Raw genomic sequence first — 127,574 nt, 5'->3', positions numbered from 1 at the left:
ACTAGTTAGCCTATAATAGTCCTAGAAATAATAAAATAGTAGTAAGCTATAGGGGGAGCCTTAATAGCTATAAGACCTATAAAGCCTTATAACTTATAGCTATAAAAGGCTTACTATAATACCTTTAGAGGGTAATACCCTAAAGGCTTAATACTAGTTAGCTTATAATAGTCCTAGAAGTAAGGAGATAGTAGTAGATAAAGAGCTTACTAGCCTTTAGAAGGTAATATCCTAAAGGCTAGTACTAATAGAGGTATTAATAAAAAGCTAGCTAGCCTTTAGTAGGTAATACCCTAGAGGCTAATACTAATAGTATTAATAAAGAGTTTATTATAATACCTATAAAGGGTAATACCTTAGAGATATAGAATTAATTAATTATAATACTTATAGAATAGCTTTAATAGGTAATACCTTAAAAACTAGAGGCCTTAGGAGTATAATACTTCTAGAATAGACCTTTAGAAAATTATAGCTTAAAAGGTACTTAGTATAGTCTTAAGTAGTATTTATACTTATAAAAGGCTAGCTTTAATAATAGCTTAGTTATAATATTAGTAGTATTTTTAGTACTTAGAATTTAACTAAAGCTTAATTAGTATAGTATATTCTTATTATATAACTAGTAATATTAAATATCTATATATTTTATATAGGGGTATTCTTAGATACTAGAAGCTTAGGTAATAGTATTAAAGTTATTAGCTTAAATAGTAGTCTTAATATAAATAGGCTTTTCCTTAAGGGTTTTTATAATAATATAGTAAAGCTATTAAATCTAGATAGCTTTCTAGGCTATATTATACTAGGAGATATACTCTACTTTAGTAGTTAAGTATATAATAATATTCTATAGCTTTAAGTACTAGAATATAATATTACTTCTTAAGGTAATAATAAAGCTATTAATAGATTTATATATTTATTAGTAATTAGTATAATTAGTATTATAATAAATTTAAGGTCTTTTATTAAGTCTTATAAAAATAAGTTTATAGTTAGTAGTACCTTTAATATATTATAGAAGCTATTTTAGGCTAGTAATATATTCTACTAGTAGGGTAGCTATAAATCTATAGTAATAGTTAATAGTAAAGTAAATATTAGGCTTAGAGTAGTTAGAAAGATAAATTAGGCCTTTATAGGTCTTAGTATACTAGCTATTCTTAATAGTTAGCTATTACTTAATACTTTTAGTAATAAGACTTATTAGTAGGTTATAAGGTTTATAGTTAAGGAGGCTAGCTTCTTTTAGAAAGGCTTTAGTATATTTACTTTAAAAGAATATAAAGGTTCTTATATATTAGTCTTAATAGATATTAATATTAAGATAGTAGCTAATAAGGCTTATATCTATTATCTTATAAGTATTTAATAGGGCTTTCTTAATCTTTATAATAGTAACCTTATTCTTACTAATAATAAAAAGATTATTAATATAAACTATAATAATTAGGCTATCTTTATAGATAAATAGGGAATAATTAAGCTATATAGGCTTAAAGCTAAGACTTTAAAGTATTTTATAAAAGGTTATATACTAGATTTATAGGGCTTACTTTAGCCTATATAGGGACTTTAGTAGCTTCTATACTTTCTTAAGGTGTTTTTCTTAATATCTTTTAAGTATTTTAATATAGACTTTAATATCTATAAGACTATAAAGGAAGGTAGTCTTAATATCTATTTACTTAACCTTAAGGTCTAGGGTAGCTATAATTACTAGTAATAAGTATAGTATTAAAATTTTTAGTATACTTATAAATATTTTATAGTAATTAAGTCCTTTATATTAATTAAAACCTTTTATTATATACTAGGATTTCTAGTAGATAATCTTATTATTAGTACCTCTTTTAAGTTTATATACCTATTTACCTAAGAGGATAGTCTTATTTTTAAGCCTATTAATTATAATTATAATATAGTTCTTTACTAAAGAGTTATACTTATTTACTATTAAGCCTTTCTATTTTTATAAATTAAGGTAAAGAATAGCCTACTTATATATTATAGGTTCTTTATTATAAATAAGGTTATTAAATATAGTAAGGTTTATTATATTATTAAGATTAGAGTAAAGTATATATTAGTAGTTTTAGGATATTAGGACTAATCTAATTAGAATTTTAATCTATATTATAGGTCTTTCTTCTTACTTAATAATACTACTTAGAGCTAGGGATAAGGGTGTTTTAAAGAGGTTAAATAGTATCTTATTAATACTAATAGTAGAGATAGGATATAAGGTTAATTAAATATCTAGTAATATTAAAAAAGCTCGCTATAGTGTCCTACTGCCTAGCAGCCTAATTTCTCGCGGGATTACCTAAGTTATACTAGTAGTAATAGTTAACGTATATAAGATAGCTAGGATACTAATGTTAGAGTGTCCTATTATATTCCTTATCCTTTCTCTTTTCACAATAAATACTATAGATCCTATATAAATATTTAATAACATCTTATCTACCTAGCTAGACTAGCTATCCTAGGTAATAACTCCTTATATAATACTATTATATAACTAGTTATAAGACTATTAGCTATTACTAGCTAGGTAACTTAAGGATATCTTTAAAGAAGTACTAAGCCTAGTAATCTTAGGGACCTCTAATAATAATAATAATATACTATTAATGCCTATAGAGTTTATAGAATATTAGTTTTAGCTAGTAGTAAAGTTAGTATTCTTTATATACTCTAAGTACTTCCTACCTATATAGAACTTTCTTAATAGTATTAAATCCTTTAGCTTTAAGTACTTTTATATAGTATAAGAGGAGTATAAGGATAGGATACTATACTTCTATATAATTAATAAGTAGTTATAAAAGTATAATATTAAGAATATTAAGTTCTTTAATATTAGTTAATATTACCTTAATATTTAAAAAATAAAAAGCTATCTAGCTATCTAGTAATACCTTAATAAGTATAGTATAAAGTATATTAGTAGTAATATATAGAAGCCTAAGGCTCTTTAGTAAAAAGCTAAGTTTATAATATAAAAGAATATAGTAGCCCTTAAGGATAGGTCTAGCTTCTTCTTATACCTTAGTAATAAAGTACTATATAACCTAATTCTTTACTATAAGAATATCTAGGCCTATATAGATAATATATTCTAGCTACCTATACTAATCTATATACTACCTATTTTAATAGGTAAAGCCTAGGTCCTACCTAATAAGATTAAGAGCTAGCTATTAGAAAACCTCTATATATCCTTATACCTAGTATATCCTAAGTCTCTCTATATTTATAGTAAGATATAGCTTTATAAGACTATATAAGCCTATTAGCTTAGTACCTACTATTATATAAGTAGTTACTAGAATATATTACTACTTAATAGTAATAAGGATTATATTATTATTAATAATATCCCTCTCTTAAATAAAGATATATAGAAGTACTATAAGTAGATACTTAGGTACTAGAATAACTTCTTTATAATAGATAAGTATATAAAGAAGACTAACTTTACTATTTAAGGTAAGCCTTATATATATTTATCTAATAAGGACCCTTATAGCTATATAGGTATTAACTATAAGTAGATAGATAATAACTATATATTTATAGACTTATAGGTACTACTATATATAGAGAAGGTATAGGAGGATAATATAGATTAGCTAGAGTTAGATAAGATAGATAATAATATTAGCTTTTAACTACTCCCTTTAGAATATAGTTATATTAATATCTTAAACCTTAAGTATAGGTAAAATATAGTGCTATATTTCTTTTTTCTTAATATTCTCCTTATTCTTACCCTCTTCTAGGATATTCTTAGGCGTAATAGTTATAGATACCTTTAAGGTAGCTATAGATAGGCATTTAAGCTTAAAGCTAATACTCTATATATAATATTAAAAATAGGATATCCTCCTATTAGGTACTAACTCTTATATAATAAATATAGGGGTATATAGCTCTTACCCTATAGCTATCTTAATACCTTATATAGTATTCTTTAGTATATTTACTAATATAGGATAAGGGAAAAGGTACTACTTAATAGAGAATAATAGTATATAAAAGATTATAAGGAAGATATAATTAAAGTTAACTTTCTTACTTATATAATAAAGGCCTTTTAATAAAGGACTATAAAATATAGCCTTTTTCCTAAGAGAAATAAAAGCTAAGACCTTCTTAAAGTAAAGTTATATTATACTATAGAATATATAGGTTTAGTTAAGTATAATATAGCCCTTTATAGCCTTCTAGTAAAAAATAGGATAACTATCCTTATTATTAAAAATATAAAACCCCTTTACTAAAGCTCTAGCTATAGTTAATAGGTTATTAACTACCTTAAAAAAAGGAGCCTTTATTATACTAGTATAAATACTACTAGAAATAGAAAATAGATTCTTCTTTAGCCCTTTTAGCTTTATATAAAGAATATATACTATATAGCTTTAAGATATATAGACCTTAAATTCTAACTTTATTATATATAAGTATATAAAGGAGTTATTATAAGCTACTATACCCTTAATATCTAAGTATTAATAAAGCTTTATTATAGGTAAAATTATACCTATATCTATATACCTAGTATATATATTAAAGGATAGCCTAACCTAATATACTAAGTGTTTCTTTATCTATTAAAGCTATATAATAGAGTAGGTAAAGCAGTTAAAGGTACTACTATAAGAAAATAGATAGTAAGGGCCACTATAGTATTTATAACCTATAATAGCTAGTAGTAATAGTAGTAATAGCTACTAGTAAAGTGGATAGTAAGTATATATAAGGTATATCTAGATTAAGGGTATTAAGAGTAGTAAGAGTAAGGGTAGTAGTAGGTAAAAGAATAGCTAGAATAATATTAATATAGTTAATAGTAATATATTATATAGAATATATCCTAATAACTATAGGATAAAAGGGGTATTACTACCCCCTTTTAAAAGAGAAATTAGGCTACTAGGTAGTAAGACACTATAGTAAGCTTTTTTAATATTATAGATAGGGTCCTAAAAAAGCCTATTATAATAAAAAGCTAGAGTACTACCTCCACTATATCTATAATAACGCCCGTTACCTACAGGCACCCCACTATACCAACTCAGGTTAGTCCGCACAGGGGCCCCACACACACAGTTCGCATACCTTACCATCGTAATACCCCTATTCCTAGACACCAGGACACTAGAAAACCATAGCTATAATATTAATTTAAATTTATTATTATTTAGTATATATAGATAGCTAATAAAGTTATTATTATTAGCTAGGTTATAGATATTATTATCTTTATTAGTAATTCTTAGTACTACTAATATAGAGAATATAGAGGGTATTATTTACTTAGGCCTTATAGTTAAGGTAGTAAGTATACTATAGTATTCTACTATAGAACTCCTATTAGTAAGTAAGTTATAGGTAATTAGAGTAATTTCTATATACTTTTATTTCCTATTAATTACCTATTAACCTAAAGAGTAGTATATAGTTTTACTTTTATAGCCTAAGGTAGGGTTATTCTACTAAAGAAGGTTATATTTAAAATCTTTAAATAGCTAATTAGGCTATTCTTAAAAAATAATATTATTAATAATTATTAGTCTATTAAGTCTATTAGTATTTAAGATAATATAGTTAGTTTAGCCTTTATATCTAATTAAGATATATAGAATAGTTTTAGGAACTATTCTTAAAATATAATAAAAGGTTTTTTACTATTTATAATTACTTATAATTTATAAATAACTAAGGTTAGGTTTATTTTTAAACTATAGTTTATAAGGAGTTATTAGTTTATTATTCCTTATTATAAGGGTATATTATTAAAGAGTAGTATAGGCCTATACTATAACTAGCTAGAATTTAATTAGTATTTTTAACTAATATATAATAAGAAAAAGCTTATCTTATAGTATTCTATTCTTAACCTTAGTAATACTATTCTATTAATACTAATTAGTAGTAAAATATTATAGGTATATACCTAAGGAAATATAAGAGTTCTTAAACTAGGTTATAATATTCTCCCTTCCTTAATCTAGCTAAATAAAATAGTATTTATATTCTAAATATTCTTATATCTTTAAGAAATTTAGTATTATATTAGGTAGCTAAGATTTCTTTTTAATAGGAAATAACTAATATATTCTAGTATAATTATTAATAATAATAACTTAGTACTAATCTTTCTTTTAAAAGGTAGGTAAGGTATTAATAATATTAATATAAAAGCTTTTAAAAGGATATATTCCCTTTTAGAATAAATAAATATAAAGGCTTTTTTTTTATCTCTTTATAAAATAGCTAATATAATATTTATATTAACTAATAGGCTTTATATTAGTAAAGATAAAGATAAGTTTAATAATATTCTATTCCTTTAAATATTTAAGTTAATTATATTATAGCTTATACCTTAGGTTATTTATTATATAGGCTAATATACTAATACTTAAAATAATATAGTTAATTATATAGACTTTAGTAGTTTATTAGGTAGTAAAAATAACCCCTTAATTCTTTATTATAACTACTCTTTCTTTATTAAAGATTATTATAATATTCTTTACTATTAAATAACTAATAAAGAGTAGGCTTATTAGGGTACCTTCCTATAGAATACTATTATATAATTTTAAGGTAGTCTTAAGGCTCTTTATAATAATAATAGCTATTTTATAAGTAATAGGTTTTAAGATAATACTAATAAGACCTTAAATATTAAGACTTAAATAAAAGAATAAGTCTTTTATAAATTCCTTATAGCTTAAGATATAGCTAGATATATTAGAGTTAAATAGTATTAGTTTTTAATATAATAATATAAAAAGACTAAAATCTTATCTAGGTTTAATACCTATAAAAGTATTATCTATTTTAAATTAATTAAAATATTATAAGCTTTAAAAAATAATAAAAGTAAATTAGGCTAGCTTAAAGTTTATAAAAGGACTTATATACTATTTAAAGCTAACTTTCTTATATTTATATTTACTATTATATTTTTTAGTTAAGTATTAGTACTTTCTATTTTATTAAAATAAAGAGGGTAGGTTTACTAAATAGAGTTTAAGGTATAGCTTCTAGTATTACTTATTAGAGTAACCTAGAAGCTTATAAGAGAAATAGAAGTACCTAGTAATATTAGGTTTTATTATATTATAAAGGGGATACTTTCTAATAGCTATTATAGTAATTAAAGTAGCTTATTATTTAGACTTTTTATTATTTTATTATTTAAGCTTAATAAGGTTAGCTATAACTATAACTACCTATATAAGTATAGTTATAAAAGCTATAATAGTATTATTAGTCTACTTTAGAATAAGATAAAAGGCTATCTTAATAGTATAGAAGTTAAACTCTTTATTAAGATTATTAATAAAAAAATATATTATTAAAGCCTTAAGGACTTTAAAGTCTTTATTAAGAGATTACTACTTAGCCTAAGTATTAATAAGTATTATAGTAAGTTTCTTAATAAATCTATATTAAATAAGGGTTAATATTAAGAGATAATTAGCTATAGTTTAGAAAATAATAATACCTTTTAGTTTAAAGTACTTTTTAAAGGCTATAATTATATTTAATACTATAACCTTATCTTTAATAAGGCTATAAGTATATTCTTTAAGGCTTATATTAATAAGAGTAATAGTATAGACTTAGTCTTATATTTATTCCTAGATAAGATTCTTTATAGTTTTACTATTATAAGCCTTAGTTAGGATAGAGTTATTTCTTTAGCCTTTTAATAGTAATTTATTAAGATTATTAAGTCTTAGTATATTAATTATTTTTAACTTCTATTTAACTTAGTTACTTTTAGATTTAAGCTTTAAGATATTTAATATCTCTTTTAATATTAAGAATATAGTATTAAATAATAAAGTAGGTAATAAGGCTATAAAAGGATCTTAACTTATATATAAGAGTTAAGTTACTAATAGTATTACCTACTAAGGGAGTAGAATTTTAAGATAATAAGGAGGATAATAGGCTAAGTATATAGTCTTTCTTTTTAAACTAAGTATTTTATATTTATTTAAAGGTAAAAAGTATTTAAATAAGTAATAAAGAATTCTTCTTACTAAATAAGTAGTTATTATATATTTTTTATAGTAATTAAAACTATAAATTATAATAAGTAATCTAATAAGTATATTTAAGACTATAGATTATAGTAAGTAATCTAATAGGTATATCTATTTAAGGGTTATAACTATATTAAGTAAATTTATATTATAATATATATAAAATAAGTATATAAAGTCTATATATAAATTACTAGGTAGAGTATAGTAATAGAATTTCTTTTTTTTTATATAGAATTTTTATAGTAAATAGACTTATTAAATATACTTTAAATTAGCTAGAGTTTAGGGTCTTTCCTTTTCCTATATATAAGGAGTTATAAATTTCTTAAGTTTTATAGTAAATATTAGCTTATATAGATAGTAGGTAAATTTAGTAAGAAATTAATACTTTCCTTTATTTTATTAATAGCTTTTATAATATAAGCACTATTAGGCTTATAACCTATTAAGACTAATAGGGTATATATAGGGTAAGAGGTAAGGTTATTATATTATATAACTTCTATCTAGTTATATAGTATAGGTAAGTACTAGATATACTAGGTAATAGGAGATTGTTCTTCTGGCTTTAGAGCTGCCTATTATTAATATCTAATATAATTAGAGTATCTACCTATAAAGTACTTTCTTATCCTCTTTCTTTTCTTTTTCTTTTCTTATATATTTACTCTAGGAATTAGGCAATATACCTTAATACTATAATAAATATACTAGGCTATTAATATATTAGGAATATTATAGTATATTTATTTTTTATTTTTACCTTTAGCTTATATTTAGGACTAATATCTTTAGCTTATATTTAGAAATACTAGTTTTAAGCTAGCAATTTATTAGGAGAAATAAGAGTAATAGGAGATAAGGGAGCTATATAATAACTAGGTTTAAAGCTTAGCTTTACTTACTATATAAGAAGCTTACTTAGATAAGGTATTACTACTATAGTCTACCTATCTTCTAAGTAGTCTTAAAATTAAGATTTAAGAGCTTTATTTTATTATACTTAATAAGCTACCTAATAAGAATAATAAAAGTTTAGAAATACTCTATAATATATAAGTATAGCTTAATAACTATATAGTTAGTAGTTATAGTATAATATATTAAGTTTAATATAGTCCTTTTATACTTAACTACTATACTTCTATATATTACTAGGAGGTAAAAGTTAAGTCCCTACTATTTCCTATTATCCTATACCTAGTAAAGAGCTATTATATTCTACCTTAAGGTAATAATAAGCTACTTTTATTACTATTTATTCTAGTCTTTATATCTTATTATAATAATATATATCTTTATATATTAGAAAAGAAATATATAATAGGAAAGAAATATATCTTACTTTAATATATTTTAGAATTAATCTATATACTCTTATCTTAAAATATATAATCTCTTAATAAGGTTTATATTACTCTATATTAGTATATAATCTAGATATTTAGCTATATATAAGTTATATATAAAATATAATAAGTTCTCTTTATAATATAAGAGTCTAGAAATAATTCTATAAAATATATTATATTATTTTATTATATTAATTAAAATCTAGATATATTAGGTTAATAGTATAGCTATTATAAATTTCTAGACGTATTAGAATACTAAACTATATTAAAACACATTTAGTTACTTAGCTTAGCTATAAGTAGCCTATATAGTATGTCTAACCTCTCTATATATACGCGTATACCCTACGATATACTAGCCTAGTAAAATGTCTTATTACCTATGTTAGAAAACAGGCCTCCAGCCGCTAGGTAGGTACCTACCTATGCGGCGAGTACACTATAAAAACGTCAGGGAGTAGGGCGGTGCACGCTAAACGGTTGCCGGACGCACTCGCCCGCAAACTCCGGATGCAGCGTTGACTTTGTGATCAGGGTACGAATACAGGAAGCCCAAGACAGTCATTAGGTCACAACGCACAATTGGCGATGAAGGAAGAGAGTAATAAATGCACTCGGAAATTCCTAATTTTATAACTTTTTTCTGAAGTAGCCTGGTGGCTGTCACTCGGCCTCATTCCGGATGGACACTAACCACGGCCATTCGCGGGGCTTCCAGTTATCACCGCAAGGCTACACTGTATACCTACGCACGCTGGATGGACTCCTCTGATGTAACTCCACTACGTTGATGTGACTCACAGATGTAGACAAATCGATGCAAATCCCATCCTTGTTCGTACCAGCCACTACAGCCTCAGCGGCTCCAATAACCGAGCAACCAGCACCAAACAGAAGGCTCACGAGTTTTATTTGTCAGCCAGCCTCCTGCGGATCCTACAGTTGTGAATGTATAGCTGCTAGTTAACGCAGGTCGGATAAGTGTTATCTTTATTAACCGTGACAAGGTCAACCAACGTCAACGCCTTATCAATCTGCCCTCCAATTTGCCCTTGTCACCACCTATGTGCATATCACGACTCGCACAACAACAATTCGTTTTGCACATTTCGAGTTTTTTTGCTTCCCTTTTTCCCTGTCAGTTGGCATCTAAAATCGGAACGCAAAGCGACCTATTCTGGGTATTCTAATCATAAATCAATAAATTAAAAAGGGCCCTCAAACCTGTTTTTGACTGTCCATCCACCTTGATGCTGTTCCACTGGCGCACCGCCCGTATAATTTATTCATAGTACGCCATTCTTGTGCGCATGCGATCATGATAGAGCCAACTGTCTCGATGACGTCCTCTGTGACTGGCGCCGCAGATAGATTGCGGTAAGTATAGTTGCTCTTGAACTTAGGCTTCATGCTGCCGCAACATCCGCCGCCGCCGTGTACGCCTTGAAGAACGCGCCGTTGTTTTCCATCTCTTCTTTGACCTACTCGCATCATTGGTTAGCCACCAGGACATGTAATGCGGTGATGATTCCACGTACGATATCCAACCCACCAACAAGCTCGCCGTCCATCCACAACTGGGGGTACGTGGGCCACTCGGCATATTCCTTGAGACCCTGGCGAACCTCGTCATCGGCCAGGATGTTAAAGAAGCCGTACTTGACCGAATTCTCGCGGAGGACGCCAACCAGCTGTCGCGAGAAACCACACTGGGGAGAGCTGGGGGTACCCTTCATGAAGAGCATGACAGGGGCCGCCTTGACAAGATCCTCCAGCCGCTTGAACAGATCCGCCTTCTTCGTTTCGGGGTCGAGCTCCGGTTGGCTGGTGACAACCGTAGCACTGGCGGCAGCTCTGACTCCGTTGGCCGCCGCCACCTCCGCCTTGTTTCCAGCGTGCGACTCGATGGCATTGCGCACCTTGACGGCGTTGCTGCCGCTGACCGTCTCGAGGACCTGGCCACCGCGCAGCAGCACCAGGAAGGGCACAGCAGTAACATCGTAGGTCTCGCTAATGTCGCTCAGCTCCTCGGCGTTGATGGAAAACCATTGTGTGCTCGGCGGCGAGGTGATGGGGTATTCGGAGGCGAGTGTGGACAGGACCGTGGCCATTTGCGTGCAGGGAGCTGCCCAAGGCGCATGGAACGAGACGACGAGGAGCGTCGAGGGCGCGGCGGCGGCGAGGACCTGCTCCCACTGAGCCAAGCTCGAGACTTCAGTAATGGTCGACATGGTGTGCGAGAGGCGTGGGAGATTGAACTGAAAAGAAATCGACGCAGATTCGATGGTGTGCCAAATCGGGACCCAAGAGAAGTTGTTGGATGCTTTTGGGATGGCGGGTGGTGCAAAAAAATGGAGGGGCAGCAGCCGGCGCTCGGAGGGGTTTTGCGTCACTTGGGAGAGCGCTTGCGCTATGTGGCCAAGAGGCACATGTCCGCGCCCGTTGTTGGGCGCTCATAGCTCTGTACCTACCTCTCTGTACCTACTACCTGATACCTAATACCTCTAAGACACCTTGGTGGCCAGCCAGCCAGCCCTTCCAGTTGCCATCTATTCCAGGCGGCCATAATACTGCCCGAACGCCTGAACGAGCCACTGTACCATGACATAATGGCTCTTGGCCGCAGGGAATGCCACTTACAGCTGCCCAGCCACAGTGCCCCACCAGCTCTGCGGCGCCAGCCACTGAGACCACTGTCTCTTCAGCAGTCGAGCAGCCCCTGCATCGCTAAACTGTAGCCTGGAAACTCACCCGCCGCCCGCACTCGTCAGCACCAGCCGGCCACCCCGCTTCCACTGCTGCGGCTCAACTCGTCATGGCCAGCGTACGTCAATTCCCGTCCAGCAACTGCGCCAAGCTGAGGAGCTCTTCCATCCTCACTCCCTCGACACCAACCAGCTTGCTTCTTGTTCCATTCACCCTCCCGAGACTCACGACGATACGATCCCAACGCGGACGACGCGCTTCATTTCTCTTGCAGGCCTCGTGCTCCTTTCTCTGGCCACGATCCCGCTTTCTTTGGCCCTTGTCAATTCCGCCATTTCCAGCGCCAAAGCTGCTAGAGCTTCTGTGGAAACTTGTTCGCAGGCTGCCTCATCACCAGCCCTGTAGGTACGCTCGACACCTTACGCACCCTCATGGAGACTGAACAGTCCAACAGGAGCTCCCATTGCTTCGACGACGTGCTCTTATTGGTTGCTGACCTACCTCCCAGTACGCGATGGCTTCCCTCAACCTTTCAATAAACGGCCCATCCATCAAGAAGGAGTACAGCTCGGTAGTCGACGCTGCCCTGCCTGCTTCTGGCTCACCCACATCTGCTAAATGGGCTCTCTTCTCTGTCCAGACGCCTCTTGTCAGCGTGTTTGAGTCTTCCGGAAGCAACGAAAGCGTGCTGAAGGTAGAGAGCACTGGCGGTAAGGAACTCCCGACAGTCCGACAAACCCGGACCACGTCTACGTCCATGCTAACAGACGCCTCTGCAGAGGGCGAACTCAGCGAACTCTTCGAAGACTTTAGTGAGGGCCGCGTCCAATTTGGCTTCGTCAAGGTCAAGGACCCCAATTCCGGCCTGCCCAAGCACGTCCTCATTGCCTGGTGTGGCGGCGGCGTCCCCGAGCGAACGAAAGGCTACTTCACCAGCCACCTCAACGCCGTCTCCAAGGTCCTCCACGGATATCATGTCCAGATAACTGCTCGATCCGACGACGATCTCGAACCCGATGCTCTCATCCGCAAGGTCGCCGATGCCTCCGGGTCCAAGTATGCTGGGAGTCCCGCCACTGGCGCTTCCCGAGCCCCTCCTCCCATCAAGTCCAAACCAGTCTTTTCACCCTCCAATGTGAGCGCAGGCCGCCCCGTGAATCCTCTCGTCGCTGCTCGCTCGCGCAGAAACGAGGATGTTGACGGCGACGGCTGGGGTGCCGATGCACCGCCCGTGACAAGAAACCAAGTCGAAAGGGTTGAGTCCGCCTACAAGCCTACTAAGGTTGACATGCCCAGTCTCTCTCGCCAGAGCGAACCCTCCCGATACACTCCTGCTACCCCTCAGCAGAATAGAGACGTTGTTGGCGGCGGTTACCAGCCCGTTGGCAAAGTGGACATTGCCGCCATTCGCGCAAAGGCCAAGGAGCAGCGTGATGACCGTCCCACTGCCGTCAAGGGCGCATATGAGCCTATCGGCAAGGTAGACATTGCTGCAATCCGCGCAAGGGCCCAAAAGCCTGCATCTGAGCAGCCTGCTGAGGAGGAGGCTCCGAAGCCTCTTGCTGACCGCGCCGCTGCCTTTTCGCAGCCATCCCAGTCTGAAAGACTAACATCACTCCCCAAGCCCAAGGTTTCCAACAAGTTTGGTGGTGGTGGCTTCTCAGCCACCAAGGCACCCGTACCCGGTGCCCTTGGTCTACAAGGCCCCGTTGCCAATGCATCTTCTGCGCCTGTCACCACCACTAGCCGCACCTTTGCCAACGAAGGCGGCAAGACTCCCGCCCAGCTCTGGGCTGAAAAGAAGGCACGCGAAGGCGGTATTGGCGCTGGAGTAGCTCCTTCATCCCCCCCACCCATTAACCAGCAACAGAGCGGAGGCAATGAGTGGAAGAGCGGATACGCTGGCAAGTCTTGGGCGGCGGTACAGACGCCCGCCTTTGGACGCGGCGGTGCTGAAACTGTGCGTGAAAATGACCAGGCCATTGAAGAAGATGAGCAAACTCGCAGCGCTCAAGACGAGCCATCTGGAGGTGTCTCGGCCATACGCGATCGTTTCAAAGGCGCCACACCTATGGGCGGAGCGCCGCCCGTTCCTGGCGCCACCCGTGAACACAGAGACGAGGAAGAAGAGGAGGAGCCTGCGGCACCCCCTCCGCCTCCTACAGGCTCTCGGCCATCCGGTGGATTTGCTCTGCCCGGCCTACCCACTCGCCCGGCACCTGTCAATGACGAAGAGGAGGAAGAAGATGAGCGTGAACAGTCTCCCATCCGGGTCGCGCAGCCTGTCGCCCGTGAAGCTGAACCAGTCCGCGCTCCCGCACCTCCGCCTGCTGCCGTCCCCATGCCTCGCGAGCCTACGCCTGAACCGGAGTCCGAGCCGGAGCCCACACCAGCGCCTCGTCCTGTTCCCGCCTCTCACCAGGGTCCTCCTCCTTCTGCTCCTGCGCCTGCGGCCGGCGGAGCTTCGCAACGCGCCGTTATTCTGTACGACTACGACAAGGACGAAGACAATGAAATTAACCTGGTCGAGGGCGAAATCGTCGCAGATGTTGACCAGGTCGACCCCGACTGGTGGATAGGCACCAACAAGCATGGCGAGAACGGCCTTTTCCCGAGCAGCTACGTTGAGCTCATCGAAGACGCTGAAGCTGAAACTAGTGCTGCGGTCCCGCCCCCGAGCGCCCCCGCTCGCGCTGCTGCTCCCGTGCCAACGCCAGCTCCTGCTGCCCCTGCGCCGGCTGCCGCTTCATCCGGACCTACCGCCACCGCTCTGTATGACTATGAAGCCGCCGAAGACAATGGTATGTCCCTTTTTGCCTCGTATTCTGCGGGGCTCGAAGAGAAAGTGTAGTTGACTAACAAGTATTGGCAGAACTTTCCTTCCCCGAGGACGCACAGGTCACAAACCTCGAGTTCCCAGACGATGACTGGTGGTTTGGTCACTACAAGGGCGACTCGGGCCTCTTCCCTGCCAACTATGTGCAGTTGAACCAGTAGAGCCGCCGTGCGACTGGCCGTGGTCGATGATGTGGGAACAGTTGTGCCCGTCAGTTGTTTGGTCCATTCTTGTATCAAGCTGTTGATACGATACAAAAAAGGTGATGATGCGAACTATGGTGGGGCGAGTTACGTGCTTTCTACTCTTTCGTTGTTTTATAACAGTTGATCTAGTTGATCTGCTTTCGTATCATGCTACATTTCATCCTTGAACCATTCTGTTTCTATATCTACTTGCCTGTGAATGCTCCTGATATCGTTTATCAGATGTATTGCTATCTATGGCATCCTTTCAACCTTACTCAAGACACCGATCATATTCAACACATGTCAAGCCAAGATTCAAGCGCTTAAAGCATTCGCATTTCGCGTTCAAGGCGCCATATGCGTACATATGTCGCAAGCAGCATTGACGTTAAGTGTAAATACATGTATGTACATTCACATGCATCGTGGACGAGTTGCAAGTTGTGACCATCAAGTTGAAACCAAGAGCTGTATCAAAAACCGCGCACGGAAACCATTTTTACCCTCCGATCTAACCCTTGTGAAAAACACAATTGACATGGACATAACTGTTTGAAAAAAAAAAAAACAAGGCCGAAAAGGGTGGTGCAGCGACGCAAGAAAACGTGGAAGGATCGAATAGACGTGAGATATAAAGTGGCGCAAAAATACGACTCGGAAGCGCCAAACAACAACGTCTGATTGGATGAGTTCGGCTGAAATATGCAATAGCGCAAACAAGGTCGCTTTCCGAGTTGTTGTCGTGGGTATGTATACCAGGATATCCAGCCCCTCGCAGACATGAGGCATAATAGGTCGCCTACCTAGTATATCCAAGTAGTCCGCCGACTAATCAGGTAAACGGGCCATTGAAGGGAGGCAGTCGTGATTAATTCCCCGGCGTGTCCTCATTTTTTCAAGAAAGGTGATGTCGTCGTTTAGCAGAGGCACTCGCAACACTCGAGACTAGAGGCACCGTGTTAGGAGCTAGCGCAGCTTGATCGGCTTGATCGGCACGGGGAGGAGGTTCAGTGTCACTTACCAGCACTCGCATGACTCCTCAACAACACAGCAACAGCAGAGAGCAGCAAGACAGGCCATCAGGCAGTTGGAGCCACCACCACGGTTACCGCGGGTTTCCTGCGCGGGAGGGGGGGCCTGCTGGTACTGCATGCCGCCCTGGGGGGGACCGTACTGGCCCTGGGGATACTGGCCCTGAGGGGGGCCATACTGACCCTGACCCTGGGGAGGACCGTAGCTCTAGAGAATGTTAGCAGGCTTGATTCGGGGATGAAAGTACCATGTCGAGTATGAATATGGGAGAATCGCCGGCGCCGTCGCAGCTAGCAGCTCTCGTTTGCGTCTGAATAGCTCTGATTGTGCAATCCAGCGCTGGTGAATTTGACAAGCTCATGAGAGCTAGCAATACCAACGCTCTGGAGTAGGCGCGAACCATCTCGAGTCTATAACGAGTCGTACGTTTGTTGCGACGAGCTGCTCCGACAGGCGGGCGTGTTTTCTGTTGAGTTTGGCGCGGAGCATTAACTTACGGCCTGGGGGTGCTGGGGGTACTGGCCGCCCGCATTGTTGTTGTAGTAATCCTGGTTGGACATTTTGGTAGAGATGTGAATTGGAGTTGGATATGAGGAGAAGCGCAAATGTCACGGTTAGGAGGTGGTCAAGAGATGGAAGAAAAAGGGAGGGTGGGGAAAAGGGAAAGGGAAGAAGGTTGAGGTGTGGGAGCAGATGGACAGGGGACAGGTGGATGCAGAGTACAAGTAATTCTGGCTAGACTGGGCGCGGTCCGGAAAAGCGGCAGGTCGGTAGATGTTCTGGAAAGGGCAAGGCGCGTTGAACAACTGATTAGCGGGTTCGGGGGCTGTGGGTTTCACTGTTCAGTGAGCTACGGGCAGTGTTTGGCGCTGAAATCGGGGGGAGTATTTACGCTGGTGAGCGGCGAAGCGGCCGAGGTGTTCCCCGGCCAGTGGGACCCCTTTTTTGTGCTAGCGGTAAATCAAGGGTTCTGGGACAAGGCAGCTGACAGTGCAGATGGCGCAGCCATTCAGCACTGTCTCTTGCGCTGTTACAGTGGGCCGCCCACCAACTTTTGCACGTTGCTGCACGTTGCTGCTCGGAATGAGCAGGATGGACAAGCACATTATCATCCAGCCAGGCACAGGCACCTCAGTGGCTCTGCCGCCGACTTTTTAGTGGACAGGCGAGGCTGTGCTTCAGTGGCGTAGCAAGCAACAGCTGTCCCCCCGATGCAGGCTCGCTGGGTCCTGAAGCAGGGTTGTTTTTCTTTCTTTTCTCGAACTGGTAGGTAATTCACTAATTCGTCAAGTATTTTGACGCAGGTGTCATGAGTTGTACACTCGGTGTACCACCATGTACTGCGGCGCACAAGGACCACAACAGAGTTTGTGATGTGGCTGGAGAGGGTGGATTCTGTCATCGTGCTGTGCTGATGTACGAGTACCTATTTGTTCCTAGTAATCCCGCCAGCCCTGCGAGAACGACGACGCGTACATCGTTGCGTTGTCATTGCCACTAGCAAAGTAACATGTCGCCACGGCGAACAAAGACGGCAACTCCCCCTTGCCGCCTCCGAGAACCTTTATCTACGATTGCTGAGCACTGAGCACTGCCCGCCATGCGGTGTCACTTGCGTACGTTTGTACTCGCGGCGCTCTCCCTTGACAGCCAGCCCTGTCCTCACCTCGGCTGCGGGCTCCTCAATCCAGCCTAGTGGCGATGATGCTGGCGGGAAGCCCATGTTTCCAGCGGCGGCCGCCCGGCCTGAGGCTGGCCGCCATCGGCCTACCAGCCTGAGCATACCCACCCCTTTGCAAATTTGTCTCAGCGGTCGCCGTCAGCGGCGGCGTTTCTCGGCCTCTTTTATCAAAACTCCTCGATTAGGTCTCGTTTAGGGTTCCAAAGGGGGCCTGGTAACTAGGATGGGGACGATATGCGCCAGCCACAGGATAACGTAACTACCTAGGTAGGCAGGGACCACAAGATGGATGGATACAGAGTTTCTGTCGGATCGTCGTCGTTATGGGGTCTCTGGCAAGTCAACTAATAAAGACCTGCTTGCCAGTGAGCGTCTTATTACGAATTACGGAGTACAGAGCACATACTTGTTCTCGTGGCGCCGGCTGGAGCACGAATACGTCGTGGCTGGTGGAAATTATTGCAGGAGGCTACCGATTAATATCAGACAGCCAGTTGGCCGATGAACTGCGGCACCTTTGACACCTCGACACAAAGTCCTTGGCGCGGCAAGTGGGTATCTCTCTCTCAAGAAACGCGCATCTCGGCCAAGAATACTACCTAGGTAGTGAACAGTACATAGCGAGCTCGTTCTGTCCGACATTCGTCTGGTCTGGTTTCGAATTCCCGCCGTCATTCAGCATCGACCCCCAAAACAACGGACATGATGGGCGGGTAGAGGACGGCGCTTTTGTAACAAGCCACTGCATGACAATTTTGAAACCCAGCAACAAGGCTCACAGCGTGCCGTAATTCCGAGAAAAAGAGGGCAGTGCACAGCACAGAAACCCAAGCAGCACAGCAGCCCGCACCCCCAACATTTCAGCGACAGGGTCTTTAATTGCGAGTCTATGGCTAAAAAGAAGGCTCTAAATGCGGCACGATCCCTTGCAATGTCCGTCAGTCGTAACTAATAGGAACAAGCGACAGCGCAACAGTGGCCGGGAACGCTGTACCATTATTCCCGTGACAAGTGACAAGCATCTACGGAGTAGTTAATTTATTAGCACTGCCCCAGCAAACAAAAGGCCACGGCATCATATGAATCAAGTAGGTGCTCCTTGGCATAATAATAATAAAGTCCGTCCGGGCCGTCCCCCAGCGTCTTATGCGCTGACACTGACAGTCTCAAACAAACTCACCGCCAAATATTATTTATCCTCCCGTGCTTCCGCTGCTTGTAAAAAATCACGGGGGTACGGGGACCATCTCCAGTTTATATTCTGCGTCATTCTTGGCATGCGGGAGAAACAGACAAGCATCCTCATGGCATTCTCGTTGGGCAACAATGCACCAGCGCCAGGTGAAACCCGGCCCTGTGGCTGTGCTCGGCGCTTAACAATATGTGCTCCCTGTTGACTTGCAGGTCTGCAGCGGGCTGTAGCACCGTTTGGTGTCGTTCTGATAATTATGCGCAGGTGAGGAGCTGCCGGTTCTACACTGTTGGAAACAGGTTCGTCGTGCCGGTGACAGTGAACAGCCTAACTACCAATCGCAGCCTAGTAGACACAACTGCTCGGATCCGATTCCACGGATTTGCGAAATGGAAACTCCGATCTCTATCGTTATAGCTAGCTTCAGGACACGTAGTTTCTTGGCCTTTGCTACCCTGTGGAGGCTGTGTACAGCGGAACGCTTCCCACGCACCGCACTGGTAGCCTTATTACATACCAAAGACAATATCGACAAAAGGCTTGACATGGAAAGACTCCCATATTGCACGATTCAAAACTAAGCAGTTGATGATTTGTTATATTGCTGACCCCCACGTCCTGCCATTAACATGTCAAAGTCCGTCTTTAGAGCACGGCCTATTTGTCTACAGCAATAGTTAGAATGACATTATTTAGCTTCTAAGTGGCTGGAAAATAAGACCAGGTTTTGGTTTGCTGCAGTTCAGCACGATGAGAAAAGTAAGCTTGAAGGGCTGCAAATGCAGCCGTGGCCGTGGTGAGAGGTAGTGGCGACGGGTCCTTCGCCCTGCCAAGATGCTGGCACACTGACGTCAATGCCAGACACTGGCTGGACTGGACAAGTTTGTGACCACGCATCTTCAACTCTCCACCTCTCAACAATCTGCTGCATCTTTGCCTCAAAAGACAAGCGGCAGCTCTGAATCCACCGAAGTCCTCTAAACATACAATACTCGAGTACCAAATTCCGTCCAGCATTAAATCAACCTACACCGGCTGCACTCTGCGACCTACCCCGCCATGTCCTTCAGAATCATCCCAGCCAACATTATCAATCTGGTACAGGCCATAGATGCCGGCCTTCCCCTCGATGTACAGAAGCAAGACCGATCCGCTGACGCACCGCCCACGCCATTCACTGGACAGCACAATGATGATGGCCACTACGACCCCTCTCCCATAGACGTTGCCGTCGTGCGCATCATGCTTGCCAAGGCCACCAAGCTACCCATTGACGTTGTCGACGGCATTTTCGAGCTTGCAGAGTACTGGGTGCGCACCACGACGGCCGCCGATATTACGGGGAACGAGATGTCGATTAGCTCCCACTTCATCCAGGACAAGTTTCTTGTAGGGCTGGCCAAAATGCCCCAACAGGCAGCAAACATGTGCTAATCGCTGCAGCTTCGATCACTGCCCGTCGGGTTCACGAGCGAGCATGGCGGCGACCTAGGTCTCAAGGGCGAGGCTGCCCCCGCGAAGCCTTTACGTAACGAACCCTCCGCCAAGACGCTGGCGCGAATGGCAGACTACCCGCTGCCCAAACTGCAAAGCCCTGTGCGCAAGGTTGTCTTCAAGTTGACCTCGCATGATCAGGGCTGGTCGGGTGAGAGTGGAGGATTATATGAAAACTCTTGGACTTGGTTTGAAGCTGGTCTAGAGCGGTTGGAAGACTCTGCTATTGGTAAGACAATATGTTTTCTCACATTTTCAAGCGATATACGTTGTACGTTGCTGACCCGTATAGGTGCACCTCTCGACCCTCCCCCAACTCCTATGTATCGAGAAGCTCTTCGACCAGTATATCCGACCTTGGAAGAAGTCGTCCCAGAGAAGGAGGAGGAAGATGGCACAGAGCTCGAGCAAAATGAGGGGCAAAAAGAACAAGGACACAATGAAGAAAGTAATCCCCAAGAGCCCCAATTTGACTACAAGTTCCCGCTGGCCCACAGCCCGGTATGGACCATTTGCAGAAACAAGCGCGCCCACAGAGACTGGCAAGACCACGTCATTACGTGGACGTGCTACGATGACGTCAAGTCGGACTCTGACGCTGGCCAGGCGCTGGAGGAGAATGGGCGCGGACGGGAAACCGGTGATGGCGAGTTTGTGCGCAGTCTGAAAGTTGGTGATGTGGTGACGATTTGGGCAAAGGCAAGGTTCCCAGGTTGGACGAACAACCTGCGAGCTGCCAGCATTGACGTATACTGGGCGGCTACTTGAGTGGCAGATTGATTATTCTACATAGCATACATTAAAAATAGCTTTAATGAACAAATTGTATTTCCTAGCTGTTCCCTGCGAACTGGCTGTTTAGGTTGTTAGGTATGCTGGCGTCGCTTTTCGCCAACTGACCCGCTGTTTGCACGTCAACGATCGCCAGAGGATGCTTAATAACGCAACTAATGGTTGACTTTACACTCCCACAAGGTCCCCGGTATGAAGCGACCGTTGCATACTTTAATTTTCAGCAGAAAATTTGCAAGAAACTCGTATTCCTCATCTCGTTGTCCTACTTTCTCTCCAGTTGCCTGCTACACCCGGCGCCAAAGCATCATGTCTCGCCATATCCTTTCCAAAGACGGCGTTCCCATCACCCTCCCCGACGGCCTTACGGAAGACCAACTATGGTCATTCAAACCATTTACTGTAAGCGACACACCAACTAGTCTTTTCCCCTCCGCGGGATTTACCACACCCTTCCCGCTCCCGCCCCGGGCCGCTAACAGCCGCAGACATGGATGTCCACCCTCTCGCGCTCCCTGGCGCTGCAGGCCTCCTCGTCCTCGTCCTCTCCCGCGCACCCCTTCCGCGTGGACCCGTACGTGCTGCGCTCCGTCACCGTGCAGGCCTTTGACCGCTTCGGCGGCTCGCGCGTCGGCTTCGTCAAGCTCGCGGCCGTCGTGTCCAACGGGGCGGGCGAGACGCTGCCCGCGGCCGCGCTGCTCCGCGGCCCGAGCGTGGCCATGCTCGTCATGCTCGTCCCCGACGACGTCCCGGACGGCGGCGACGAGCGCTACGTGGTGCTCACCGTGCAGCCGCGCGTGCCGGCCGGCAGCCTCGGCTTCGTGGAGCTGCCGGCCGGCATGGTGGACGACGCGGGCAATTTTAAGGGGGTCGCGGCGCAGGAGATGGAGGAGGAGCTGGGCATGACCATTGCCGAGGAGGACCTGACGTGTCTGAGCGAGTTGGCGGCGGCGGGTGAGGTGGAGAAGGAGGAGGAGGAGGGTTTGCCGGCGGCCATGTATCCGAGCGCGGGCGGGTGTGATGAGCACGTCACAATATATAGTTGTGAGCGCAGGATACCGCGCAGCGAGCTGCACAGCTGGAGCGGGCGCCTGACGGGCCTGCGGGACCGTGGGGAAAAGATTACGTTGAAGATTGTGCCGATGAAGGAGGCGTGGAAGGCCGGCGCGCGCGATGCAAAGACACTTGGCGCGCTGGCTCTGTGGGAAGGGCTGCGGCGAGAAGGCAAGGTCTAAATTTCCAAGCCGTCTTCTACCCAGCTTGTAGTCTACGCAGTCCTGAAGACGTGTTTGGCGGCGGCGCAAAGGCAAGGTCTAAATTCTAAGTCATCTTCTATCCAGCCTGTATTATATCCCGTCTTTGGTATCGTGCCAACATGTCTTGCCTATACTCCCCCACGGCGACCTCATCGCTCCTTGTTTGTTTCCTCACAGCTTGAGCTGTTGGGCCAGGAGAATGCCCTCGGCGAGGGTGCCCACGCGGGCGTCGATGGCGACGCCCTCGGCCTCGAGCTTCTTGCAGAGGTTCCAGAGGTCTGCGAGCGGATGGGTGAAGACCTCGATGAACTCGTCGTCCTCGAGCTGCGGCTGGGGGTTCCGGTTCTCTGGGCGGGCGGGGTCGACGGTGACGTGGACCATGCGCAGGTTGGTGTTGCAGAAGCCCGGGTCGTTGAACATGACGGGCGACGTCTCGGCGACCTCGCCGACGTACCCCGTCTCCTCGCGCAGCTCGCGCAGGGCGGCCTGGGCGGGGTCCTCACCGGCGTCGACGAGGCCGGCGGGGATCTCGAGCGAGAGCTGGTCGATGGGCGGGCGGTACTGCTTCTGCAGGACAATGTGCGTGGCGCCGCTGGCGGCGTCGGTGAGGAGCGCGACGATGCCGACGCCGTCAATGGCGCTCCCGGCCGGGCGGCTGCGGCGCTCGGCGGATTCCCAGGTGCGCGCCTTGCCGGTCTGGTCCTGGTAGTCGATCCTAGAGAGAGAGAGTGGTGGCAGGGTAAGTGGTGAGTTTGAGAGAGAGAGAGAGAGAGGTCGAGGTTGGTGAGTGTTGGGTCGGTGAAGCTCACTTGACTAGCTTGATCCAACGGGCTTCGTCGTCGGGCTTGGGGACTTGTCAGTGATGGGGTTCTGGAGTGGGAGTGTGGGAGTCATACCAATGGCCCGGTGGCGAGGTGCTTGGGACCTTCAGAAGAGCCCATGATTGTTGTGATGGTGCGTGATGCTAAGAATCTTGGACATGTAATCTGTAGGTGAGTACTAAATTATGAGAGTGAGCCACGGGTGGTGCCCGATATCCACCAGAGGCTGCCCAGTGGGGGTCTCGGCTCGGCTGTCCAGATGTACTTTGCATCACCCGCCAGATGTACGGATACAGAATGAAGACTTTAAAGTCCAAAAAAGAGGAAAAAATCCAGACGACTAGAATGATGTCGAAGGCGTCTTTGGCAGCGATCTGGGGAGCATTTACCGATTGGTGTTCCAGTCCGCACCTGTCCGAGTCTCTGCTCCTCCACCGGGCCGACCGTCCTTGTTCAGCCAGCTGAGTTGATCGAGGCGGTGGTCGATTGAAAATGGGGTTTGATTTAAGGTGGGCCTATTCAAATTTGTCCTTCTATGCCCTTTTCCCTTCGGACGCCCGCGCAGGGAACAGGTCCGTTCCAAGGAAACAAATTACAGTGGTGGCTAGCCTTTATTCTACGTTATGTACGTTCTTGCGCGAAATGGTGGCTTGCTTTGCCAAGCAGATTCCCGCTCGGATTACACATATCTGCGTAATGTTTCCGCAGTTATTGCCGGAAAAGGGACTTTGGACCGTCTTCAAACTTCAAGCCTCAAAACCCGCATTTTTCTTTTCGCATGTCAACAGCGGGCTTCATCTTATTACCTGGCCGGTGAAGCAATATGTGGCTTGTCTTATTATACAATTTTGCCATTGGCGGATCGGAGAACGCAATTTTGCGCCCCGTTGGCGAGGACCCTAACTAGAGGCTGTTGCTGTTAACTACCTATTGCTCCGGACGGATAGATACTGGTATTCCTTTTCGAATTACTGCAGCAAGTTGCTGATTATCGACTGCAGCTAAAACCTGCATTACCCCACGATGAAGATGAAACAGCAGCAGCAGCAGCAGCAGCAGCAGCAGCATCGACAGCATCTACAGCATGTGCAGAGCAGCATGCCGCATCAAATGGAGACGAACCCAAGGTTCCCTCCGCAGTGGAGGAACCCAGAATTATTAGCCCGCAGCTAGATTGCATCTACCCAATATACCAATATGCACCTCAGGCCATTGCACTCTAGTGTCGCAGTTTGCCGCTTTTCCCAGGGTGACAAACGGCGGTCCTGTTTGCCCCCCCACAGCCAGCAAAAAGTCAGCACTTGGTTTAAATACCCCAACCATTCCCAGACTGCTCAAACGAGCACAAGAGAGAATGTGGCTTCAGCCTTGTTACTAGAGACGGACGTAAATATCTCACATTGGGCTGCATTTGGGTTCAGCCGCAACCCGACTGGGACTATGCCGTCGCACACCATCTCGGCTGTTGCCGACGACCACTCGTCGTCGACCGACACAGCCCGCGACGACCTGCACCGCTTCGAGCAGAACCACCAAAACGACCCGAACCTGCCGGCCGAGAAGCTCGCCGCCGTGCACGATGCGCTCGCTCGCGACGACGCCAAGGAGTTGGCCGCCACGGATGCGCTCCTTGCGCAGGACTCGCCGTACGAGGAGGTGCGCGTGGCGGTGCGCAACACGGACGGCGGCGAGGTGGCCAACACGGTGCGCGCCTGGATCCTCGGCATGCTCTTTGTGACGCTCGGCGCGGGCTTGAATATGTTTCTAAGCATGAGGTACGCATACGAATCAGGCACTGACCACACACACACACACTGGTGGTGCGCCTTGCTGACAAGTTGCCAAAAACTCTAGGAGCCCAGCGATTGCGTTCCCAGCCATCATCATACAGCTCCTGGTATACCCCATCGGCTGCTTCTGGGCGCGCGTCGTACCCATGCGGACATTCCGCCTCTTCGGTCTCGCGTGGACCTTTAACACCGGGCCCTTTACCATCAAGGAGCACACCGTCATCACGCTCATGGCCAACGTCACCTTTGGCTACGCCTACAGCACCGACGCCCTGCTCGCGCTCCAGGGCAGGCCCTTTTACGACCGCAACCTCGGCTGGGGCTTCTCTCTGCTCTTCACCCTCAGCTCCCAGCTCATCGGCATCTCCTTTGCCGGCGTCTTTCGCCGCTTCCTCGTCTGGCCCGCCGCCATGCTGTGGCCCGCCCAATTCTCCAGCACCACGCTTTTTTACGCGCTCCACGACCGAGGGCGCCACGGCGCGGCAGCAGCCGACGGCTGGCGCATCAGCCGCTACAGCTGGTTCTGCCTGGCCGGGCTGAGCATGTTTGCGTACTACTGGCTTCCGGCTGTTCTGTTCCAGGGGCTGGCCGTCTTTTCCTTCCCCACCTGGATCAGGCCGGATAGTGTCGTCGTCAACCAGCTGTTTGGCGGCTACTCGGGGCTCTCCCTCCTGCCCATTACCTTTGACTGGACCTATGTCACTGCGTATCTCGGTAACCCGCTTCTCGCGCCCACGCACTCTCACATCAACACGCTCATCGGCCTCTTCTGCTTTATGCTGCTTCCCATTATCGGCATTACCTACAGCGGGGCGCTGTGGTCCAAGTACCTACCTCTGGTCACGTCGCAGGTCTACGACAATACTCAAAATGCCTATCAGGTAAACAAGATTCTGGGCCCTGGCTTCACGTTCAGCGAGAAAAACTACAAGGACTACTCGCCCTTGTTTCTCACCCCTGCCCTGGCCCTCAACTACGGCCTCTCCTTTGCGGCGCTCATGTCCACGCTTGTACACACGAGCCTGTACCATGGCAAGGAAATCTGGCACCGATTCCGCTCCTCGCGCAACCAGGAGCCCGATGTTCATCTAAAGCTCATGAAGAAATACGACGAAGCCCCCGAGTGGTGGTACGGCGCGCTCTTTTTGTTCTCGCTCGCTCTGGGCCTGGCCACCGTGCTGGCATATGACTCCCAGCTTCCGTGGTGGGCATTCTTCATCTCCCTCCTCCTGGCGCTCATCTTCATGATACCCAGCTCCATGATTCTGGCCGTGTCCAACATTGTCATAAGCCTCAACGTCCTCTCGGCCTTTTTGGCAGGCTTCATGATTCCCGGACGGCCCATTGGCGTCATGATCTTCAAAGTGTTTAGCGTCATCACTCTCGGGCAGGCACAGACTTATTCTAGTGACCTGAAGCTTGGACACTACATGAAGATTCCACCCAAGGTGACCTTTTGGTGCCAGGTCATTCCTACGATTTGGGCCGTCTTTGTGCAAATTGCCGTCATGAACTGGACGCTGGGCAACATTGAGAACGCTTGCGACAATCGCCAAAAAGACCACTTCACCTGCCCGAATGGCCGCGCTTTCTTCTCCTCCAGCATCGTCTGGGGTGTCATTGGCCCGCGGCGCATGTTTGGCGTCGGTGGCATGTACAGCTACTTCAACTTGTTCTGGATCGGCGGCGCCGTCCTCCCTGTCATTTTATACCTCCTTTCTTATAAAGTAGGCATCAAATTCTTTCGTCATTTCAATGCGCCCATCATGTTTGGGTCCATGGCCTGGCTTCCGCCGGCCACACCGCTGAGCTTCTCCTCCTGGGCCATTGTCGGCCTGATCTTCAACAAATGGATTCACAACCGATGGAACGGTTGGTGGTCAACGTACAACTACATCACAGCGTCAGCTCTCGACGCGGGCTTGATTTTGAGCACTGTACTCATCTTCTTTGCGATAACATTCCCAGGAGTCCCTATACCGCAGTGGTGGGGTAATGTGGCCGTACAAAACACTCTTGATGCGTCGTACACTGCGATTCTCAAGACGGTGCCAGTGAATGGCACGTTTGGACCAGAGTCGTGGTGATGGCTTCAAGATTTGAACGTTCCATATTGAATATACTAATTTTGAACTATATACAATTGCTATTTGTGCAACAGGTGGTGATGTTCTTCCAATGCGGCATCCAGTCGACCAGCTGGCATGTCGCATCTCCTAGACGCGTATAGGCTTACCGATCTCAGGCGACTTGTCAATGCTGCACTTTCGCTCACACTTCCTCCCTGCTGGCAAAATGTCATAAAGCATCTCCATCCACTGCACATTCTGAAACGCCTCGCCGCCGGCCGCCATCTTGCCTGTCCACACGCCACCGTCGCTCCACACGTTGAGCAGCACCAAGCTCGGATCGCGCGGCGCCTGGAACGTCTGCGTGTGGCTCTCGCCGCCGTCGACGCCAAACGTGGTGCGTCCCGGGGTCCAGTCCAGGCGGTGGGTGAGCCAGTCTGACCAGCGGCGGCCGCCGGGCAGCGTCGCCGTGTAGGACGCGCCGGCAACCGTGCTGCCATCCTCGCGGTACGATGGCTGGTTGGTGTAGTGGATCGTGTTGGCGGCCGGCTCGCGCGTCAGCATCTCGACGTCGCTCTCCTGCACGTCGGCGAGGCGGGCGCCGCCGAGATAGGTAAAGACGGAGGTGCACGCGCCGGGCGCGCCGTGGCTGCGGGCGCGCATCCGGATCGAGGCGTGGTCCACCTTGCTCATCGACTGCAGCTCGGCGGCTGTCTGGAAGCCGGGCAGGCGCGCGGTGCGCATGGTCAGAAAGGTGGCGCTCTCGCCGCCCGGGTTGTGCTCGATATACAGGTTGTTGTACGTCGTGACCATGGGGAACGTCTGGTTTCCGTTGGACCAGTGCTGCGGCCCCCAGAACTGGGTAAAGGGGTCGCTCCAGTCGAACAAGGAGCAGGTCGCTTTGGCCTGGAGGTTGCCGGCGACGTCCGGGAGGACCGCGGGCACGCCGGCGCAGCGCGACAGCGAGCGAAAGTCCCAGAAGCCGTGATGGAGGTAGTAGGTCGGAAACGGACCGTCCGTCACGTAGCAGTCGCACTGCGAGTCGTCTACGACTTGGGCCGAAGCCAATGCGGCAAGGGCTGCGAGAACAGCGAGGGACATGGCGGATGTTAGCATAGCTGAGGTGTAGAAATCAGTTCCGAATACCAATCTTCATCATCCGCAGGCTGGTCTCCTTTTCTCTCCCCGCAATTGAGGCCAAGTTCCGACCTTTTCGACCTGCATGGCCGACAATCAGGCTGACCAAGTTGCCACGACTCTTGGCGATGTAAACAACCGTTGCAGTCAGATCAGCAATGCGGTCTCAAACCTAGTGCAGCACTAGAATCCAGAACTGGGTCGCGAGGCTCCGTGAATGGAGACATTATTGAGCACAACACTGTAGAGTCGTGGGCTGCGCGATGCTGTGGGCCGAGTCTAAGGTCTAAGTCATGGTTGACAACTTGTGATGTGATAGATTTATTTGGGGGCCGTTTGTGGGTCACGATTTGATAGATTTGTTTCTTTTTCGGAGAAATGAGAAAATCTTTTCCTGAAAAGTATACGCAAACCCCGCGATCTGCGGCGGCAAAACCCGATATGGCTGGAATGCATTGGCGCCCAATGCTGTTGAGAGTATAGTTGGGGACCAGCAGCGGCGACACCCCAACTCCACCAGCAAATAGTGATCGAACGGTTTAAGCAAATCTTCGTAGCAAAACAAGTATTGTATAAGATCAAATCAAGAAAGCCCAAGCACAGCTGATTTACCTCCTCCAATAAAGCATCCGCCTTTTGCTGGCCGTATGTCAGCCTGAATCCTTGCAAGTTACCCCCTTGCACCTTCTCCACCGACCTCAAAACCCAGAACTCAGGTCATTGACCCCTTCCGGCCAAATGTTTGTACCTTGAAAGGCGCTATGAAACACTTGGTCTATGGACAATGCCGAGTCTAGTTGGTCGAGGCCACCAAAGTCAGCATGATCTGCGGCGATGACACGGGGCGCCTCGTTCTCGCGACCGACTGACGAGGCTCTGTCAAATGGTATCTTGTCAATGGACGTGGGATCAATTCTAGGGAGTCTTGCGCCTGCTTCGGGTGACTGGTTCTGCTGTGCGCGGAGCTCGCCAGCAAGACCGGGCCCAAGAAGAAAAGACCGCCGTCCTCGTTCTCGGTCGGGCGAGGCAGGCCTACTCCACAAGGACTCCAGGATTTCAAACGGGCCAGAGAGACTGAATCCGGCTTCAGATGAATGATGAGAGGACCAAGGGTCGAGTTCACCAGCTAGTTTCGTCAGGCTGCGTTCCTAAATGAAAAGAGGTCAGTATGCAAACACCGCACAGAGGAGAGGAAAATCTAACGGCCCGGCTCATAGAGGGCAAAGTCTTGCTCATTTTTGTCACCAACGCTAAACACTTTTCAAAATTTTGTTTAGTCTGCGTCGCAACGGCCCCTTCGGTGGAAACACCCCTTTGCACTTCTATGCTGGCCAAAACGGCGACGCAGTAGCCCATCAGCGGATCCGAAGCGTGGAAGCCTCTGCTTTCGATAAAGTCCAGGTAGTGGATAATCCATGCCGTATGGTTGGACAAGGCGAATGCGGCATGGTGTAGAAATGCCTCCGACACGTTCTGGACACCGCGTATCTGCAGCGTGATGAGCAGCGGATGGTTGAGGATGCACATGATGGTGTGGTACATGATGCGCGTGCAGAGCCAAGGAGACCAAAAGTGCCTGCTCTGCTCGAGATCTTCAAGCTTGACTTCGGACAGCTTGATGTGACGCTGCCTGTGGTTCATTGGCAGTCGCCGCCCCATGTTCATCAGACTCTCCGTCGCCCGCGAATAGTCAGACCCCTCCTCCCACGGGAACTTTCTCAACTCGGGTGCGTTCTTGACAGATCGGATGTAGCCCATGGCCATGGACCACGGCTCGCTCAAGGTGAGGAGGACTTGCATGATGTTGCTTGGCGCAAGCGGCGCCTCTGGGACCTCGCGCATCCGCGCCGGCGGCGAGTAGCAGCCATCTGGGAACGGAGGTAGCATATTCTGGGACAAGCTGGCCAGCTGCGGCGCTTGTTCCCCGACCAGATGATGCAGCAAGACGACGCTCCAGAAGCACCTATGCCGCTCCTTTGTGACAGGCAGACTCTCTGCGCCCGGTACGGTCTGGTGAAGGCGTGCTTCATGACACAGAGAGGAAGCGAGAGCACATAACATCCGACTCCTGTCCATGCGTGCGCCTACAACGAAACCCATGAGCGGTTAGTTGGCTGCGTGACTGAGATACGAGCGGAGGCGCTGTACTTGCCCTCAATATCAGCAACGACCAGCAAACAGATTGCCTGTATAGTGGAAAGTTCCACCTGCCCCTGGGCAATGTGCCTCATTACAAGTTGGTAGGTCGCATGAGCGTATTCGGCAGATTTCGACACTTGGTCCCTGTCAGGAGCGATGTGGTTGATGGCCAATGCTGCTACGGCATAGACGAGTTCCGGCGGCTGGTCTGTAAAAGAGGCGACGAAGTTCTGCGACTCAAACAGAGGAAGAAACTGGCACCAACAAAAGGCGAGGTAGGCTCCCGCCACTTGTTCCCGGCCCTGCCTGGATAGCACAGGCAACCGAGGGAGCTGGCTTTGGACGCCTACATTATAAGCAGAGTTTACAGACGGCGGCGCGTCTAGTCGATCGAAGGCGCCGAGACCTCGATGGTGACTGTATACGCGGTCCCTCAGCACGGGATGGCTGCCGGTACGACGATACTCGGGGTGCTGGATGATGTGCGCCAAAGCAGACTCCAAGCTCGCTACCCGAGAGTGCTACATCTCGCCGGCGTTCATACTGTAAGCTTTGGCAGAGGGAGGAGCTGTAAATGGTCAATTTACACTTACCAGAGGAAGGTCTGAGGCCGGCTCCATATGCGTCTGTCTGCGGCTGGACGGATGACCCGACGGCACAGTCCTGGCACTGGACTCTTGGGTCAACTGACCAGCCTGCCGAACGGGATTGTCGTCCTCGCTCGCGTAATAGCATATCCGGAGTAAGCGGGCGCACGAAGCGCAAATAGGCTGCTCACCCGAGCATTTGGACTTTTTGCGCCTGTTGTCCACGTTTATCGATCAGCACACCTATCCCGACGGCCCGGCTACCACACACGTACCGGCACGCATCGCAAGCTTTCCGGACCCGTTTGGCGGGCCTGTTAAACAGGTCCATTGCTAGTGCGATGGTTTGGAGAGAAAAAGAAGAGTACCTGTATAATACACGCACTCTTGGTATAAAGAGACCAAATGATTCTCCCAGTATTCACACTGGACGACCCCTTGGACGCCGAGGATCCAACGGTTGATTCCCTTTTCGACGCCAACAGCCAAGGGGGCACAAAGCAACGGATACTCTTGTTAATTTCTCACTGGCTTGATTGGCCGGCTCGTTGGGTTGTAGTTCGTGCATGGAAGGGACATGGCGATGCCGGCGGGATGGTGCAAGCCGCCACGGCAATGGCGCCATAGCTATCCGTACTCAACCAGTGATGCTGAAAGTGGTGGATTCCTCTAATTATGAGGCCTTTTGACGCGCGGTGATATATCGTACATGGATAGTATTTCTGGGCCCTGACCATACACAACTGATCAATTCACGTTGCAAGCTTGGTATCATCCGCATCCAGATCCCGGTCCGGGTGGGGTCCGGGTCCGAGTCCGGGCCTGAGAGAAGTGGCAGACTGCCTCAAAATTGCTGTTAAATTCTACGCAGGTTGGTGTGTTGATACATTCTATTTACTTAATTAAATTTGAGTTCTACACCACCTTGTGTGCATCATTCGGTGAATAGAATCATCGCCTGACTTCCGATTTTATCAGACTGTCGTGTTTTCATCTCAAGACCAATGGTGCCCGAAATAGGCGAGGAGACGCCGCTTCTAGGGAAGAAGCATGAAACCACACGCCAGTTATCCAGAACAACCGCCGTGTTCGTAGTACTGCTCCTTGGTAAAGCATAACCCCCCGACACCGTCATCTGGCGCGCACTTACCACCAGACTCCTAGGCGAACTGCTATCCCACGCCGAAACAACCCTCATGTTCACCACGTCAGCCCTTATCGCCTCCGAATTCGCGCATCTCGAGGCCGCCGGCTGGCTCGTCACCGCCTACACGCTGGGCGTGTGCGCCGCGCAGCCGCTGTACGGCCAGTGCAGCGACCTCTTTGGCCGCAAGGCCGTGCTCCTGTGCGCGTACGGCCTGGCCGCCGCGGGGTGCGTGGTGTGCGGCGCGGGCCCCGGCCTGTGGACGGTGGTGGCCGGGCGCGCGGTCAGCGGCCTCGGCGGCGCGGGGCTCATGATCATCTCGTCCATCATCATCACCGACGCGGCGCCCAAGAACCGCATCGCCCAGTACCGCGCCTACGTCAACATGGCGTCCACCCTGGGCCGCGGCCTCGGCGGGCCGCTCGGCGGGTACGTCCTGGACAGGGCGCACTGGCGCTGGCTCTTCTTCGGCCGCGTGCCGCTCCTCGGCCTCTTGGCCGTGCTGATGGCGGCGCTCTTTGACGAGCGGACCTTTATGGGCGGCGCGGCTCTGCGCCGGCCGCCGGCGCTTGGCCGGGACGGAACCTGGGGCCAGAGGCTCGGAGAAATCGACTATGTCGGCGCCGGTCTGCTGTGCGCCTCCATCACCGCTGCCAATCTGCTGATCAACGGCCAGACGGGCGGTCCGCTCCCACAAGCGCTGCTGCTCGCGTTGCTGGGCCTGGCTCTGCCCGCGTTTGTGTATTTCGAAATGTACGGCGCGCGAAAGCCGCTGATTGACCTGCGCATCCTGGCGCGCCGAAACGTGGCCGTCTCATACGCCATTGTCCTGCTGCAGGTCATGGCGCAGGTCACCATGATGTTCTCCGTGCCCGTCTACTTCCAGGTCACGCGGAACGCGTCGGCGTCGCGGAGCGGGCTGTGCCTGGTGCCGGCCATTGCGGGCAATGCGGCGGGTGCCTTGCTGACGGGGCGGTACATACGCAAGAGGCGGCGGTTCCGGCCGGTGCTCTTCGCGGCCGGCCCGATGGCGTGTCTGAGCTACGTGCTCGTCCTGCTCTGGTGGAACGGCGGGTCCGGCGAGGCGGCGTGGGAGGCGCTGTGCACGGTGCCGGGCGGAGCGGCGACCGGCATGGCGACGTCGGCGGCGTTTGTCTCCATGACGGCCTTTTTGCGCCCCAAACACATGGCCACGGCCACGGGCATCTTCTTTCTCGTCAACAGCATGGGTTCCAGCCTCGGTGTGTCCGTGGGCAATCTGGTGACGCAATCGCTCTTCGGCAAGTATCTACGAGCGAGATTGCGGGGAGAGGACAGCCTGGAGGTGAGCCAAGTAACGGTTTTGTCTGTGGGCGTAGTTAACGCAGCTAATTTTTGAAGGTGATACGCCGAGTTTCCTCTGATATCAGAACAATCGCTGATATTCCGGATGGTATCCGTGCGACGATTGTCGAGGCATTTGTGGACGCTCTCAAAGGAACATTTGGTATGTTTTAGCGAACAGGAAAATTTATGCTCCTTCTCTTGGCTAACAAGGTGATTAGTTCTTGGGTTCATCGTGTCGCTTCTCCCGTTTCTGCTCGCTACCATGGTGGAGGATGCCGACCTCTAGCTGGCTGGGGTAGGCAGAGGATACGCTGTCTACCACCGCAAGGCCTGGATAATCATTTCATGTCTATCAGCGGCATCCGTTGTCTGTCATCTAGTCGCCATTTTTTTTAGATTATTCTTCTAGCAGTTGCTAGAGCCGTCCCTGGCTTTTGAATATTGGCCTCATCATCACGTAGTCATTGTCTGAAGCGGGTACGGCACTTTTAGTACTATGCAGCATTAAATCCAGTTCGCTGGACTGGGACGCAGTCCAAATAACATCTATATTTTTTCGAATAAACTTTTACTCGCAGAATGTTGCAATATACCTCAGTTGGCGTGATAGAGCTCCGGAATGACGACTCCACCCCCGGTCCGGACGCCACGTTCCGGGCCGCGTTCGAAACGAATGGTCACAGCCTATTCACCATATCTGGAGGTGACATGTCAAGACCTCATTACGAGATCCGGATCCGCCTCGGGAACGGAAGGGATGGCGAAATATTGCGACTTGCCGCTATCATGCAGTAGAGTTGTTCGTCTCGATTGATGGGTCATGCTTAAATACGCTGTCGCTTTCCTAGGAAGGCTACACTCTCTTTCGACAGAAAATCATAATTTCTCTCACGCAATTTTGACAGAAATGAAGCCCTTTTATACGAGACTTGGCCCTCTTTTGGTCGGGCTCAGCGCGCTGGTCGCGGCCGACCACCGCTACGTCACCCGGCCCGAGCTCGCAGCACCGCGACTCAACATCACGGTCCCAGCACACGCCGGTCAAGTGGCCGAGGGATTCCTCTTTGTGGCCCCGTACCCGGGCTTCGAATCCGGGTTCTCGGGGCCGACGCAGCCGGGGGCCTACATTTTCCGCGACGACGGCGAGCTCGTCTGGTCCGGCGTCGGCTACCACGCCGGATGAGTGGCCAACTTTCGACCCGATACGTGGAATGGCGAGCTGTATCTCCGAGCCTTCCAAGGTCGGATTGATGGCTCTCACGGTCGCATGTACGGGTTTCATACACTGCTTGGGCGCGACTATGAGCTGGCCAAGAAAGTCAAGGTCGGAAATCACCGTCTCGTGTCGGCGCATGAGTTCAAGTTGATTGATGGAAAGACGGCCCTGGTGGAAGCCCCGACACCAATCGTCGTGTCCCTCAAGCCCTGGGGTGGTAGAGATCAAGAGTGGATAGTCTCTGGTGGCTTCCAAGGCAAGTGCGCGTCTTTACAAGCAGCTCAGATCTAACACTGACTCCAATGTAGAGCTTGATATTGAGACTGGAGAGGTTTTATTCGAGTGGCAGAGTCTCGACCATGTTGACCCCAAGAGTGAGATTCTAGGCCCAACCTGTGGAAGAATGCCGAAACTAATCAAGAGCTCGCAGAAAGCGCGTTCCCGCTCGATTTTGGCCCTGGGCTTCCCGGCTCCGGTCGGAACGAGACTGACGCGTGGAACTATTTCCACATCAACAGCGTCGACAAGGACGACGAGGGCAACTATCTCATCTCGGCGCGAAACGTCGCCGCCGTCTTCAAAATCAACGGCACAACCGGCGATATCATCTGGCAGCTCGGCGGGTACCAGGGCGGCTCCGACTTTGCGCTGGCCGGCGAGGACATCTTTGCCTTTCAGCACCACGCGCGGTTCCGCGGCCGCTCTGCGGACGGCGCGACGGAGCGCATTTCTCTCTTCGACAATGGCGCGCACTCGGCGCCCGTCAACAAGACGCATCCCGCGTCGCGCGCCCGCGTCTACGAGCTGAACCACCGCACAGCGACGGCGCGGGCCGTGGGGACGTACGAGGCGCCCGACGGCCTCTCGGCGCCCACGCAAGGCAGCGTGCAGCTTCTGGAGAATGGCAACGTGTTCGTCAACTGGGGCCAGGCGGGGGCCGTCACCGAGTACAGCAGGGACGGCAAGGTCTTGTTTCACAGCTACCTGGACTCGGCGCCGAACCGGCTTGCGCAGAGCTATCGAGGTTGGAGGCTGCCTTGGACTGGGACCCCGGCGGAGGAGCCAGCAGTCACGGCCAGGCGTTCTGGTGGAAAGCTAGACGTCCATGTGTCCTGGAATGGAGACACGGAGACGTCTACATGGCGTTTTTACATACAGACTGCAGAGGAGGGTTCCCGTCGAGCTCTGGGAGAGGTGAAGCGGGTAGGATTTGAGACGCACGGGTCGTTCCATGTCGGTTCAGTGGACGGCAGACAGTTTATATCGGCGGACGCAATTGGGGCGGACGGTGCTGTTCTCAGACAGTCCAAGGCAATTTTGGTGAAGAAGGGCGCTGATTCGCAGCACTTCGATCCCACTCGGCTTCAGTGGCCTCTAGTAGAAGAGCTATAGTGAACAGCGGTTGCAGCCCTGTGGCTATAGTTCGTACAAAATCGTCGATCAAATTCGCGCCATTATAGCTGGCATCGATTGATACGTCTCCATTCATAAGTGAATGAATAGTGAGCATTGTGTATGGAGAAATCGTGGGGGGCACCAAGAGAACAGTGTATCCGTTTCCTTTTACACTGTGCGGAGAAGCTTGTTCTGGAGATAGGCTACCGGATCAGTTTTACATATCTATAAGCGCAACCGATCCAGGACAAAGTTCTGGCGGACTTGACATGACCACCGTCAGAGGCGTAGTGCGATTACCGCAGCGGATCAAAAATCAAGTCCGCCGATGAATGTTGTGTGAAGCAGCGGCTTTTGACGTTTCGGGAACTGTGCAAGTACTAGCTTGCCGCGAAGTAGCACGGTCGGAACCACACGGCGGGCTGCCGGGTTCTTGAGGCAACCCGAGCGGATAGGGGGTGGCGGCAGCGAACTGGGTCGCCACGTTGGGACTATTCTATTCAGTGGGTGACTTGGCCTGTGAGCATGACTTGGCGCTGGAGCCGTGTCAGCTCTGACCGTACTCTGCGGCGTGTTTCCGCGTGTTTCCCTTGCTGTACTGACATGTTGTTATGTTGTTATACTAACATGCTGTTACTGTCAGGCTGTCGCGAGTCGAGTAATACAGGGGTTGCGTGTCGGCAAGCAAGGGAGTCGATGTTTTGCTGGTTTCACGTCTCATATCGAGGTCTTTGTCTCGGGCTGGCTTCGGCAGCGGCTGGTGGCTTTTCATCGTACGGATGAAAGCTAGGTAATTACATACTACATGCCAGTAACTAGTCATGCAGACAGATCAACACGCAGAAGCGAGGGAATGGGGTATGAGCCGGGTTCATCATAGCGTTGCTTTGAGCAAGTTCAGCCTCGAGACTCCTGCCCAGACAGGGCTGGCCCATGTGGAGGCTGTGGCGTAGGGTGGGCCTGACTATACGCGTACTGCGTAATTCACGGAAACTGGTGCGTAAATAGGGAAATAACTAATTTGTACTGTAACTAATAACTACCACCTACCTAGTTAATAATAAGAGTAGCCACTCAACCAAGCGTTGTCACTGGTGGATAGGGCTCGGGTTACTGAGTCTTTGCGGTTGACTTGTTCGGGGCCGTGTGCTATCAATCGCCCCGAACGCTCCACACTCCATCCACGTCGGCAAAAACGAATCATTCAGGTGCGGAACGACATCTGTGCTCAGTATAGTTTGTGAATGCCTGTCATGGGCTACGGAGGTGAGCTGGCTGTGCAGCGAAATGTAGCTGCCGCAGATCCTCGTGTTTCCGTAGTGGATGCAAGTTGTCTAGTGACCGACACAGTACGTACGGACTGTAGGACAGCCGAGACAGTGAGCTTGACACCCTCACCAAGTCCGCAACTCGTACGTCCATAACCTGGCAGTATTCACTAATATAATATAACTATGTACCTAGGTACTAGGTAGTTAGCGAATGAAGCCTGGACTTGTCGTGGACCCGCCATCAGATGCCAAGTTCTTGCCTAGTTTCGAGCTAAACAACTGGCCAAGAAAGGTTCAACCCTTGACTCTGGAGGGTCAGGGCCAGGCTCGCGTCTTCTATCCGTGATCCTACGTATTCGCCCACCATCATGCTCCGAAACCCCGCCTATCCCGCATCTCGGAGTCTTTTTTTATTTTGACCTTAATTTGGTCGGAGTTGATCCACTCGTGCTGACCAGCGTCTCGCCTGCTTCTCGACTTAAGCTTCGGCTCCCCGACTGCCGTTTGCTGCCTACTTTGTCTCTTTCTCAATACCCTTCATTTATTTGTCCTGGGTATCTTGTCGTGGCTGACGCGCCGTCTATTCGGAGAAACACCGATTATCGCGGCCACGGTGCTCTGCTTGGAGCTATTTCAACCTCCTCCCACTCGGACGCTCACTCCTGCCACCCGCACCCGCACAGTTCATAACCCCCCCTTCAGTCGCCGCGCCTTTGCGCGCCTCAAGTCTCCATCATGTCTCTCGCCTATGGAATGACGGGTAGCAACGACGCCACTGCGGCAATGTATGGTGTTCCCAACGCTACCCCCCATTACAACCCCGACGATGTCGACAAACACGACATTTCCACCGAGGACGAGGCGCACGACGGCAGCTCCCCCGCCGAGACGGTCGCCAAGGGTCACAACGATGTCACTGAAATGATCCGTCGCACGTCCGTCGTCGAGGCCCTCGCGCGCAGCTACTCGCGTGCCTCAGGCGCCGCCGGCGACAACCCGTTCCTGGCTGGCCCCGACTCGCCGTTGAACCCCAGCTCGCCCAACTTTTCCGGCCGCGAATGGGCCAAGGCCATTGTCGAGCTCGTCTCGCACGAGGGCTCAGCCTTTCGCACCGCCGGCGTGTGCTTCCAGAACCTCAACGTCCACGGCTTCGGCACCGCAGCCGACTACCAGAAAGATGTCGCCAACGTCTGGCTCTCGGCCGCCGGCAGCATCCGCAATCTCATCACCAACAACAAGCAGCGCATCGATATTCTCCGCAGCTTTGACGGCATTGTTCGTCGCGGCGAGATGCTGGTCGTTCTGGGCCCGCCCGGTTCCGGCTGTTCAACCTTGTTGAAATCGATTTCTGGCGAGATGAATGGAATCTACACCAATGACGAGTCCTACATCAACTATCAAGGTGAGTGATGCGTTCTTTCAATGCGCCACAGAAGAAGCGTCGTAGTCCAGATGAAGTGAGACCTGGCGTATGTCCACAACTGACTGACCCGCTGGGCACTGCGACATGTCGCAGATGACATACCTGATCGGGAAAGGTTCAAGACTAATACATGTGCATTCTAGGTATCGAAGCAAAGGAAATGTACAAGCACCATCGCGGCGAAGCCATTTACACTGCCGAAGTCGACGTCCATTTCCCCCAACTGTCGGTTGGCGACACCCTCACCTTTGCCGCCCGCGCTCGTCAGCCGCGCCAGCTGCCACAGGGACTAAACAGAAACGAGTTTGCAAACCATCTTCGCGAGGTTGTCATGGCCATGTTTGGCATCTCGCACACTGTCAACACCAAAGTCGGTAATGAATATGTCCGTGGTGTCTCTGGTGGTGAGCGAAAGCGTGTGTCCATCGCCGAGGCCGCCTTGTCTGGCGCACCTCTCCAGTGCTGGGATAACTCGACTCGCGGCTTGGATTCGGCCAATGCCATTGAATTCTGCAAAACCCTCCGCCTTCAGACGGAGCTCTTTGGCAGCACAGCCTGTGTCTCGATTTATCAGTCGCCTCAGACCGCGTACGACCTCTTTGATAAGGCCATTGTTCTTTACGAAGGCCGTCAGATCTTCTACGGGCACGTCAACGATGCCAAGCAGTACTTTGTTGATCTTGGCTTCGAATGTCCAGCTCGTCAGACCACGCCTGATTTTCTGACCTCGATGACCTCGTCGCTGGAGCGAGTCATTCGCCCTGGTTTCGAGGGACGCACGCCCCGCACACCCGACGAATTCTCCGCTGCCTGGAAGAATAGCGCCAATTACAAGGCTCTTCAGGCCGAAATTGAACAATACAAAAAGGACCATCCCTTTGACGGTGCCGATGCAGAGGCCTTCCGTGCTCACAAGAAGGCTCAGCAAGCCAAGGGCCAGCGCAATGCATCTCCCTTTACCCTCTCCTATTCTCAACAAATCAAGCTCTGTCTCTGGCGCGGCTGGAAGCGTCTCACAGGCGATCCCAGTCTTACCGTCGGCATGTTGGTCGGAAATGTCATCATGGCTCTCATCATTGGCTCCGTTTTCTACAACCTCCAGAAGAATTCGTCTAGTTTCTTCCAACGTGGCTCCCTTCTCTTCTTCGCTTGCCTTATGAATGCCTTTGCCAGTGCGCTGGAGATTCTTACGCTCTATGCCCAACGTCCCATTGTTGAAAAACATGCTCGATACGCCTTTTATCACCCATCCGCCGAAGCCGTCTCATCTATGATTTGCGACTTGCCGTATAAGCTGGTCAATGGTGTCATCTTCAACCTGACCATCTACTTCATGACCAATCTGCGGCGCGAGCCAGGACACTTCTTCTTCTTCTTGCTCATCTCATACGCCACCGTGCTGGTCATGTCCATGATCTTTCGAACAATTGGTTCCGCAACTCGAACACTATTCCAGGCTCTTGTCCCTGCTGCCATCATCATCCTCGCCTTGGTCATCTTTACCGGTTTTGTTCTGCCGACAAGATATATGCTTGGGTGGTGTCGGTGGATCGGCTACATCAACCCGCTTTCCTATGCTTTCGAGGCACTCCTCGTCAATGAGTTCCACGGCCAAGAGTTCCCATGTACCGATTTCGTGCCCAACCCCATGGTCGAGGGCTATGCGGACATTACCGGGGATCATCGTGTGTGCAGCACCATTGGCGCTGTTCAAGGACGCACCAGTGTCAATGGTGATAGGTATGCCGAAATGGCTTTTGGTTATCAATGGGGGCACCGATGGCGCAACTTCGGCATCGTCATTGCGTTCATCGTCTTCTTCCTCACCTGCTACATGATTGCTGCTGAATTCGTCTCGGAAAAGAAAAACAAGGGCGAAGTTCTCGTATACCGTCGGGGCCACAAGTCGGCGGCTATCGGAAGTGCCGAGAAGAAGCGCGACCCTGAAGCTGCCATGGCGAACATTGGCCCGGTCGTTACAGCCGAACGGAGCCGAGGCCAGGATGGTGGCCTGCTTCAGGAGCAGACTTCTGTGTTTCAATGGCACGATGTTTGCTATGATGTCAAAATCAAGAGTGAAACTCGCCGAATTTTGGATCATGTTGATGGCTGGGTTAAGCCGGGCACGTTGACTGCGTTGATGGGCGTTTCCGGCGCCGGAAAGACAACACTTCTCGATTGTTTGGCCGATCGTGTTAATGTCGGTGTTTTGACGGGCGAAATGTTTGTCGATGGCCGACCCCGCGATACGTCTTTCCAGCGCAAAACCGGTTACGTGCAGCAGCAGGATCTTCATCTCCAGACAACCACTGTTCGTGAAGCTCTCGTCTTCTCCGCCGTGCTTCGGCAGCCTGCTCATGTTCCCAGAGCTGAAAAGGTGGCATATGTCAATGAGGTGATCAAGCTACTGGACATGGAAGAGTATGCCGACGCGGTAGTTGGTGTTCCTGGTGAAGGCCTTAACGTTGAACAGCGAAAGCGTCTTACGATTGGTGTCGAACTCGCTGCCAAGCCTCCCCTGCTTCTCTTTGTCGATGAGCCAACTTCTGGTCTTGATTCACAAACTTCTTGGGCTATCCTGGATCTACTTGAGAAGCTTACCAAAGCCGGCCAAGCTATCCTGTGCACTATCCACCAGCCATCCGCTATGCTCTTCCAGCGCTTTGACCGTCTCTTGTTCCTCGCTAAGGGTGGCAAGACTGTTTATTTCGGCGAGATTGGCGAAAACTCAAAGACCATGACCGACTACTTTACCCGATACAGCAACAAGGAATGCCCTGAAGCATCGAACCCGGCTGAATGGATGCTCGAGGTGATTGGTGCCGCGCCTGGCTCGCACACGGACCTTGATTGGTTCAATACCTGGCGAGAGAGCCCTGAATACAGAGCCGTACAGAAGGAATTGGAAAACATCAAAGTCGAAAGGTTACAGGAACCCGAATCTGTCATTGACGCATCGCCGATCAACCAAGACCCGAACAGCTACCGCGAATTCGCCGCGCCGTACTCGGTCCAGCTGAGAGAGTGCCTCCACCGCGTTTTCCAGCAGTACTGGCGTATGCCCGTCTATATTTATTCCAAGGCGGCCCTTTGCACGCTTGTTGCGCTCTTTGTTGGCTTCGTCTTCTTCCGAGCCCCCAACAGTGTGCAAGGGTTGCAAAACCAAATGTTTGCCATCTTCCAGCTGCTGACCGTCTTTGGCCAAATCGTGCAACAGTCTATGCCACAATTTGTGATTCAGCGATCGCTCTATGAAGTACGTGAGCGACCGTCCAAGGTCTATTCATGGAAGGTCTTTATGCTGGCCCAGATTATCGTGGAACTCCCGTGGAACTCCCTCATGGCAGTCATCATGTACTTTGCCTGGTACTACCCAGTCGGCCTATACCGCAACGCCGAAGCCACTGGCCAGGTCACGGAACGTGGCGCGCTCATGTTTCTCTATCTCCTCATGTTCCTTCTCTTTACCGGCACTTTTTCTACCTTTATCATTGCTGGGTTTGAAACGGCGGAAGCCGGTGGTAACATGGCCAACCTCATGTTTACTCTCTGCCTCATTTTCTGTGGTGTCCTTGCCAACGAGAACAGCCTTCCCGGCTTCTGGCACTGGATGCTTACAGTTTCGCCGTTCCGATACATGATATCTGGAATGTTGGCGGTCGCGGTCGCGAACACGGATGTCGTCTGCGCGGACAATGAAATCGTCACTTTACAGCCCCTTGGCGGCACTTGCTTGGACTATCTGGGGCCCTATATCAACAAGGTGGGCGGGAGCCTTCTCAACGAGAATGCCACCAAGGACTGCCAATTTTGCACCATTTCGGACACGAATACATATCTCGCCGGCGTCAACAGCTACTACAGTGACAGATGGCGCAACTTTGGCATCCTCTGGATCTATGTCGTGTTCAACATTTTCGCTGCTCTATTCATTTACTGGCTGGCGCGCGTGCCGAAGAAGAATAGCCTGAAGAAAAAGAAGGAGGACAAGAAGAATGATGCCGAGGTGACTAAGGAGGCTGAAAAGGTGACGGAAAAGGAGAAGACTGAAATTTAGTGCCGCTAATACCGATCCAGTTCATTTTTGTCATTTTTGTCATTTTTCTATTAGTTATATATATATACTTTAGAGTTTTTATGACGAGGCTCGAGTCTCGCGGATTTGTTCCTTTATTTACACCTCTATAGAATCGCTCCTTATTCCTTGAATGTACTTGTCCTGCGAATTTTGTTGCCATTGCAGAATAAAAGAACAGGCGCCGCTGTCAGCGCAAGCCCGACGAATCCAAGCAAGCTGCTTGCCCAGTCGTAGCCCAGCCTTTCATACATTGGCTTGGCGGCCAGCGGCAAAAAGGCAGCAAAAAAGTTCTCACCAAATGCGACAGCCGCAATGGCACTAGCTGCAAAGGTCGAGTAGGAGTCTGTAATGTAGATGCTCGCCGAGTTGACAATAACCATGCTGGCGAAACCCACAAGCACCAGTCCAACCGCCGCCACAATCCAGTGCGGCTGGTATATGCTCCATCCGTACATGAACAATCCGCCGGCCAGCGCTACCGGGGTCGTCGGAATCGACAGGTGAAGGATAGCTTCCGGCACGGGCACGCCTGGGTCCTCGTCATTCCGTTGCGCGCTGCGTATGTAGATGGTGCGCTGGAGCAGGCAGGCCCCGAAGCCGAGAACCTGGCCGAGCCCGATGGCGCTCTGCACGAGGCCGCTCCGGTACGCCGGCCAGCCAAACGCGGAGCCGAAGACGAGCGGGATCGACTGCGTGGACAGAAACACGAGGCCAAAGGCAAAGGACGACCACAGGGTGAAGAGGGCGACGGCGGGCTCGGTGGTGAGCAGCACGGCGGAGCGCGTCGTCGCGGCGCGCAGCTCCTGCAGCGCGCCGTTGCCGCGCGGTTCCTCGTCGTCTTCGGGACAGCATCTGCGGCGCACCACCGACCCTCTGGTCTCTTTGAGAAAGATGTACACGATGGGGAATGAGGCGCCGCACAGGATGAGTTGAAGCCAAAATATCCTAACCCCCCCCCTCCGTGTTAGCAAAGAAAATTCGCGGCAAGCCAAAGTAGGGGGGGAAAAAAACTCACCAGCGCCAGTTTAGAGGCTCGCACACGGCGCCCAGCACCGGCCCCATGGTGACGCCAAACACGAGGCAGAAGACGTAGCCCGTCAGCGGCAGCACACGCGCGCGCGGGTCCGGCCACAGGTTGGCGGCGATGCCGTCAGCCGCGTTCTGCAGGGTGCCGGCAGCGGCGCCGGCGACGGCGCGGCAGCCGACGAGCGTGGCAAAGTTGGGCGCCAGCGCCTGCGGGATGAGAAGCACAGTAAAGAGGACGTAGCAAGCCTAAATATTCCCACATCTTTAGCTGACAGAGGGCATAGAACAAAAGGGGGGGGGCCTTACCAGGTACCCCCGGCGCACGCCGTAGGTGTCCATCAAAGGCAGCGTCACGAGCGGGACGAGCGCGGCCGCGGCGCTCCAGGCGGTGACGGCGAAGAAGTTGGTCTCGAGGAGGCTGCTGCTGCCGCCGAGGCGGAAGTCGGCGGTGAGGCGGTCGCCGGCTGTGGTGATGGATGTCGCGTTGAGACCGACGAGCAGCGTCACGAGCAGGGCGGTTGCCATGACGGCCCATTTCGCCCGGTCCGGCCACGAGTACGGGTTGCCGGGATGGGCGTCCCATTCAGAAGGGCGCTCTGTCATTTTGACTGCATTATGTGTCCAGGATTCAGAGTTGGTGGTTTGGAAAGCTGTTGCTCGCGTCTGGGCGTGCTCCACAGAAATGGGACTCTGGAGGACGCTAATTCCGTTCTAATATTAATTCATCATTAGAGCTTGGTCTGTATATTCCGTCCTTTTGGCCTTGACGTCATTTATTTGCGGCGCGGCAATCGCTGCTGGCATGGACTCGAGAGGAGGGCTGCGGCCAACCAGGAGGAGGACGGCCGGCAGCAACGCCGACAGTCGCAGGAAGTGCGGACATTGGGTCTTATTATATGGTAAGAAGATGAAGGATAAGTAGTAGGGTGGCCATCGCTAGGCCAATTGCCAAGCCGAGCCCAAATCGAGTACAACACATCTCTCAAAATACGACGACGGCAACTCTGTATCCACAACTTGGGCGACGCCTATACATCATTCCGCAACCTTGTCGATTCGATGTCACTTGGGTCACTTTTTCAATGTCTCATCTTTAGTTACATCTCGTCTTTACAACTGCGTCGTGACAGTTGATCTCCACAACTGACATCTATATGCTCGTCCAATTATGCAGGAGAGATCGGCACGTGGCGCCGCTAGACGTGGGCATTTACAGGGAATAATGAGGGCAATATAAGATGCCGTTGCAGGGGAGACATTTTCTATCCATCACGTGCATATATCCTTGCCGTCCCCCTTCAGCCTTGGGCATTCTCTTTCGTGTACCAACATGACACTTAAAGCCTTGGACGACGTGTATGCCCGTCCCCGCGGCATGCCTGCACAACTTGCCAACGGAGTGGTCATTTGATTGCTGAACATGGGCGGAAAAGGAGCGTCAAACCCCGTCGTCATGGTCTTCCAAGGACTCCTGTCACTCTTCCGCGGCGCTGGCCGTCGAGCTCTCCTCACCCGCTTCCTCCTGGCCCTCGTCCTCGCCGTGCTCACATACCAGCTCCTCCCCCACGACGCCAGAGTTTTTCTCCTCAGCCAGCCGACTTCTGCGCACTGCAGCGCCTCGCAGATCGCCGCCGACTACTCGTGCCGGGCCGACGACACCTCGCGCGCCGCCATCCCCAACATCCTGCACCTCGTCTACGTGCTGCCCGACCCCCTCGACGGCACCTTTCCGCTGCAGTTCAGCCACCTGCTGTCCGTCTACGCCGCGTGGCACCACTGGCAGCCCGACGCCATCTATCTGCACACCAACGCGGCGGCCAACAGCTCCGCGGTGCGCCGGGCGCGGAGCGGCGAGGCCGGCAAGTGGGCCCGGCGCTTCTTCGCCCTCCCGGGGCTCGTCGTCCACACGGTGGCGGTGCCGACGCACGCGGCCAACGGCGTGCGCATCGCGGGCATGGAGCACCGCTCCGACTTTGTGCGCGTCCAGGCCGTCCACGACTTTGGCGGCGTCTACATCGACATGGACGTGCACGCGCTCCGCAACCTCGCCCCGCTGCGCGACGCCGGCTACGGCGCCGTCGCCGGCCGCCAGACCGACGGCTGGCTCAACAGCGGCACCTTCATGTCGGCGAAGCAGGGGCGCCTGGTGGCGCGCTGGCGCGAGCGCATGCACGCCGCCTACGACGGCCGGTGGACGACGCACAGCAACGTTGCGCTGACGCGCGTCACCGCGGAGCTCGCCGCCGCGGAGCCCTGCGCGGTGCTGGCGCTGCGTCCGGCCGCGTTTGCGCCCGTGGGCTGGCGCTCTTTCAACACCGAGCGCCTGTTTGCGAGCCATTTCGAGCCGGCGCCCGTGTACCTGGAGCCCGACGGCAGCCTGCCCGCGTACCCGCAAGACCACGAGGAGCCGCGGGGTTCGCGCATGTCGTGGGCGCACGACTGGCGATGCACATTTCTGCTGCATGCATTCTCGCCCAAGAAGGAGAGGAACGGCGTCAGGGATAACGGCATCTCGCCGCGGTCCGTCGTCGAGAGGCGGAGCAATTTTGCGCGTGCCGTGTACCCGATGGTGAGGAACATGTATGCCAAAGGACTTGTAGATGAGGAGGATCTAGAGTTGACTAAACATGAATGACTATTAATACCCCAATGACACGCTTAAATAAGAATGAATAAGGACTATACTCATGGCACCGATACAAGTCGGAAAATACAGAGCTCCATGTAAGCATCAGGCAACTTCAAACATCTTGCCTGTACTGACATTGGCCTTTTCCCATTTCTTCCCGCTCACCAAGCAATAAACCAACCGAGCTGGCCATTGCACATGATAGAGCCACCAGAATGGCCAGGGATCCCACGCCTCAAATGTCCCGTCTTTCCAGTACAGTACATGATCGGTAAACAAGGCTACTTGAGAAAGCAGGCCCTTTATGCTGCCTTCACCGCGGCATATGATGTTATACGCCGGACAAAACAGCGTCTCCACCAGATCTTGTCCAAACCAGTAGTACCGCTGCACATGCTGCGGGTACAGGACTTTGCTGCCGCTGACGTCTGGGTCCAGAGCCGAGAGATAGAGGTTGGCCAGTTGCGGCGTATCCCTGAACAACACAACGGCCGTGTGCGCCCTCGGATTACACTCGATGGGGTATATCTGCCCTGCCTCGTCGGAGCCGTCACTCGAGGGGCGGACCATGAAATCGAAGCTCAAGTGCCCAGTGAAAGCATCTCCGGCGTGCTCCGCCACGGCCGAGGTGAATCGACGCATGGACTGACAGAGTGGTGAGTTTTGCGGGAGCGCTTCGTATCGCATCAAAAGATCGCTCGATCGACAGCCAACAAAAGCCCTGACTCGACCGCGGATGACCAATGAGTGTGTGCAGTACTCGTTGCCTTGGACGAATTCTTGCGCAATGTAGGACGACATGCGGAAACGGAGAGTGTCGATGCGCGACAGCGTCTGCTTCTCGGTTGGAAGCGGCAGAAGCGGCATGTCAAGTCTGGCTGCGTCGTCTACGCCCACGGGTTTGATCAGGTACCGGGTTGAACCCGGCTTCTGGACGAGCCCGCCGCGACTGACGAGAAACGAGATCAGGTCGTTTCTGTCCCGGATCTTATGGCTGTCGGGGACTTTGAGACCTTGGTTCCGCACGTAGTCAATAAAAGTATCTTTAGCGTCCAAAGTAGTTACCAGCTGCGCGTCGAATTGAATGACTCTCGTGGCAGTGAGCCGCTCAATTACATCCTTGGCGACGGAATCCTGGAAGGCGGACCCAACTCCGGATACAGACACCCACAGATCAATCTCCTCTCTCTTGGCAATGCGCACAAGAGCTTCCACGTAGTGCGACGTTTTGCCCAGCCGAGAACTCGGATTGGAAGCCGGGGCTGGTAAATGGTAAAACCTGCGGACAGCGCGCGACACGCGACCGCACGCCAAGGCGTCCACATCAGCTCCAATCACGGTATGCCCTTGTTGATGAAATAGACGCGCAAGAGCCAGACCCTTTGACATGGATACACCCGTGACTAGGATCGTTTTCTTTGACGCTGTAGGTTCAGGCTCGGCATGCTTGACAACGAAATGGTACAGACAGGTGGACAGTACAATCGCAGTCGTCCAAGGAGCAAGACAGAGACTGAGACAAAAAAGAAAAGAATTCTGAAAAATATGTCTGGCATAGCTTTGCTTCATAATTGCAATGAATTGAATGGGATGAGCGGATAAATACTGTATTCGTACACGTGGTAGATTTACTCCCATATATACGTGACAGACCGTAGATGTAGCTGTCATCGCGGCCTGACCGTTTCCTCACAAACGGCCTGTTATTTTTAGTCTACTCGCGAATTCAGAGGAACAGAAGCCAGACGAATTTATCGACCGATCGTTATAGCTGTGGATCTGGGTGCATAGCCGCACGATGAAAGCTGATGTCATTGACTCGCAGGCCGGTGAGAGAAGGAAAGCCACGCAAGAAAATCTTGGTGCTTATATATAAAGGGTAAATGAAGAAAAGCAAGTAAATAAGTAACTTTAAAAAGGAGTATGTGCCGATAGTCTAGGGATAATAAAGAAAATAATAAAAAATAACAGGAAGACAATAATATCAGCAGCCGTTGGTTTTTTTTAACACCTTGGTGACTAGTTGTACTAAACTTAGAAAATGTCAAACTCAATTATTATTAGACCATTTTCAGCAAACGCTACTTAATACAGTAAACCATGAGCTATAATACTATCTCTGCGAATTAGAACGGTTTACAAGGGGGGATTGTCCGGTCCGATGCATATAGTGACCTCGACGCCATCCTACCGAGGAGTTAGTATCTACAGAAACCACAGGCCCTGGTCCTGAAACTCACCGGAATCCCAGTCGGCTCGAAACTCGGAATCAGTTCGCTCTCGTACACCAGATTCGGGTCCCCGCGCACCGCGCCGTCGGCCGCCGAAGCGTACGCCCGGTTCTTGCTCTCCACGTCGCTGCGCACGTACGCCAGGTACGGCGGGTTGCCCGGCTTGACGACATTGTCCGCGACGAGCAGCGTGCCGTTGCGGACGAGGCCGAGCTGCTCGCACAGCTGCAGGTCCGGCAGGTACGACGGCTTGTGGTGGTCCAGGAACAGCAGGTCAATGTGCGCCAGCTGCGACGCGGCGTGCAGCGCGCGCAGCGAATCGTCGCTCGGCCCGACCGTCATCTGCACAAAGCCGCCGAGCCCCGCGAGGTCAATCAGCGAACGGGCGATGCCGGCGAACTCGACGTTGCGCTCCAGGCAGTGGTACGCGAGGCCGCCGGCGGCGCGCGCCGCGCTGCCGAACAAGATGGCCGAGTACCCGACGTAGCTTCCGAGCTCGACCTATGATTTGGGTCACTATATGAAAGGGCTGTCGGCAGTGCTGGGCGGCTTGTACCATGACTTTCGGACGGGTCTCGCGAATCAGCTTGGTCACGATGCTTCCCTTGTCCTCCCCCACATTCATTAGATACTTTTCTTGGCGTCCAAACTCGTCAATGGCAGCGAGGACCCTCTCCGGGGAGCCTATCAACGAGTCAATGTCTTTGCGCGATTGGATGTGGCGCAGTAGCTGCGCTTCTCGCCCGTCGTTGAAGTACACCTGCTCCTGCTGGGCATACGCCTTGGATGGGTCGAAGGTGTTGAGCGTGGACATGGTAGGAGAGATATTCAAGTTGGTAGAAAGAAGAAAAAAAAGAAAAGGAATGACAGAAATAGACGCGTCGGGCATATTAGGCGTTGCTTGTTGGCGCGTTTGTTCCCACGCCCGTTTGTCACCACGATTTTCAGTGCCGTCACTCACCACTTTGCATCGACAAGGCCGTCCCTACATATGAATGACGCGTACATTCCGCACCCTTCTCGATCCCTGGTGATTCAAGTCCATTGCGATATCTCTCAAAAGAGAAATCCGTCAGCATTCGGGAAGCCAGTTCGAATTTCGAGATCGGCATCCGGTCCACACCACCCGTTTTCACGCCACATCGATTGACCTGAGACACGGCTTGATGACGGGTTGATTTTCGGGGTCATTCCTATTCACCACTGTTGCGCAGATCTTGGAAGCTCATTTATTCACGCTGATGTGTGGAAACATGGCACAAGCTTGTGATCGGGTCTTCAATGGCGCACCCATCAGCGGTCCTGGGTAGGTTGCAGAGAGCCGTGCAGCTGTGCCGCACGGTGAGGGGTAGAGCAGCAGTTCAATATCAGACCAAATATTGGACGAGTCCGGTGGTGGCGATCTGTATCGTGGTCCTGTTCCAGATGCCAGCCTTGCGATTCTCGCACTTCGAATGGCTTCCATCCATCGTTTGGCGCCAACCTGATAGGTGCTCGCACGTTTGAGCAGCAGGTACGGGTTACATGCTTGGCTTTTAAAAGCCAACCCTTGCACTCAGTAACCAGAGTACTCATCTCAAAGTTTGTCAACGACCCAGCCCAGACAAAAATAGATCACAGCATGTCCGACTTCAGGGCAACCGTTGAGCCGACGCCCAACGGCTTTGCCGTGTGCGGGTACGAGAAGATTGAATACGACTTTGAGTTTCTCGACGGCGTCTTCCACGTCGCCAACCGACAGCTGGCAGACTGCTACGTCCCGTGGAGACGCTGCCTGGCCATCATGGACCTCAACATCTCCAACCTGTACGGGGAGCAGATCCGGCAGTACTTTGACCACTACGGGATCGAGCTCCAGGTGCACAAGACCATGATTGGCGAAAAGGCAAAGAGCATGGAAACGATGCTCAGCATCGTCGACTCCATGACCGCGTTTGGCGTGTACCGCAAAGAGCCTGTTCTGGTGGTCGGCGGCGGGCTCGTCACCGATGTTGCCGGGTGAGTTTTGCGATGTTGACAAAGCCTCCGAAAACAAGGGCCCTCAAAAACTGAACAAATCCCCCGACCAGCTTTGCCTGCGCCGCCTATCGTCGAAGCACAAACTACATTCGCGTCCCGACCACCCTCATCGGGCTCATCGACGCCTCCGTCTCCATCAAGGTCGCCGTCAACTACGGCAACTACAAGAACCGCCTCGGTGCCTACCACGCCCCGGCCAAGACGTTCCTGGACTTTAGTTTCCTGAGGACCCTCCCGGAAGCGCAGATCCGCAATGGGTTCGCCGAGCTAATCAAGATATCCTCGTGCGCGCACAAGGAAACGTTTGACCTCCTCGACCAGTTTTGCGAGGAAATCATCAGCACCGCGTTTGGCAGGCTCGGATCGTCTGGTGCCACCGTCAGGGACACCGCGGACAAGATCTGCCGAGCGGGCATCTACGAGATGCTCAAGCTGGAGACGCCCAACTTGCACGAACTCATGCTCGACAGAGTGATTGCCTATGGCCACACGTACGTAACTAATGTCACCTTTTACACCTTCATGTCTAATCATGTTGCAGATGGTCACCCATCCACGAGCTCGTGCCAGACCCTCCTCTCCGCCACGGCCATGCCATCTCCGTCGACATGGCCTTTTCCGCCACGCTGAGCTTTCTCCGCGGCCATCTCTCCCAAGCCGACCACCTGCGTCTCCTCCGTCTGTTCTCGCGCGCCGGTCTGACCATGGACCACGCCGCCTTTGACGAGCAGCTCCTCGCGACCGCCACGGCCGCGATCCTCAGGACGCGCAACGGACAGCTCCGCGCCGCCGTGCCCGTGAGCCCGATGGGCGTGTGCGTGTTCCTCAACGACGTCACCCACGAGGAGATGTGCGCCGCGCTCAGGGCCCACAGGGACCTCATGAAGGAGTTTCCGCGTCACGGCGCCGGTCTGGACGCCTATGTGGACGCGAGCGACACGGGGTACACGCTGGACGGAACGCCCATTGAAGCCATGATGCAGGAGCTAGAGTCCAAGGACGACCAGGAAAATGCCCTGGCAGCGCAGGAAATGCTGCCGCGGGCTGCGGACCTTCCCGTCCAAGCGTAGTGCAAAGTGGCAGTCTACTTGTTATTCTATGGCAAAATGATGTTAAGAGCTTTACTTGATCATTCTTGGATGTTGTTTATTCATGTTGGTGCCAAATGATTTGATGAGCACCAAATTTGTTCATAGCCCTTCTAGCCCTCGTACCTTTTTTCTAGAGACTGATTGCTTGTGAAAGCTCTCTCGCTTTCTTTACCACACCTACTTATATGGTAGAGGGTACGTTCAGAGGAGGCCATGTCCAACTGTCTTCGATCGCAATGGAGCGGCGACACTTTTCGAGAACTGCATAATCATGAAAATGATTCAGCAAGAGGACGCCGAAATGGTTTTGGTGGGAAAGATGGCCCGTTCTTCTCCGAATGGCCTTGTACATGTCCTGCTGGAGTTCTTGGGGGAAGGGCACCTCCCAGTACGGCGGCCTATTTGCCATGTAGTTCAGCAAGTGATTGCACATCATGAATCAATGTACAGACTACAGGGATGGGCAAACGGATAAGATTGATTGGTAGCGACATATATTTGACATACATCTACATATATAAGAGGGATATAACAAAGCCAATATTCTTTTCCTAACAAACTCCACGCTAAAATGCAATCATATAATGCCAGATGTCGTCTTCATCGGCTATTTCCCACAAAACAAGATCTTTCCGGTAAATCCTTCTTGAATCTAGCCAGTTTGTATCATCTGCAAAGATAGCTCTCTTTAAGTCTTTTTTTCGTTTCAAAAATCGTCGCCGTCGCTGTCTGTGGCCGTGGCGTCCTCGAGCACATCATCCTCATCGTCCATGTCATCGCTGTCGTCGCTGTCCTCATCCGCATTCAGCCCCGGGACCGACTTCCAATGGATATAGTCATTGTCGAGCCAGCGTTTACTGACCGGCAGCTGGTACGGGTCAAAGGGAAAGTACGAGTCGAGCTGGTGGAAACTCTCGCCCTGGCCTTCATGGCCGGCGTCGCGAAGCGCGCCCCCCGTGGCGTACGTCGCCGACAGAAACTGCGTGAGGCGCACACGCTTGTTGCTCTCGACAAGCGGGTAGACGTACATGAAGTTGAGGCGGTGGGCAAGCCTGGCGAACTCTTCGACAATGACGGGCGCGCACACTTTAAGTGGGTTCAGCTTGCCAAAGATGTGTACCGAGAGGTCCTTGCGTGTGCTGCCGATCCACTCGAGGTCCTGGCCAATGTACGAGGCCGCGTCGTCAGCGTCGACGGCGTCGGGCGCCGCCACGACAAGGTCCTGCCAGCGAAAGCAGAAAATGTACAGCGTGGCCTGTACCAGGCTGTAGTAGGGGTGGAAGCGCTTCAGGTCGGGGCCTCGGCAGAGGGGCTCGTACTTGCGGCGGTACTGTCCGAGGTGATGCAGGAGCAGTTCAAAAATGCTGCGCACCAGGTCACGCGGCACTTGGGCGCCGCGTGCGACGAAGCTGGCGAGGTATGCGGCAGCAGCCTGCTTCAGCACGTTGGGCGTGTTGCTCTGGAAGGCCGTGGCGATGAGCTGGCCGCAAAGCGCATCCGTAAGGCGCGAGTGTTGCTGCGCAAAGTGGAAGATGAGGAATTGTGTATGGCGCGATTTATAAGTAGGGAGAACCAGTTGGTCAAACTCGCGAAGGATAATAGTAAAGGCGTCAAAGGCCATGTCTGAGCCTGGGTTCAGGAAGAAGGGGGTGTAAAACTTGAACAGAGTGTCGAGAACGGCGTCCATCTTCTCGACATTTGCCTTAACTGTTTTGATCCTTGTGGCCTCCTGGTCAAAGTCCTGGTCGTCGCTATCGACAGACTCATTGTCACTCTCATCCAGCTCGTCCTGCTCCCAGCTGGAGGTGTGTAAGTTCTCGTCCAGTGCAAACAGCACAGCGTTGGTGACTTCATCGTCAATGTCCTCGAGATCCAGTTGCATTTGTGAGTCAATTTTGACGACGCGGTTGAGTATAATATCGAGAATTTCATCTTGCAGCTTGGGGATATACTCCCTGACCTTGAGCAGGTTGTTGATGTACGCCATGTGCGTTTGCACCGAGTCATCCGGGTAAGGGAACTTGCCGCTGAGCTGGTTCTCGAGGACGCCGACCGCCGAGGGGAACATTTGCAAAAGATACTGCACCGTCGCGTGCAGCCTCTGGCGCATGGCATCGCGGGTAACCTCTGGAAAGTCGGGGACGCACCAGTGAGACTGGCGCGTCAGACGAAACTTGTCCACGAGCATGGACAGGACGGCGCCCAGGTAGGAGCCCTGAGCGCTGACGAGGGCGGCGAGGAAGTGCGTAAATGCCTTGACAAAGGCGTCGTCTCTGCCGAGCCACGAGCACTGCAGGATAACGCGCACGAGGCCATTGCACTCCCTGCTCTTGAGGATGGGCATGCAGCTTGTCAGGGCCATTACGTAGACCTGCAGCTCGTGCGGCTTGAGGGTGTCGTCCGCCTCGCCGACGACGGGGGGCAGGTAGCGCTGCTTGTCGGTGGCGAAGATGTCCTTGAGAGTGTCGTACTGGCCGTCATGGCCGCGGAGGTGGCCCTCGAGGGCGGTCCGCACTTCCAGCTTGACCTCATCCATTGTGCGGCGGCCCCCCACCTCGTATGTAATGTTACGGATGTCGTCGAACAGAACTTTGCGTCGCTTCGTCGGGGTTTCGGGTGGTTCGAGTCCGTCGGAGCTCGCCTCAGGCAGGTGCTTGCGGCGGCCCAGGACGGAGGTCGTCTTGAGAATCGACTTGACCGGCGTCGGGGTCTGCGACACAGCGCCAGGCAACACTCTGGCGGCTGGCGAAAATGGTCGCATGAGGCAGGTAATTGTATCAGATGTATGGTTCGCTTTTGCCTTTCTATTTCTTTCGGCCGCGAATACGTCGTGCGACGCTGGGCTCCCTTGGCTTGCGTAGCTGCGGCGAGCTGTGAGTTTTCCCCAGCAACCGTTCAGGCGGCTAAGGTCTAGGCATGTAGAGAGTCACTGCGTTTAAGAGAGGCCAAGTATATGATATCATAGTAATAGTAGCAGTCAGCGAGTCTATAGCAGATGCTTGCGCTGTGCATTTATCCCAGAGCGCTGTTAGGCGATGGAAAGAGAGAGACTGGATGCAGGGCAAAAAGTGAGATGGCGGAGACGCTCTAACGGCGAGTCTGAAATTTTGCTGTCATAATTTTTTTTGATGGAAAGTGGGGCCATGCACGTGCCCTTCCGGGACAAGATGGTCCGTGCACAGGGGAGCATTGACGACATTGACGACGCCTCTCGAGATGGAAATTTATAGATTGTGTTAAAGGCAACGTCCTATGATGAAAATATGATCGTATGCCATTATTTCCTTTCTGCTCTTAGGGCTCGGACTCATTAGTACACGTCAATAACAATCACAGGCTGCACTTCCAGAGCCTCCAGCTGCTGCCTCCTGTACTCTCAACACACATGCACTGGTTATAAATCTGTAATAGACGCTTGAAACCCTTCAACATGCCAGAGCAATCGCTCACTCTTTGGCAAGTTCTATCCTGTATTTTGAGTTTTGGGTGGCTTCGACACCTGGCAGTGGTAGCTATCCCCCTCACTCAGCCAAGCCACCGGAGTGTCAACGAGATCTATTGTATAGGAAGCCGGTGTGGAAGCCAAGCTAACGGCGCAAAGTAGACAAATCATAACAAGAAAACCCACGGCAGTAGCAAACAAAGAAACAACATCGAGCGCCGCGTTCTTGATCTGTTCTCCCAACCAAGACAACAAAGGTATCCCAATTCTGGTGGCAGCAAATGTTGCCGCCATACAAGCCATATTACAGGTCGGCCACGTCTCACTAGAGCGAGCCAGCGTTCTAGTAAGCGTCCCCAGATCCGCCGGCCGCAGCGGATCCATTATGCGCGGTGCCACTGGAGCTGTACATGTAGTTGGGATCGCCCGATGCCTCGGCGCTGCCTGCACCCTCGGCAAACTCCCCAGCGCCGGAACCAGCGGGGCCAGCGCTCTCGGGTCGGTCGCCGCCTGCTACTGAGCCACCCCACGGGATGTTCTCCGCGGCACGCTCACGATTGGTGGCATTTTGTTGCTGTCAACAAGTCAGCGGTTGCTTGGCTCCGGCGATGCCTTGTCTCTTACCTCTCTGTACTTGGAAAGATACACCTTGAGCGCCTCGGCGTAATTCTCAAAGCCTAGCGATGTCATGGCGAAGAGAATATCTTCTCCATTGACAGTCTTGCGCTTCTCCTGCTGGCATTTCTCCGAGGCTATACAACGTCAGCTCGCTGCTAAAAGTGAAGCGCAGAGATGCGGCGACCTACCTTCACTGGTGATGAAAGAGATGAACTCGCTAACACACTCCTGCATGCACTCCTTTGCCTCTTTGGCGATTTTGGCATTATCAGGGAGCGCATTCTTCATGATACGGGCGACTGGGGTAAAGGGTTAGCACAGGGCAGCTCCACATGGTTGAGCCAAAGCTGGGGCCGTACCATTGGCAATGGGCAGCCATCTGTCTTGTTCCTTGACGCCGTCAAAGTCGTAGGCGGTGGGATCCTGGGAGTCGTCCATTTGTCCCTCTTCTCCAGGGGATTGAACATGTTGCTCGGCATCCTTGGGAGGCGACTGGGCGGGCTCCGACATATTTGGCTGTTTTGGGGGCTTGGCAACGGCGACCCTCAATCACAGACTTTTCGTCTCGCGCAACGATTGGGCTGAGACACGACTGGCTCCGGCTGGGAATTCCCTATTACCACGGGGTCGTAGGCTGGAGCTTCCAGGTTCAGTCAGAGGGAGGGGGGGTGCGGGTCGGAATCGGGTTGGCTGACGAAGCGAAGAGGGCTGCGTCACTGTGAGAGACCGGGTCAGTACAAGGTGCGCTGATTTGCATTAGTCTCTGGAAGCAGGGACCGGCGGCTCCGGGTCCTCGGAGCACGGTTGACAACGGGTCACGCCAGAGAACGTAATGGGGGGACGAGGAGTGGTATGGAAAACCACGTTGGGTTTCCAAGCCGCAGAGGATGGAGGGGGAGGGAGGGGTGGGAGGGGTGTTGGGAGCGAGCCATGTGCTGGCGCGCGCGCGCCCACAACAAATGGTTTCGGCACACCGGCGATTGCATCGCGCCAAGCCGGCAGGTGGTGACAATGACGTTGTGTAGGGGTCACGGCTGTTTCGTACCTCGAAGCTGTCGTTTGGCGAAGGCGAACGCGGGCGAGGCGTTGAGGAGAGAAGCGCGCGTCGAGGAGCGGCTGGTTCGCAAACGGTGTTGTTTTGAAAGCTTGCTGCGGCGGGCGGGGAGTCTCTGCTGGGTCGAGAGGATATGCGCAGGGCTGCAGTGCACAGTGGTATGGACGGGGAGGGCGTGCGCCTGGGGATCAAGAAGCAATCAATTGATGCGCAACGCAGGGTTAGAAGGGAAAAGGGTCGCGGAGGATTGAGCGGCGACGACTGCAGGATGCATACGGCAAGGTGGAGTTGCTGGGGAGGCGTGGAGTGGCTTGTTTTGGAGGAGCCTAAATAAACCCGAGGGCAATGATGTCGCTGTTCCAGCGTCTTTGGCTTGCATATATTTTGTGCTTTTCGATAGTAGACGTTTTTTATTATTTTGAATTAGCAGGGATGCATTGGAACCTTTTTTTCACTGGAAATAGCCACAGGTCGGTTGCAGCTCTGTAAACAGCCCTTACCAAGCCCCGTTGTACCATCGCCTCGGTACTCATTCCGCACTGTGGCTGTTGCCGTGGCTGGTTGGGCTGCTGGTTGCTCTCTCGGCCCCCCACCGTTCCTCTTCCCTTTCAACGCAGCATCAGCATCAAATACCTGCATACTCTAATCTACGTGTTTCTGAATGCCTCTTGTCAACTATTATCCTCAAGTAAATCACGCCTGCAAACAGCTACCCAGACAGTGATGTGACTGGCTGGCAGGCCCAGCACACCAGCTTGATAGTCCCTTGCGCCCGCACAGCAGCCACTGCCAGCACAACAGGACCGATATCACCTAACCGCACGGCATACCAGAGCATCACACTCTCGCTCCCACAAGCAACGCATTTTCCGCCCCAAACCGATGCACCTCTTCATCACTCGCGCATTAACTGACTACTACCGCTGCCGTCTTGGCGTGTCCCGTAGACGACGGAGCAAAGTACCCACATTCTGGCCGCCAACTCCCAAGCAATGCCGTCCGTTTCGCACCTCGCCGAAGAGCGGTGTGCCTCTCCACGAACTCCCGGCAGACTGTTCATGCCAGCTCTTTAAAATTCCTCATCCATTCTGCTCTTTTCTCACGAGTACCTGTGCATTAGCGTCCACGCACCGTGGTCAATCTGCCCGCTTCCCCGGCGCCAACGCTTCAGTACGTCGCACCGCATCTGCTTACATCGGGCACCGTGATGTTTGGCAGCCGTCCATTGACTTGTATGCAGCATGCAAGCCACTTGAAAATTTTCCAACCCATCGCTGCACTTTTTCGTGATTTCCTTTGAAAATTTTGTTTCTATTCCGCTTACCTTCGTCATCACAATCCATCTGCATCTCGTCGCTCCTCATCTCAGCACGGCTTGGCTGACAACGCACGATTTGACCCGTCAGGCTGACCTTGGGCCGCATTGCATCTCGCACACGTTGAGGGCTGTGTATGTGGCTGGCTTATCATTAGCCCTGTAAATTATAAACGCTGCAGCTTGTGTGCCGTGGACACCGATGAGCCTCTGTGATTATGTCACGTACTCCGTAACTGACAGCCACGGCGTGCGTCTGCCCTGGCTCTATCGTACAGGTGATGTAATAATGCAGGCAAGTTATTTCATCACACCGCGGCCAGTGAATTCAAATCAAGACCCAACAAAATCGAGACAAGCCATGCTTGTGTAATTCGTAGGCAGCAGCAACTCCTCTGTCAAGGATGCTCGCTTATGAGTCGAACGATGCTGTTCTGTCAACATTCTAACCATTTCCATCATAAGACGTCGACAATAATGAGGCAGGTTTCCAGTGCTGTTTACTGAGAGTTTCGTTGTAAAATGCAAATTCATTATCGTATAATCCCCTCACGTATTCTATTGCTGTACAACCTGCACATTGTTCTTCTTCTACAACAAAATTAGCTTCTGTTCTTGACGACCCATCTGGTCACATCCAACATCACATACCTTCCACATATCGAGCTCATCCTGTTTCGTCTTGTAGTTCTTTACCAGATCATCCAGCACCTTCTTCAGGCCGTCTTGATTTGTCTTCAGCGCAGGGACAATATCCTTGACGGTTCGCTCCACAAGGACGCCGTTGATGAGTCGGAAGCATTTGCGATCTTCTTGCAAAGGCTCGATGGTCTCGAGTACGAGTCTAAATCGGTGACGCTGCCGTTAGTCTCATCGGTTTCCATCACGCAGACGTTGGACGCGATGGCGGGGTCATCACTCGCGAGATGCCTTGATGCAATCCCCATGCACGCGGCACTGCAAGCATAATAAATGTACGTACTTGTGCTCTTCGGCTTCCTGCTCAATGTCTCCGATTTTTTGGGCAATTTGCTGCAGCATATTCTTGAAGTTGGAATATTGAACTTGCAGGTCTACACCAGGTTAGCGTAGCTCCTCAGAGCGCGAACGAGGTGCTGGACACCCCGCCGAACAACGTACCTTGCTGCTTCTTGCCGGATACCTGGGGCTGGGCCGACATGATGAATAGCGACTTGTTGTCCTTAAACAGTCCTGGGCGATGCGATAAACCGGCAAAGGGCGCGGCTGTATGTGTGCTTTAGCGTGATAAGTTGTGGTTGTCAGTGGTTCGTGGATTTTAGGCTTAGCCCCAGCTTTTCTGCCAACTGGGAGCTTTGGTGGTGACAAAACATTAACATCGTCGAAATTACACAGAACACAAGATCATGATATATATTATATAGAAAATAAGCTCAAGTGCAATTCATTTTCTTTCCTCCCTCGGACTATCCCCATTTCACTTTTTATGCTTGATTTTTTTAATCGGAAGTACTCACCAGCCAAGCGCCTATGAGCAGGTGTTTTGTCAGCCGCAGGTGGCGTGGTCGTGGTGCGCCATCGGCCCAGCAGTCTGGGGCCTAGAAACTTTGGACCAAAAATACCACACGAAACCCGACTCCAACAACTCTTCCAGCCAGAACAATAACGAAACATGCATCCTCATCTCCATACCAAGAACGCTCTAGGTACGGCGACCGATTTTGCGACGTTTATCTGCGTGATTGACTAACGACGGATGCTACAGCGTGCGAGGAAATCATCGCCCAGCTCGAGGAGTGCCATGCAAAGGGCTTCATGCACAAGGCAGCCGGCGGGTGCAACGATGCTAAAGAACTGGTAAACCGGTGCCTGCGAGCCGAGCGAACCAAGATGCAAGCCGACAACCGAGCCGCGGCGCGGGCGAAGCGCGACAAGATCAAAAAGGCCCAAGAAGAACTCGGTCTGTAATGGCGGAACCGGCTGCGCTCGCCGCGGACAGTGTACGATACGGAGAAGAATAGAGACGGTGGAGGAATTTGATTCACTACCGAAATACGGGACAAACTGTACAATAATGGATGGCGTTCATCTGGGCCAATTCGGTATGGGAGCGTTTGAGAGGAGACTTTATCATTGGTATATTTATACATGTTGACCAACTGTCCATACACCACGATGCAATCTGATACAACTGCATAGACTCCGAAACACACGCTTAGGCAGATTTCTTGAGGGCGCTGCCAAAGGTGACGGCACCAAACGTGGACAAGACACTCAGCAGGATGGGGACGGGCTTCTTGAGACGGATGGCGCGGGGAATGGACGCACCGCCGAGGACAACCGAAGCGAGAAGGCTCAGCTCAACGCCATAGGGCTGGCGGTTCTGGATGCGATAGCCACCGAGGGCGTCTGTTTCGGAAAATTAGTTCGTTTACGCAGAAGCCGCGTGTGGACGGCTCCGCGCACGCAGAGCGCAAAACCGGGACTACAACACGTACAAAGGAGACCGACGGAGCAGCCGGCAATGATGGACGGCATGGAGCGTGTCTTGGCGTAGCCCATGATGCCGCCGCCGGCCGTCAAGGCGGCCAGGATAAAGGAGGTGTACTCGAGCTGGGAGGACTGGACCGGCAGCTTTGTGTCAGCGACGACGAGCGGCATGTTTTCCGACGAGCGGGGGGGGGAGCCGGATGTCAAATGTGAGCTGTGCTTGCACATACCATAGTGGCGATACCAATCAAAATGGTCGTTTGTGTGGGAGTTGAGACTAGCAGTTTCTGCTGATAGAATTATGCAACAGCGCTCTTGCGATCGTGAAGCCGAGCTCCCGACCTGCTAGACTGACGACATTCGGCTGGCTGTGGGTCTGTCCAGCGCCGCCGCCCGCCGACAAGATCCCCCAAGGTGGGATGGCGCTGCAGCCAATCACCAGCCGCGCTCCTTGGAGCTGTCGTGTCCGGTACCTGTCCTCTGCTTCACCCTCCAGCATCTCGACAACTCACAATCGTTTGTACAATCGCCGACCTCGCCATTGCCTTTTTTTCCCCTACCGAATCCCCACCCATCGTACTTCTCGCGCCAAATCTCCACCCCCTTCTTTTTTCCTCTCCCGGCTTTTGGACAATCTCCTCGTCATGGCTCCCAAGAAAAACGCCGCCGCTGCTGCGGCCACGACAGCAACGGAGAAGCGACCCGTCACCCCGATCGCCCCCTCGGCTGCCGCCGCCGCCGCCGCGAAGCGCTCATCGACGGCAAAGGCTGGTGCTACCAGCTGGGACGTCGTCTTCCAAAACATCTACAGCCACTACGTCAAGGAGACGGCGCAGCGCACCAAGCTGATTGACGTCTTCCTGGCCTTCCTCGTCTTCGTCGGCGCCCTGCAGTTTGCCTACTGTGTCCTTGCTGGCAACTATGTATGTCTCCGCGCAACCCAAGCTTCTAGCTCCTAGTTTGTACGCAACAGCCTGCTGACGGTTTGCTCAACAGCCCTTCAACGCGTTCCTCTCTGGTTTCTCCGCCGCGGTTGGCCAGTTTGTCCTTGCCAGTATGCCAAACCCTCCATAGCAATGGTCGCCCCAAGTCTAAAACGATAGCTAACGACGCCAGTCTCTCTCCGCATTCAAACAGCAACGACCGACAAGACCGAATTCCCCTCCGTTTCGCCAGAAAGGTACGACTTCCATACTGCCCTTGATACTGCCCTTGCACACGACTCTGTGATGCTAACCAATCGACAGAGCCTTTGCCGATTTCGTCGTTTGCAGCCTGATTCTGCATTTCTTCTGCATCAACTTCATCAACTAAAGGGGAGATTCTGGCCTTGAAAGGCGGTCAACGAAAATAGCGAGCTAGATATCGCCGGGCTGGCGCATAAATGTATTATAGGCGATGATGGTATTCTACACCTGGCAACAAAATAACAGCACATGCATAAGCAAGTGGGGGAGAACTCCTATCATGAGCGTCTTGACTGCCCGTCAATCATGTGAATCTATTCATGCATCAATTTCCGCAGCCGGTGCTGACGTTTGCGCTGGGCCTTTCGGCGGCCCTTCTCCAGCCTTTGGCGGCGGAGGGACGGCAGCCGGTGCTTCTCCAGCCTTGGGAGGCGGCGGGACAGCTGCCGATTTCGTAGCCGGCGCATTGTCTAGTTTCCGGCTCTTTTCCTCCTCTTCCTTGAAGTAGTCGTCCATCAGGTGATTGTTTGCATGTGCCGGCTTCTCCTTCTTCTTGCCAGCCCTTGGCGGGCCAGCCGCAGGCGACGCTGTGCGGTCCACCAGCTGCGCCGGCACCAAAAACGACCCGTCCCCTCCCTCCTGCGCCGCCGCCGCCATGGCCTGCTTCTCATGACCGCCATCGAACATGGTCTCGCCGGGGGCGTCGACGGGCTCGTTGAGCGGCGCGGGCAACCGGTGCAGCGCGCCGTAGCCGAGCGTGCAGCCAACGGCGCCGTGGCCGCCCCATTCGCGGCTCGGCTGTATCGTCACCTCGCGCGTGACATCATACTCGTTATTATAGACGTACAAGCGCAGCGGGCGCGCGAGAAAGTCCTCGACGAGCTCGCCGAGCGCCGACTCGCCGTGCAGCGCGCCCTCGGGGCTGCCCAGGATGTAGTCGCTATAGGGGAGGAGCCCCGCGAGGTCGGCGGGGGAGTTGGCCGGCACGTCGAGGACGTGCCAGATATTGGCGGCGAGGGCGAGCGGCGCGTACTGCAGGGAGAGGCCGAGCGAGGCCGTGTCGGTGGGGACGGGGATGTGCATCTCTCTCGTTCGTTGGCCCTGGAGGACGGGCGGGGGTCAGCGGAGGCAATGGGACACGGAGGAGGGAGTTTGTGAGGGAGCACATGCCTTGGCGCTCCAGATACCGAGGGATACACTGCCACCGGCGCAGTTTCGTACTTCTTGGGCAAACAAGCTTGGGTCCGCATTGTCCTGGCCGGAGCTGTTAGCAACCCTCGTCGTGCCGCACGAGGCGCGGCGTGTGGTGGCTCACAATCGGACGCCCGTTGATGCCGACAACAAAATCGAACCACGGCTCGACGGCCAGCTGCAGGTTGGTATTGCGCAGCACCTGGAAGCCAAACGACCCTTGGTCTGACTGGCCGTGCTGCGCGTCACCACCGTCCAGGCGGGACATGAATCGGTTGAGCGCGTTGAACATGGTGGTGCGGCCGCTTGCGGCAGTCGATCCTATGTGTCTGTAGATGGTTTATGCGTTATGCTCGGTTCGGAGGTTTCTCTGTGTGGATGGGAGTGCGCAGGTGTGAATTGGGGTTGGATGAAGCTCCCTGGTCGCCAGTTGAAGCAAGCTGGCCCGTTGCTACACTGGGTGGCGCGCTGGTGGTGGAGCTCGTGGCGCTGGTGAAGGGCAACTTTTACACATGTCAACTCTGATTGCGATAACAGAAACAGAGCACTAGCCAGCAGTTATTCATATCATACTATTACATCACATTTCCTCATACGCCCGCTTTGTGTCATGGCCAACTCGGCCGAGCCCGGTGGCGACCAGCCAGTTTACGATTTTGAGCCTGCGGGCTGGATAGAGCTGACAGATGCCTGCCATCACTACGAGGGTAAACACGAAGTGCCGTGGGATATCCAAAAGTAAGACGACGTGGTCGTTTTCCATGACTTTTGATTAACAGCATTTTCAGGTACTTTTCACAACGCTACTCCATTTTTTCCTACTACGATGAGGGCATCTGCATGACTGACGATGCTTGGTTTGGTGTGACACCAGAGCCCATTGCAAAGTGAGTGACGATTTCAGACTATTTTGCTGTTCTCCACGAATTTACGTTCTGACAGTTGGGAAGCAAAATCGCCGAAGAGATGAAGTCGTATCCCAAACAGAAAAGGATCCTGATTGATCTCTTTTGCGGCGCCGGCGGCAACTCCATTGCATTTGCGTTGACAGGCAGATGGGATCGCGTAATATCCATTGAGCGCGACGCGGCCACCCTCTCATGCGCGCAAAATAACGCCAGCGTCTACGGCGTGGACGACAGCTACATAACCTGGGTGCATGGCGACAGCTTCGCGTTTCTCAGGACGCTCTTCAACAACCCCTCGGCGCTGCATCCCGATCTCCGAGTCGACACTGCTGCCACCATTCTGTTTGCCAGCCCTCCCTGGGGCGGGCCGGGCTATTCGACAGACGAGGTGTTTAACTTGGACAACATGCAGCCGTATAGTGTACAGGATTTGCATCAGGCGTACAAGCCCCTCGACCACGTCTTGTTTCTGCCGCGCACCAGTGACCTGAGGCAGCTGGCAGCGCTTGCTCCAGAAGATAAAAGGATTGACATTGTGCAAATGTGTATGGAGGGCGCGAGCAAGGCTTTGGTCGCATATGTGCCTGGGCGAGGGCTGTAGAGGCATGAAATGCGGGAGTTTGCGCGTTCGATATCCCTTATTTGATAGTCCCATGGTTTACTATAATTGCTGTCTCTCGAAACTTAGCGTTACTTTACATTTTCAATTCCATGCAGAGCGACGGGCAGTGGTGATATGGCGAGCGAGCCAGGCAATGGCGGCGCTGATGCCTACAATATCTGACGTCTTGATAAGATGTAATACGAACCAATTGTATTAAATGACGAAATACTCTTCAATACAGAGTTCATTATGTACCAATTGTAAAATCGCACCTCTGCTTTGACCGTTGTGGTGCAGTTTGGTACTTGTCCCCACAGGCCCTCATTCTCACAAGATGAAAATCACTGAAATCTTCACTCACCCACAAGTGCAGTCTTATAAATATTCGGCCCCTTACACAGGGCAATACCACCAAAATGGTCAAAGACAAGAAAAAGGGCAGCGACTCCAAGAAAGCCAAAAAGGTGAGTGCTCAGCCGCTTTCTAAAAGAACGTGATATCAATATTCAAATGACGTCTAATGCAGGGGCTTTCAACAGGCTGAGAAGCAGGCCAAGCAGGCCACCAAAGGCGAGAAAAAGGCCAAGAGCAAGCAGGCCAAGATCGAAGGCAGCGATGCCGAGGACGTGGACCTAGACGAGGTGCTCGAGGAGTACCGCCGCGCGCAGGAGCAGTTCCTCAAGGTGACGGAGACGGTCTGCGAGGGGCCGCCACGACCCCGCGCCGCGTCGACGATTCTCGCCTCGCCGAGCGACACCAACAACCTGCTGCTCTTTGGCGGCGAGTACTTCAACGGCTCGCTCGCGCACTTCTTCAACGACCTGCACATCTACAACATTGCCCGCGATGAGTGGCGCTGCGTCACCTCGCCCAACGCGCCGCTGCCGCGGTCCGGCCACGCCTGGACGCGCGCCGCCAGCCCGCACCACGTCTACCTCTTTGGCGGCGAGTTCTCCTCGCCCAAGCAGGGCACCTTTCACCACTACGCCGACTTTTGGCGCCTCGAGCCCGCCACCCGCGAGTGGACCAAGATCGAGGTCAAGGGCAAGGACAGGAGCCCGCCCGCGCGCAGCGGCCACCGCATGACGTACTGGAAGCACTACGTCATTCTGTTTGGCGGCTTCCAGGACACGTCCAACCAGACCCGGTACCTCGCCGACCTGTGGATCTTTGACACGGTCCAGTACGTCTGGCACAACCCCGCGCTGCCGCCCGCGCAGCTCAAGCCCGACGCCCGCTCCTCGTTTACGCTGCTGCCGTCGGAGCACGGCGCCGTGCTGTTTGGCGGCTACTCGCGCGTCAAGGCCACGGTTGCGCTCAAGAAGAAGGCCGGAAAGGGCGGCCACGGCGCGACCGGCACCGGGCAGAAGAACGTGCTGGTCCCCAAGGTCCACGAGGACTGCTTCTACCTGCGCATGGCGCTGCCGGCCGCCGACGCGGGCCCGCTCGCGCCGCCGACGGTGCGGTGGGAGAAGCGCAAGAAGCCGGCCAACACGCCGAGCCCGTCGCGCGCGGGCGCCACCATGACGCACCACAAGGGCCGCGGCATCCTGTTTGGCGGCGTGCACGACGTCGAGGCGAGCGAGGAGGGCATGGAGTCCGAGTTCTTCAACCAGCTGTTCGCGTGGAACACGGAGCGCAATCGCTTCATGCCGCTGGCGCTGCGCAAGCCCCGGCAGCACCAAAAGGCCCGTCCGGCGGAGCAGCGCGTGAACCGCCGCGGGCGGGGGCAGGCTAATGAGGAGGAGCTCCTGCGGCAGCTGGCCGCGCTGGAGTCGGGCGCCTCGCTGGACGACGCGGACGACATCGAGCTGGACAAGAAGGAGGAGGATGTGGCGGCGGAGGACCAGGTCCCGGTCAAAGAGATGCCGGTGACGATGGAGCCGCCGCACATGCGGTTCAACGCGCAGCTGACGGTGCAAAACGACGTGTTGTACATTTACGGCGGCACGTTTGAAAAGGCGGACCGCGAGTTTACATTTGACGACATGTACGCGATTGACCTGGTGAAGCTGGACGGGTGCAAGGAAATCTTTACCAGACCTGTGGAGGACTGGGTTGTAAGTAGAATCCGTGGTGGGAGAGTGTGGGTTGTTTGGGGGCTAATCAGACTGTGTAGGAATCGGACGACGAGGACGATGAAGACGACGAGTACGACGATGAGGAAGACGACGAGGATGAGGATGAAGAAGACGAAGATGAGGAGCCCAGCCAGCAAATTCACACCCCTAGCAAGCGCGGGAAGAAGAGGGAAGACGATACTGTATCCGAAACCACTCCATCTGAGGCGACCGAGGAAGAGGAGGCCGAAACATCGACTACTTCTGTGGACGATGGTTTGCCTCACCCAAGAGTACGTTGATTCCTCGAACAAGCCCCCCCCCCCCCCCTTGCATTCACTGACAAACTAATCTAATTTTGCAGCCGTTCGAGTCGCGCCGCGACTTCTTCGTCCGCACGTCGACCGAGTGGCAGGAGATCCTCATGACCAACCTGCGCTGGAAGAACATCCAGCCCGAGACCATGGCCGTCAAGGAGATCAAGGCCAAGGCGTTTGAGCTGAGCGAGGAGAAGTGGTGGGACTGCCGCGAGGAGATCACCGCGCTCGAGGAGGAGCAGGAGGCCGCCGGCATCCAGGAGGTGGTCAGCCTGGCGGAGCGCGGCGACGCGGGGGCTGGTACGGGCGGCCGACGAAGATGATGGGGTATTACTTTTGGCGCGGCACTTGTCTACGAGAAATATGGCAAATGAAACAAAAGCAAAACCAAAGTAAAAAGAAAAAGTAAAACAATCATGGATTCCATCTTATCCGCCGTCTGTGAACGCGTAGTTCGTGTCTCACTCTAACCTCGCAAACTCCATAGCCACGTACATTCTTCACCGCAACTCCGAACCCAATGCTTCTATAGTCACAGCCCCCCTCTAACTCAACCCCCACAGCCTCTCTCTCAACGCCAACGCTTCCCAAGTTCAAAACCGCCTCCCCCATCATCACGCACCCTTGTTGTCGCCACCACGCAGCGGCTCCTGCACCACGCCCTCGGCCGACCACGCCGCCTTCTTGCCCGTCAGCCAGAGCACCGCGCTGGCGGCCTTTGCAACGAGTCAGAACGGCTGGCTCGCCATGGGCGGGTACTGCTTGCCGCCGCGCTCGACGCGGGGCTCGCAGGCGCAGCGCTCGTCGTCGGGGATGGCGTCCATGACCATGGGGACGTGGGCGCCGCAGCCCCACCAGGTGGACTTTTCTGCACGGGAGAAGGAGGTTGTTAGTCGGGAATGGTGATTTGATGTGCGGCATACTCTTCCCGGGAGCAGCCTCGCATCGCAAAGACATTGCGCGGGATGTGGTGGTGGGGGTGGACAGAGGCGCGGGGTTGGGAAAAACGTACTGCAAGTGCCGCAGGCTGCTTTTTTGCACATGTTGGGCGAGAATTAAATGGTGTTTTGGAAAAGTTCTTTGCAAGCGGGTGGGTTCTTGTAGGATATGGGACGGCGAGAATTGGTCCTGTATTTATCCCAGGTGTGTTGATGAGGCGAGGTTGGAAAGTCGGCGAGCTGCCCCACCATGCTGCGAGTTCCGATCGGCGAAGTCGGCCTCCAAATGTCCGGTGCGCCGGAGCCAAGCGGTGCTTTGTCATATGAAGGCGAGCATTATAATCCAGGCCCCAAACTCGTCGTATCACGTTTTACAATTTGGCACTTTTTCCGGCTTGATAGCAACTTTCACCGTAGCGTGACTCGTATACTAAAACTGAGAATGATTGCCACCCATACAAACTCGAGCCCATTCTCCTACTGCAGGGTATTTCCATGCCAAGATCCAAAACACGTTGCACTCGTTATGTAACAATAACAGACATTCATATCCACCTTATCGACTCATATACACATGCCCATCGCAGGTATTACTGTAAAAATGCAATGCGGGTTGATCATTGGGCGGCGCGCTTCTTCTCGGCCATCTCGCTTTCGGCAATGGAGCGAATGAGGTTGAGGGCAAGCTCGCGGCCGCGCTCGACCGCCCCGTCCGAGGCATCCGCAGGGACGTGGAAGAAGCAGACCTTTCCGGGGCGCTGCTGCTTGTGCAGCGTCGCCAGGCTGGAGTAGTAGATGAAGTCGCATAGGTAGCGGCCGGGGTCGTCCGAGATTCTCAAATCCACCTCTGGCTAAATAGCAGAAAATGCTTGCGCGTCAGCTTCCTACACTCTTTCTCCACCGTGCACTCTTCTTTCTTCTCTCTTACCGAGCTGAGCTCCTTCCAGCGGCGATGGACATTCGGTATATCAAGCGCCGACTCGAGCTCGTCCGGCAGCCCGTGCCAGATCCAGCGCTCGTCCTCCTGGCCGCCCGGCAGCTCGTCCTCGAGAAACTCGCCCGCGACGTCGGGCGTGCGGTAGCCGGTGCGGTGCGCCCGCCGCTCGAGCGCGTACCGCGGACGCGCGCTCGCCATGCCAATGTGCACGCAGGCGTCGATGCGCCGCTGCTGGGCGCCGCCGCCGCCGCCGTACGCGCCGTCCCAGAAGCTCGGCGCCAGCGCGCGCACGTCCTGGTACGTGACGCGGATCGCCTCTGGGTGGACGAGGATGCGCACCGGCGGCAGGTCCGAGTCGGCGGCGGGGTCACCGTCGTCCTTGCCGCGCAGAGGCGGCAGATAGGCGGGCAGGCCGCGGGCAATCTCCCACGACGGGTTGACGGGGTACTGGGCGCGAAACGGCTAGACCGCGAGGGCGTGAAACATGTTAGCAGGCTGGGTACTGAGCGGGTTGCGGGCAAACGGCAGTTGGTCTCCGACCGCCTCGGTCGCGGGGTTGCGGAAGACGAGGGCGGGGTGGGAAGTGGCGATGAGGTCACTGGGGAACTGGTTGGGAGGAGAACCTACCCCAAAGCCCGTGACGAGAATGGTAAACTCGTCTTCTCTGGGTTCTGAGCCCATGTCGTGGTCAAGGCGGGCGTCACCCATTGTCGTTTGTCAAGTAATAGGAAACCCCGCGTGACAAGTCAAGAGTCAAGGGAATAAGAAAAGGTCAAGGTCGCATGTCATTCAAAGAACTTCGCACCCACTTTGTAGTGCATCTTTAGCGGGCGGGAGAGCCGAAGCGCCGCTGATGGACAGGCTTCCAGTGGAGAGACCTTGGCCGGCGAATTATTGGACGAATTGTCAAGTTGCTTCTTTCCTTTTGTGACTTTTAACTTTTGAGGGGAGAGACCCGGACTGGCTCTTGTACCCGGTGCATCTCCGCCTTTCTGGGCGTGGAAACGGGACATGACAGTATTGCAAGAGAAATAGTCGCCATGGTGCGATCAAGAAGCTGATTACCTAGCTCAAGAGAAGTGTCTGATCGTCTTGACATGTTTCGCTCCTCCAGCTCCAGGGTTATTCAAGCTTTCCTTTCTTTCAGTGGGATTTATACCCTATCAAGTCACCGCCCAACCCTAACCCTCTTACATAGTCACCTGCACCCTGCACCCCTCATATGACTTTTTTATTTTTATTTATAGAAAAGTTCTAAAATTCCGTAGAGCAGGATCCAAGAAGCAAATATACAATAACTAGCTAGCAAGCCATGCCGACGTGGCTGGCTGAGTGTCGCTTTGCCTCTGCTCTTCGCTCGTGTCGAAAAAGCGGCCTAACCCTCTGTGGTAGCCCCGACAAATTCTCCTCGGAGCTTCCCAGTGGAGAGACAGCGGCCTCAGTTTTCGGCGACTCAGAGCTGTCCGACAACACGATGCATAGTTGATGCAACTCTCACTCTTTTCCATCTTCCAACTTGTACTTTCCTTCCCCATCATTCTTACATTCCAGCTTGCTCGGATTGTTGCAAAGACACCCCAATTCCGTCATCCCGTTATTTGCCTACGCAGTTACCAACTTGAACATCATATCCCCAACACACAATCATAACCATGGGTTCTCAGACAGACTACAGCCAACCGCCTCTGCAGGTCTCCTTTTCAGGCTTCCTCTGGGATATGGACGGCACTATTATTGACTCCACGCCAGCCATCGAGAAGCACTGGGAAACGTGTGTGTCCCCTTACCCCTCTGCGCATCGCCACTGCATACATAGGACATGGCTAACACGCTCTATAGGATAGGAAATGAGATTGGCGTTGACCCCGAGACGATTCTTAAGACCTCTCACGGTCGACGCAGCATTGATACGCTCAAGATTCTTGCCCCGGAGAGAGCAAACTGGGAGTGTACGTATATTCGCGCTGTCCAAGCCTGCTGACCGCCTTTACCAACTCCTGGCATTGGCGTTATTCATCCACATATTTCCATCTAACACGCACCCCAGATGTCTCCAAGGTCGAAGGCCAGCTACCCGTGCTCTATGCCCATCTCGCGACCGAGATTGCCGGCGCGCGCGCTCTCCTCGACAGCCTGATCAAGGTCGCGGCGCCGTGGGCCATTGTCACGTCTGGCACGGCGCCGCTCGTGCACGGCTGGCTGAGCCGCATGAAGCTCACCATCCCAGAGCACCTCGTCACGGCCGAGTCGGTGCCCGAGGGCAAGCCGGACCCGGCGTGCTACCGGATGGGCCTCGACAAGCTGGGGCTGGCGGCGGTCGCTGGCGACGTGCTTGTGCTCGAGGACAGCCCGGCCGGCATCCAGGCCGGTCGGGCCGCGGGCTGCAAGGTCATTGGACTCGTGACCAGCCACACGGCGGAGCAGGTCGTGGCCGCGGGGCCGGACTGGGTGGTCAAGGATTTGACGTCGGTGCGCGTGGTCGGGTCCGAGGGCGGAAAGGTGACGATTGAGATTCGGGATGGTATCAAGTTGTGATGTGTCATGTGAATATGTTTCATTTGCATTCGGTGGATGATGGGAAATCCATCGCGTCAACGAGATGAGTTTATATACCGAGGCAGCGTCATGAACTGGCAGAGAGCAGGACCGCCAGGTGTGAAACAGAGCATGTAATTAGAAATATAATTAGAAGAGTAGATCTACGAATATAAGGGATGAAACTTGGACTTTAGAATAATGTCCCAGTGTTGTGATTCTTGTAGACGTTGAGGTCGCCGACACGATGACTACGCGGCCAGCTCGTGTCGAGTACCCTACAACGCCCGAGTCTATATAGGCGGTTGCATTTGCGCAGAAAGAGCGGCCAATTCCCACACTATTCTGCCAAAGAGAAAAGAAGAAGATAGGTCAGCCGCTGCCTACTTCTTTAACTCAAAAACAGGTACATTTGCAGCCAGCTTATCATCATGATCGGCACATCGCTGCGGCCAGCCGTCGGCGCCCATCTTGGCATGGTGATCGGCAGCAATGACGCGCTGCCAGTCAGCCCCAAAATGCTGAAGAGGGGTGAAGGGGCAGGATAAAGTTGCCCCAACCCGTAGTCACATACGTCGATTGGATCGACGCTACTTATTCTGTGTGCCGGGGATGCTGTAAGATGTTTGTAGAGGACTTGCTGAAATGAGAAAAGGAAGTATCCGTGGAAGCGGCGCAACTTCACCCCGATCTCACTGATTATACTAGTTACTGGGCTGAGGCTGATGGCAATTTACAGGCTAGAGATGAATTGGAAGCTCGTTTCTGTGTCTGTTGCCTGTACATCTGTAATTGTGGGTGTGCGCAGGTGTTGAACATGGGGTGCGGCGTCTGCGTGCGGGGAATCTACGATGAGACATGGAGGGTGTGGCGCGGGAAGAATCGAGAAAGCTCTGCGAGCTCATATATTCCATCAGCAGTACATGTGAATATTATCAGGAGGTAATGTTCCGGGACGGCCATGGCGGGAAAAAGCTGCTTCACGCGCCGAGAGCCGTAAAGAGCGACGGCAACAGCCATCGTTGGGGCCGCAAAGTAGGCCGACACAACCGGAACCTTGGCTGCGGCAGCTATACGTTTGGACGAGCTATTTCCTTGGCGAAGCGGCATCGTCGCTATAAAGACTTCAACTTGCAGGCTGTCGCGGACACATGACGGCGCATTTATCCACACAGATCGGCGCGCCCAGCTTTAGCCAAGCCAAGATTGCGGGTGGCGACCTCTTGCCGAGCGAGATGGTGGAAAAAAAGGTCCCTTCAAAGAAGGATGAGAAACGCGGTCTCCTTGGCCGTTTTTAGGTTAGGTTACTATGCCCTACTCCGTAGATACTTTGACGAACCCCCAAGGTTTCCTTTCCACTGCCGGTTCGTCAGCCCCAAGATTGGGGCCAGCCACCGGACGAAAGATGGCCGCCCCTCGATGCGGTGCATCGGCGGTCGCATTGCTCGCGTTCCTGGTGCCTCGAAACCTTGCCCCATTAAAGAGTGAGAAGCTGAAAACCCCATGCCGGATTAGCGAAAGAGACATGCGCTTCCTTGACGTCACATGGCCGCCTTGTTCTGGAAGAATGAAACAAAAGATGGTTCTGTAAAGTACAGCTGGTGAGCGAATGAGAGACGTGCATTGCGCCATGTATCACCAGCACTGGCCGAGTCCTGTGGAACCGGGTTCGTCAACGGTTGTTGCAGGGTTACAACAGTTTTGTGTTCTGTGAAGCTTGATGAAAGCTGAGAGAGTTACTACTTGAACGGCAAGCTGAGCTGTAACGTTATTATTACCAAACCAAAAAGCTGTCTCTTTTTTTTCTTCTGTTTCCTTACACCGGCTAATATGTTGTAAAACATTTAGCTGCTAATTGCTCCACGTTGTCTCATAAAGGAACAACATGTCTTGTATTAGCAATTTCTATCCTTTTTTTCACCCCGAGACACGCGGTTTTCGACGTATCTCCTCTCCCTTCCATTCCATCACGTTCTCCATTGCCGTCCAGTAATTCAACCACAAGGCACCCAACCTTGCGGAGGCACTCCAGTCCAGCCGCGGTGGGGGCGCCGAAGATCCGACCCCAGTTGCCCGGTCCCTGCTCCAACCTTGCCTGCCGACGATCCAAATGGCCCGGTCTACCAGGAGAGCAGAGTTGCCAAGCTAAAACAAACAAGTATTTCGGTCTGGGGGCTGAGTTGCAAGCTGCTTCTGTTCAAACTCGTTAGCACAAAAAACACTCGGACTAGCTTCCTCACGATGCCACCCTGCCATGTCAGCCCTGCAGCGTGCGGGACTCAATTCCAGCCCATCGAGCTCTCGGTCTGGGGGTATGGAGGTTGTGGTCAGCTCTGGGGTTTCTGCATCGTGTTGCTCGCAAGTTGCCTGCCCGCCCATCTTTTTTTCGCCCCGTTATGATCCAGAGTGATAAGTTAGTCAAAGATGGTACAAGTCTAGACGAGACAATGCCTGTGCGTTTGTCTTGAGAGGGTGTCCCTCGTCGTTCTTGGAGCGGATATATAAAGCCTGGCATCTTCCTCCCTTGTCTGGCTCGTCAAGACATCCTTTTCAGCTCCCATTTACAAAAACTCCATTTCTTCTTCCCTCCTCTTAAATCACCAACATGAAGGTCACCCAGATCATCGCCTACCTCGCCCTCGGCACCTCGGCCGCCTACGCTCTCCCCACCGACGAGATCGAGGCCCGCGCCAACCTGCCCGGCCTCAACGCCGTGCAGACAAAGTACGCCAACGCCATCATCGCGCAGGCCAAGAAGGACGGCGTCGGCGCCCACGGCTGCCAAGCCGGCATCGCCACCGCCATGGTTGAGGTATGGAGTCCCCCCCCCCCTGCGCCTTCTGCCTCTGCCCCTCGTCTCACTAACAACAAACTCAACAAACAGTCTAGCATCATCATGTACGCCAACAATGCCGTGCCCGCGTCCCTCAAGTACCCCCACGACCGCGTCGGCTCCGACCACGACTCCATCGGCCTCTTCCAGCAGCGCGCCTCCATCTACAAGAACATCGCGTGCGACATGGGCGCCGCCTGCTCCGCCGGCCAGTTCTTCACCGAGATGAAGCGCGTCAGCGGGTGGAAGACCATGGCCGTCGGCACCCTCTGCCAAAAGGTCCAGAGATCCGCGTACCCGGACCGTTACGCCAAGCAGGTCGGCCTCGCCACCAATGTCTGCAAGGCTGGTGGTTTGTAAATTCTCTTCTTCTGTCCTGGAAACGTATGGGAAAATGGTTGGAGACTGTAACGAGGTGACGAACTAGAGGGGGTACTGTCGCTCCGAGGATTGTGTCTAGGAAATGGAGCCAATAGTATATATTCAATTGATTGGTACCCCTATTTTAAACGCACTTGATCGCTTTCTTTGGCATTTGGGTGATGGTTGCTCTGCCATTGGGTGTAAGTCCAAACCGAGCCTTTGGACATGGGCTTTTCCAAATTGACACCAATGAATTACCAGCCAGTATTAATACTGCCATTATATCTAGCAGAAGAACTGCCAATCATTTATTTAATCTCTCTATTTTATCACCATAGACTGTCCTAGTTCAAGTTCAACTGCATCACTCCTAAGCCGGGAGGCGGCAACATGGTCCGTGCACACCACTTCAAAGTCGCAAAGCTTTCTGCCAAATGCCAGTGCAACGTCCATTCATTATCCATCTGCATCTCACCAACTTCGCATACCGCATTTCAGCAAGCAACACCCCCTTCACCACTCAATTGCGACGACCATCCGCTCCAAATCTCGACCCAGCTCTCTCTTGGCCTCTCCTACGCATTTTCGACCTCCCCACACAGCGCCGCGAAACCTTTGCAGTGCACGAAACCTCGCCAACATGTCAATACCAGCCTACCACGAGTCTCTTCCCTGTACGTGCCCGCCCCCCCGCGCCTACCCCCGACCGAGAACCTCGTCGCTGACCTCTCCCCAGATATCGACCAAGAGCCCACCGCCGCGGCCCTCGCCGCCGCGCGCGCCCTCATCGACGGCGAGCTCGCCGCCTCCTCCCCGTCGCCTTCCTCGGTCCCCTCGCACCGCGAACCGTCCTTCACAGCGACCATGACGACGGAGCTGCAGCGCATCGCGTCCGCCACGCCTCTGCAGCCCCTCAACCTCTCGCGCTACGAAGCCCAGGAACCTCTGCCGCCCCCGGGCTCGGCCAGCGCCGCCGCCGCCCTGCTGCGCACCCCGCTCGAACGCGCCTACGTGTCCGCCGCGTACCTCGCCGCGCGCAACCAGAACCTGCAGCTCCTCGACCGCGCCGGCAAGAACGCCTGGCTGCTGTCCAACTACCACGTCGAGGCGCAGCTGCGCACGCTCGAAGCCGAGCTCGCCGCGACGAAGCGCGAGGTGGACCTCGTCAACGCCGCCCGTGCCACCAGGCAGAACGAGGTCGCGGCCGAGCTGCAGGGGCTCGAGGAGAATTGGAAGACGAGAGTCGGCAAGGTCCTCGAGACGGAGATTGCCGTCGAGGAGCTGAGACAGCAGATTCGGGACGAGCTGCGGAGTCAGAACAGACCGCAAGAGTAAAGCTTTGAACGAGGTGTGCAATGTTGGGTAGGAAATATGGCAGTTTGGGGTTTGCATGCGGGGCAAAGTACCATCCCTCAAGAGGGTGTCCTCGGCAAAAGGCGTTGAATAAGGCGTTTTACTATTGAGTCAATACATAATGCTCGTTTTTTAGCGATGAGCAATTCGCGCTTGCTGCAAGTTTATTCTCTGGTGGAATGTAGACGATGCTCGCAACCAAGGAAAACATGCACAAGGTACGCCATGTGGTTCGATTGTAGACTTAATAAATGATGCTCATGACAACTATAATAACAAAGGTATCTGCAGAGTAACCATATCCTTCAGGACAAACCCCAACTTTCGGAGTGCCACACTAGTCAGTCAACGAATTCCATTTCAAAACGCCAGCCATGGACAATACTGCAGTGTCGCCTCAAAAGCCGCAAGTCACGACCTAGCTGGAGATTGATTGCCCATGACAATTCCCATCCTCCCCACCACACCCACGTTTAGTCGCGGGACAACGGGTCCATCTCCTCAACACCAGCCTTGACTCCCTGATACTTTGTACGGCGCAGAATTCCCTCCACAGGACCAAGTAGACGTTGGAACGCATTCTTGCCAAGTGTTGCTACTTTGACGTCCGTGGTAGCCACAACACTAGCAGCTCTCGGGGCGTCATTTAGTAGAGCTAGCTCGCCAAAGAAATCGCCCTTTTTATATTGCAACACTTTATTGCTGGTATCACCTTTGTATGCATCGGCGGTGCCGTCTTCCAGGAGGTAGAAAGAGTACCCAGGGTCGCCCTCCTTGATAATGACAGCACCAGGAGCAAACTTTTGAGTCTCGAGAGCGTCGGCAATCTTGGATCGCTCGTATGGAGTGAGGGATGAGAGGAGAGGAACCTCCTCGAGGAAGCTCTCGTACATACGTCGGCGGGCAAACGTAGATTCCATCAGGATTCTGCGAAAAGTGACCCGGTCGAGAGCCCAGAGGGTGCAATTGGCCTCGGCTGAAACAATGGTCGCGGCACGAGGGGCATTATACATCAGTGCGAGCTCACCGAAGGAGCCTCCAGCCTCGATATTGCCAACCTTGCTCCCCATACCCTCGGGACCTGGGCCAACGGTGCCGGCTGAATTGACATATACGTCAAAGGCGCCCTTTTCAACCACGTAGAAATAGTCGCCGGCGTCGCCTTGGCTAATGACCTGGGGATGGTTAGCATGGTGGGCATTGACCGTAATGAGTTTACCCGTTTACCTTGATGTCCTTGGCAGGAATCGGCTTTTCCATAAGAGCACCAAGAATTTGGTTGCTCTGCTCATCATCGAGGTGGCTAAAAAGAAAGTTTCCCTCGATCGCTCGCTTTAGACGGTTGATCTGATCGGGAGTCTTTTCGTGAAATGGTGGGGTCCAGTTATCGTACGTGTCGGCACTGGGCTTGAGTGACTCGGCTGACACGGAAGTTCTTCTGTTAAAGTTGTACTGAGCCGGGTAGCTGTCTGGGTTGGGCGGTGAGCGAACAGTCGGGGGAGCATCTCCAGAGGCATCGCCGCCAAAGACATTAGAGAAGGCGGCGGCAGCTCCTGGAGCATTACTACCGGCTGTGGGGGAACCGACAGAATCTGGCTCCTCCTCTTCGATGACTCGGTGCATGGTATCATTTTGTGTTCGATCGCTGCCAAACGGATTGGCGTTGGCGCCAAAGGGGCTCGTAAAGGGACCAGACATGGCTGATTCTGGTTGTCGGTGACGAGGTGTGAACGGACAGACGGTGGTTGTGGCTGCGAGGGTACGGTCGTGAAGTGATCGGCCTGTGCTGCAATCGGCGGCTGTTTGAAGTTGGTATCAACCGGTGCAACCCTGTAACTGAGAAATTAGCACCGATAAGTACTAATATAGCCCTATAGCGAGGTATTGGTGCAGGGAGTTCTGTTTAGGTAAAGCGATTGCGGATGCCAATTCGTTGCTAGTGCGTGATTATCTCTCCAACTCGGAGATGTAATCGTGGATCAGATACTCAGGCATGAGAAGGTGCCCTTGTGATGTAATCCCGCATCGGCCTCTCCATCGGAGAGAGTGACGGACGTTGCCGAGTCGATCTCTGGAGCAATCATCCACCAATGCAGCAAACAGCGCCATCGGTAGAAGTAGCTCAAAATGACTTTCGCGAGACAGCAATGGTGCTTGCAGAAGTTTGGTCATCTTGACTTGGCGAATATTCGACGGAAGGGCACATGAGAAGCTGTCGAGACCAAGTGTGCGGGGTCGAGACGGCGAGGGGATGCACTTACAGGAGAAATTGCACGACGACCAGACGGCGTTGTAAAAGAGCACTGCAGACTATGGGCCGAGAGCAGATGCCGAGATGGAAGAAAGAAAGAGACGTGTTGTAGGGTATGCTGATTCCTCGATGGCGAAACGATGTGAGGTCGCTGGGGGAGAAGAGGGGTACTCCGTGTAGCGGTCCCGGAGTCGGAAGAATAGGTAAAGAAGTCGAGGTAGGGACTAGATGGTCGATGCAAGGGATGGCAGGGGCCAGCGACTGAGGTAGCGGCGAAGAAAAAGGCGACCAAAAAGGGAACAGCGACGGGAACGCAGAAGGGTTTGCGGGGAGGCAAAGTGTGAGGCGAAAGAGGGAAGTCAGTTGTGAAGCTACAATGGGGTGGTTTTGGGGGGGCAAAGTGGCTGTAACTAGGAGGGCACAGAGATGGGGAACAAGACAGGCCAGAGACGCCAGAGACTGGCAACTGGTTCATGACTGGGCAAATGACGGAGATGCAGAGCGGCAGCAGCGGGGAGGGGGTGGTCCATGCTCCCTGGACAGGGCAGAGGGCAGGGGAGCAACGACAAGCTGGAGCTCAGCAACGGTGCAAATAGGCCCGAGAAAATTTCAATAGGGTGTCAAGTATAGAGGGATGGCTATGCCCTGCATATCCGTTTCATCTAATGCAAGCTGTGCACTTTACACCCTCTTCTTCAAGCCTCGATATGCAGCGACGGGCCACGACATGCGACGACAGCTGGCGTGGGTGGAAAAGTCGGGGCAAAAAGGGTAGATGGACGGAAGCTTTCTAGAATCGCGCACGGGCCACTATGCGGCCCTTCCGTCACCGGCTGGCGGCCCCCATTGGCCCGTTGCGGCGGCCAGTTCGGCAGAAGAAGTCGAAGCAGAAAGAGAAGGAGCCAAGGAGCCCTGCGCGCTGCACCACCGCCAAAGTACCCTGGATGGAATCCTGTGGCGCCGCCCTGCACCAAACCCTATTGCCTGCTGTCCGGGATTGGCTAGTCGCTCATCAACCATCAACGCCAGCCATCACCATGTCTCGACGAATCTTCGGATTCCCCGTTTCTGTCCATCTTCCTACCACTCCGAGCAACTCAAATCTTCCTACCACTCCGACCCTTCCAGTGCCTTTTACTCATATCCCTTGTCCTCTTAACAACTGTAGTCGACATATAATTATACCATGTTATTCCAACTGTTCTACAGCAATAATCCATAACCCTGAGGGTATCGTTGCTCTTATACAATACAAAAGAAATCCAAACCGTTCAAAACTAACGATCCAAAGAGACTGAGCCTCTGCGCTTCGCTCCCTATCTACCGCATCCTCTGAAATGAGAAAAACCAAAACGCCTCCCTCAAAGTGCTTGCACCTTGAAATTGTACAGAGGATCAAATCCAAAATTCGCTGCCCCCAAATAAACAGATGCCATTTGTCATGTCAGCCCCAGCAGGCCCGTCGCCTGCTCATCGCTGCACATACCGATTCATATGTACAGCGAGATGTATATTCCTTCCCTTTGACTCCAGCCCCAGCGCCCATGAAAGATTCACGTAGAGAGTCATAAACGCCAAAATTCCGCATAGATCGCTCCTCATCTCGGCACTTTCTTTGGCGGTCGGCTCCTTGTTCCTTTTCTGCATCCTCGCGCTCCAGCTTGGGATTGTATCCAGTCTGCTGTTTTTCGCTCAAAGCTCTCCTCAGTTTGCTTCCAAGGCTTTGACAAATGCGCGCAAGACTTTTCCCGGGTAGTCCAGTCCTCCGGCGGAATCGGGTCAAGCTATGACCCGACAGCCAGACATGAATCGAGCATGCAATCTAGCATCTCCACATCACTCTCCTCTGCACCTTCCCAGCCGATTTCCATGTCGATATCCATTGCGTCTGTTCCATTACCAAATGCGGAAGAGACGTGACCATTCATCAGCTCCTCCACACAAATCGGTTCGTATCCCTCGATCCAGCTATGGTCGTTCCAGTTCTCCAATTCGCCTTCACGATACCCACACAGTATTTCGCGCATCAGGACTGGAAATTGAGACATGCTCGAGTCCGCAATCTCTAGAGCGACACGGACATCTGCCATGCTCAACGGGCCTTGCTCTCCCGCGGCTCGCGCTTCCACAGGCAAAAGACCGGCTTTATCGCGTGAAATTTCCCCGCGGTGCGCGGCTTCCTCTTCCAGGTGTAATTGGCGTTTATAGTTGTGCGTTTGTATCCACTGCGTGCCCACACCGTAGCCAGCGCTCCCCGAGTCGCCGGCACCGTTGCTTCTTGTACGCGCAAACACCTGCGTGAGCATCTCCTTGATAAAGGCATCTGCGGCAATGGACATCAATTGTGGTGCCTCTGAACAATGACCGCTTGGGAGACCCGCTTCGTAGCAGAACGGGAGCATGCGGCCTGCGATGAGGCCAACATCGGGGAATTCACCGGACTCAATGGCCAGCGGTTGTGTAAATCGTTTTCGAATTTCCAAATCAAAATCTGCTTGGGGATTAGCATCTGAACGCGCGAGACCAATCGTATGTACCCACTCATATTGTTAATTCCACCAGGAGCACTAGAGGATGCATCTTGCGTTGGCTTTCGCCGGGACTCCATAAAGACGCTTGCGAAAGTTTCGGTGGTATCAAACTGCCATCAAAGTTAGCAAACCATGGACAACATTGTGACAGCAAATGCAAACCTCGTTCAGTGTGAGATCCTTGATGCGCCGTCTGTCCCGCGCGGGCAGCTGCATAACATCGCCTTTCAATCGGCGCTCGGTGGCATCGCTAGCAGTCGCCTTACTAGCGCTAGCAGCCGGTTTGTCATTAGAGCTGACCCAAATTGCCAACCCTTGATCAGGGATTTCCCTTGTAACATTGCCATAAATGGCGGCTATAAGTTGGTTGTGTAAATGGTCTTTCTCTCCATTTTGTCCAGCAAGAATCGCATCGATCCGGATTGAGTATTCGTCTTGGTTAAGGCTGCCTACAGAAATTGTCAGAAAACATCAGCATTTGGGAGACGCGCGACAGAGCCGTACCGATGAAGAATTCTGTTGTAGTCTCTTTATATATCTGCCAGTGCTCAGCTCCAATTCCTGCTTTTAGCTCGCTATAGAGTGGTTCGAGGTCGATGCGCCCAGGAATTTGACTGGATTTGGACTTTTGCGCGCTTCCGAGGTTGGTCAGAGATTTTGTTGATAGGAGAGGGGTTTGGACACTGATGGATGGGCGGCTCAATGCCGCAGGATCGATGTCGGGCATGGTGATCTCGGCAAGCTTCCTAGCGGAGTCGCGTGCGACGATGAGGCGACGCGCAACGCGCAGGGGGGTACATGAGTTGCATAAAATGAATACCGAGGCTCACGCGATTATGAATCTGCAAAAAAATTGATGGTCGGGGTAGTGTGAGGTTGGGTCGGTGATGGCGATTTGGTTGACGAAGACGCAGGAGAGATGTCCGCCAGTGGAGTGAAGTTGATATTCTGCCGAGAGATGGGCAACGAACGCAAAATCATAGCGATTAATGTAGATGTACTTGTCAAGCACGCTAATAAGTGTGGAGAATATTGTATCTGGTACCCCCGCCTAAATGTCCTCAATATTTTATTAGACACATCCCACCTCCCCCTCGCCGTAGCGCGCGTACTAGTGTCGCGTCTCATCAATACACGGCCACTCTGCAAGCTGACGATATATCGTCTTTGCCGGGCGGTCTTGCATGTTTTTGCGCTCGATTTCGATTTCGAAACTGTCAAGAGACAGGCATTTCTTTACGACCGCAATGCAAACATGGCCTCCGACAAAATAGCCACCGCCGTGGACAGCCTGATAGACCACCTGATCCCGACCAATCCAGACGATGATGAAAGACAGGCGCAGGACCAACACGACAGGTGCTTTGATCTCGTCAAGTCCACAATCCGAAAGTATGAACATTTTTCTACTGCTTCGATCACTGTCTAATGTTTGCAGACACTCCAACGCTACCGTATCTGCAGACGTGAACCACGCGTCAGATCTAATCAAGCGCAAACTTATCCAAACAAATCCCAGCCAAGCCCTCCGATTCTCGAACCTATATTCCCGGCTCCTTGCTGTACCCGTTCTCGAGCATAAATGGGCTATATTACATCTCCTTTACCACCTCTCCGATTCGCCAGATCCGTCAGAGCCGCTGCCTCTCAGCCCTGTCAAGCCGTCGGCCCCCAACTACCGAGAGGCCATCAATCGCGAAGCTACGAAGCGAGAAAGGGAGCGAGCCAAGACACCAAGCGCAACTCCTTCAAAGTTTGAAGATGTTCAGTTCCGAGAATCCTTTCAGCCAGACGGCTCTAGAACAGCCCCGGCTGCAGACACAAGACCTGGAGATACCGCAAGAAGGAATGCTTCGTTGCAGGAGACGCTTCTGGGCAATTACTCCGAACTGAACCCTCCGGAGACAAGTCTCTTGCGAGATCTTCCTTTTACCCTCCAGGGACTTTCGTCAACTACATTACCCTTTTCTGGCCCAGATACATTGACACTGCCTGCTACACTCCCCCTGCCACTTGTGTCGATTCTCCATGCACTGGCCGAGCCATCATTGCTTTACCGTCAACTAGACGCGTTCTGTAAAACCCCAGCCAGCGGCTTGATGGGTCAGAGCTTACGGTCTGGTATTGGAGGGGAACTGCGAGCGTATCTAACGCTCATTGCGACGCTGGAGGCCCAAATTCGCCGTGCGCTGGCGTCGGTAGATGAGGGCGCGCCCCGCGGCGGGATTGGCAAAGCCGGAATCACACTCAAACGCTGTGTGATGTGGACAAGAGAGGCTACAATGGGCTTGCGACTTATGAGTCTTGTGGCGGAAGAGTCTGAGAGCAAGCGCGGAGGCCAAATTATCTCATTGATTCACGGATTTGCAGCTACCCACGGTGACCCAATTGTCTCGACGTTTGCCGAGCGACTTCTGGGAACCTGCACCCGGCCTTTTTACGACATCTTGCGACATTGGATCTACGATGGAGAGTTGTCTGATCCCTATCAAGAATTCTTTGTGCGAGAGCAGACTGGCAAGTCCGACCCTGCAGAACTCAAGGGCGCGAGCAACGTGTGGGAAGATAAATATGAGGCTGCCGAAGACATGATTCCCAGCATCATGACACCAGACTTTGCGCAAAAGGTGTTTCTGATTGGAAAGTCTCTCAACTTTATTCGGCACAGTTGCGGCGACGCTCTTTGGGTAGAAGACTACTCCAAAGCAGCTTCAAAGGAGCTGCGCTATGGTGACACAGCAACCATTGAAGCATGGATTGATGAAGCCTACAAAACAACAATGAAACGGCTCATGGATCTCATGGCCAACAAATTTCAACTCTTCGACCACTTGCAAGCGCTCAAGAGTTACTTTTTGCTTGGCCAAGGCGACTTTATCGCCCTGCTCATGGAGTCCCTGGCTGGCAACTTGGATCGGCCAGCCGGTGCACAGTTCCGGCACACTCTCACGGCACAGCTTGAGCACGCTATTCGCGGCTCCAATGCGCAGTTTGATTCGCCAGAAGTGCTTCGCCGTCTCGATGCCCGTATGCTCCTGCTCTCGCATGGCGACATTGGCTGGGACTGCTTCACACTCGAGTACAAAATTGATGCGCCGGTGGACGTGGTGGTGACGGAATGGGGCAAGAGACAGTACCTGAAAGTGTTCAACTTTCTTTGGCGAATCAAGCGTGTCGAGTTCTCCCTTCTTGCTGCATGGAGACGATGCATGACGGGAGCGCGCGGCGTTTTGCAGAATGCGGATGCCGAAGTTGCGCAGACTTGGAAGACGACCCGTGCCGCTCTTGCCGAAATGATTCATTTCATCGGCCAGCTGCAGTACTACATTCTGTTTGAGGTGATTGAGTCGTCGTGGGGAGAGCTCCAAACGCGCATCCACAAGGAGGACTGCACTCTGGACGACCTCATCAAAGCCCACCGCAAATACATCAACGACATTACGCACAAGGGCCTCTTGGGGCCCAAGAAGCGCCACCCCGCCTCGTCTGGTGCCGAGGAGGACGAGCGCACGTCGTACCTCTCCCAGCTGTCGAGCATGCTGCGCCTGATGCTTGAGTACCGCGACTCGGTCGACGGTCTGTACAGTTGGAGCGTGTCCGACTTTACGCGACGGCAGGAAGCGGGCGTGCGCAGCAGCCGCGCGCGGGCCGGCGGTGGCGATCGGCTCATGGACGACGTGGCCGCGTCGGTGCACGACGAGGCGGTGGCGTCCGAGTTTCCCGTGCTCAAGGACCGGCTGCGGCATCTGGGTCGGTCGTTTAGTGTGCGCATGAGCGCGCTGCTCGGCGACTTGGCGTACCAGCCGGACGTGGAGATGCGCTTCCTGGGCGTGGCGATGAATTTCAACGACGTGTATCCCGTGCGGAGGAGGTCGAGGCCGGCAGCTTCGGCTAATACGTCAAAGGGCTAGCGAGTTGTGGTTTGCATTTTGGTTGGAGCGTGTTTAAATTTGAGAGGATTTATTTTATGAATATGATGACACCTGCCGGCTCCGTTACAATAATACGGAGGTTCCATTTCAGGACTGGAGTTTATAGGTCGATGTGAGAAGCTGTTTACAGCACGGCAGCTGAACATGTCTATTGATTCAATATACAGGCGGCGTGATACTACTCTGATTCCCCCTCTACACAGCTCACGTACCATCAGGCGGCAGCTTTGCTCTCCCGCTCCCGCATCATGGCCAGCGCCTGGTGCACATCCACCGTGAGCAGCGGCAGTCTGCGTCCCTCGACGCTCTTGCTCGGCGTCTCGCCGCAGCGCTGCGCGCCCATCCTGAGATAGAAGCCCTCTGCATTTGGATCCGCGTCGAGCGTGAGCCGCACCATGCCGCCCGCCGCCGCCCGCCGCAGCGCATCCTCCCACAGCAGCCGGCCGAGGCCGCGACCAATGTGCGCCGGGCGGATCCACAGATAACTCAACTCGCCGATGTCCCCGGGCGTGAGGCGGTAGACGCCGGCAATCTCGGCGTCGTTGGGGAGAATGGCAACGTGGACGTCGTGCTCGGTGATGGAGCACGCGGAAATGGTCAGCTCGGCGCGCGCGGCGGACATGAAGGCGGGGGAGTAGCCCCAGTGGGCTTTGGCGGCGAGGGCGAGGTCGGTGAGGAGGGCGGCCTCGGAGGGCTGGGCGCGGCGGATGGTTGCCGGGGGTGGGAGTGAGGCCGGCATCGTTGTTACCCTCGAATGGTGTCTTCCTTGTACGATCTATAATGGGAATCTTGCTGGATTGACCAGGTTCACCCGGTTCCAGCTTTGATTATGGATTATATACTCTTTTTTTACTGGCCGTCGCAGAGACACGGCTTAGCGAGCCTCGTCTACACCGAGTGACTAATTTGCCTGGTCGATTTACGTCACACCTTGTCCATCCAGGGCTTCGCGGTAGTTTTCACATCTTTATGAATAGAGCATGTATCCATACAATGAAGACTGGTGCTATCAGCAATTTCACTACAGAGATTTGTTCGAGACAGAACCCCGCCAACCCAGTATGGCGGCCTTGTTCGTCGCGCCCCCAGATCCGGGGAAGCGGGCGTGGGTTATTAGGTCTCAGCCCCATGTTTGATCCTAGATTCCAGACGAATCCTTCTTTTTTCCCTAAAAAGCACCAGTAATAGCTAGGTAGTTATTCCTTGCCCTGCTGAGACTTTTCTTTGTTTCCTCTCTCCTCCACGACGCACCTTGTCGTGCACTTTTTCTTTCCACCAAGGCAAGGCGCCCCCCCTTGCTGCCCTTTACATCATGTACGACGCCCCGGTGTGACTTTTTTTTTTTTTTTTTTTTTTGCCGACAGCTCGGTGCCTGATTGTTCTCCTACTTGATTGCACACGGTTTCCGTTCGTTTGGGCAGGGGCAGCCAGCAGATCAGCGTTGCGCCGAGGTGGGTGGTGGTGGTGTCGCGTGTCATTTGTTGCACGGGAAAAAAAGAGGGCGTACCCGTACGACCCGGGGGGCGGCCAGTCATGTACGTAGCCCACCGTCTGAAGAAGAATTCATACATATATGAATAAATAAAAAAAGCAGGGCCGATGTTACGTGTAGACAAGACGGGCTTGGCGTTTGGCGGAGTAAAAAATTCTAGAACAAAATTTGTTCATGGGCCGGGTGGCGCGGGGGGGCCGCGGCGCTGGTCATTTCAGGCACCAGATCGGTACCTTTTTTCGTCCTGAATTCTTTTTCAAGGGGGGGAAGGGATCTGGGGGGACAGGTCGGTTGTCTCGGAAGCGGAAAGGAGCTTTTTTTTTTTGTTCTACTCTGTACGGAGTAAAGCCTTCTTTGTTGCGGCGTCTTGGGCTGAAATAACACGGCACTTGCCATCTGCAGACAAGAGAGGCTGGCTGGGAAGCATGCAGGATGCCTCGTTTTTTTTTTGTGGGTGGTACGGATACTTGAATACTTTTTTTGTATGTGAAATGTTTGCCTGTGTGTGCTTCTATTTATTGCTGGGAAAAGAAGAACAGCTGGAATACAAGGGATGCGGGCTGTCCGTGACTTATACGAGCATGGGGGCCGGATACGTGGCCTGGGACGAGGGGGACTGGGCTGGCTGAGGGCCGAGTTTGTTGAGGGGAGGGGGAGGACTTGTGGTACCGAAGAAGGATTCACAGCTTGTTGATTTCGTGGCAAATTTCCTCGGTACCAGAGTACCTTGTTCTTTTTTTTTTCGGTCTCCCTCGGTAAAATAGGAAGAAGAAACATGGCCCACGTATGGACTTGTCAGACAATGGATGCGAAGCCGAGCAAATTGCGGCCGCCCCTCGTGTCACTCACTGGTAGCGCGCAACGATCAAGCTTGTTTCGGCCTTCTTTTCTTGTCATGTTGTTTTCTTCTTGTTTGATGTAACTAACTCGGACGCTTATTGAAGAGTCCGGGGACGCCGAATAATGGAGGTTAAAAAATGAAAAATGAAAAGGAAATGAAATGCCGGTGCTGCCCCAGCGTGGTCGGGGCGTTGATGCTATCAAGCAGGGGAAAAGGTCGGTGGGCATGATGCTATTTCCAGCGGGATGTTACAGTGGGCTTGAGCACGATTCAGGGCCCAAAGGGTTTGCTACAGCGGCTGTTGTAGCGCGGTTGCAGCAGGATACACCTCCCTAAATTATAACACCTAACAGGCGCCCGTGTCAAAGGCCTTGAAGGCGCGCCGGGCAAAGAGTCGGGGGCTGTTTCAAGGGCCTGCTTGCGGCAACTTTTCCTTTCCCCAGAAGCTTTTCCAAGCCTTTTTCCCCTGGCCGGTTTGACCCCACAGCGGTTGTCTGCTTCCCCGGATGGCCCATGCCCCCCCATCTGGCATTGAAATGCGCCCCAGCAAATCCCAAGTAATAACGTTAGTTTCCAATGCAGAGAAGAATCAAGTAGTGCTAGTGTGTGCATGGAAAGCTCAATATCGTACCACCGTCTCACAAATTGGACAAGCTGCTTTACTGATCGTTGTGTCGTCTTTTTCTCTTTTTTTCCTCTTTTTTCTTTTGGCCTGCTGCTATGTACTCTCGCCAGAAATGCCGGCCGCCTTCCTGCTTCACCCCCCCATGTCGATGATGGAAGCCCAACTTCCTCAAATCAGTCTCCCGAGGACCGCCTCTCTCTCCACATTCATCAACCCCAGCCAGCCCTTAAGATTTCCCCCGGGCCATGTATACACACATGTACTTGCGGATCCTGTGCATGCAGTTTCGCCAACGCTGCCTAAAACAAAGGCCGTGGTCTGCATTGCGCACCCTATCGCCATCGGTACCTGTTTTGTGTCGCCCGTGAGTCGTGTCTAGTCTTGTCTTGTCTTGTCCACCCACACGCTCGCCCTCACGCACACCCCCCCCCCCCCTTCTCTCCCTCTCTCCCTCTATGTATCGTTCAACTGCGCTGTCCGCGGCCCAGCGGGGTGTTTTGTCTCCTGTTGCCCAATGCCGTCTTCTCCCTCCCCTTGTGTTAGTAGGTACCAAAAAGTAAAATTGGTTTGTCCCTTCTGTTGGCCCTTGGCCCTGGGGGGGTGCTACCCTTGGTTGGGTGGCAAGAACTGGGATAAGAACTGGCTTGCTGGGATAACATGGTAGTCGCAAGAGCACAGACGGGGGCACCAGAACAAATAACTACGGTAACTAAGAAAAAAATTGACAATAGACCCAAAGAAGTGCACATGCATTGAATGATGCAGGCTCCCCCCATGTCCCATCGTATGTAGAAGCCGGCTTTTACAGGCCCTTGCCTATTAATGTGTGCAATGTGCAATGTGCAATGCCAACAGCAGGGCTTCATTACCCGCCCTCCTTCCTCCTGGGATCGACCTGCCGCTCCCGTCCCTCTTCGCTTGCCAGCCCAGAAGAAACATAATCACAGTCGGACAGACGGCTCTTCATTTATTAGTCGCGCCCTTCCTCCTCTCGTTCCATTCTTCTTCCTCCATTCTCTCCACAGTTCAACCAACAAGACACTCTGCGACATTGGCACCACCTCTGACTATCACTCTCATCTCCATCTACCTGACGTCGCAAGCAAACGCCAACCCAAAACAGCCATACAAAAAATAACAACTGCACGCTTTCTCGACGGATTCAATTTCCCCAGCTCTCTATCAAGACTATTCCACTTCCACCCTGTTGGGTTTCCTCTTGTCCGCTACACCCGGACCGATCGCCCCATCAGTCGCACATAGCCGCCCCAAAGCTTGCCTCGGACCCAAATCAACAAGTCGCACCGGAAACGCACGCCAAACTCGCCGCTCTGCCAAACTCGGAATCAGCTGCAGTTCCTCCTGCACCCTCTTGTATACTTGTATACCCAAGTTTTTTCTATTTATACTTAGCTGACCATCTGTACGTTGCCACTCACGCTCTCCTTCTCCCTCTTCTCCAAATCCCCACGTCTCTCTACACGAGTCTATTACTGCGGCTGCCTCGTCTCTCACGACAAATCATCTTCACACCACTCATATTGCAACCATCGCCTGACATGTCTGCTCTTCTTCAGCCCACTCCTGTTCGCTTCATGATGCCTTCCGCACAAGCTCCCGCGCCCTTTATGCACCCTCCCCAGAAGAACGCCCTGCGCGTTCCCTCGTCGCTAGATCTCTTCTCTGGCATCAGCGCATCTTTCTCGTCGAACAACTCCAAGCGACCTGCTACACCCAATCACCAAATCTTCGAATACGACTATACCGTTCCTGCGCCACCGCCCCCCAGCCCCGTCAGCTTTCGACCTGACTGCTGGCCCAAGCCTGCTCGCTCATAAGCGAGACGGTTGCATCTAGCCGCCATCATTCTGTCCATATTTTTCACTTGACACATCACAAGCGTTGGGGAGCAAGCAGTCCCACTACAAGCAGCTGGCAAGCATTCAGACTGGGAATTTGTTTTATTCATTGGAGTTACAGGCATATCACGACAAGGGGTGGTGTATTTAGACAAAGCGACCTATGGCAAGTGCATCAGCTCGAGGATACGGTGTGAGGGCCGCCAGATTCAGGGACCCAGATATCATGTACAAAGACGATGCACTCAATAGGCAATCAAGATAATCCGAGCGTCTACCGTAATCATGTGCCTGTGATAACGTCCAATTCGATACTCGGGAAATGTCGGTCAGCGGTACCTGCGCTCTACAATGCTTAGGTATGATACGAAGTCGCCACCAAGTAATGTATAAGAGGCATGGACAAGCACAAGCTCTCCACTTCCGAGTTGATCCGAAGGTGCAAGGTGGTGGCCAGCGATCCGAGCATCCCAGCTGCCGCCCTACCTATCGCTTGTGCTGTTGCTTGGGCTCCCCTTCACATGTCAGCCCCAACTATCGGTAGCGGAGTCGCAACCTTCGATCGGCAGATTCCGCTGGGGGATAGCAAAAGAACGTCGCAGGCGGTTGCATGGAACCAGCCCTGCCGGGAAGTGATGTGCTGCGTGTGAGTATAGAATAAGCTTTCCTAATTATGCTTGCCGGGCAAAAGGAAGAACAATGGAGCAGCATCAGGTGCGAAGCATGTGCGGAAGGCTCACTCTCACATGGAGATGCGGGGAGCAGTTATCAATTGTCGATACTCGATCACATGGGATATGATGATGGCAATCTCTTGCGTCTATGTATGCACAAATTAGATGAGTAAAAAACCCTGGATTCTGACTGCTGGCAAATGGCTTTGCGCGGTGCGAAGTTGGTCAAGATACGTACCGCCGGCACCGCCACACACCGCCACACACCGCCACAATGGCCAAGACGCGTCCAGGGCGCGCCATGTCGCGTCCCTTGCAAAAGCTACCCGTCGCCTCCCAGCCAACCAGTGAGACTCCGCTTCCAATATCTGTAGCTCGTGAGACAATTGTCCTCCCAACACCTTGTGCGATGCAATATTCTCTTCGTTTGCAAAGCTTCCACGTATTCTCATTTCTCGCTGTGCATCCACCCACGTAACCGGCAGCTGCAACGCTCCCTTTGACGTATACACCATCGATACCACTCGCGCCTCCCTCACATATCCAGGCCCATCGAAGCTACCCATCGTTCTTGCTTCCTCATCCGGTCTGCACCACCATCCACGATGGCCCGAACAGCAAGAGCGAGAGCGCCGCTCGAGGCCAAGCAGGGCGCTGCTCCTTCCATTGCTGCCTTTACGCGCGTCTCCAAGAGCCATGGATTTCCCGACGCGGCTGCCAAAAAAGCCATCATCGCGGCGGACCTGACACCCACGACGCCATCCAAGAAGCGCAAAGCCGCATCGCCTTTGGACAACGATGGCGGCGCATACAACCGCCGCAATATCTCCTTCAGCCCGAGCGACGAGGAAGGATACGAGACTGCCTGCATAAACGAACATGTCGACGTCTCCCAGCGCAAGAAGCGCGACTGCAGACGCCAAGAGCCCACATTCTCTGCAAAGCCCCAGAAGACACCAGTCAAGCTTGTTGCGGCCCCTACAGCGACCACCAAGGGCAAGCCTGTCGCCAAGACGCCCGTTTCGAGAAAGCAGGCTGCGCATCGCCCGACCACCTCGACCATCATCAGCAAGTCGCGCCAGGACTGCAAGGCTGGCCAGGCCCGGATCAACTCCTTTTATACCAAGCAGCAGCAGCCCAGGTCGGCAGCCGACAGTGAACTTGACGCTGCCTTTCCGCCGCACCTTGCCGAGCTGGTCCGTCTGCACCGCGCCTTCCTCACGACGGTCGTCGTGCAGATGGCGCACACCCGCAGCAACGTGCCCCTCGACATGCGCGAGCTGGCACCCAACATTGCACGCGCGTGGCGCAAGCGTCAGGTCACGGTGGAGGATGTGCGTCGATGCGTGGCCCTTGAGTCGTCGGAGCGGGACAAGTCGCCATTTATCCTCGCCGACTACGGCAACGGCAAGGTGTGCGTGGAGCTGCGTGCGGGATGCGATGGTGGCGCCATTAATGAGACGCAGCTGTGCAAGCTGTTTGAGGAGAATCTAAGGAGCCTCTGTACGGAAAAGGCGACGGACCAGATGGCGGACGTCGATGTGACTCTCGAGAGTCTCTCGCTGGCGGAGCTTCCCCAAGCCGACTTGACAGACATGAAGACTGGCGGCAAAACATTGGCTCTACTAGCCAAGGGACACACAGCACTTTCAGATCTGAAGAATGGCATTGCGGCGAAGCAACAGGAAAAGGAGGTCAAGCAGGCGGCACCGCTCTTGAACCCGGACGGAACCAAGATGAGCCTCCTCGACCGCCTCCGACACAAGCAGCTGGCCGCCGCCAATGGGCCGGCTCCGCCAACCGGGCCGGAACTGCAGCGTCGTGCAGCCTTGAACCGAGCGGTGGATGTGGCGTCCACCATTTCCATGCTCAGCCTTTCCAACCCGGCCTCTCTGCCGCGCCAGGCCTTTACCATGGTCGCCATTGTCGAGAAGCTACGAGACTCGCTACGCGTGCCCACGTCCAAGGAAGAGGCCATTGAGTGCATTCGCCTGATTGCCAAGGAGATTGCACCCGAGTGGCTGCGAGTTGTGGCTATTGGAGGGAGGGAAAATGTGGTGATTCAACGAGGCGGCGAGCCGGTCAGCCGCGTGATTCAGGAACGAGTACAGAAACTCATGTGAGGGGAGGTTACGGAAACGACGCATGTTTGGATTTTACATGAATGGGATCTCTGCAGGATGCAGGCTGGAAAGGATGATGTATTGTGTTTGTACCATTTTGCATGAAGCACGGCGTTGAGCATTGCTGTTTTTTTTTTTTGTTTCTGGATTGGAGTTGGGAATATACCACTGCATGCATAGCTTAGTTGTTTGAGTAGAGAATGGAGTTTTTACTCTACATTGTTGAATTGAAAGTGTACACGTTTGTCCATCGTTTGCCGCAAAGACGACGGCGCACAACGGTGGTGTCTGGTGCGCCCCCCCGGTCACAACTTTGCCGTCAGACCAAAAATTATACGTAAAAACAATCAAGACAAGACGCATATTCCCCAGCGTCCTATCAACGGCATACCACAAGCGAAAAGGAAGGCCCTTTCTGTGCATGCTGCGATGTGACCCTTGCTTGTTGCTCGGCTTCTTCCAAAACGGTCTGGCGAGAAACGGCTACTCAACGGTGGGTTTGGCCTTTTACTGACCGTTTTCTCGCCGGCGATTTGAAAGGATCGGCATTCCGACCGTTGCGACAATTGTTTTTTTTTTTTTTTTTTTTTTTTTTAAAAATGTACCTTTTATTCGTCGTTTTTTTGGTTCCCAACATTGTCTCTTCATTGCCCTTTCTGGCTTTGACAATGGAGCAGTGAAAAAGGTTGGCAGCGAGACGAGATACATAAAGCCCTGGTTTTTGGCCCGGTGCGTGATATCGGACAGCAATTGGCTCATTTGCCCGATACCCAATCGGCTTGGCAACACACCCTCTTCCTTTTCTTGTCTCTGCAGAATCACAGTTACGGCCGAGATGGGGGGGGGGTGGTGCCCGATTTCCGCACACAACAAACGAACGCCAGCGTAGTATTCGGCTACTCGACTTATGAGTATTGTGGGTTCTCGATCCCAAGCACGATGGATCGGTGTTGGCTCATTGGTTCCCGGTTGCCAGCACGGGGAGAAAGGGTTTTCACTTTCGCCTTTTCTTTGAGTCAGTGACAAGACGTTATGCGGTTCCCGTTTTTCCGCACCTCGGGTCTGCCCGGTGCGAAGCCCGGACGGCCGCCTGCCGCGCCGCTGAATAAAACTTGAACAACAAGTCTGCACTGACGTTTTGACATACGTTTTTGGTTCTACAATATACTCTGTTGAATCTTGTGTTGCATATTTCGAAATGAATTTCATTGGAGCGAATTGACTGACATTATTGCATCCTTTCTCGCAAGACAAGTGACACATCTGGTGACCGCTTCGGCTACATCAAAAATCCTTTGCCGTGTCCTCCTCCACACGACAGTCCGACTTGCCAAGTCGAAACAACGAAAACCGAGCCTGTTTTCTTTCAGAACCACCTAGTTTTTGAAGCCCTGCGAATCATTGCGCAACTTTTGGGCTCAAAACCGCATCTCAACTCCCCCCCTTATGTTGGACCATCGTGTGACAGGCAAAACCTCGATCCCAAATGGCCCGTTTCACACGCCAATCAACTCGCTAAAATAACTGCCCCAAGATACTCTCCCGGGCAATCTCGAAAACAAAAACATGGGCGTCTTGCAGCCCGTGCCGTCCGTCGTGACGGCCGACAACGCCGCCATGTCGGGCCCGCACCTGCCAACCTCCGGACCCAACACCCGCTCCGGCGGCGGTGGTGGTGACGCCCACGACAGCAGCGACGAGGACAATGACAAGTTTTACGAAGACGGCGAGGAAATCTACCGCAAGTTCTCGCCCGGCCGGAAGCGCGTCATCGTCGCCGTGCTCGGCTTCGGCGCCTTTGTGGCGCTCGTGTCCAGCACCAGCGTGCTGCCCGCCGTGCCGGAAATCACCGACACGTTTGGCACCACGGACACGGTCGTGGAGATTAGCAACGCCCTCTACATTGCCCTGACCGGTGTCGGGTGTGTCGTCTGGGGCCCCATGAGCCAGCTGTACGGCCGTCGCGTGGTACGTCACATTCTCGTGGGATGCAGAAAAACGGTGGTTTTACTGACAGACGGGACAGATTATCCAATGCGCGTGTGCGTTCTTCTGCTGCATGAGCTTGGGCACTGCGCTGGCTCCCAACCTCGAGGCTTTTTTTGTCTTTCGTGCCTTGTCCGCCATTGGAGGCTCTGCGTTGACCATTCTTGGCAATGTCATCATTAGGTACGTGAGGTCGACGTCGTCGATGGTTGTCACTTGCAGCCTGTCAGCTTGGCTGTTCTTGTGCACATGTTGTGCATCTACTCGTGCTATGCTGTGCAACTTATCCAGCCCATGTTGTGTGCATCTACTAACTTGGCTCTCCAGCGACATATATAAACCGACAGAGAGAGCAACCGCAATAAGCTGGTATCTCTCGTGTACCGTCATCGGGCCATCGTTTGGCCCCTTTATGAGCGGCCTTATAGTCCAGTTCGCCAGCTGGCGCATCATCTACTGGGTGCAGCTCGGCTGCGCGATTGCCACCATGGTAGCCGGCTACTTTCTCATCCCCGAGACCACGCACCACAAGCTCAGCGAAGACATGGCCCATCTCCCGCGACGCGAAAAGATGGCCGCCGTCGCGCGCAAGATCAACCCGCTCCGCTCGGTGAGCCTTCTCCGCCACTTAAACGTAGTGGCGGTCAGCTTCGCCTCGGCCGTTACCCTGTTTGCGCTGTACTGCATGCTGGTACCGATTCGCTTCGTGCTGAACCCGCGCTTCGGGCTTGATTCGCCGCTCTTGTCAGGCGTCTTTTATCTGGTGCCCGGCGCGGGTTGCCTCTGCTCGACCATGATTGCTGGTCGATATGGCGACTGGACGGTGAAGCGATGGATCGAGAAGCGCGGCAGACGCATTCCCGAAGACAGGCTGCGTGCCGGTATTCCGGCTCTGGCGCTGCTACAGGGCGGCGGCGTTTTGATATATGGATGGACAGTGGATAAGGCAGTGGGCGGGATGCCCGTGCCGCTGATATTCCTCTTTGTTCAGGCTATAGGTCAAATTATAGCCTCGACCATGTTGAATACGTACTGTCTAGAGAACACGCCCTCGCTGAGTGCTGATATTATTGCCATTTGCTGGCTTGTGCGCTACATTGGGGCTTGCATCGCTACAGCAGTGGCGCTTCCCATGATTCGGAGTATTGGCGTTGGTTGGACATTGACAATCAACACCATCTTGCTGGTCCTCAGCTCCTGCGTCCTTATGGCCACTGTGAAATGGGGTGAAGGCTGGAGGGCTGGAATAGTCCCAGCAGAGGAGGCTGCTGCGCCGGATCCAGCCAGAGGGCAGGCGCCTGCGGAAAAGGTATAGATGAAAATTTCGAATAGATGAATCCTTCACAATGTGGCTTTTGCTCCTGCGCGCCGGCAAACCTGTCATCCCGAGAGGGCCGTAGTCTGAGGAAAGCGGCGACGGGTCGGTAACACCCGGTGGCTTGCGTCGTGATAAGTTGCTATTCCCAGTGATAAATCGTGCGGTCTCGACCGTCTGCAAACTAGTCGTGCGAGACGTTCCAGGCTGAGAGACAGATATTCTAATTTTGGCTGCGAAGAGAAGGGGCAGTCAATACGGGCAGGCTACATGGCAGATGCTCATACACATACAGCGTCCGGTGGATGAAACGTGCGTCTCATGTCGTAGTCACCTCCTGATAATAAACCGCAGACAAAACCACGGCTAAATGGAGTGGCACAGCTGGGTCTTTGTTTCGAAACACTTAGCAGCAAGGAATAGAAAGCAGGACAAAAGAAGATGCCGTGGCTTTCTGCGTAGAGAAATGAATGGCAGCGTCGTAATCTGTCTGCATCGGGGCTTTTTGTGACGATTTGGTGGCAATGATTGGCCTACGGACTTTATCAAAAGGATGCTCGAGGCGGCCACGACGTCATCATCAGAAGCTGCAACCAAACGACCCCGGTCATTTAGCGAATATTAATCGACCGGCGCACTTGAAAATGCAGTTGCCCTTGACTTGGCAATTTTCCTAGTGGCAGGCAGCTCTGGTGAAGAGCTATCAGTAATACCAGCTGGATGGCCTGTTTGGAAGTCTCGAAGAGTGGGCAGCAAGGCGCCACCTCTCTTCGGAGCTCCTGTTTCGAAAAGCCCCTCTCTAGTATCCCGACATTGGACTCCCCGGGCCGCGTGTCTGCAACGCAATATTGGACCCTCGTCTCCAGCGAAAGCCATTGGCGTTTCCACGTTTGGCTACGGCGGGTGGATATTCAGGGGCCTTCATCAAAAGCTTAGCAAGGTCGAGGATGCCGATCCGGTCGCTGGTGGTGTTTGTGGTTTGTGGTGGCGTGGTGTGGCAACAACCGTCGACCAGTCGGATGGGCCAGATCGGCGAAAGCGTTTGAGCAACGTGCGCCAGCCATTTCGAGGTCGTCGAGGCAAGATAACTAGTCTCTTCCATGGCTCTTGTGCGTTACCTCGCTTCGGTTTTGAGTGACGCAACATGTCTTGGGCCGTCTCGTTTGCTTCGGTTGGAGCTGGGATTTCTAGTAAGAATGGATCGTCGTACGAATTCAACCACAAGTTTGATGATACATGGCTTGATGGCCTGGCAGGCGCCCCCAAGCTGCAAGATGGAGAAGATGGTGCTGGTCCCAATGTTTTGTGTTTCGAGCGCACATTGCTGCTTGCCGGCTGTAGATCCGTGTTGCCAGCATTGCCAGCTGCCAGCTGCCAGTTCGTCTGTCGGACACCAAACGCCGTCTCCTGTTAATCGCCTTTCATCTGCACATCTACACTTCTAAACTTCTTTCTTCTCGTACCTCGTTTTCCTTGACAGTCTTCTCATTCTATTCGATTCTCCCTCGGCATTCTTCTACTACTTTCGTCGGCTTGCCGCTTTTCCATTCTCTACCCAGTCGATTTTCCTTCTCGCACATCGATGATTTGTCTGGCCACCAGCTCAAACATCTAGTCGCAACTGATGCCGATCCATTCCTTGTGCACGGGTTTCCTTTGAGCGTCGCTTTCACGCTGTCCTTCATTAATATTGTTACTACCCTCGAATTACTTTCTTCTTCCCGTTTGGACTACCACTCTCGGCTTTTGCGAAATTCGCTGGCGAGGTAATGTGCATGCACATTGGCTGAAGCCACCAGTCCATTGTTACCAACCTACGCAAACGAGGTCCTTGGCCCTCAAATTCAACACAAATGGAGTCAAAGAGACCATTTTTCAATTTCAGCAGCGATTCGAGTCCTGTGTCCATGGACCGGAAACGTGAACCCTTGCTGCCTTGCTCGGAGATTGTCTCTGAAAAGATGGCGGTCAGGTTACGCAATCCCCTCAGCCACTGTCTCTACAAACGTATCATTATATGGACTGCGCTGAGTTTGTTCATGGTCGGGTTTGTCTTATTTGGCAAACAAGACGGCTTTGTGCAAGCTATCGCCCCGGCGCATACTTCTAATACCGGCAATGGCGCTTCATCGATCCCAGCTCAAGGGTCCGACACAGAGAACTTCTACGAAGGCGACGAAGGCGATGAGGATGAATGGGCAAACGAGGAAGCGCAACGCATAATTGATGCCGCCAGGAACGCCCAGGATCAGTCGCAAATTCAGGTGACACCAAGTAAGAGTGACTTAGATCGCCCCAGCCAGGACAATAGCCGCGTTGAAGAGCAAGACGAGGACGAAGACGAAGATGGAAATGAAGCTCTCGACGCCGAGTCTGATTCAAAGACAGGCTCTCAGCTGCCATCAGCCGACAATTTGAACGGCAAGGGATCCAAAAGTAAGACGGCCGGCCAGTCCACAGGTGACTTCGTCTCGGAATCCGATGAAGAGAAGCTAGATGAGGATGATTTCGAGGATGAAGAAGTCCCCGAATACGACCAGCATGCCGACGAATCTGAGATGAACATTCGTTTGGAAGGCGAAAACACAGAGCAACTGAAGCAAGAATTGGAAAATTTGAAGAGAATGCCTTGGCTTCGCTTCCCTCAGTGAGTATTCAAAAATGTCTAAAACTGCATTTCATCAGCTAACAAACCAGTCTCAATGCATACTTTCACGGGCTCAAAACGCTGGTCAACAAAAGTCTGCACGATCCAGAGTATCCCAACACGCAGCGAAGCGGCTCCTTCAAGGGCCGAGTTCCCTTAAACAAGGAGGTCCCAAAGCCGGCACCGTACAACCCCTACGAAGAATCCGACGACATTAAAACATGCTTCTTAGACAAGGAGAATAAGGTTCCGGCACCCAGCTTGTACGCTTACAATGGCGTTCCCAGACATATGCCAGATCCTGCCATTGGTTCCTATAGCATGTTTGGTATGCGTGACGATGTATGCTTTGACCGATTCGGTCGCTATGGTCCATATGGCTTGGGCTATCGCTTGGCTAAGGGCGGAACAAGCGTCGGGATGAATACCGAAAAGTCTGACAGTGATACTGTCTGGGAAAAGTCTGGCCAAATCGATTACGGCTCCATGGACTGGGGTGATGCCCAGGAACGGTGTTCTGAGCGTCACTGGAGTCGCTACCGGCAAGTCGACCCCAAGACGGACGAACTTGAGCCGCCAAGCGACTCCAAGAAAAGCCGACAGGCCATCGTCATCCGCCTTTATACTGGTTTTAAATGGACCTACCTCTCCGTCCTCAATTTTCGAGCTCTCATCTCCGAGGTTTCTCTCAAGTCTGGGGGTGAGTACACTGTGCACTTCTTGATGCATGTGAGGGACGATGATGCCCCCATCTGGTCGGACGACGTGACAGTGCAGAGAATTCTAGATACCAATGTTCCGCCCGAGTTTCACAACATGGTCACACTATGGAGTGAGGCACAGATGAGGCTGTTTTACCCTGGCAGATTCAACGCGCCGATCCAGAACCCCAGCGGTGCAGACATCCATGGTGTCTATCGCAGCGCGCACCTGCCACTTCAGGTGTTTTCCATGCAGCATCAAGAATATGAACACATTTGGAACTGGGAGATGGATATGAGATTCCTCGGAAATTACTACGAGCTCTTTGATCGCCTCGGTAAGTGGGCAGACAAGCAGCCGCGTGTTCGTCTCTGGGAGCGCAGCGCGCGCTACTATGTTCCCGCTCTACACGGCGACTGGGACAACTTCACCGAAGCTGTGGAGCGCCAGACTACCGAACAAGGAAGACAACTCATCTTTGGCCCACTGCAGTTCCATGGCAAGCGTCCTCTCCGCCATGAGCAGCGCGGCCAGTCCATTCTCCCAGCCAGCTGCGCCGTTGGCAAAGCTGCAAGTGAATGTGGCGTTGGCGAGCCTGCCGACCTCATCACTCTCAACCCTCTCTTTGACGCCGACAATTCCGGCTGGGTCTTTGCGTACGATACCACGGGCTACCCGTCGAACCCCCCGCGACGGTGCGCCATCATCACGGCGTCCCGTCTGAGCCGCCGCCTTCTCGGCGCCATGCACGAGGAAGTGTGGCGCCACCACCACAGCATGTTTGCCGAAATGTTTCCCCCGAGCGTGGCGCTCCACCACGGCTTCAAAGCGACCTATGCGCCGCATCCGCTGTATATTGACCGCGCCTGGAGCCCGCTGGGTGGCGCCATCGACGACGCCTTCAACGGCGGGCAGGACCACTCGACGTCGGGCCCGGGCAGCCCGTTTGACCTGACCAACGAGCATAACCACAAAGGCGTCAGCTGGTACTACAACAGCGAGTTTTCGGGCCTCCTCTGGCGCCGGTGGCTCGGCTACGCGCAGATGGACGGCCGTGGCCGCGCCGGCGGCGAGGGGAACCGGGGTGTCCTGCGGGGAGGGCGCGATGAGGAATCCATGGAGGGCGGCACGGGGCGCATGTGCCTGCGGAGCATGCTGCTGCATCCCATCAAGTTTGAAGATCCGGACGAACGGTAGTAGGAGAATCCCGGTGACGGTTCGGCGTGGGTACAGCAATTTGTGCTGGCTGTAGTATACATGTCGATGATGTCGTCCTTTTGTTTTATTACCGTTGTCTTGATCCTACTAGCACAATTTAGACTTTACCATTTTGCTTGAACCTATTCTTTACAGGCATTGTAGATTTTGAAGGATATTTATCAGTCATGGTGACTTACAAAAACAGGTCAGCGGCGCTCACTATTGCTACAGGTACCTATGCCCGCACAGACGGCTCATGAGAACCCCGGTTCTTGCAAAGCTTGATTGAAACGTCAAGAGATTCGAGTTCGAGTTCAAGAATAACTAGATAAGACTTGCATTTAACTCAGCTTAGAAACGCGGAAAACAAACGCGATAAATAAACCCGCCCCCATTCCAGAACTATAGCATAGCCCAAAATATAAAAAAAGGAAGCAAGCACCTAAAGCTAGAGGGAGGAAGAAGCAAAAGCCAGCTCACCCATCGTCACTTTCCAAATGGCTACATTTCCCCATCCCGTAACCAGCCCCCCTTGCTTTCCCAGTCATTTCCCCAAGTAGTATTCCTTATTCCCGTCCATGCGCTCTACATCACGCTGTGCATCCGGTTCCCGCCGCTCGTCCCAGCCTCGTGCTTCCTTACAAGGACTGACAAGTTACCTGTAGAAGACCGACCACAAAATTCGAGAAGAAAATAAACAACCCATACAGAAAATCGCTACACATCCTAACAAGGCAGGCAATTTTCCGTGCCGCATCATAAAGCACACACGCACCATCCCAAGCAAGTGCACCAACAAGCTGTAGCGTCAAGACACCATCATTAACCAGGCTCATTAAACAGATAAGCCCCAACATCAGAAAAAGGTATCGAAGAATTAGGCATGAAATAAATGTCGCAGAAAAAAAAAGGCCTTCCCACGCCAGACGCCATCAGCGCCGTAAATCGCCCACGGAGTCGAAACAGAAAGACTACGCGCTCAGTCTTGAGTGAGAACGCCGGCTTGAGGTATTGTAGAGGAAGCCAAGGCGCAGACTGAGAGCAGAAGATGAGACGTCGAATTCTATGTTGCATGCGAGGGTAGCAAAAGCCGCCTCGATTGAGTTGTGTCCAAAATCGTTAAAAAAAAAAAAGAGTCAACCAATTGGCATGATTCCGAGGGGGGCATGAAGCAATTGTTGGTATTGGACCCGAAGTATGGAGACCAGAGGTCGACTCATAACCATGTGTTCAAGAAGGCAAAAGGAGATTGAAGGGACAGAAAGGGAGGATAAGCTTATCAAGCAAGCTTACCGCTATGGTAATGGACACCAAAGCGGAGGATAAGGCGCAAAGGCACTCTAGCGGTTGATATCCGTTTTCTTCGCTTACTTCTTGAGAGCAGCGTCGTAAATAGCGACAAGGCCGGTGATGGCAGTGCCGACGAGGATGCCCTGGTAACCGCCGTAGACGGCATTGTTGAGGCGAGCAACAGAGAACTTGGATAGGAGGCCACAGAAAGTGACGCCTTGGGCGTAGACAACGTAGGAGAGCAGAGCCTTGGCGATGCTGAAGGTCAAGGGGTCGACAACGGTCTCGTTGTGAGCGCGAGCGCGGGTGCGGGGCCCAGAGTTGCTGTTGGCAGAGATATTGAAGAAGTAGCCAAAGAGACTGGGGAGGAAAATGGCGGTAAAGACCCAAGTAAGTGCGGGGGACCAGAAGCTCGAAGTCAACAGCAGGAACATGTCGGGGAGGTAAACGTTGTATTCACTGGTACCAATGGCGGAAACGGCAGGAATGGTGAAAGCAAAGCGATTGGCGAGAATGGCGGGGCGAATGTAGTAAAGCTCGAAAGCAGCGACGGAGAAGAGAACGCTGGTAACGGTGCTCAGAGTCTCACGGGTAGCGTTGGAAGCCTCGGTGATGCCGCTCTCCTGGTAGATGGAGGCGACGCGCTTACGCACAGCGATGGTAGAACGGTCAACAGCGAAGGCAATGTCTGCGGGGGAGGCAGGCAGGGCGACGCGCGAAGCAACCTGGGAGAGGCTGCGAGCGGGCGTGCGGAGGACGGTGCTCGAGTTGACCCTATCCACAGTCGTGTTGACCCTATTCATAATCGAGTTAGTAGACTCGTCTCTTTCGCGACAGTAGTGGCGGGGTTGATGCTACTTACTCGGCAGCAATCTCGTCGGCAGCTTTGGTAACTCTGCGCTTAGCAACCTTGAAGCCCTTGTCGACTTCCTCCTTTATAGCGTCCTTTTCCTTTTTAATGGGAGAACCGAGAGCCTTGGAGCGGCTGGTGAAGTAGCCAGTGAGGTCGGAGTTGGAAGAGAAGCGAGATGCGTGTTGGGAAATGAAGTCATCGAGGGCGACTTCGAGGTCGCTCTTCTTGTAGTCCTTGTAGCTGCACGTGGATGATTAGCAGGAGATCTCGAAGCAAAGGCGCATAATAAGCGGTTGTAGCGGTTGAGTGGTTCGCGTGTGGACGAGGCCCAAAGCATAGAGTGCGGCAATAGTCGCCCGCCGCGTAGCTCGCGCATGCGAAGGTAGGGTTTCAGAGGGCGCGGAGCTGTGGGTGCAGGCAGAAGACGAATCGCAATGCGACAGCGATAAAGCCAGGGAAGCTTATGTGGATGCGCGCGACGGTAGCTGGTGGCGAATGCGACAAAACGGTGGCGACAGAAGCGGGAGCCATTTTGGCGCGATGCGGTCACCGGCAGAGCGCGACAGAGCAGCAAACGAGCACAGCATAGCTAGCAAACGCAGCAGCAGGATGCGCCAGCAGAAGCCGAGCGCGCAAGACAAGGAAATAAGAATAGAAAAAAAAAAGATGAGAATATGTACCCTTTGAGGCCGATTTTATCGGCTATTTCGGTGAGCTCAGTCTTTTTCTTGGCCTTGAGCCAGGCATTTGTGTTGCTGGAGGCGGACATGGCGGAACTGGGATGGCGCGCTCAACGTCCGAGTGTAGCGGTATTTGCGGGAAGAAGAAATGTAGAGAAAGCCAAGTAAAGCCTTTGCTAAAGAATATCTGTCAGATATTTGTGTGGGTAATGCGTCGTGGGAACAAGCGACGCGGAGGCCAAAAAGAAGCAGCCCGTTGAATAACAAGATGGTCCTTTTTTGTTTAGATGAGAAGGAGGAAATGGGAAATGGGAGGGGGGGGGCCGCGAAGGCAAGTAACTAGGCGAGGACCTTGGATTTGGACAGGTGGGCGGCGGCGGGCAAGTACCTACCTAGCAGGATAGCTTTTTGGGTGGCCGGGGTGTAAGCCAACAGAGGAGAGGGTAGCAGAAAAAGTGCGACGCGAGGGGTGTGGGAAGAGAAAGATGTGTACGGGTTACTGATTACTGGTAAGGACATGGGATCTTGGATGCGCGAAAGAGGACCCAAGAAAGTGAGGAGGCTGGGAAACTGAAGGCAGAAGCACTTGATGCGACTAACTGGACTGGTGGGATGGGATGAGGATGAGGCCAAAAGAGCAGCCAACGATGGGCTTGTTTACCTTGATTGTTTTGGGAAATGGGCGTGGCTCCAGCATAAAATGTACCTACTATAGTGGTTGACCTAGCGGGTAATCTGGGAGGAGCGCTGAAGGACCAGTGAGCGCCGGAAACAGCGAGTTTACAGCGGGTCATGGGGCGTGTCGTGTTGCTGGAGGGATTGGCTCCTCCAGGTGCGGTACCTTTAACGGCGGCATATGGGACGCAAAATAATCAGGAGGCTGGTGTCAGAATTACAGAGAACTATGCTTCCGTATAATAGGTACTATATATATTACATATGTGGATGAAGAGAATATCAGGAGCAAAATCTTCAACTGGCCCTCGAAAAAGAATGATACAATTAATAAAAGAATATTAAATTGGCGATACGCCGGCTGCCAACAGCCCACCTGACGCGTTTGCACGCGTCCATCGTCCATCGCCGCCAGCTGCCAACCCACTTGCCAGTCGCGCTGGTTGTCAGCCATCTCTGCCAGCTGCCAGCTAGAGTGAGAAAAATGCTTCTAATTTAAACCGTAGGTACACTGAGCCTTTGTTTGCTTCCCGCCCCCGCTGGTTTATCGGCTCTCGGCAGCTCCATCCACCGCCACCAGCTCGCCGAGCCCACGATGCCCTCACCATGTACATCCCACCCGCCAAAGAGGAACCCGTCATGGCTTTATCAACGTACTGCACTCAACAGAGCTGCCATACATCTCACGTCAATCAATCTGCCAGCTTCCATTCAGACGGATACATTTCCGTACCTTTCATTCTTGTGCTAATTCATCCCTACTCCAAACCACACACAACTTTGTTTGACAACGTTCCAACACCTCATCACAAGTATCCACGGCCAATGTCATCAACACCCCTACATCAATCCATCCATCCGACAAACCTCTCCTCTCCCCGCTTTGCAATCCCCAGTCCAATCTGCTGTCCATCTGCTAGCCTCAGCGTCGTCAATAGCCGCACCGTCTTGAGCGTCTCCAACGTTCTCCGTCTTGCCTCAGCATACAGCGCCCGCTCCGCGCTTCTCTCCTGCACGTCCTCATTCACAACCAGTTCGATGCTGTGCCCCCGAAACAGTACCGCCAACGCCGCCATCAGCTCCGTCTGTGCTATCCGTCGTCCGGGGCAGCTGCGTGCTCCGTCACTAAACGGCGCATACGCTCCTGCCACCGGCCGAAACAACTTGTTAGTCGTTGCCGCGTCGTCTGCGCTTTCGTGCATGGTTTTCCCATCCTTCCTCGGTCCTCTGTTCTTCGCTGCGCCTCTAGCCTCTTGCCCACACTCCCGAAACCATCGCTCCGGCAAGTAGTCGTGTATATCCGTCCCTCCAGTTCCATACCGGCTCGGCCGCGTCGGCCAATACCGAGGGTCCATTGCCGTGCTCAGAGTTTCGAGAAACACTGGCATACCCCCAGGTATCGTGTACTGCTTCCCGTCCATGTGTACCACCTCGTCGTGCACCGCCATCTTGGGCAGTGCTACCGCTGCCGGGAGCATGCGCAGCGTCTCGAATATGGCTGCCCCGACGTTAGTTGCCAACAGTGCGTCGACTACTTTACCGTACTCCCACGTGCTCGGTTCCGCGTCTCCCAGTACCGCGTCTAAATCAGCTTGTACCCGTCGCTGCGCTGCCGGGAAACATGCCAGGAAGACAATCGTGTGGAATAGCGCGTTTGCCACCGTCTCGTGTCCAGCCAGTTGCAAGATAAACGTATTTCCGATAATGGCAGTGCGATCCAAACCACTACCGTTGTTGCCCTTCCGCACCAGGTGGCCGAGAAAGTCCATGCCCAGGCCCGGCAATTCCTGCCCGGCTTGTCTGTCATCTGCCAGCCGCTTCTCGAGCAGTTCATCTGTGTACTTGAGGTAGTCCCTTGTCTCTATACCGGCTTGTCTCGCAGTTTTGAACGGCATACACTCTATCCTCCGTGTCAGTATCTCATGTGAAAATGTATGCCGCTCTTCCGACGCTGTTACGAACCGAGGAGCCATAATGGAAACACCAACACATAAGTGATGTGATGCAACACGCCCGCTATTGCCTCCAGAAACGGCACTTGGTAGCCCGCCGGTGCCGTAGGCGACGAGAACTTGGCTAGCGAAATATTTGCATCCTTTGGTAGTGTCTCACCTGGCCAGAGCATCTGCAGTCCAAAGCCTACGTAGCTGATGATGTGCAGCGTTAGCTTGATGATGTCGTCTTCAGCCGACGTGAGCATGCTGCTGAGCGGCTTTACCGGCCCCGAGCCGCTGGCCTCTGGGTCGTTGCCCGTCCATTTCCGCAGCATGCCCAAGCTCTGGCGGATTGACTCCTTGAAGACAAGCGCCGTATTGGCCTCGTTGAAGGATCCCGCCGTCAGCCGCCGGTGGCGCCGCCATTCATGGCCCTCAGTGGTGACGAGATTCGGCCCAAACAATCCCAGCACAGCGTATATGGGTGTGCACTTGACAAACCGCTCCCTCTGGCTCATGATCCAGTGGTTGATCTCGGGGTCGCAGATGTGTAGGGCCATGATGCTTGGACTGACGATGATGTAGGCATCGCCGAGCCGGTCTTTCCAAAGATGCCGGGTGCGGTACGGCATGTGCATGGCCCTGTCATTTCATGTAAGCAAGAACCCATCGCAGCCCGGCGCCAATCCTTGTTTTGAAGAAGGACACTTACTCAATGTACATAAGCCACTGTTCCGGCAGCGAGAGCCACTTGACAAGAGAGGCCCCAACCCGATCGGTATCCGTACGATGTACGCTACAGGTTTCCAAAAACGTCAAGGTTAGTTTTACATATAGAACGTGGTACAACGGCCCCAAAGTCATACATACGAACGACAATATAACGGAAGCCGGTCTGCTTCGCCTTGGCAATGTTGCGCAGCAGTCCTATGATCTGGATGACCACGGCGTACAGACACAGGAGCGACAATGCAGCGACAACGATAGCCATGATGAACAAAAGAGGTTCGGGCCTGATAGAAGATGCAACCGATGCTTGGTTGGCAGAATAAAACGCATGCTCACAGAGGCGGTATTCCTCGTCTTATATAGCAGTCGGGGGGTGGACAAACTCGAGCCAGCATGGCCTCAGTCTTGACTCTTGTCTATTTGGATATGTTCATGGTCTTCCCAGCTCAAACTGTCACTCATCCTTGGTAACAAAAGAATGCTTCAGCCGTGGACATCCCCGCGCTGTTGGATGCTGGCTGTCTCGCGTTTTACTGCAATGAATGGTGCGCCGACGGCAGTGTCGTGCTTGGGATGGAGATCGCCGCCGCGAGTCTACTTTCGATCTCGCTCCCACCGTCCGATGAGGAAGCACCAGAGAGAGCATGGCAACCGAAGAAACCTGCGGTGATCTGGATCTTCCCAGGTTGTGGGATGATGGCGTGGCGCGGGTGCAAGCATGGTAAGACAGCTACCTCGGGCCGGGCCGCTGTCCCCGTGCCGGTTACAGTTGCGGTGTAAGAGTAAGTGTCTTGAATGTTTGCAGTGAACTGAAAACGAAGGGGGGATCGGGAACTTTCTCTAAACGGATCAGTATGCCGAGATCGCTGCAAGTCCGGTTGTACATCTTGAACGCGCGCGGGCAGCATAGGAAGCGACTCAATCCTGGCGAGGCCACCACATTGCAGTCTCATGATCTCGTGCGCCTTTTCTCATTGTATGGTATCCGTATGTGCTCTGACGTCTGCTTTTCAGCCGCATGTACTGCATGAGCTGAAAAGAAATGCAGTCCATGACACCTTGTCTATCCTGTCTCGCCGGTGGGGTAGACGGGCTGATGTTTCTGTAGCCAGGATGGCTGATATTTTTGTAGTCAGGATCGCTGATGTTTCTGTAGTCAGATTGAAGAGTCAGAATGAAGAAAATGCATTTATTTGACTGGATAATGATAAATGATAAATGATAAAACCTGTGCGGGATATTTACGCCATTGTGCTGTTGAAGAATTCCATCTTGCCCCTTGGATAAATCTGTTCCATTTTGTTCGTTCAGAAAAAATCCCGATTCCCATACAAGTCCCCGAAAATGCTGTATATGAAACAATACGTTGAGTGTCTCGTTTCCAATGCCCACACGCCCCAGCCAAGTGTTAAAGAGCTAGGGCGCGTAATATATATAAAAAATAATGAAGATAAAAAAGACTCCTCAAGGAGTCACGGGTTTTGTGCGTCATTAAAAGAGGCCGTCAATCTCGCCCGTCTCCAGGTCCACGTCAACGTTGAGGTAGCCGGGCGCAGTCGGCAGGCCGGGAATGGTCTGAATATCCGCAGCCAGAGCGTACAGGTACCCAGCACCGGCGGCCATGCGGACGTCGCGGATGGGAATAGTAAAGCCGGTCGGGGCGCCCTTGAGATCGGGGTCATGCGACAGCGAGTATTGCGTCTTGGCGATACAGATGGGCAGGTTGCCGTAGCCTTGCTTGGTATAGGTGTCAACCTTTTTCTGTGCCAGCTCGCTAAACTCGACAGCCGCAGCGCCGTACATTTTCTTGCCAATAGCCTCGATGCGCTCCTGCACGGTGCCATCCAGGTCGTAGGTGAGGGTCAGCTTCTTGGGCTTCTCGCTGGCCGCAATGACACCCTTGGCCAGGTCCACAGCGCCAACACCGCCCTTGGCCCAGTGGTCCGACAGGATGGCGTCCTCGGCACCGGCGGCAATGGCTTCCTCGCGGAGAACTTCGATTTCGGCGTCGGTGTCGGTGGCAAACTTGTTGATGGCGACAACAACAGGCACGCCAAACGACTTGGCATTGGCAATATGCTTCTTGAGGTTGACGCAGCCAGCGCGGAGAATGTCGACATTCTCCTCCCTATAGATGGCATTGAGAGGGGCACCGGGAGCAATCGGAGGGCCGCCGCCGTGCACCTTGAGAGCACGGACAGTGGCAACGACGACGACAACATCGGGAACAAGGCCAGAAGCACGGCACTTGATGTTGAAGAATCTCTCACCGCCCATGGTAAAGTCGAAGCCGGCCTCGGTAACAACGAAACCAGCCTTGTCGCTGACATCCTCATCAGGCTCCGTGCCGGCGAGCTTGAGAGCAAGGCGATCTGCAATAATGGAGCTCTGTCCGATGGAGATGTTGGCAAAGGGTCCGGCGTGGACAAATACGGGAGTTCCCTCGAGAGTTTGCATCAGGTTGGGCTTGATAGCGTCCTTCATGAGAGCTGTCAGGGCACCGCCAGCGCCAATGTCGTCGCAAGTGACGGGGTCGCCCTTGCGAGAAGTGGCGACAACCATGCGGCCGAGACGCTCACGCATGTCAGCGAGACTTGTGCTGAGAGCCAAAATGGCCATGCATTCACTGGCAACAGAAATGTCGAATCCAGTCTCGCGAGTCTGGCCCTTTTCAGTGGGGGCGGTACCGATGGTGATGCCGCGGAGGTGGCGATCGTTGACATCGAGAACACGTCTCCAAGTAATGGTCTCGGGATCAATGTCGAGACGGGCAAAGCGGCCAATTTCTTCTTCGGTGAGGTCATCGGGGTTCGTCTTGTGAATGCCGAGCTTCTTGAGACGGCGAAACATGATGGGAGCAAACTTGCGCACGCCGTTCTTAGCGGGGACAAGACGGCGGTAGAGAGCAGCATCTTTTTGGCTGTTCTCGTGGAAGATGCGAGTCTCAATGCCGGCAGCCAGCAGGTTGTTGGCGGCAGTGATTGCGTGAATATCGCCAGTCAGATGCATGTTGAACTCGTCCATGGGAATGACCTGGCTGTAACCACCACCAGCGGCACCACCCTTGATACCAAAGGTAGGCCCTTGACTAGGCTGGCGGACGTTGGCAAAAGTGACACGGCCAAGATGAGCGCCGAGGGCCTGGGCGATACCCATGGTAGTAGTGGATTTGCCCTCGCCAAGAGGCGTGGGGGTGATGCCGGTAACAACGACGTAGCGACCATTCTTGCGGTGCTGAAGACGCTCTAGAAGGCCGAGATCAACTTTGGCCTTGTAGGCGCCGTAGGGCTCGAGCTCATGGGGAGCGATGCCAACCTCGGAGGCAATGCGGGTGATTTGCTTGGGAGTCTGGGCGCGGGAAATAGCAATGTCGGAGGGGACAGGGTCGAGGAGCTTAAGGGGTAGAGGAACAGTCTTGCGCAGCTTCTCATTCTCGAAGAAGACGTTGGTGGCCTCGACAACATTCTCGAGAAGCATGGCAACAGTCATGGGGCCGACACCACCAGGAACGGGGGTGATGATGGAGGCAACCTTGGCAGCAGACTCATATTCGACATCGCCGACGAGGCGCTGGCCAGACTTTTTGCTGGCATCGGGGATGAAGTTGGTACCGACATCAATGACGATGGCGCCCTCCTTGATCCACTCACCCTTGACAAAGTGAGGTGAGCCAATGGCAGCGATGACAATGTCTGCGGCCTTGATGTGGTTCTCAAGACCAGCCGTCTTGGAGTGGCAGACGGTGACGGTGGCGTCGGCGTTGCGCAGCAAGTAGCTGACGGGGCTACCAACAATATTGCTGCGACCGATGACGACGGCATACTTGCCAACCAGGTTGACACCAGCCTCCTTCAGAAGGTGCATGACACCCTTGGGAGTGCATGGTGTGAAGATGGGCGTGCCGCCGCGCTTGGCGAGCTCGCCGATGTTGTTGGTGCCGAAGCCGTCGACATCCTTTTCGTCGGCAACAGCAGAGGTGACGGCGTACTCGGAGAGGTGGGCGGGTATAGGCAATTGGACAAGAATGCCGTTGACGGAGGGGTTGTGGTTGAGACGGCGGATCAGATCGAGGATCTCGGGCTCGGTAATAGACTCGGGCAGGGAGATGAGCTCGCAGTCAATGTTGGCCTGTGAGGGTTAGAGCTGAGCTCGAGTGACAGACAAGTGAATGGCAGTGAGCATACCTCTTCCGCAGCCTTCAGTTTCATGCGAACATAGGTGCCTGCGGGGGATGTGAGTAAGTTTGCGGAGGTGGTGGGTTGGGTGTGCAGGAGCTGTGGACGAACTGGAATCGGGACGATCGCCGACTGCAGAAAAGGTTAGCAGCTGGTCAGGAGCGTGAAAGACAGACTTGAAGCTCTGGCAACATCATTGATGCGGCCAAAGCACAGCACGATTTCCGCGCGGGGGGGCAAATTCATACCTTGGACAATCTTGAGAGAGGGGCGGTAGCGGGGGTTCAATTTTTGACGCTCAGCAATCTCGCGACCGATGCGCTCGCGGATGCTCTTGGCAATGGCGGTGCCGTCGAGTTTGGTGGCGACCATGGCGGCAGATGTGGTAGAGAAGAAGCGTCCTGTACCACGGTGTGCAGAGAAGGGTAGAGGAAGAAGAGCCGACGGGGAGGCGAGAAGAAGAGGTCGTCGGGAGGAAAAAGTCGAGCTGGCGGGACAATGAGGAGCAGGAGGGGCAGCCGGAGGAGAGGATCTTTTGGTGGTGAATAGCGGGGTGCTTCCAGTGGCTGCAGCACTGAACTGACGGGCTGCAGCAGCGGAACAGCTCCGGTTTGATAGTGCTCTAGGGTAGCTGGCATGTCTCCCAGCAATAGCCGCAGATGATGGGCTTGACGCGGTTGGTGACGGCGCCACCTTGATGAAGCAGCTGCTCATCAGCCGGCCGGTGCTCAGCCCTGGTTTTCGGCAGACGGCTCTTGCTGCAGCACTCGCCTGATTGCGGCGGAACATGGTTGCTGGCTTGTGTTGATGCGTGTTTGTTTCGAGGACAAGAAAAGAAAAAACCAAGCTCCGACCTAGCACCTCGCGTGGGACGGGAAAAAAGTAGTTTTTCGCCCGTCTAGTGTTGAACAGGCAGGCCAGACAGGTGGACGGGCAGGACGTGGTCTGAGAAAGATGGCCTGAGGGCTCGAAAAGAGTGCCACTCTCGCCCCAATTGATTCGTCCCTGACGGTCTGATTTTTCTTCTCGACTGGTGGGTGAATGAGTCAAGCCTTGTCGGTCCGAGGTCCGCTGCGGATACTGTGACAAACAAGCCTCGATGGCGCTGTTGGTTTTTTTCGCAACGCTTTTCGCTTTTCTCTCTCGGGTCGCTTGATGATTAATAACTTGATAATTTAGGTTGTCCCTTTCAAGTTCTGTTCCTCGGTGGCGCAATGGCCCGCCCTTTTCGCTCGATCGGTGGGTTTGTTAGAGAGGACTTGGTCAATCAATCGAGAACTAACCCAACACAACAGGCCCGACTCGTCTCTCTCTTATATACTACAACAACCGCCGTCTTTATGCGGGGAAATCGAACAACACATCAGCTCGGCGCACCGACGCGATGACCTGTCGTCTACCCTCGTTACCTCACTAGTTACCTCCGGTGAATCCGTCCCGCGCCCCGAGCCCACGCACGGCACACGGCTGGCTGCTCCCTCGCACCAACTTTACCATCTGATATGACAAACGGCAATGCGGCAGTGCCGGCGCCTCCTCCAACCAAGTTCAGCCATGTTGCACGCCTGCCCTTACCCACCACGCTAAAGCCCGCTATTATTAGGCCGCGTTGGCTGGCACTGGTTGGCTGGGCCAACATCTAGGCCATGCTGACTGACAGCTCCTTTCCACTCAAGCCATTCAATGCCGGATGATGTTGTCAGATCTGACTTTGTGGTCGCAGGCGTAAGCTTCTAGAACAAGTCAGAACAAGTCGCTACAGGTAAGTAACAAGTCCAAAAGTATCGTGACGAACTGAGCGCCTCCCTGCTACGAGCAATCGCATACCCTTGCCTACCTACGATGCAGACCGCAAGGTAGCAGGCATCACGGTAGGGCTTCATCAGTCATGGTATAATGTAAAACATTCTACCACAAATTGATGACGTAACCTTCACGACCCAAATTGCAAGACCAGTCCCGAAATAGTAGCTGCCATGACTGGTAGCGCCACTGCTTCTACTGTAGCTTACACTGGTGTTCTAGGTTCATAGCTAATACTAATAACAAGAGTCACAGGATGACAACAAAGGCCCGGTTGTCAATTCCTGAGACGGACTATAATACTCTGTACAGCGCTCTACTTGGCAGTATATGGCAGGTACTTAATCCGCAGAGTGTTATACGTTGGCTAGCTTCGCAGACATCGTCCACCGCTGGAGGTAACCTTCCTCGCTGCATCTACATCAGAATAGGGGTTAAATCTTTCCCCAGGCATACATCTTGTCCGTAAAGTGACGTGCTAGTAGCAACCACTTATCAGGCAAACGGGACACGGTGCTGTAACGAACTTCAGCGCTCTACATTCACGAGGGATGCCATCAGCTGCGCCAGAACTGGGTTATATACAACGTACAGGGTTCCATCTTTTCCACGACGAACACGGTATATTTCGTGGGGCAGTTTGTTCATGTCTGGCTCTCGAACCGCGTGCCTCTCCATGTCTAGCGTGATGTGGAACGAGGCTCGAGGATTGTTCTCCATGTAGTCTTGACGCATCTCCACGTGCGGAAAGTGTCGGCCCTCAGGTCCGCATTCATCCATACTTCTCCCGAGTGCTTTCAGGTACGCCTCTATAGCGTCGGTGTGGGAGCTGTCGTCATCCTCAAATTCGTTGTATCGCAGACGCAAGATGACACGCTTCGCTTCGCCGTTTTTGATAGGTGCAGGGTCGTTGAGCGACATGGCTGAATGGCGTCTCCAGAGGAGAATAATAAGAGTGGAGGAATTGCTAGAATCGATAGAAGCGGACACCTGTGGATGGTTAATCCTGCGTGGGTGATGCTACCTTGTTTTTCCCATTGCCAATTTCTTACCAAGGCCGTGCATGCCACCAATGTGTCGTGGCCTGACCCTGCACAGCGAAACGTGATCGGAGCTGGCGCCGGGCTTCGGTGCGGGGAACCCGGTCGCAGAAACAAGAAACATTGACACGATTTAGCATGTCAGGTTTGATGTCAATAGATGCCGTAATGGAAAGTGCCGCGTCCAGTTTTATTTGGATCCGGGTAGCAGGTCATTTTTGGGGCAATAGCCCGCATATGCAGAATTACTTGCACGAAAGAGACCATCTACATGGTCGTTGTTTTCTGTCATTATGACTACATTTTTTTCTTGCATTGCCACTTCATAAATACCTGCCTGATCTGGTCGACAGAAGGGCCTGGCACTCGACTGGGATCAGCGCCGCGAATAGTCCAAAGTGCCAGCCCAAACGGTCAATACCTCTATTGTGGTGAGCCCGAAGAAGCCAAGCACCTCAACACTGGTGACAAGGCACGGCATGTGGCCAAGGTGCAGTGAGCGCATAGGCGACTAGAGGGTTAGGTATAAAGATAATATAATAATACTTAATTAATATAGAAGATCTTAAGAGGGAGACCGGTGGGTGGCTAATCAAAGCACCACTGACCACCAGCAGAACGCTTCGTCCCTAATGAAGAGTTATCTCCATCTCGGTGCTTGCTGTCACAACTCTTCCATATCCACCACCTCGTCCGGACGACTCTGCAGGAACTCCATCGCGCGCGCAAAACTGCCAAGCATCGCCACCGGATCGCACAGCCCGCGATACCGCGACGACAGCAGCAGCAGCGCCTCCAGCCGGTCCTCGCCCGGAAGCGTGACGAGCAGCAGCGGAAACACGGCCCATGCCGAGAACACCGGCGTCTTCTTGTCCCACACGACGCCGCCGTCTGCGCAGAACCGAACCGAACGGTCAAAGTTTTGATGCAGCACCACCGAGTCCGCCGTCCCCCGCGGCCCCCAGTCGGTGCACCGGGCGACCACATCGCTCCAGCCGAGACCGTGCGCCGGCGCCGTCGCCGCGTGCTGCGCCTGAATCGCCCGCAGCACCTGCCGCCGCGTCTGCCCCGGCGAGCGCCGCACGCGCACCGGCACCACATTCATGCACGGCCCCACGACGGCCCTGCCGGACCCGGCATGCAGGAACTGCCCAAAGACGAGGTCCTCTTGGCGCGTCGCGCCGCGCAGCACCTCGAACCACGCGGCCTTGACCATGCTGGCCGCCGTGGCGCCGGCGACGGGCCGGATTGGCGCCAGCGCCAGCATCGTCAGCCCGTGCGTCGCAGGGTCGTCGGCCGCTGGCAGCTGCGGGAAGAGAGGCGACGGCGGGGCGTCGCGGAGCACGCCCCGCCAGATGTTGTACGCGGCCGTGGTCTGGCTTCGGTAGCAGTCGAGGACATGGGCTTTGAAGTCTGTCGGCGGTGCCGGCTGCGGCAGGCCCTGGTACGCCGCCCACAGGTCCTCCATCAGCGGCCGCAGAGAGAGCCCGTCATACTGCCCGTGAGACAGCCGCAGGACCAGAATGTGCCGCGCCTCGACCGGCACCGTCACAAACAGAAACCCGACAATCGGTCGGCCAATGTCGTGTCGCTTCCGCAGCTCCTGCGATGCAAACTCGTCCACCCGGCGCATCGCGGCGTCCCAGCCATCACACGCGTGCTCGACGTAGGACACGGGTATATCGCGCAAGACGACCTGCACGAGACGCTTGCCGTGGTAGTGGAACACGGTCCGCAGAATGGCGTGGCGGGCGACGAGCGCGTGGCAGGCCGTGCGCAGCCGCGCCGCGTCGACAGGCCCGGACATGTGCACCGGGCAGCAGTCGACCACCCGGTTCGAGACGTACGCGCCTTGCGTCTCCAGCGTGGGTAGCACGTCCTGCACCTCGTCCCGGCCGAGACCGTCGGGCAGGCTGCTCATGACGGCCTCCCGCAGCGCAGCAAAGCCGTCGGCGTCGTCTGATTCCCGCGGCACGTCGCGCGCCTCCTCGTCCCCGGTGGCGCGGCTGCGTTCGGCCAGCTGCGCCAGCGTGGCGGGCCGGAGCAGATTCTGCAGGCTGACGGACACGCCACGGGCCCTCGCCCGGGCAATGAGGTGGCGCGCCAGGAGCGAGTCGCCGCCCAGATGGACAAAGGTGTCGTCCATGCCCACCTCGTCGCTGGGCAGCTGCAGCGTCTCGGCGCAGAGTTCGCGGAGCACCGCCTCGTCCGCGCTCCGCGGCGCTGTGTACGCAGCGTGCGCCACAGACGAGTATGAGGTGAGCGCCCGCCGGCTCAGGGCGGCCGCGGCCGCGCGCATCCGCCGCCGGTCCAGCTTGCCCGTGCTCGTCCGGGGCAGCGCCGCCACGGCGAGGTACGCGGCCGGCACCATGAAGACCGGCAGGACCTCCTTCAAGCCGCGCTCGACAAGCAGTGCCTGCTGCTCGAATGCTGCGGTCGGCGCCGCCAGCAGCAGCTGGTGCTCCTCGTGGCGGCCAGCCGCGTGCAGCACGAGGAAGGCGACCAGCAGGGGGTCCGGCTGCTCGCGTGCGGCGGCGGCACAGGGCCAGACAATGTCGACGGCGACGCCACTCGCGGCCGGCAGCAGTCGGCGGATGTGGTGCTCAACTTCCCCCAGCTCCACGCGCTGGCCGCGGATCTTGATCCTGGTGCCTTTGCGCCCGAGGAGCTGGAAGGAGCCGTCGGTGGCATCGCGCCGCGCCAAGTCACCCGTCTTGAACACGGTCACGGTACCTTGCCGCCCGAGTCTCCGGGCCCAGCTCGGGTTGCGGACAAACGACGCCTCGGTCTGGGACGGGCTATTGATGTACTCCTCAGCCAGGCACGGGCTCTCCAGGACCAGCTCGCCCTCGGCCCCAACCGGCAGGAGAATGCCGTCGTCGGCGCGGTCCACGATCCACGCGTTGGCGTAGAAGGGCCTGCCGATGCCTGGCACGACATGCTTCCCCGTCTTCCTGGCAATCATGGTACCTTTTGCGTTTTCAGATTGGCCGTAGAGCGAGTACAGATCCAGGTGGCCCCATCTCGCCAAATCAGACGACGACATTTCTTCTCCGACCATGACCACCGTTTTGAGGGACGGCACGCTCTGCGGATCCAGCGTCCGGGCTGCCGAAGGGGTCACGGCCAGCCAGTTTGCTCGCAGCTCCGTCACGGCCCCCGCCAGGTCGTGTTCGAGCTGCTTCTGCGACGGCACGCACAGGCAAGCGCCGCGGGTGAGGGGTGCTAGCTGGCCCGTGATGCTCACGACGAATGCGTACGAGGCAAACTGAAACACGCGGGCATCGTGTCCGAGATGCAGCCCCGCGCAGTACTCGTCCAGGCCGCTCATAAAGTTGCCGTGCCGGATGAGAAACCCCTTTGGCTCGCCTGTGCTTCCCGAGGTGAAGCCGGCGTACAGGAGACTGCTGGGCCGGGGCTGGATATGCGATGCTCTGCTGCCGCACGGTACCCGCGGGAAGTCGTGTGTAGATTGAAAGGGGATGCCGAGACACGAGGCTGTGTCCACGTTGCTGGGTGAGGCAATCACGGTCCCCACGGCTGCCATGGAGCACATGGTCCGCAAGCGCTGAGCAGGCTGGGACGCGTCAAGCAGCACAAAGGCATGCCCGGCCTTGACGACACCCAGCATGGCGACTGTGGCCACCAGGGACTTTTCCAGCAGCAGGCCAATAAATGTGCCTGGCGGCAGGCCGAGCTGCGAGAGTCTTTCGGCAGCAGCAGAGACCCGTTGCTCCAGCTCCAGGTAGGTAACCTGGCCATCCCAGGACTCTATGGCCATGTGTAAAGGCTGTTCTTTGCAGCGCTTTTCGATTGCTTCCCAGACAGTCTCGATCGATGCTTCTCTCAGCGGAGCCGGGTCCCAGTCCATCAGCTGCTTCCAACTCTCCTCACTCGTGCCCTGCAGGGCGGAGACTGGCACGGAGAGCGATGCAGTCATCAGGTTCATGGCGTGCCGCATTTGGCGAAGCACGAAATAAATAGTCTCCGACGTCCACTTTGGTTCTTTGTACACGGCTCGTAGAGAGACCAGTTTGTCGCTGATGGAGCACTCTACTGAGAGCTCATATTGCGCATGTGTGTGGCCGTGTGATGTCTTCCGCGGGTGCTTCGTGTCTACATCCGCGAAAGCTAGCAAGATATCGGACGATTCACTCTCGGGGGGCTGAATCTCAAGTTGCGACATCTTGTCCATTGCCAGCTGCGCCGAGTTGTTGCGCTCCAGTTGGACCTTGATAGTGCCCGCAGGGGCCTGGTTGTCGTTGGCCGTTTCGTGGTCATGAAGAATATCAAAAACCACATCATTCGACCCTGTATAACATCCCAGTACTGCTGACCATGCCACCTGGATAGCCATCGGTACGGAAAACACAACTTCCGAGTCGAGTTCCCACGCAAATGTCTGTTGCATCTGCCCATTTCCCACGCATTCTGTCTTCAGCTCCCGGTCGTCTTTTCCGGCCATGATCCTGACCGCTGCCAAAGACAGTCTTGTCACAAACGTGTGTTCTCTAGTCCCAAATGGCGAGCAAGTAGCCGTGATTGCGCATTGCGTGGAGGAACTGGTTGAGTGATTGACACCACGTACTACTAATCGGACATGCTCTCTAGTTTTAGGTTGTTCTATATTTCGCTGGGACTTGGGGCAGCTGCTGCGTCGCAAATCTCAAGTATGCACTACAGTGCGCACATGACATGCTCAAAAGGTGCGGCCGACACCGGACGCAAGTTGAAGCCACCACGATCGGTTGTCCATGACTAATACACCGGTCATCGTTTGCTGATTATATCGCAAACGAGACCCTCATGAGACAGATCTGCGGGAGTACTCCGTATATGCACCTGGATCGGACATGTGTAGCGCTGGCCGAACCCTGATGTCTGATGTCGCAGCCGTCGGCCGCCACCAGTGTTCAGATTGTCTCACTGCCTTGTTCCCTGGTTCGTATTAGAAGAAGAAAAGACTTTGAACTGCGACCGAAATATGAAACAATTAAGCGTCTAAGCTGCACAATATGCCGAGACACTGACGTACAAGTTAGAGTGAGTGAACATGACCTTTGTTTTGTATCCTGTCAGTCGTCTTCTCAAGGGTGTAGAAATGCCCAATGTTTCAAAAGACATCCGAGACACGGTGATGCGGCTCCTATCTTCTTCATGGGCGGCAAGAGGAATCTTGGCATCGCCAAGGCGAGTACGGTGAGTGGCTCCTGACAGCCATATGCAGCTGCATATATCATCTGTCACGGACGCTTCTCTATTGCTTCACACTTGATCATTATTCAGTCCATACACTTGCCGTGTCATGCCTGATTTAACGCAAAACGACGTCGACCTGTGCAACAAGGCGGCACTCCGTACCATCCGCTGCGCTGAACTACAACACGGGAACCCGCTTTCCCTGAGAGACCTGTTGATTTCTGCCCAAGAAGATGGCATTTTCTATCTCGACTTTGGAACTGGAAAGTGGAACCTGGACCAAAGCGTCAAAGACGTGGACCGTCTGAACCATGCCCTCTTCGACATGCCAATCGAAGAGAAGCTGCTGTTCGACATTGACTGCAGGGGAAAACTGAAGCTAAACGGGTATGTGCTTGCATATTTGGAAGCGGCAGTGAGCCTGAATTTGGAATAGGTACAAGCCAATTGGTAGAAACAAAGGCGGCATTGAAGGTCATCTAGACGGCTTCGAAAGCTATGCCGTATGTGCCTCTGTCTCATCTTTCCAGCCATGTACTGAACCAAGTCTCTACCAGATCTCTCAAGATACCATCAAGACCCCCCCGAACCCGTCAGTTCGGCACCCCAGAGTCGTTGCCGAGTATAGAGAGGCGCTGGCCCAGCTGACCTCGAAATGTCTGGACATGACGCAGCTCATACTGTCCGCCCTATCTCGCGCCTTTGATCTCCCAGCCCAGCACTCCTTCGAGTCCCGCCACGACTCTGTCACCTCCCCGCTCGACTCCGTGCGCCTGCTCCGGTACCCCCGCGCCATCGGCGGCGACGACGACGGCGTGTTTCGCATCCCGCAGCTCGCCCACGCCGACATGGGTTCCCTCACCTTCCTCTTCACGTCCTCGCCCGGGCTTCAGATCCTCCCGGCCGGCGCGACGCACCGGCAACACGTGCTGCCGCTGCCCGGATGCGCCATTGTCCACTTTGGCGACGCGCTCAAGATGCTCAGCGGCGGCCGCATCGAGAGCGTGCTGCACCGCGTCGTCACGACCCCTGGGAGCCAGGTGCTGGACCGGTACAGCTTTGCGTTTCTGGTACGCCCGGAGCCCTCGGCCGGATGACGGCATTGCCGGGTCTTGGCGGCGAGGGGCGCGAGCAGGCCGGGCTGGACATGACGTGTGAGGACTGGGTCGCGATGAGATTCAGCCAGCTGCGGGCCAAGTAGTCGTCTGCTCGGGTTTTTACTCTTGCTCGAGTTTGTTCAGTATTCGAGAATAGGAACCTTTGATCTTGTTGAATATACAAGAAAATCTCATCTAGCTATGCAGCTTCTTGCCGACAAGATAGTCGTAGTCAGGCATCGCCGCTCGGACCCAGCCTTCAATCCTCTGCCCAATCTGCTCGCCAAACTCGGCCTTCCACTTCTCCGCCTCTCCCGCCATCGTCAGTCCCTCAAACGATTTTCCTCTCGCAATGCCCGATGACGAGTGCAGGGTGCCGCACGTCTTGGTCCGGACAGGGTCCAACGCGGTCCGCTCCTCCTCAGTCAGAGGTTCCCAGTGAAACTGCGCCTTTTCCTGATCGAGTCCGACAGCATCACAAAAGCGCAGCACCACCTCGGGACTGCGCAGCATGTCGTCGGCGTCGATTATCACGGGCTTCTTGACTTCCTGTCCCAGCGCTGTCCACGCCGCTGTGTACCAGTCGTAGAGCTGCCTCGTCCAGCGGAGCGTCGAGGACAGGGCCGCGAACGGCACCATCTCCTTTTCCATCCTGGCCAGGTCGCCGTCGCAAAAGGACTGCGCGAGGCGATAATAGGACGGAAATGCCAAGGCGGGGTGCCGGATAAGAAAGGCAGGCTGGCAGCGCAGCAAAAACTCCTCGGGCAGGACCGAGAGACTGGGAGGCAGGCCCGGTGGACACGCGGCGTCGCGGTATCGCGGCGGGATCTCGACCCTCCAGAGCGCCGTGTCGCTTGGTGAGACGTGGAGGAAGGCGGACACGGCATGAGGTGAGGTGATAAAAGGCGCGTGTTCCCTTATAACGGCCATTTTGCCGTGCTGCTCGGCCGCGTCGAGCAGCGACTGTAGCGCGTCGTAGCTGGACTGGTATTTCTGCCGCAGCGTCTCTGTTTCAGCCTCGCTCCATCTGGCGTGCGGCCGGTGCAGCAGCCCAGCGCTGTTCATGCTGGCGGCGGCGGGGTGGAAGAAGAGTCCGCCGCGCTCGACAGAGACGACGTTGGGCTGCGCGGGCAGGTTGAGCACCTTGACCAGCAGATTCGAGGCGGAGCGCGGGTAGGTGATTAGAAGAAGAGGCTGTGTTCCTGCCTGTGCTTCAGTCATGGTGGTGAGCTTTCGTATATGCGTTGGTTGGTATGACTTGGCCAGGACGAGATGTTGGTGACTGCAGCACGACAGAGAGCACTACAGAGAGCACTACAGAGAGGGAAGAACGGTAGATAGGGAAGCGACAAGATGGATAGGCATGAGTGAGCTGATCTGCCAGGTCTTCGTCTAGGCCAGCTGAAACTGACGGTACATGGGCCACTGAGACAATGTAGGTGGTGTTGTGCAAGCTGAGGTTGCGTCGAGCAGCGAAATCGGCGGCACTCCAGCGTTGTATTCTCGTCTTTCAAGTAGCAAATGGATGATGATACATACAAGACAAAGTACAAGCCAGCACTGGCAGTCAAGCATGTCGGCGATTTGTACCTGAGTGTAACTCATGTCGGTAATTCGGATCAAGGCCACATCCCAAGAGCTCCGGCTTCGAGGGCAACCCCGTCTTGGAAGTCAACGATCAAGGGGCAAGTGTTCACATCGATTCACTTATCGATATTAAAAAACACGTCACTTCCTGGGATACCCGCGCCAAACTCTCCGTCTGATGCAGCTGTCCATACTGTCTTCCCAGTCAAGTAATCCACCCTGTGTAATCTTTGCGGGGTTGCTGGGGAAGGCTGTTTGTCAGGTGGGCAAAAATGATGACTCTTAGGATCCTTCAGAGTCATCCAGTCCTTTGTATGAAACAAAGCATCTCAACCAACAAAGGCCGTGTGCTGCATCCCCGCGTAGTGCCAGATGAAAGGGGTGCCAATAAGCAGTGACTCCTTCCTTGTTCAGTGACGCAGCAGCCAGTGAGTCAGAGACGCCTATTTGGGAGATGCGCCCTGTGCGAGTTAGCGCCCGCCGGGTGTAAATTTTCCGCCCCCCAAAAGAAGAAGCCCCGCCACACGAGGCGCCCCACCAAAACGCACAATCGCCAAAATTTCAAACTCGCCCAGCTTGAATCCAAGAGCCAGGCCGTGAATATAATCCGCCCGCCCCCCTCTCCTGCCCTGGCCCCTCGTCGAACAACCTCGCCAGCCCAGACTCTCTCATCGACACTTCAAAGAACACGGGACCGAACTACATTCCACCGCCATCATGAGACCTATTCTCCTCTCGGGCCACGAGCGTGCGCTCACCCAGATTAAGTAGGTCCCCCGCCCAATGAGGGGCGACGAGAACTCAAGCAGTGTTGAATCATGGTCCACGGTCGAAGCTCAATCCTCTGCCGTGCTCCAGATCCTGCCCTCCTCCTGCGACTCTGCTTGTTCTCGTCGCCATGTACCGACCGACAAACTAATCACCCTGCCCCCCCCTCCAGGTACAACATCGACGGCGACCTCCTCTTCTCCGTCTCCAAGGACCAGGCCATCTGCGCCTGGTACGCGCACAATGGCGAGCGCCTCGGCACCTACACGGGCCACGTCGGCGCCATCTGGACCGTCGACGTCGACCCCACGTCGACCATGATCGCCTCGGGCTCCGCCGACAATACCATCCGTCTCTGGGATGTCAAGACGGGCAAGTGCCTCAAGGTCTGGGAGTTCCCCACGGCTGTCAAGCGCGTCGAGTTTAGCGAGGACGGCACCAAGCTGCTCGGCGTCACCGAGAAGCGCATGGGCTTCCTCTCCAACATCATCACGTTTGACATCAACCCCGACGTCACCGCCGAGCAGACGGACGAGCGCTCCCTCACCATTGTCTGCGACGAGAGCAAGGCCACCGTCGCCGGCTGGAGTGCGCTCAGCAAGTACATCATCGCCTGCCACGAGGACGGCAGCGTCTCGCAGTTTGATGCCAAGTCGGGCGACCTGCTCGTCAACTACCCCATCCACGACCTCAACCAGCCCATTGTCGACATGCAGTGGTCTCCCGACCGCACGTATTTCATCACCGCCAGCAAGGACAAGTCTGCCAAGGTATGCGATCCTGCCATGTTTTTCCACGTAGCACGCGACTGACGGAACCCCTAGCTCATCTCGACCCGCGACCTCGAAATCCTCAAGACGTACCCCGCCGATACCCCCCTCAACAGCGCCGCCATCACCTACAAAAAGGACTTTGTCATCCTCGGCGGCGGCCAGGCCGCCATGGACGTCACCACCACCTCGGCCCGCCAGGGCAAGTTCGAAGCGCGCTTCTACCACAAGATCTTTGAAGACGAGGTCGGCCGCGTCCGCGGCCACTTTGGCCCCCTCAACACCGTCGCCGCCGACCCCACCGGCCGGAGCTACGCCAGCGGCGGCGAGGACGGCTACGTCCGCATCCATCACTTTGACAAGGGCTACTTTGATTTCACCTACGAGGTCGAGAGGGAGCGCAACAACAGACTGCAGTAAATCAACACAGCAAGGGAGGGTTTTTCCTGAAAATGTAAGAGGCCAATGTAGGCTTCTTCTCGTCTTTATCAACGCTTTTCGGATTCTATGCGCCAAAAACTTGTGTATTGACACGAGCTCCCGAGGATGAAATCGCGAATTACCTTCAACACCGTGCTCGAGCGAGGTTGGACGGAGACGCGAGGGACGATGCGAGGGGCGGCACGTGGATGACAAAACGCGCAAGATGAATTCCCTGAGGCAAGCTTTTTAAAGAGCCTTGTTTTCTTTAAATCTCCGTGGGCTTGCATATCATTTCGGCGTTACTTAATGTTGATATTTTTTTTTGGTTTTAACGGCGGCGACAGTTCAAAAAGGGCAAAGGGCAATGTGATTTTATTTTCTGTGACTTTTTCTTCCCTTGATTCTTGTCGCCGTCGATCTGCTTGGAATAGAGCAGGGGGGGGTTAGAGACCAGAATTCCCCTTGCGTTTTACATCACGAGTGGGATGGGAAACCGCTGTCAGGACGAAGCGGAGTAGCATGGCATGCCGCCGCCCATGGATGCTTAGATATGAGGTATATCCAACGATAAAAGAAATGAATGAACTCGGCAAATGCAACATTTTGTTCGGTGATGCCCTCCATCTATTACTACTAGGTAGTCCAGTAGGTGGATTAGGTCACAACATGACAGTCTACCAAGACGAAATTTATTAACCTTGAGTCGTAAGCGCAAAATGTCAATTATTCTCAAACACCAACCCTAAAAAAAAAATGAGGCGTTCTCGATTTTCGTTTCTCCCCTCCAAGTCCAAACCCTATTACAAATAAACAGCAGTACACACTCTGTCGAGTCAATAACTGAAAATTGACAGCATACAAACCACCCACAATGAAAAAATTCTAATACCCACCCTTGACCAGACATGAACAGCACCCTTCAATTACGTGATTCCGTCGATTCTCCAACTTGTTCTATTTCTTGGATTTCTTCTTCTTACCAGCATTGGAGTTGCTGGACGCCACGCTGGACGCGCGGGATGGCGCGGCAGAGCTCGCCTTGCTACCCTTGCCCGACTTGGACTTGACATTGTCGAGGGCCTTGTTCTGTTCGGGACGTTAGTATTCCGACCAAGACTTTTCTGCTTTGCGGGGCAAAGACATACCTTGACGCCATTCTTAGACTTCTTCTTGGCCGGCATGCCTAGGATGCTGTCCTCGTCATTCTCCTCTTCCGGCTCGCGCTTGGCCTTGTTATTGGAGCCGTTGGTGCCACGCCCGGCGCTGTCCTCAAATTCCTTGACGACGGTCGTGATGAGGGTCGTGCAGCGGCGCGACAGCTCCACGGGCGTGCGGCTGAGGAAAAACCAGTCGAAGCGGAACAGCGGCGACTCGCGAATGTCGTCGCGCATCTTCTCGTACAGCCCGTCCGAGTCGATGCCGTACTTGTCCAGCAGCACCAGCAGGAAGCGGTCCTCCTCTTCCGTGTAAACCTTCTTGTTGGTCGTCGACACGGAATAGTTGATCTTGAGCTGCTGCAGCGGTACGCGGTATTGCTGCATCTTCTTGCGCAGGAGCTTGCGCTGCTGCTCGATGCGGCGTGTGCGCTCCTCGCCGTCCTCAATGACCTTGATGTGCTTGCCGTAGTCGGCGATTTCCGTGTATCGTTGCCAAAAAACTTTGGCGTATTCTTTAATTTCCGAGGCTGTCTTGCTGCCGATTTCGGTAGCGATTCCATGGTAGTCGCTGCGACCAAATTTTCCAGAGCCATTGATGAACTGTTGGAAGTCTCGCTTGCTCCAGTTTCCAAAGCCTTGTGTTGACAGCTCCTCCTTCTCCTCACGCTCCTCCTCGTTCAAAGGTGTGGCATTGTCGATTTCTTGCTGATCTAATGCCCGCTCAGCCTCGCGATCAGAGAGTGTCTCTTCCTCGCCATCGGATAGGACGACCTTGTAGCCGATTTCTTTGCGATAGTAGGCTGTTTCGCGCTCTTGGAGCTCTTGGAGTCTGGCCGGGTAGAATTGGTAGTCGTGGACTGGAATCTGTCGGGGTGCCCTGGGTGCCTTGGGCTTGCCGTCATTCTTCGGGTTCGGGTACATAGCCTGTCGGAAATACTTGTCCATCGAATATGACTGCTCCTTTCTCTCTCGCTTTGCAGGATTGATCCAGGTCATGCCAATATCTTTTTTGGTGTTGGCAAAGTTTTCACCGTTCCATTCATAGGCAGACTCTGAAGAAAATTTCTGCAGGTCATCGAGACCAAGCTTCTCGTACTTGGCGTTGAGCTCCTTGGTACGAGACGCGCCCTGGTTCAGGATAGCATCTATATCATCTTCCTTCATGTCATCGTCGTTGCCGCCCGCTGAGGCCTTTGCTTGGAAGACCGTCTCTGCACCATGTTGAATCATGGACAGGAGCTCATCTTTGTTAGCGGCAGCCTTGGCACCCTGCTGGGCCCGGCCTTGCTGAATGACGAGCTGATCAAGGCGGAGCTTCTGTGCTGCTCTTTCCAGAACCTTTTCTTCGATGGCATTGTCCGTCACAAAACGATACACGACCACTTGCTTTGTCTGGCCGATGCGATGCGCACGATCCATGGCTTGCAGATCGGCTTGAGGGTTCCAATCACTATCGTACAGAATAACAATATCGGCAGACGTCAGGTTAATACCAAGACCACCAGCTCGCGTGGTGAGCAAGAAGACGAACTTTTCGGAGCCGGGCCTATTGTAATCATCAATGGCAGCAATACGGTCCTCATGCGCAGTGCTACCATCAATACGGCAGTATTTGTACTCTCTGAAGACACAGTAATCTTCAAGGATATCCAGCAGTCTACTCATCTGAGAAAAAATGAGCACTCGACTTCCCTGGGCCTGAAGACGCTTCAAGAGTCTGTCCAAGACCTTCATCTTGCCGGCGTTGTACACCAAGTGTTCATCCGTGGTGTAGGGAGGGCCCGGTTCGGCACCTTCGAAGAGATACGGGTGGTTGCAGCACTTTCGCAGCTGCATCACGATGTTGAGCAATCTCGTCTTGGATTCGCGTTTGCCACCGGCGCCGTTGACAGCGTCGATGTCTTTTTCGAGGATCTTTTGGTACCACTTGATCTGCATGTCGGACATGCCAAGATAGAGGTTGATTTCTTGCTTGGGCAGGAGACTCTTCTCGACATCACTCTTGACACGTCGGAGCAGGAAGGGACGAAGCACGCGATGCAGCTGCTGAACGACTGTGTCTTGGTCGCGGTCTTCACCGGAGAACCATTGATCAAAGGCTTCGGAATCTCCAAACACATCAGGCAAAAGGAAGTTGAGAAGTGCCCACAGCTCGTGCAAGTTGTTTTGGAGGGGTGTGCCAGTAATCAGCAGTCGGTTTCGCGAGTTGAAGAGTCGAATAACTTGCGACAGAGATGATTCTTCGTTTTTGATGCGATGGGCCTGCGGCCACGATTAGTATGGCAGACAAGTATTTCTCTTGTTGTGCACTCACCTCGTCGATAATGATGTATTCCCAGGCGAACTTTTTGAGATGCGACTTTTCGCGCAGCACCATTTCGTAACTCGTAATGCAAACGTCAAACTTTTCGTCAACTAGGCGATCATTGATGAGGTCGTGACGCTCTTCTTTGGCACCTTGGAGAACAAGAACATTGACCTCTGGTGTCCACCTGGCAAATTCTCGCCTCCAGTTGTCAAGAGTAGACTTGGGCACGATAACCAAATGGGGGCCCGTAATGTCGACGATGTGGCGAAGATAGCCGAGGAAAGCAATTGTCTGCAGGGTCTTGCCAAGACCCATTTCATCAGCCAAAATACCAGAAATACCATTTTCGTGTAGTGAGATGAGCCAGTTCAAGCCTGAGACCTGGTAGTCGCGCATTTGGCCCTGGATAAAGCCGGGGGACTCGCGGAAGACAGTCTCGGCTGAGCCACCATGCTTTTCGTCCTTGAGAAGCTCTGCATCTTCCTCAGCTTCTGTGCGGCGTCTTCTCTCACTGGTAGCGCCGCCCTGTCTGGGGCCAGACTTTTTTCCATGCGTGGCCTCCTCATTTTGTCTATCGATTTCGGCCATGATGTCGCGAATCTGGGGGTTAGGGTTCGTTTCAATGAAGTGGCGAAAGAGGTCAGTAAGCCCGAGGAGATATCGGAAACGCCGGATTGTATCGTCTTCCTGTGTTGAAAGTTAGAATCGACGGAATGGCTGTGGATGCATGCGAGGTTGGTCGCAAACGGCGTCGCTGCGTACCTTGGACTCGCCCA

General features: G+C 52.9%; 38 protein-coding genes across 38 annotated transcripts in view; 19 read left to right on the top strand and 19 right to left on the bottom strand.

The window, feature by feature from the left end:
* Positions 1–10,845: 10,845 nt before the first annotated feature.
* On the bottom strand, positions 10,846–11,670 carry CCM_06629 (monothiol glutaredoxin-4; the record flags this gene model as incomplete). Its single annotated transcript, XM_006671770.1, has 2 exons — positions 10,846–10,920; positions 10,978–11,670. The coding sequence occupies 2 exons, from the start codon at positions 11,668–11,670 to the stop codon at positions 10,846–10,848; spliced, it is 768 nt and encodes a 255-aa protein (XP_006671833.1).
* Positions 11,671–12,048: 378 nt separating this feature from the next.
* Positions 12,049–15,142, top strand: CCM_06628 (actin binding protein, putative; the record flags this gene model as incomplete). The annotated part of the gene is made up of 5 exons (XM_006671769.1): positions 12,049–12,094; positions 12,178–12,263; positions 12,284–12,508; positions 12,654–14,946; positions 15,018–15,142. 5 exons carry the CDS (start codon positions 12,049–12,051, stop codon positions 15,140–15,142), a joined length of 2,775 nt encoding a protein of 924 aa, XP_006671832.1.
* Positions 15,143–16,086: 944 nt separating this feature from the next.
* On the bottom strand, positions 16,087–16,761 carry CCM_06627 (uncharacterized protein; the record flags this gene model as incomplete). The annotated part of the gene is made up of 3 exons (XM_006671768.1): positions 16,087–16,114; positions 16,191–16,408; positions 16,699–16,761. The coding sequence occupies 3 exons, from the start codon at positions 16,759–16,761 to the stop codon at positions 16,087–16,089; spliced, it is 309 nt and encodes a 102-aa protein (XP_006671831.1).
* Positions 16,762–20,133: 3,372 nt separating this feature from the next.
* Positions 20,134–21,336, top strand: CCM_06626 (uncharacterized protein; the record flags this gene model as incomplete). Its single annotated transcript, XM_006671767.1, has 3 exons — positions 20,134–20,463; positions 20,518–20,797; positions 20,861–21,336. 3 exons carry the CDS (start codon positions 20,134–20,136, stop codon positions 21,334–21,336), a joined length of 1,086 nt encoding a protein of 361 aa, XP_006671830.1.
* A 333-nt stretch (positions 21,337–21,669) lies between these two features.
* Positions 21,670–22,595, top strand: CCM_06625 (NUDIX family hydrolase; the record flags this gene model as incomplete). The annotated part of the gene is made up of 2 exons (XM_006671766.1): positions 21,670–21,762; positions 21,849–22,595. 2 exons carry the CDS (start codon positions 21,670–21,672, stop codon positions 22,593–22,595), a joined length of 840 nt encoding a protein of 279 aa, XP_006671829.1.
* Positions 22,596–22,787: 192 nt separating this feature from the next.
* Positions 22,788–23,557, bottom strand: CCM_06624 (MutT/nudix family protein; the record flags this gene model as incomplete). The annotated part of the gene is made up of 3 exons (XM_006671765.1): positions 22,788–23,331; positions 23,426–23,460; positions 23,513–23,557. The coding sequence occupies 3 exons, from the start codon at positions 23,555–23,557 to the stop codon at positions 22,788–22,790; spliced, it is 624 nt and encodes a 207-aa protein (XP_006671828.1).
* A 1,320-nt stretch (positions 23,558–24,877) lies between these two features.
* On the top strand, positions 24,878–27,314 carry CCM_06623 (small oligopeptide transporter, OPT family; the record flags this gene model as incomplete). Its single annotated transcript, XM_006671764.1, has 2 exons — positions 24,878–25,212; positions 25,292–27,314. 2 exons carry the CDS (start codon positions 24,878–24,880, stop codon positions 27,312–27,314), a joined length of 2,358 nt encoding a protein of 785 aa, XP_006671827.1.
* A 129-nt stretch (positions 27,315–27,443) lies between these two features.
* On the bottom strand, positions 27,444–28,397 carry CCM_06622 (endo-1,3(4)-beta-glucanase, putative; the record flags this gene model as incomplete). The annotated part of the gene is made up of 1 exon (XM_006671763.1): positions 27,444–28,397. The coding sequence occupies one exon, from the start codon at positions 28,395–28,397 to the stop codon at positions 27,444–27,446; it is 954 nt and encodes a 317-aa protein (XP_006671826.1).
* A 734-nt stretch (positions 28,398–29,131) lies between these two features.
* CCM_06621 (C6 transcription factor) lies at positions 29,132–31,490 on the bottom strand (the record flags this gene model as incomplete). Its single annotated transcript, XM_006671762.1, has 5 exons — positions 29,132–29,581; positions 29,637–30,517; positions 30,565–31,093; positions 31,166–31,373; positions 31,435–31,490. 5 exons carry the CDS (start codon positions 31,488–31,490, stop codon positions 29,132–29,134), a joined length of 2,124 nt encoding a protein of 707 aa, XP_006671825.1.
* Positions 31,491–31,834: 344 nt separating this feature from the next.
* CCM_06620 (multidrug resistance protein fnx1, putative) lies at positions 31,835–33,915 on the top strand (the record flags this gene model as incomplete). Its single annotated transcript, XM_006671761.1, has 6 exons — positions 31,835–31,854; positions 31,945–32,030; positions 32,138–32,266; positions 32,324–33,627; positions 33,684–33,789; positions 33,848–33,915. 6 exons carry the CDS (start codon positions 31,835–31,837, stop codon positions 33,913–33,915), a joined length of 1,713 nt encoding a protein of 570 aa, XP_006671824.1.
* Positions 33,916–34,896: 981 nt separating this feature from the next.
* CCM_06619 (uncharacterized protein) lies at positions 34,897–36,237 on the top strand (the record flags this gene model as incomplete). Its single annotated transcript, XM_006671760.1, has 3 exons — positions 34,897–35,101; positions 35,154–35,219; positions 35,276–36,237. The coding sequence occupies 3 exons, from the start codon at positions 34,897–34,899 to the stop codon at positions 36,235–36,237; spliced, it is 1,233 nt and encodes a 410-aa protein (XP_006671823.1).
* A 2,009-nt stretch (positions 36,238–38,246) lies between these two features.
* CCM_06618 (ABC transporter CDR4) lies at positions 38,247–42,991 on the top strand (the record flags this gene model as incomplete). The annotated part of the gene is made up of 2 exons (XM_006671759.1): positions 38,247–38,913; positions 39,078–42,991. 2 exons carry the CDS (start codon positions 38,247–38,249, stop codon positions 42,989–42,991), a joined length of 4,581 nt encoding a protein of 1,526 aa, XP_006671822.1.
* Positions 42,992–43,131: 140 nt separating this feature from the next.
* Positions 43,132–44,641, bottom strand: CCM_06617 (multidrug transporter; the record flags this gene model as incomplete). Its single annotated transcript, XM_006671758.1, has 3 exons — positions 43,132–43,957; positions 44,028–44,284; positions 44,345–44,641. The coding sequence occupies 3 exons, from the start codon at positions 44,639–44,641 to the stop codon at positions 43,132–43,134; spliced, it is 1,380 nt and encodes a 459-aa protein (XP_006671821.1).
* Positions 44,642–45,458: 817 nt separating this feature from the next.
* Positions 45,459–46,673, top strand: CCM_06616 (glycosyl transferase; the record flags this gene model as incomplete). The annotated part of the gene is made up of 1 exon (XM_006671757.1): positions 45,459–46,673. The coding sequence occupies one exon, from the start codon at positions 45,459–45,461 to the stop codon at positions 46,671–46,673; it is 1,215 nt and encodes a 404-aa protein (XP_006671820.1).
* Positions 46,674–46,769: 96 nt separating this feature from the next.
* CCM_06615 (uncharacterized protein) lies at positions 46,770–48,056 on the bottom strand (the record flags this gene model as incomplete). The annotated part of the gene is made up of 1 exon (XM_006671756.1): positions 46,770–48,056. The coding sequence occupies one exon, from the start codon at positions 48,054–48,056 to the stop codon at positions 46,770–46,772; it is 1,287 nt and encodes a 428-aa protein (XP_006671819.1).
* Positions 48,057–48,803: 747 nt separating this feature from the next.
* CCM_06614 (catechol O-methyltransferase) lies at positions 48,804–49,712 on the bottom strand (the record flags this gene model as incomplete). The annotated part of the gene is made up of 3 exons (XM_006671755.1): positions 48,804–48,854; positions 48,908–49,399; positions 49,455–49,712. 3 exons carry the CDS (start codon positions 49,710–49,712, stop codon positions 48,804–48,806), a joined length of 801 nt encoding a protein of 266 aa, XP_006671818.1.
* Positions 49,713–50,179: 467 nt separating this feature from the next.
* CCM_06613 (2-epi-5-epi-valiolone synthase) lies at positions 50,180–51,987 on the top strand (the record flags this gene model as incomplete). The annotated part of the gene is made up of 5 exons (XM_006671754.1): positions 50,180–50,204; positions 50,270–50,368; positions 50,458–50,896; positions 50,968–51,408; positions 51,459–51,987. 5 exons carry the CDS (start codon positions 50,180–50,182, stop codon positions 51,985–51,987), a joined length of 1,533 nt encoding a protein of 510 aa, XP_006671817.1.
* Positions 51,988–52,714: 727 nt separating this feature from the next.
* On the bottom strand, positions 52,715–54,769 carry CCM_06612 (RNA polymerase I specific transcription initiation factor RRN3, putative; the record flags this gene model as incomplete). Its single annotated transcript, XM_006671753.1, has 1 exon — positions 52,715–54,769. The coding sequence occupies one exon, from the start codon at positions 54,767–54,769 to the stop codon at positions 52,715–52,717; it is 2,055 nt and encodes a 684-aa protein (XP_006671816.1).
* Positions 54,770–55,793: 1,024 nt separating this feature from the next.
* Positions 55,794–56,578, bottom strand: CCM_06611 (CCAAT-binding protein subunit HAP3, putative; the record flags this gene model as incomplete). The annotated part of the gene is made up of 4 exons (XM_006671752.1): positions 55,794–56,024; positions 56,075–56,202; positions 56,257–56,367; positions 56,428–56,578. The coding sequence occupies 4 exons, from the start codon at positions 56,576–56,578 to the stop codon at positions 55,794–55,796; spliced, it is 621 nt and encodes a 206-aa protein (XP_006671815.1).
* A 2,417-nt stretch (positions 56,579–58,995) lies between these two features.
* On the bottom strand, positions 58,996–59,617 carry CCM_06610 (prefoldin subunit 2; the record flags this gene model as incomplete). The annotated part of the gene is made up of 5 exons (XM_006671751.1): positions 58,996–59,028; positions 59,089–59,295; positions 59,325–59,394; positions 59,420–59,510; positions 59,578–59,617. 5 exons carry the CDS (start codon positions 59,615–59,617, stop codon positions 58,996–58,998), a joined length of 441 nt encoding a protein of 146 aa, XP_006671814.1.
* A 471-nt stretch (positions 59,618–60,088) lies between these two features.
* CCM_06609 (Cytochrome c oxidase biogenesis protein Cmc1-like protein) lies at positions 60,089–60,384 on the top strand (the record flags this gene model as incomplete). Its single annotated transcript, XM_006671750.1, has 2 exons — positions 60,089–60,122; positions 60,182–60,384. The coding sequence occupies 2 exons, from the start codon at positions 60,089–60,091 to the stop codon at positions 60,382–60,384; spliced, it is 237 nt and encodes a 78-aa protein (XP_006671813.1).
* A 247-nt stretch (positions 60,385–60,631) lies between these two features.
* CCM_06608 (transmembrane 14C domain protein) lies at positions 60,632–61,134 on the bottom strand (the record flags this gene model as incomplete). The annotated part of the gene is made up of 2 exons (XM_006671749.1): positions 60,632–60,825; positions 60,915–61,134. The coding sequence occupies 2 exons, from the start codon at positions 61,132–61,134 to the stop codon at positions 60,632–60,634; spliced, it is 414 nt and encodes a 137-aa protein (XP_006671812.1).
* A 1,277-nt stretch (positions 61,135–62,411) lies between these two features.
* On the bottom strand, positions 62,412–63,576 carry CCM_06607 (golgi reassembly stacking protein; the record flags this gene model as incomplete). The annotated part of the gene is made up of 3 exons (XM_006671748.1): positions 62,412–63,194; positions 63,264–63,347; positions 63,409–63,576. The coding sequence occupies 3 exons, from the start codon at positions 63,574–63,576 to the stop codon at positions 62,412–62,414; spliced, it is 1,035 nt and encodes a 344-aa protein (XP_006671811.1).
* Positions 63,577–63,894: 318 nt separating this feature from the next.
* On the top strand, positions 63,895–64,793 carry CCM_06606 (RNA methylase family protein, putative; the record flags this gene model as incomplete). Its single annotated transcript, XM_006671747.1, has 3 exons — positions 63,895–64,022; positions 64,064–64,171; positions 64,235–64,793. 3 exons carry the CDS (start codon positions 63,895–63,897, stop codon positions 64,791–64,793), a joined length of 795 nt encoding a protein of 264 aa, XP_006671810.1.
* Positions 64,794–65,212: 419 nt separating this feature from the next.
* Positions 65,213–68,079, top strand: CCM_06605 (Kelch repeats protein, putative; the record flags this gene model as incomplete). The annotated part of the gene is made up of 6 exons (XM_006671746.1): positions 65,213–65,260; positions 65,336–66,856; positions 66,916–67,149; positions 67,221–67,473; positions 67,574–67,625; positions 67,737–68,079. 6 exons carry the CDS (start codon positions 65,213–65,215, stop codon positions 68,077–68,079), a joined length of 2,451 nt encoding a protein of 816 aa, XP_006671809.1.
* Positions 68,080–68,728: 649 nt separating this feature from the next.
* On the bottom strand, positions 68,729–69,756 carry CCM_06604 (pyroglutamyl peptidase type I, putative; the record flags this gene model as incomplete). The annotated part of the gene is made up of 3 exons (XM_006671745.1): positions 68,729–68,962; positions 69,040–69,510; positions 69,589–69,756. 3 exons carry the CDS (start codon positions 69,754–69,756, stop codon positions 68,729–68,731), a joined length of 873 nt encoding a protein of 290 aa, XP_006671808.1.
* A 944-nt stretch (positions 69,757–70,700) lies between these two features.
* CCM_06603 (glycerol-3-phosphate phosphatase) lies at positions 70,701–71,583 on the top strand (the record flags this gene model as incomplete). Its single annotated transcript, XM_006671744.1, has 3 exons — positions 70,701–70,819; positions 70,888–70,997; positions 71,096–71,583. 3 exons carry the CDS (start codon positions 70,701–70,703, stop codon positions 71,581–71,583), a joined length of 717 nt encoding a protein of 238 aa, XP_006671807.1.
* Positions 71,584–72,014: 431 nt separating this feature from the next.
* Positions 72,015–73,174, top strand: CCM_06602 (uncharacterized protein; the record flags this gene model as incomplete). The annotated part of the gene is made up of 5 exons (XM_006671743.1): positions 72,015–72,089; positions 72,239–72,502; positions 72,523–72,618; positions 72,759–72,873; positions 72,909–73,174. The coding sequence occupies 5 exons, from the start codon at positions 72,015–72,017 to the stop codon at positions 73,172–73,174; spliced, it is 816 nt and encodes a 271-aa protein (XP_006671806.1).
* A 326-nt stretch (positions 73,175–73,500) lies between these two features.
* Positions 73,501–73,962, bottom strand: CCM_06601 (uncharacterized protein; the record flags this gene model as incomplete). Its single annotated transcript, XM_006671742.1, has 2 exons — positions 73,501–73,728; positions 73,804–73,962. 2 exons carry the CDS (start codon positions 73,960–73,962, stop codon positions 73,501–73,503), a joined length of 387 nt encoding a protein of 128 aa, XP_006671805.1.
* Positions 73,963–74,188: 226 nt separating this feature from the next.
* Positions 74,189–74,776, top strand: CCM_06600 (uncharacterized protein; the record flags this gene model as incomplete). Its single annotated transcript, XM_006671741.1, has 2 exons — positions 74,189–74,395; positions 74,468–74,776. 2 exons carry the CDS (start codon positions 74,189–74,191, stop codon positions 74,774–74,776), a joined length of 516 nt encoding a protein of 171 aa, XP_006671804.1.
* A 643-nt stretch (positions 74,777–75,419) lies between these two features.
* Positions 75,420–76,114, top strand: CCM_06599 (BCAS2 family protein; the record flags this gene model as incomplete). The annotated part of the gene is made up of 2 exons (XM_006671740.1): positions 75,420–75,453; positions 75,516–76,114. 2 exons carry the CDS (start codon positions 75,420–75,422, stop codon positions 76,112–76,114), a joined length of 633 nt encoding a protein of 210 aa, XP_006671803.1.
* A 491-nt stretch (positions 76,115–76,605) lies between these two features.
* Positions 76,606–81,641, bottom strand: CCM_06598 (cAMP-dependent protein kinase regulatory subunit; the record flags this gene model as incomplete). The annotated part of the gene is made up of 11 exons (XM_006671739.1): positions 76,606–77,307; positions 77,360–77,931; positions 78,120–78,285; positions 78,394–78,754; positions 79,188–79,360; positions 79,666–79,794; positions 79,870–80,125; positions 80,175–80,874; positions 80,925–81,024; positions 81,077–81,363; positions 81,419–81,641. 11 exons carry the CDS (start codon positions 81,639–81,641, stop codon positions 76,606–76,608), a joined length of 3,669 nt encoding a protein of 1,222 aa, XP_006671802.1.
* A 528-nt stretch (positions 81,642–82,169) lies between these two features.
* CCM_06597 (Gamma tubulin complex protein 3) lies at positions 82,170–84,825 on the top strand (the record flags this gene model as incomplete). The annotated part of the gene is made up of 2 exons (XM_006671738.1): positions 82,170–82,306; positions 82,353–84,825. 2 exons carry the CDS (start codon positions 82,170–82,172, stop codon positions 84,823–84,825), a joined length of 2,610 nt encoding a protein of 869 aa, XP_006671801.1.
* Positions 84,826–85,060: 235 nt separating this feature from the next.
* On the bottom strand, positions 85,061–85,585 carry CCM_06596 (acetyltransferase; the record flags this gene model as incomplete). Its single annotated transcript, XM_006671737.1, has 1 exon — positions 85,061–85,585. The coding sequence occupies one exon, from the start codon at positions 85,583–85,585 to the stop codon at positions 85,061–85,063; it is 525 nt and encodes a 174-aa protein (XP_006671800.1).
* A 5,357-nt stretch (positions 85,586–90,942) lies between these two features.
* Positions 90,943–92,460, top strand: CCM_06595 (uncharacterized protein; the record flags this gene model as incomplete). Its single annotated transcript, XM_006671736.1, has 1 exon — positions 90,943–92,460. The coding sequence occupies one exon, from the start codon at positions 90,943–90,945 to the stop codon at positions 92,458–92,460; it is 1,518 nt and encodes a 505-aa protein (XP_006671799.1).
* A 1,566-nt stretch (positions 92,461–94,026) lies between these two features.
* On the top strand, positions 94,027–100,570 carry CCM_06594 (Major facilitator superfamily transporter; the record flags this gene model as incomplete). The annotated part of the gene is made up of 12 exons (XM_006671735.1): positions 94,027–94,428; positions 94,487–94,629; positions 94,774–95,755; positions 95,779–95,866; positions 95,901–96,012; positions 96,057–96,073; positions 96,412–96,870; positions 97,018–97,061; positions 97,103–97,527; positions 97,554–98,408; positions 98,504–100,303; positions 100,516–100,570. The coding sequence occupies 12 exons, from the start codon at positions 94,027–94,029 to the stop codon at positions 100,568–100,570; spliced, it is 5,382 nt and encodes a 1,793-aa protein (XP_006671798.1).
* Positions 100,571–101,677: 1,107 nt separating this feature from the next.
* On the bottom strand, positions 101,678–103,222 carry CCM_06593 (uncharacterized protein; the record flags this gene model as incomplete). The annotated part of the gene is made up of 3 exons (XM_006671734.1): positions 101,678–102,395; positions 102,463–102,693; positions 103,134–103,222. 3 exons carry the CDS (start codon positions 103,220–103,222, stop codon positions 101,678–101,680), a joined length of 1,038 nt encoding a protein of 345 aa, XP_006671797.1.
* A 21,065-nt stretch (positions 103,223–124,287) lies between these two features.
* The window catches only part of CCM_06592 (chromatin remodelling complex ATPase chain ISW1), a gene marked incomplete at both ends in the record, with an annotated part of 3,584 nt that continues 297 nt past the window's right edge, over positions 124,288–127,574 (bottom strand). The window contains 4 exons of the mRNA XM_006671733.1: positions 124,288–124,419; positions 124,479–126,752; positions 126,805–127,485; positions 127,561–127,574. The exon at positions 127,561–127,574 is cut by the window's right edge and continues 163 nt beyond it. Coding sequence (XP_006671796.1) covers positions 124,288–124,419; positions 124,479–126,752; positions 126,805–127,485; positions 127,561–127,574 — 3,101 coding nt within the window. The remainder of the gene's footprint in view (positions 124,420–124,478; positions 126,753–126,804; positions 127,486–127,560) is intronic.

Source organism: Cordyceps militaris (assembly GCF_000225605.1).
Source record: "Cordyceps militaris CM01 unplaced genomic scaffold CCM_S00005, whole genome shotgun sequence".
NCBI classification, from domain to species: Eukaryota; Fungi; Ascomycota; class Sordariomycetes; order Hypocreales; family Cordycipitaceae; genus Cordyceps; species Cordyceps militaris.
The sequence above is the reverse complement of the archived record's forward strand: the minus strand, read 5'-3'. Positions and strand labels throughout refer to the sequence as shown.